This window comes from Sander lucioperca, chromosome 5, assembly GCF_008315115.2.
Source record: "Sander lucioperca isolate FBNREF2018 chromosome 5, SLUC_FBN_1.2, whole genome shotgun sequence".
Lineage (NCBI taxonomy): Eukaryota > Metazoa > Chordata > Actinopteri > Perciformes > Percidae > Sander > Sander lucioperca.
Window position 1 is genome coordinate 19,891,897 of NC_050177.1, and position 142,982 is coordinate 20,034,878.

Below are 142,982 nucleotides of genomic sequence, written 5' to 3' on the forward strand. Positions count from 1 at the left end.
AATCTCACTACAGGCTGTAGGTGGTGCCAAAGGAGCTAGATTATTTTTTAAATTACCTGCTTCATGTAGTTTTACTCGAACATACGGTCAGTTTCAGCAAATATGACAGAAAGTTAGTTTATAAGTCTTACCTACTGCACCTTTAATTAACGTCACCTGACAGCTCTTAAGTGTGTGTACAATTAGTGTGTATTGTTCAGTAGGCCTACAGCAACAATTGTTTTTACTGCAATTAATAATTCATATCTCTGTTATGTAATGGAAGTTGTAGTTTTAGTGCCACCAGTACAAAACATACGTAGGATAAATAAATGATAACATGCTTGGACTTCTCAAGTTTCCCCTGGGTTAAGGTCAATGTCCATAGTTTTATTTTTCTAATCGTTACCTTTGAGCATCGACCAAAATATTTTCCGAGGATGGTATTTGAAATCGGTGATAGTGTTTTCAACAGACCCCTGAGTTTGCTATCAGCAATAATGATGAGTGACCAATCTATCTCGGGATAATTCATTTCATTCTAATTATCTCACATGTGCATTCTGCCTGCCCGTGACATTTAGCAAGGGCTTTTTCAGGAAGTCACAGGGTAGGCTGAGATGCCATTAGGTGATAAGGTTCATTTATTGTGAGGCTCTCATCAGCACATTTTCCTGCCTTAAGGCATAAAATACAATCCACACTGATTAGCATCAGCCCCATATCAGGAGAAACATAATAGCCCCACTCTGAAGGTGAACCTTTTGAGGGCACAATCTTTACTCAGTGCAGACAATTGCCACAGATTTTTTGCAGTTAGTGGATTATCTCTCTGGCTTTGTGTCCTGAGTGTTGCTCACGGGGGGGGGGGGGGGGAGGGGGTTATTTTGTATTCACATAATGTCAACATAGAATTCTGTAATTAAACCATTAAGTTACGGCATGTCCTTCATACTTATGGTTTGTACCTTGATGTAATATTGCTGTCAAGGTTTATTAATTGATATACAGACAAATTAGAATCGAGCCAAAGTGTTTCACCGGACTCAGTAATTGAAATGACCCAGCCCCCTGTTTGCCCTTGAGAATGAGCTAAATAGCTCTAAATTTGTTTTCACCTATAGCACCATATGCTAATCTTACTGTAGTTGTATCCCATTCAAAAATGACATTACAGAGGATTTAATGATACAATAGGACTTTTCTTCCCCTATGCTTTGCTGGTATACTATCAGATGTGAGCCATAACAAGCTGCAGTGACACCATCTAATAATGAGGTTGATTATGTAAGAGAAACACCTCCAGCGGTTGTTAGTGGATGTAATGGTTAGGAAAGCTAATTAGTTGGGTTGGTTGTCTTTGATTTATATAGTCTTTCCTATCATTCCTTAATCATGTGAAAGCAATGATCCATGCGCAGACAAAACCCATTTAATTACAAAGCCTGTGATCGTGACAGAAATGCCAAGCTCGGAGAGGGGTGTTTTAAAACTCACATAAGATTGTGATATTTTCTACATTGATAATTCAGATAATTGATGAGTTGTAATTAGACACATCACATTCTTCAGCGAGTATCAAGACAACATGCGAGAGAATCATTCACTCAGGGCGGGACATCTAAGAGCAAGACTATACGTCATTTGTGTGTCTAACTCCAGATGTGTAAAGCAAGAGTATGTGAACAACATGAGCCACCTAAACAAACTCAAACGTAATTATGTCATCATAGCTCAGTCAGTAGGGAGTTGGGTTGGGAACCCATACGGACCAAAGTATGGTGGTGGACTTTTCACCGAACCCCTGAACCCCCAACTGCTTGGCGTGCCTTTCCACGGGCAGCCCCCTCACTCTGACATCTCTCCATTAGTGCATGTAGAGGTACTGAGCATGTGTGTGTAATTCAGGCCTATGTGTAATGTGTGTAGTAACAACAGAGTGAAAACATTGTAGTTTCCCCTTGCGGGATTAATAAAGTATACATTATTATAGACTCATTTCCCCTATTATACTTTTTTGTGATTAACAGTTTTTATTTATTATTAACACATAACACAGTAACTACGATTAAATTAATTTACATTAAGGACAATAGACAATAAACTATAAACCAAACATATGTATAAATGACAACACCATAAGCCCATCATACACGTCTCTCCCCAGCACAATGCTTCTTAGGAGCCTTCCAGAAAGTTCAGATACTTTCCCCATTTTCCCGTGTAGACATCCAATCTGGTGAACCGTTTATATGACATATTTTCGAAAGGCTGCCACCCTAGCCATCTCACAAGCCCACTCCTGGATTGACGCCACCTCTTCATTCCTCCATCCTCTTAAAAGAATATGTCTGGCTATCCTTAAACTAGTCTGGACCCAGCTTCTTATGTATGTATGTCTTATGTATTATTCTTAAGATTCACCCATCTCGTAGAACAAATAAGCCTGGGTGTTGTAGATATGTTTAAAAAAGATATAGTATAATATAAAATATAATAACCAGTTTTTTGTTTAATGTGGCATTATATGGGTTTAAATATTGTGGGATGAAATATGCTTCAATGTGGCTGATTTACAGTAAACACTGGCTTATGTGCAAGCGGTATTTTCTAATGTTACAAATCTAAGATCATTGTGCCATACCAACACAAAACAAACAGAGGACCAGCTGCCTGGGAGGGTCTAAAAAGAGCAGCAGAGGAGAAGTCGGGTGGGTCGTCAGTTCGATCAGTGGCAAGGGAGAAAGAAAAGAGACGGAACATGAAACTGAAGAGATATACTGAGAAAAATCAATAAGCAAAAGAACAACTATGAACAAGTTTTGACAGATGGACACGCACTCTCTCACCCAGACTGTGCAAACACCTTTCTCACTGTCGGGTTGTCGAGTCAAGTTTTGTTTGCTGTTATCCTTTTGGAAATCATAACCATGTGAGTGCAATGTTGGTTTGAATACAAGATTTGTTTTTAGAATGTTATGGAAGGAGATTTTTCTTAGCAGAGCTAAATCATTAGAAAAGGGTAAACATAAATGTCATAGCCTACTGTACAATAAAGCTCGGTGACGTTACACCAGGCTGCTCCCTACAATTTTGCTAATTGGGACACACAGCATGAACATGATGTGTGCATGCTGTGTAAAATCTATTTACAACCAGTACAAATGCACATGATAAAACTTCATACGCCACCGTTCAGTTTGCAGTAGGACATTATGTCTGATTTCTGACAAATATTATGTCATTTAGTCATTTGCATTTATCATTGGAACAATAATGCATCTCACAACATAAGAAATGTTGCTAATGTGCACACAGGATGTTACACACACAGCTCAGAGCAACACTAAGAAAACCTAGTTCTAGCCTGTTGGTAAAATACACAAGAAAACACCTATGATGTAATGCAATTCAATATACCCTCATCTACAAGTGATCGGTTGCTTTTTCAAGTTATCTGGGCCTCGTGTTTCCAGTTTATTATGACGCTCCTATGACATCTGCTTTACTATGTTATCTACAGTGTAAATCTGTGACACTGGTGCAGCAGACAGAGGACTCAAATACAAGACTCAACACAAAAACAGGTAAAGTCAAAAAGGGGGTTTTACTGTGGCTGGGTTGGCTCAGTGGGTAGAGCAGGTGCACATATATTTAGAGGTTTATAGCTTGACGCAGAGGTCCAGGGTTCGATTCCAACCTGTGATAATTTCCTGTCTTGCAATGGGAGACTAAAGCCAGTATCATATATTGTGCAATGTGCAATATCATTCGGCAGCCTTTAAAAGGACAAATCCGGCGCAAAATGAACCTTTAAGAATGCATCAAATTAGATAAAGAGATGTGTTTCACATCAGGCATCCCAACCCTATTTTTTGCCTAAAGACTAATTTCCTGCTACTTTTATGCCTTTTTTCCTTCGTAAGTGACGGCTTAGTGTCGGTCTTGTGGAAATAAACAGTATTGTTTTCCAAACAGTCAGTAACCATGGCGAAGCAGACATCACCCCCCCTCCATGCCAAAGCATGTCTCATTCCCTGCAGCGGGAAGCAGCAGGGCATGGGAAGACCAGCAGACCACGAGTCCTCCCACTGTCTCTCTGCTGTTCACAATACAAGGGCACCTCTGAGCAGAGGACAGCCAGCCTGGAGAAAGGAAGAAAAAAAAAAACAGACAGAACACACTTCAACACACCTAATGGCAAGTGTGATTGAACATTGACATGTTAGTTTGGCTATGATTTAAACAATGACAATAAAAGTGTGTTAAGTTTGCTAAAACATAGTCTCGCATGGCCTTCCTCCACAGCGCTGCGGAGGAAGGTCTGGCTAGTCCACACAGCATTCTGGGATGGGAGAAAAACGTGCTTTGGTTTATTGGCATTTCTTTAAACCAATCACAATCATCATGGGCAGCGCTAAGCAACAATGATGGTGCCGCTGCAAAATAGCCTCTGGAAGGAACTTGTTTTGGTGGAACATGTGTTCGTTCAAAAGTTGTTTTAGTCGTGCAACAAAAAACTCAGATTGGACAGATAGTCTAGCTAGCTGTCTGGATTTACCCTGCAGAGATCTGAGGAGCAGTTAACCATAGTCCTCAGAAATCCACTGGAGTTTAAAAAGACACAAATAAAGAGGAAGGTTATGGAGAGCCGGCTGAAAAGAGTGACATCTGGCGGAATTTCCTGTGGCACCGGAGCAATATAGACTAGCTAAAACATGAATGCAAACACTCAGTTTTAATGTCACTGCCATTAGAATCAAAGAGCATGGAGCTTGTCTCTAGTTTAATCATTGCGCACCAATGTTCAACAGTCAGAAGTAAAAAAATAAAATCATGTTGCCTGTGTTTTGAGTGAGGGGTGTGGCTGCAATCACACATTGGAGAGCTAGCTATATTTATACTCTAAGCCATGCAAACACCTTTGATTGAATGTAACACATTCACTCCAGAGGTTGTTTGAAGTTCTGCAAGAACCATATGACATTACTAGCTGAAGTAGAGGTTGAAAAGGAATGTTAAGGAAAAGCGTGTTCACTAAAAATAGTCAAGTCCAACAATTCAGTAACACACTGAACTACACACTGATATCTGAGGGTGGATTTTTCAGCCTCCCATTTAAACCAGCACTTGTTTGAGCCCATTACCTTGATCATTCTTTTCCGTCCGTGGAGTTGATGAAGCATTATTTGTCCATGCTATTATTAGTTCACGCTTTCAGTTTCATTAGTAACTCCGAAGCTATTTCATGATAATCTCTGGGATGACATTGAGATGATATTACACAGTGTGCTCCACGCTTGCACATTGCCAAAGCCTCTACCGTGAAGCAGTGCAGTACCAAGGCACTACAGTGCATCTCCTATAGCCTGCACAGCATGGGTATCACTGAGGGATTACATTCAGAGACATGTGGCTCATTAAATTATAATGTCATATGTATTGGTGTTCACCCTTTGATATTGTCATCACCTCCTGGAGCAGAGGTTTGTGGGGAGAACACGAATGGTCCGTCACTTTGATTTAAATCTGTGACAAAAGCCCTCTTTCCTGTTATTACCTTTTCTAGAACTATGCAGTGGAATTGTCCTTTGTCTACTATAACGGTGTAATTTCTATCAATCATGATAGAGGGAGTGTCAAGCTAGGCAAAAGGATATGACAGAAAGAGATCAGGCAAAATCCTGGGAGGACAAAGTCATGTTTATTGGTTTCTATCTTATTTCTTTAACTCATTGCATGTCAAACATCAGCTGCGGTGAAATACATTACAGAAATGCAGTGTGCCTGTTGAGTGAGTTTGGTTCTTTAGTGGTTTTACTTCAGACATTATTACTTCAGACATTATTAATGCACAATCTCTTGATTTTCATTAAGGTGAGCCTGTTCATTTGCCCTGCCCCCTGCATTTCTCAGACAAAGAGTGATAGCGGCGTGTCCCATTACAGTTTTAAAATAGCCCTTAATTAAAATCAACGCAATTCAATTAAGATGAGCCTAAGATTCATGTATGTTAATTACTAAATTAAACGGTAGGTAAGCATTGTGTGCCAAAAAAAAAGAAAGAAAAAAAGCCTCAAGGGCTATTCTGTTATCACTGCCTGTACTTTGATAGTTACTGGATACACTAAATGTCATGATAACACCTACACAATGCGCAAATATCACATTATCACCTTTTCAAGCACAGGACAAACCACCACAAAGGATTCCCTAGTGGTATCATTAGGGAAATATTCTTTTTTATGAGGTTGACATTTTACCAATAATACAAAATGTATCTCCAAATCATTCTTTACACTGGTAGAATTACCACTCTTAGTTTAGTTTAAAAGGCAATCTTAGGCTCAATGAAAACTGCTCAAAATAAAATGAATAGCAGTGGAATATGTCTCCCATAACATCTTTGACTGTCTGCCAGGATGCAATCATCACAGTACAGTTAATCATTTCCTTCACGAATGTATGTCAGCTACTTAGAGAGCTTTCTTGCACGTTCTCTAATCACTGCTACATGAATGTAACATTTTGAATCCAGGCGTTATGTGTGAATATTCCCAAAACACATTTTTGTTGTGAATGGTGACAGAAAAAGTGACTCATGCGGTTATGAAAGGCAAGTGCAGATGTTATGAATGTGACACACCACTGAAGCAATGAAAAAGTGGCCCAATAAACTGTTAACTATACACTAACTATACTATTGGCCAATGGATGGCAGCCCACTGCAGATGGTATAATGGTGTTGACATACGGCTGCATTTTACAGTAATGTTAGCTCTGTAATATTATTAGCGCTAATATTCGCTCTGCCTTGGTGTGAACGTGACATCAGTCAAGAAAAAGCAATGGCCATAGAAGAGATTACCAAATATAGTCATATCATCTGACTGTAGTGTAAATTACATTTTTAGATGATTTGAGATGATCGACACAAATATTGAGCAAGAGGTTGAGTTTTACCACATACTGCAACACGTCAGAAACTAAAACTTTCAGCAGTAGTTGAGGAACAGTGTTACTAATGCTCGGGAGTTCTTTACAGAAAACAATGATTTTGATAATATAGAAAAAGTAAGGGATTTCATTAACAGAACACTCTTTCAACTTTGGAAATCTTTTTAGATGTGTAGCTCAAACTGAAAATAAAGAATGCAAGTGCTTTTCAATTGGCAAGAGCCATTTGCATTAGAATTCTTCTTTTGGAAACTTGGTTATCACACACTTAGTCTATATCCTTGACGTTCCAATTCCAGGATTGCTCCTGTGCCACAGGAAAATCCGCCAGATGCATGTCTTTTCTCTGATGTCCGTTTCCTTCCGCTTTCTTGTGTTGTAATTTTAAACTCCGGTGGATTTCTGAGGACTATGGTTAACTGCTCCTCAGATCTCTGCAGGGTAAATCCAGACAGCTATCTAGACTATCTGTCCAATCTGAGTTCTCTCTCTCACGACTATTTTGCAGCGGCTCCATGCGGAGCTTAGCGCCGCCCATGACGATTGTGATTGGTTTAAAGAAATGCCATTAAACCAGAGCACGTTTTTCTCCCATCCCGGAATGCTGCGTGGACTAGCCAGACCCTCCTCCGCTCCACAGCATGTGGACGGCCTGGCAAAGCGAGACTATCACACAGTAGAGTTTCAGTACAGAGACATTGTGGATAAAAAAATGTCTTGTCTGTTGAGTCAAGTCAAGTCAAGTGGGTTTTATTGTCATTTCAACCATATACACTGTATAAAGTGGTGTTACACATTTAAAATATATGAAAACGACATAAAAACGACATTATATACAAACGACATTCGAGACAGGCTACATTTAGTGCACACACATTATAGACTTTACATAAAGTGCATTTAAGACAGCCAAGGGATAGGACAGACAACAGACAACAAAAGACATAAGTAGACTTGTAACAGAGCATTGATTGAGGTAGGATATATAGAGTTTTAGCAGCATAAAAAAAAAGGTGCAGGAGTGCATTTCAGTTCTGTGTGAAAAATCATGTTTTGTTGTTCAATAGTCTGACTGCTGGAGGGAAGAAGCTCTTCCCCATTCTGGAGGTGCGGGCAGTTATACTGCGGTACCTTCTACCTGATGGCAGTAAGGAGAAGAGTGCATGGGACGGGTGTGTTATGTCCTTAACAATGCTTATGGCTTTGCACAGACAGTGGGTGTTGTAGATGTCAGAGAGGGAGGGAAGAGAGGCCCCAGTGATCTTTTCAGCCGTCCTCACAATCTACGGCAGGGCTTTTCGTTCTGCAGCAGTGCAGTTACCAAACCACGCTGTGATGGCACTGCTGAGGATACTCTCAATAGTCCCTCTGTAGAAGGTTGTCCTGGAGGCAGTGACAAGGAAGTCTCGGGTTGGAGCAAGGTTGAACATCTAAATGTTTTTTTCTCATTATCCAAAGACACGCTGATTATGTTGTTGAATAGGAAACGAAAAGGTCCATAGGTGAGTGGGAGTGTAGACTCGGGCCTACATGCAAGCTTTTGTATTTTGTATTTTTTTTTTCTGAGTTCATCACGGATAGAAAATTGAAATTCATTTCACCAGCCTAAGGCTCTTCTTTCCATATTTGTATTATATTTGCCCAAACATACACCAGCAGCCTATTCAGCCACGGTTTTGCAATCAATAGATAGTCCCAGAGAAATTCATTAATAAGGTCAAAGCTGGGGTTGTCTCGAGTTCAGACTTACCTGACCAGAATTAAGTGGCTGAGGTGGGTCAGAGCTCATAGTTTGCTGCACAGCTGGAGATGCTGCGGGCAAACATAAAGGTATTTGTAGGGCAGGTCTTGAAAATATAAGACTTTAATAGAATATACAAGAAGAATTAGGCAGATATTTTCTTCATTTAACAGAAATGATTATAATTTAATTTCAAGTCATCAATATAGGAAAAAATCCTGCACTCTGCTCTTGATATAGCATCACATTTTGAGAAAAACTAACGTTTCGGTCCTTTTTTTCCTTTTGTTTCGTAGTTGATGTTATCGTCCCACGCACCTGCACAGTAGAATTTTTTTGGATGTACGAGCTGTTCCCACAAAAACATCAATATAGTCATATAAATAAGTCATGAAGACTACAAATAAAACTAATGACTTTAGATGATTGTTTCATGCATTCTGTCAGGAGATCAAACAAAACAGTACAAGGTAAATCCTGCTTTGACATTTATAATTCATGCCCCTTTGTAGCCGTATGACTTTAACTGGCATGTAATAATTCAAAAGTGCAGTCTCAGATAAGTTACGCTTCTGTAGAGTGGCAGCGGTATGTTCTTTGTTCACGTGCCTTTCCTCATCAGCCTGTTCCTCGGTCCGTGCTGTAATACCGGGATCGGAGCAGCTCACATTGTGCGATCCCCCTCCTTGATACAGAGAAGAAACTCGCTGACCTTCTCACTGTGTTCACTATCATAATGCGATCTGAAAAGGGCACAGAGAAATACACTCATACCAATGATATTTGTCCTGATTGATAGGATTGGAACTGTAGTTACACATCAAGCTAAAATGCTTTCCAGTTAATATTTAATGAGAAAAGATAATCTTTTCCCTAAAAAGTGCTACTATAATGTACATAAAAATCTTAGGTAGGCTATCAATTCCACTATTCGCTATAATGAGTCAGCTTTCATGCCAGTAATAGGGGGTTTTTTGTAATTGTTTTTGAAATGTAGCACTTTGCATGGGAATGTTTCAACCTGAATCCTGCAGGTAGGCCTTGAGTGAATCAGTATTAATTTGGCATCATTTGTATTCTGATTGTCATGTCTGTGTTAATGTCAATAGAACACATTAATGCGCCCTCATGTTGAGGATCAGATGCTGTTGGTTTGAGATTTTATTTGATTAAGCGTGACATGATTTATTGGTTTAGGATGAAGGTTTATTGATGAGTCAATAATGTTGTTGCTGTGCATGTAAATAAATGCCATGTCTGACTCATCATAGTCATTTTTCTATATTCATCACACCTTGAACCACCTTTGGCTGGGCTGGGCTGCAAAGCTGTGAATCTCTTTATGTGACGGCAACCTTCATCCACAGAGTTGTGATAGGTGTGTTTATTAAATTTCATACCAGTGAGCATTATAGGAATATAAAAAACACGGGCAACGAGATGAGACACTAGTTTCCTTTTCCAATTTAACTACTGCAACATGTATTACATCTACTATATTAAATAGAGCCCTGAAACATGTCACAACTGGCAGTTGTTTTACAACAATAACCTGGGATCAAATCCGACTTCTCTTCCCGTTAGGTCTGCAGAATAAGTTACCATGGCGATCTAGCCAGGTTAAAAGAGAGCCACCTTCGCAACATCGAAAAACTCTTTTAGGCTCGCCTAACATACCTTGCTAACCAACTAATCTCACTTCGTAGTTCAACACCCGAACACAATGTCTTTATGCTATAAAGATAAGACACAAACGGGGGTCAGACTGAGAGTAGTCTCGCTTTGCCAGACCTTCCTCCACAGTGCTGTGGAGGAGGGTCTGGCTAGTCCACACAGCATTTCGGGATGGGAGAAAAACGTGCTCTGGATTATTGGCATTTCCTTAAACCAATCATAATTGTCATGTGCGGTGCTAAACTCCGCACAGAGCCACGGTGCCGCTGCAAAATAGCCTCTGGAAGGAACTTGTTTTGGTGGAACGTGTACGTTCAAAGGTTGTTTTAGTCGTGTAACAGAAAACTCAGATTGGACAGATAATCTAGCTAGCTGTCTGGATTTACCCTGCAGAGATCTGAGGCGCAGTTAAGATAAAGTCATTTCCACAATTCTGCCGCTAAACTCCCTGACTTTGCACTGGCCCCAAACGGCCAAATATGGTTTCCCGTTGAATTTGATTCGCATACTACAGCTCCTTCCCGTTCTAGGGATGCCCAGCATGCCCACATCTACTGTGGAATTATGGAGAAAAGCCAGCTCAAACCAATCAATCATTTCCACAATTCTGCCGCTAAATTCCGGACTTTGCACTGGCCCCAAACGGCCAAATCCGGAGTTTAAAATTACAACACAAAGAAAGCAGAAGGTAACGGACGTCGGCCGAAAAGAGTGACCTCTGGCGGAATATCCTGCGGCACCGGAGCAATCCCGGAAGTGGAACGTCGTGGATATAGACTAAGCTGAGAGTGACTCTACATATTGGTGACAATGAGTTTCATATTTGCTCTGAGTGTATACTGTATATCTGTTTCTATTATGTAGATATATACCTTTAGCAAGTTTACAGTTATAAAAAGGCTTGGTACTTGGTCCTACAGGAAAATCTGTCAATGTAAAGTAAATAAATAAAAATCGTTTAATCAAAAAAAAGAAGAAAAAACACGTTTGATGTTGAGTGTGTAGTTTCATTCTTTTACGTTAATAATTTTCTAAAAGGGTCTTTTTTATAAAATACTGACATCACAGACACGCCTGCCTACTTGTCTTTTCCAAGTTGATTTACAGCACTGGTTCTGACAAGTCTATAGCTATGAGTCAGCACAAAACAGCCCCATCAATAACAGAGACAGAGGGGAGCATAACATTGTGTAAGATACCACCCTATATCAGCAAACCATTTCTATATGCCCCCTTTAACTACTCCAGATTGCTGAAAAACATCTGGTAATGATTTGGGATCTTAAGGTTTTTAAAATAGTGTTCACATTTTGTGAAGCTGAATATTCTACTCACAATGCATCAAAGGCTCTGCTGAAATGAGCCCCGTTCTTGAGTTCATCCCACTAAATAATAGCATATCAGACGTTTAAGAAATATGAGAAAATGGTGATGCCAGGTCATTTGTTGGTTTGTGTGTTGTGAGCGAGCTGGTTGTGGAAGTGTTAGATAGCAAAATGCATACTGTAGAATACAGAGGATGGATACAGTAAAAGAAGGAAACGCAGGTTGTGAGAAAGTGAGTGCTGCTAGTAACACAGCTGTTAGCCATTTGTCTTTGTATGGTCAATGAACCAGTATTAAAAGGCAGCTGCTCAAGACAATTTCACCTATTACACACATCTGCTTTGGAGTTGGTCTTGCACTTTGTAAGCCAACAAAGTTTCTGTGGAAGAGTTTGAGATATTAGCAAACTTTTGAGAGGATGCCGTCAGGCACAGATTTCTGCTTGAGGACGTTCTGCTGGTTAAATGGCTGTTGGAAAGGAGAAATAAAAAAAAAAAGTTGATTAGCTTATTTTTATTTATTTTATTTTTTTTACGCACACCTCAGAGGAAATAGATTCTCTCGCAAACTGTTATTCCACAGCACTGAGCACTTATGAAGAATATCTTTCCAACATGTAATTGTGTTGTCGGAAACTAGTAATAATTGTTGATATCGCTGGAGAATATAGGCTGTCTGGTTATTTGGAAAGCCTAGAATTATTTTTTGGAGGAAGGGTAATGGAACAATTTACCAGACATGGAAAAAAAAAAAAAAAATAACTTGGCTGGCCTACATGAATTTTTTGGCCCCTAGAAATACAATCAGTACATGCAGACATCTCCTGGGACAGAGATGCTAATGGGCCCTTAATCTGCATACATTAGCATATCACAAAAAACGTACAAGGAAGGACATAAAGAGACACCGCCCGTGTCTTCATAACTTCATTGCTTTAACTCTGGATGGAAATATTGATTGAGGTAATGTGAAATAGCTATGGCTTTTGTTTAATTTGTAATCACCAAAGAACCAATACCCTGTAAGCGTTGATTTGATGATTTGGTCAAAATTTGGTTGAAAAGTCTAGAATGTAGGTTACATATAATCACTCCTTCAAAAGCATTTAATTAACTATGTCACGCAGGTCCCTAGATGTTGAATTAAAGCCATTGAAATGCTGCTGAAATAACCTACTGTACATATTTACGGAACATTTAAACCAGTTTTAACAGTGCTCTGAAAATCACCAATGCCTACTGTGTAACTCAACAATCTCCCCTAATCAAACCTGAAGTTGGAGTAAAATATTTACTCGAAAAGGTCAAGAGAGTGGAGTCTTTCCTGCAGGCATTGGACATACACACTAAAGAACACATTCGAGCTCATTACTCAAGGCAGAGTCTATTTCAATCAGGAGAGACTTTGTTGCAAATATGCAAAGGTTTATTTGTACATATGCATAATATGAAATGTACAGAGTCTTTGGAGATTAGACTCCATCATTATAAAAATAAGGGTAGGCATATCGCCCTCGATGGAGTCTAGACACTGGTGGTGGTGGTGAAGGAGCCCGAAGACCGGACCAAAGGAGCCGACGGGAGCGGTCTGCCGGAGGAGGATCCAGGCTGCCGTGGGTGATGATGACTGGAGGAAGGGGAGGAGGAGGGTTGCACGCTTTGCCGGAAATGACAACTGATACCCCATTTACACGTACATGTTATTTTGAAAAACTGAAACATTTCCCTTCGTTTGTGCCCTTCGTTTACACGCAAATGGAGAATTCTCCTCTGAAAACAATTCATTGCAAAAACTCCGGCCAGAGTGGCTATTTTGGAAAACTTTGTTTGCACTTTCGCACGTAAACTGAGACAAACAGAGGTTTAGGCAGTCGAGGAGGTGAGGAAGAGAAGAGGGAGGAAGTGATTCGTTGCTGTTGTTGCTATTTTCGGGATTCTGATTGGCTAATGTGGGCTTGAGCTTCTCGTTACACTGCCACCTACAGGTTTGGCATGCTCTTGACGGCATATATACACGGGTACGTGTAAACGAACACTTTTCTGAAAACTGACAGCTGTGCACGGTTATTTTTTTTTTTTTTTTTTTTTTAAACGGAGAGGTTGAAATGTCCGTTTATGAAAATAGCCGGCCACGTGTAAACGTAGTCTGACAGCAGCAGAGAGAAGAACAGAATTAAAGCAGGGATGCCATGCTGTGATTGGCTCGTGAAATTCATGGCCAATTCTGGTTGGTTTAACTGAAAAGTGAACGCTTCGAAACATCTGATCAGTTTTAGGAAGAGAGAGAGAGAGGTGGATGAAGTTTAGAAGTCTTCCTGAAAGAATTTACGCTGAGCTTCATTAAGTTTGTTTCTAGTACAAATTACGTTCATCATTTGACTGTAAGTATGCCATATTCTGTTGCTGCAATGACCCCATTCCTCCTTAAAGCATCAGTAAACTTTATTTCACCTTCTTATCTTATCCTGGAGGAACTGTACAGTATCACATCGAGAGATGCCCTAACTTAAAGGGGGAGATCCCAAAAGAAACTAAAACACAACTCGACACCCTCAGAGTTGATGTCAGAATCCAATAAATTATTTGAGATCATTCCTCCTTTCATCTTTTATTGCTCTTTTAAAGTGTACAGAAAATCTGTACATTTCAATTGAGACAAAACAAAATGTCACAAGAGGGATTCTCTCTCTCTCTCTCTGTCTCCATGAGCAAACATCAAACGCTGCCAGCAACCAGACACAAGATAAACAGTTCATTAAAAATGAGGGCATGCCATCATTCACAGAATCGCTCGGCTCAACCTGCGCCACTATGCAGAAGATATAACGAGGCAAACAAAACAAAGCAGTCTCATCCAAGCATACACCTGGACAAAAAGAATTTCTTGGAATTATCTAAACAGACGAAAGGATTAAGTGATAAAAGCCAGAAAAACGGAATTGTGCTCCAGCAGAGAAAAAAACTTTTTTTTTTTATTTGATTTTGCACGAAAGAAGCATAAGATGCTAAAATGATTTATGCTACAACCACATTTTGATATACTGCAGATTTAATGCATGTGTATTCTTGTGGAAAAAAAACTGAGGCTCATATAATTTCTGCAAGCATGTGTGGCTTATAATTCTTACATAACTAGCACAAGGAATACGATCACTTTTCACAGGCTAACTATTTATTTTATTTTGGTTTATTTTTTACAACCAGATCTTGTTTATTGTCTTGTCAGAGGGAGAAAGGAAAACCTCATTTAGTAGACAAGAAGTGCCCCAGGTATTTTGATACTCTGTAATTGGGTTGACTTAGATGTAAAGCTGAACAAATGGAGCTGGGGGAGCAGAACAAACAAGTGGCTGGACCGTGTGAGTTTTGGTGACAGAGAGTACGACATTAAATCTCTAATGTCGGCCAGCTTACAGACGCACAGGGTTTGTGCTGCTCCTGAGGGGAAGGGTTTGTGAACCAACGTGATTAACTTCACCTTTTTTGGGCTTGTTGGGGTGGAATATTCTGTGCTGTGTGTGGTTTGCTCCTTTGGAAGTTCTATTTATGTATTTTAGATGTAGGTGTAAGATGTGGGTCAGTGCCAAAGTACAGTATATGCTGTTAGGCTTGCCAGTTCATACAGAACTTTGAGTTGGCCCATCCAGTATGTTATGGACTTGGAGTAGGCTAGGCTTTTCGCATACTACAGCTTTATGGCATTGTGTGTATTTTATTTTCTACTTGTCAGAACTACTCCTCGTGCTTTTGAATTGCCTCCAGGGGATAAATTAAGTTATTTGAATTGAATCTCTTGTGTCTTAAGCTTTGGTTATACTCGCACTGGACACCGTGGCGCGGGCCTCCCTCAGTAGATGGCGCACACTATGAGCACGCACAGAGACGTTTCCAGTACGGTTTCCAGTTTGTTACAGTATTCTCCGAAACATCAGGGGGCATGCAAGAAAAATAATCTGTGAATAAGCAAGAAGTATACATTTAATTCAAATGAGTTGGATATTTTGTGTGTTACTTTTGTGTGAGTAATAAAGATCCTTTTCTGAAATGCAATTTGTAATCTGTTGTTGTAATGCACTTGAAATGAATTGTAATATACTTGTAGTATAATAGCAACATTTATGCTTAAGTATAACAAAATGGGGATAAAAGTACAGATGAAGTATACTTCAAACACAATTCATTTCTTGCTAACACTATAATAACATTGCACTGAAAGTATGGGTCTATGATGTTTAGGTTGTTATTGAACTTCACTTCAAATACATTATTGTCATAGTGGGACACTTTAAAAGCACTAAATATAGTTAGGAAGTGCATTTGTAGATCACTTGAAATATTACAGAGGCATACTAAATTAACATAGTTTATAGTAACAAGTATGATAATATATACAAAATGTACTTAAACACAACTATAAGTTGAGCTGCAATGCCTTTTTAAGTGTATTTCCATTAGAATGGCGATATAATGCAATTGTACTGTAAGTGTGCTTAATTTTGAATCTAGATTTTCATTAGTGTATTTTAGTGCACTTGAAGTTTGAAAAAAGTTGTTCCATTTTAGCATACTATTTACACTTGAAGTGTAGTCAAATATATGTTAAGTTGAAGTTAATACATAATTGAATACACTTAACTATACTTGGATTTGACGAAAAAAGTACAAAATGTAGAAAATATACTTAGTACACTTTATTAAAGTATATTTAATAGATTTCTTTTTCACCTGGGTATACCTACGCTCTCCGTCTCTGCAAGATTGGGAATGACTGAGATTTCTCTTGGCACAGCTACCAGAAGACTTACAACTTTCAGACCGGTTGCTCATGTCACATTTACGTTGTTTCTCTCAGTTGGAGGCTGCTCAGTAATGCTCAGCCATCACCGGAAAAGTGCTTCTAATATCCTTCACTGGTCTCCGTCCAGAGACACGGGATCTGTTGGTCCAGTTTATATACAGTCTATGGTCTTGAAATGGAAAGTGCAGCGCGGCAAGTTACAAACATTAAGAGGTGTACGACAATGCGCCGGGAAAACTTCCGGTGCTTTTGCGCTGGACACAACAGACATGGTGACGGGAACACCACAGTGACTATAAACCTACCTTTATATATTGCATGGCCAAAAGAGTGTCGATTGTAGATACACACAGCCAAAGTGCTTTTTGGAGTGTCTGGGCTTGAGTTTGTAGTAGAGTTACTACTCTTTCACATTGAGCCAGTTAAGGTGGTTTAAATTTGATAAGGTGCCTCCCTGTGCAGGTACCTCAGATATCAATACCTGGAATGCCTTGGGTAATTACAATTAGGAGGAACCATATCTTACCTTGCCTGGGAACGCCAAAAAGTCCCCTGGAAGAAGTTTCCTTTGCTGAGCCTGCTCCCAGCATGACCTGGACCCAGATAAAAAAAGAATGGATATATGCATTACTCAATCAACAGATGGACAGATAGAGGGTCAATGACAAAATTCCAAACTAGGCTACTATGTGTTACCTTTAGGTCAGACAGTTTCCATCTTAAAAATGACAACGATAGTCACACTGGAGAAACTCATTTTGGGTTAGTGGCTCTTTAAATAACCATTGGTCACACATGGTTATTCACTTTTGTACATACAACTCGCCAATACTAAATTCTAAATCAAAGACGGATATTAGCAAATCAATATTTTTCAGTCTAACGCTAGTTTACACCCGCAAACAAGTGTAGTTTTTAGTACACAGCTTCAAGGTTTGTAGGTCTTAAGAATCAAACAACAGCGCAGTGGTGTCATTGCCGTAATATTTTACATCCAAACTAATTTTTAAGGGTTGAGAAAGGCCAAACCTTGCTCTGGGAATGACAAGATGAAAATAGATGTCCCCTAGATTTCCTGAAGATAGTCTGATATCAGCGTGTCTGGCGTCCTTCACCCCCCACCACTCCCAATGGGGAGGCTCCAGCAATTATGAGGGAAGAAATCTGTGACAGGTAATGGGATTTTCTCTGCTTTTAAGATATTATGCTTCTCAAGGGATGTGCAGGTGGTATAATATAACTTCCTCTCTTTCAGATGATAGGCACATCATTTATATCTTTAGATCAGATCCTGCCCTCGGTGTGATACAAAGACACAGAGGTTTCACAACGCACTTCCGTCCTAACATCCTTGAATCTTTGCATCTGACAGTAGCCAGGGAGGAAATTTGTTTTACAGGATGTTATAAGTCATAAGTCAAGACAATCAACAGTGAGCTAATTGCAGCAACAAAAAAATCCATAACGGAACACCTCTGTTGGCCTTGTTGGCAGACAATTTTGATGATTTTCACAAAGCAACATCTATTTTGAGGTGAGAATGTTACTCACGTTCCCACTTTGCATAAAGACAAGAGGAATTCACAAAGCAAAGTGCTGTTATGCCGTGTGCATTGGCAGACTTGGCTGCATTAAATTACCACAGACAGGCTGTACATATCCAGCCCTCAGCAAAGGTGTTATGCAACAATCTTGTTTCTCAAGTCTGTTGCTACCTAAAGCCAGTAAGTGATAATAATGGAAATTAAATGTTGTTTTGTTGTCTGCTCTAAGGCATTGGACACAAACATAGAATATGGAATGCATTTCAGACTTACCAAACAATGGCTGCAAGGTAAGTGTCAGAGCTTGCTGAGTAAAAGTCTCACTGCCAATTTTGTTTGCCGTTGGCATTTATAATGAGTGCTGTTTTCATTGCTCAGGAGATATATAACAAGGCCGCCGAGGAAGAGTACAATGTGAATTACCTACTATTATTGAAGAACTTTATAACTGTAATCATGATTTGGTCATCATATAGTTACCTGTCAATAAGGCAATAAGGAAAAGGACCCAAATGCAGACAATTGTGCGAGTATATAAGCTTACAGGCAGGTATGGGTTCCAGATTTCAGGGTAAAGGTTTCAGGTTGCAGGTTCAGATGGATGGAAAGCATCAGCATCATTGACAATCTGGCAAATAATTGAGGAAAAGGGGCTGGTATGTGTACTACAGGGCTGATGAGGGAAAGTGGAAACAGGTGAGGAAGTGGGCGGGGAAGGTCTGGGAATGGCTGGAAAGGGGTTATTTCAGGGCAGGTGGGAGTGACTGGACGTGAGTCCGGTGACTGGGACAGGTGAAGTCCAAGGGCATCTGGTGGACAGGTAGAGAACAGCAATGAAGGTTGTGAAATGAATAGACAAAGGCAGAATGTGTTATCATCCTACTTGCTATGTACATATTGTTGTGTCAGTAGTATAAAAACGCTGTTATGTTTTCTTTCCTACATTTTTAAAATGATTATTAACCAAGTAAAATGTATCTTTTTTTTTCTTTACTGGGGGGCTCAGGGTGTGTAACAGAAGATGTCATGTAAACAATGTCAGTATAGTTCATTCCACAACTCATGTTGTTGTTGGAAGTATCTGGAAGGAACTTGGCTCACTGAGCCACAGGACATCAATTGCCGCCCCAAATCATTTTCATGCAGTTAACACTAAGCACTGCCACACAGTGCTGGAATACAGCACTGAGAAACAAAACAAACAGACAAGTGAATAAATGAGCAGTCACCGTTTGTAAGCACTCGGGCGAGGCATCAGGCAGTGCACGGTTGCTTGGACTGCATCGTATTAAAAGAGACATTGCTAAAAGTGGTGATGGGAAAAAAGACTAAACTTCACATTGAAGATAATCGGGGACTTATGAGAATATGCAAATCCTGTCTACATGCGTTTGGAGGATTTGGAAAAGCCTAATGACCATGTTCCCGGAGGTGCTGCAGGAGTATGGCGGGCTGAGATCACCAACAGTTACACCCTGTCCCCTCTCCTGATTGTAATATTCAAAGACAGGAAATTCAGAAACTTTGGGAAATCAATGCACAGCAGTGGGCACAGCACAGCTGCTGTTTTGCAGATGATGTAACCCTACTAATGTTAACCATCAACATTATTGTAAATGCAAAGCTTTTGCAGGAGAAAGTAATCAAGATGCTGATCCTTACTTCCAGATCCTAGGCTGTGGTTCTCTCCCAGACAAAGGTTGCCTGTCTAATCCAGGTGAGAGAGCATGTGACTGTGACAAAGAAGGTTTTTGGAGTTTGACTGCTAGTTGGGAACATTAGTAATATGAACACAGTCTTGGAAAAAGAATCAAAAAGCACATTAAAAAGCTCTTGATTTACCAGCTGATCATCTTTCTGACCTTCACCTTTGGTCACATGCTTTAGTGACCAAATGGCAGCAACACGTGGCCGAAATTGACAGGATGAGAGGGTCATCAATAAGAGTTGACCTACAAAGCAAGAGGGACCTCTCTGTGAAGGTGTACAGAGAGCACAGCGACACTATTTTGTGGGGGGGGAAGCCTTGAATAATTCAACGGGCCCAGAGCTGGACAGGATGTGTTTATGGCTATTAGATATTCAGAGTGTTAAAGCTTCTGTTTAGCTGTTGTCAGGGGGCCCACAATGTTTCTAGCTTTGGCTCTGGTGGGGCATGACCAACTAGAGGAACACGAGGAGGCTGCTTGGGCAAAAACACGCCTTGGATTCTCAGCTCACATAAGCATGACCTGACTTAGATAAGCAGAATAATTATGGATGGGTGGATGGCTTCCTCATAGTGAAAGAGATTCAACAGATAACATTCAGGTAAATATATATATATAAACTTAGCACAAAAAGTAAGGACATTTGTGTTTGGTAGATTATTTCTCTGTGGTAACAATGCTTTTTGGCAATAAATTGTATACCGTTGGAAAGCCTGTTTAGTTCCCTTTTAAATGTTGCCCCATTTGTAAGGAACATGCATTTGTGGGATGAGCAGCAGCGCTGAGTATGTGGGTTGCGTCCATGAAAAATTTGCCAAATCTTCTCTGTCAATGCCAAACAGCTTATTCTACCATTGACTCGTTTGGTGTTTGGTGGATTGGATGATTGAAGTTTGAAGAAACAAGACATATTGGCACTTTGAACAATGTACCCATTACACAAACAGGAGCCTCAGTAGCATGTGGAAGAACCATACACAGCCACAACAGCCTGGCACCTCCTCCTCAACCCCATTGTTACATTTCCAATATGTCTTGTTTCTTCAAACTTCAATCATCCAATCCACCAAACACCAAACGAGTCAATGGCAGAATAAGCTGTTTGGCAAATTTTTCATGGGCGCAACCCACATACTTAGCGCTGCTTCTTATCCCACAAATGCATGTTACTTACAAATGGAGCACCATTTGAAATGGAACTAAACAGGCTTTCCAACGGTATCAGATGTATTGCCAAAAAGTATTGTTACCACAGAGAAATAATCTACCCAACACAAATGTCCTTATTTTTTGTGCTAAGTTTATATATATATTTTTTTTACCTTCCTGATCACTCAATACAGTGGTTAACTTACTTTATTAGATTACCTACAACTCAATTGTATGTATACTATAATTCCATGTAATAAGATGAGAAGAAATTGTTTCAGCATCCTTAACAACAACATTGGAGTCTATCATCAGACCCTTACTACATATTTAAAGCATCTGACTAAATTTACAATAGTGACATTTTGCTTTCTTAGACCCTTTTGATAGTTCACGTTTGTCCATTTTAAATCATGCTGAATTAAAAGAAGGTGTTCTTTTTTAAGAAACAGGAGCGACCCCACCTATTAAAGTCTGTCATCTGAGCAAGGAATGGCTTTTAGATAGATGTGATTTGCATGAGAGAGTTGTGTCTGTCAATATGGCAAGCATCTGCTGGAGATGAAAAATCTCGGCAATATTGCCTTTAATCTAGCCAAGACTTTTGTCATCTGAACAGCTTGCAATTGTTATCACACTGACAAAAAACACACAGATGTAAGCAAGCCTACCCACAACACCCTGAGGAGGAAAACAGTGCAGCATAGCTGCTGAAAATGAATGCAGCCTTAAATGGAAAGCAGTGAGAAATGACATACATATGGAAAGAAATATACTGTGCTGTAAGCAATTTGTCTTTTAGGACAATTTTACTTCCATAGCCAAGAAAAGGATTAGGCAAGGATACATTATTAATTTAAAATAAATGTTCACAAATACTAACCGCTATCACTGGTTAAGGCCTTGCAATACAAGATGTGAGAAATGCACTGTGAAGTCTCTGTACAGACTGTATTTAAAGCCTTGAAGAGCTTGCAGAAGTACAGTAGATCCTTGAAAGTGAGTTTCATTTGGTGTTTACAAAGGACCTATCTGAAGACTTCGATTGGAAATCTTTGGAAGGACACATCAGAACCAAAGGAATACACCCATTGCTGTATGGGCTGATAATAAAAAAAGCACTATTTGGACGTCGAAGCACAGGTGAAATGAACTGCTTATATTGGGTTATGACAGATATATTGTGTTACTATAAAATATGTTCCACCCATAGAATGCAGACGGACTCAAGGGGTGACATATTTAAAAGATGTTTATTGTGAAAAAATAATAAATAAATAAAAACTGTAAAAACGGCAAGTTTACATTCATTCATACGTTGGGCCATCTGAACTTAGTTGGAAAAATATACAACAATAAAAAATATAGTATGAAAATCACAATAACAGTATCCCAAAATAATAATATTTCACTCTCATACAAAAACATAAACTCACAATTTCTTATATAATATATATACACACATCAGGATTCCAATAACTATACAATACATGCACAAAATATAATATCATTTTTTAAAAGATTATTTTATGGGTATTTTAGACCTTTATTTTGATAGGACAGCTGAAGACATGAAAGGGAAGAGAGAGGGGGAATGACATGCAGCAAAAGGCCACAGGTCGGAGTCGAACCCGTGGCCTGCTGCATCGAGGAGTAAACCTCTACAGATGGGTGCCTGCTCTACCAACTGAGCTATCCGGGCACCAAGCAAAATATAATGTTATAAATCACAAGTCCCAGATCATCAAAATGAACTGTCTCACTCTATATACAACGTATCTATAGTTGTATGTCAGTAAATGTGCAGAAAGAAAAGTGAAGTTCCAAACATTGGTCTCATCTTTCCAATCAAATAAACTATAATCAGCAGATACCATGAGCCACGCAACTTATTTTATTAAGCCATGAACCTGTTGTGATATGTAATTTTTCCTGCAAAGCAATTTATTGAAGATAATGGCAATGCCACGCTTCAATCGCCTGCATGTGAATTCTTTCTCTCGTTGTATTTATTTGCTCTCCATAAAACAAACGTGCAAAAATGGTTCTTTGACTTGAGACAAAGGTTCCATGTGGCTTGTGGATATCATCTGGCACTGTGCGTGTGGCGTAAACAAGACATGAGGACTAGCTGTGAAAGGTCAGTGAGAGGGCAAGGGTGGATGGATACTCAATTTCCAATGTAGCACTAGGAAGCAAACAACTCTAGAATGTATAACTTTTCTGCAGTGGAGCTCATTTCATTTCAGTACACATTTTTTTTTCTGCATTATAGGACATCACATACCATGCCAGAGAAAATCTGCGGAATATTATCTAGTTTACCTAGATATCTGGCTCTTGTTATTCAGGTCTGCGCCAACACAGATCTTGTTAATCGCTTTGACAAACATTGCATCTCCAGTGTGCTATAAATCAAAGCGGGATACAGTTGTGGCTCCATCAGTAGGGTCTAATCTGAATGTATCAGCTGGTGTCAACTCAGGGACAGAAAATCGAAATATGCCTTCTGTGTGTGTAGTTTGCTGTATTGCAAATTGCCAGATATTGTTTTGTCCTGCGTGTGACATAGTGTAGTGTTGACCAATCTGCAAACAAAGCCAGCTGGTAGAAGAAAAGCCTGGCCGACAATATTAGCTTCAAAGTAGAGCATATTTTACAATGAATATGTAGACCATGATATAATACGCTTACAGGAGTAAGCATCTTAACACTAGTGAGCGAAAATCCATGTGAACCACCTCTGAAAAAGACCGAGAGATTAAACATTTTAGTTTAACAAGCATTCATTCCCCTCCAACATACTCAATTCAGGACAGATTTATTTTATGGAAAAACATCTGAAAAAGCACTCAGGTTTCCCTACACAAGGCTACAATTTCATGTTTAATATCATACATCAGATACAAGTGCCTTTCTGTCTTGTTGGGAGTGGTGGACATTGGGTTTTCAATGGAACATTACTGCCATCTAGTGTGTTTGTTGTGCAACTGCTTGCAGGCCTAAGGACAGCACTAAATACACGGACATTCTGTATTTGTGGTGCTCTGCCATAACATATTGTTTCTTGATTGAAAATTGAGACAGGGAGTAAGCTATGGGTCAATACATCTTGGGGGGAAAAAATCCCCCCCTCCCCCCGGTCAGTATGAATGTACAATGTAATCTGAAGGAGGAGGCTATGGCACTGAGCCAGATCAAGCATGTTTAGGAAAAGCTAAAATAGTTGTATTTTATTTATAGAAATACGTTGTTTTTTTTAAATCATAAAGAGTATGTGTAATCCTTGATTTGACACGCCTCTTCTACTGTATAGTTGGCCAATGCTGAAACAGCTGGATACCACAGGAAAAGTATCTCTGTGTTGTTAAAAGAGACAACCACCAGGATGTTCTCATCGCTTTTACACAAAATACTGAGGTTTGCTGGCCCTAACATGCAGATTTTATTGTAGTTTAGTTCAGTTCACAGATCTTCAACAGGGGGTCCGTGACCCCTAGGGGGTCCTCAGAGTCAATGCAGGGGGGCCACCGAATTTACTTAAAACATGTCTAAAAAAAAATAATACATTAACATGAATCCAACATACTATTAGCAAAGATAAATAAGAAAAAAAATCCAAAAAAAACCCCTCAACAACATTAAAGATATGCTTACGTATGATACAGGTAGGCTTATGGATTCACTGTGCCTTCCACAAGTATGTTTGACATTAAAACATGATGATATATGAATATTTAAATAGTAGCTTAGTATTGTAGGACATCATAAAAAGGAACGTGTATAGGTTTTAGGCCACCATACATGTTATTGTCGGCTCAGTTTATTATGCAACTCAATTTTATACAATAGGGGGTCCCTGCTCGTCTCTCTTTCAGGTTAGGGGTCCTTGGCCTAAAAAACATTAACTACCCCTGGTTTAGTTAGTAATGTTTGGGCCAGTCACGTACAATGTGACAATAGTGTTTTCACCTAATTTCAAGAATTCACTTTAGATTGAGACATAGTGTCTGCACTATGACGAGGTTTGCCTCCATGTTAGAAGGTGAATGAACCTTCCCCAGCCAGCAGATGGTGATAATAATGTATACTGTTGGTAGAGTCACGGTATTCACATCTCCAGGGAGAGGTCTCCTGTGAGAAGTGGGAAGTTTCAGGTTTAAATCCCCAGCCAACTTTATATAAAAACTGCAGGAAATCTAGCTCACCCAGTAAGAGCGTTGAGTAGGAGTCCTGCAGTGGTGCGGGTTCGAATCCGACCTGCTGCCCTTTGCTGCGTGTCATCTCCCATCTCTCTCCCCCTTTGTGTCTAGCCACTGTCTCTACACAATAAAGGGAATAGCCCCAAAAAAATAATAACAAAAAAGAAAGTGATTGATTAAATCTTTAAACAATTATTAGCACAACGCCCATATTTGACATTTAGCCACCGAATGGACCAGTGGACTGCTGTGGTAGCCAAAAGTGTGAATTTAATTGAAATGAATGTCACACTTTCTCCGTCGTTGCTCATTAGCGGAAATAAGAACATGTTTTGTTGAAATGCTGAGAAGTTAATTAAGGGTAATTATGTTAAGAGGTTTAACTTTACATGAACTTACATTTTTCTAATCTCACAACGCTTTGAGGTGTTTATGCTGCACATGGTGTTTACCATGCCGGCTCTCAGTCCCAGATGAAATGTAAAATTAATCACGCAGCGCTGAATTCTTTCTCCAATGTGCTACACAGATAAAATCGTTTTATACTACTCGTAATTGTTAGATTGTTTTTTTTCTTCCTTTGGCTAACATCTTAACAAATGAGGCTGGAATTCCAATTTATTTAGATGAGACATGTTGGCATAGATTTTTTATTTTTTATTTATTTAACCTAAGTCGATCAAGAACAAATTCTCATTTACAACGATTCATTCATACCTGTACCCAGTACAACCACAGTCTGATCTGCTGACCACTGAGCAGCTCCACTGGAGCGGTTGGGGTTAAGGGCCTTGCTCAAGGGCACCTCAGTGGTGGTGATGAGGGAGGGACAAGTGCTGCTCTTTCACTTTCCCCACCCAGATTTTATCCTGTCGGTCTGGGGATTGAACCTCTGGGTCACAAGCTCGCTTCTTTAACCTTTAGGCCACCACTGCCCCTATCAATCAGCAATCAGCATTGTATTTACAGTATATATTCTTTTCAAGCAACTTCTATAGCCTACATATTAGAGTCAACTCTATATATTACATAATTGAAATGCACTGTAACACCTGTATGATGTAATACAATGCAACACAGCCAAGTCAATACTACTTAAAGTGTTATGTTTTTTTGTGTGTTGACTCAGCTATGTCATAGCCCATTACAAGACAGTTGCATCAGATTGCATTCTAATAGTAAGTAAAACGTAATTTATAAAGCACTTCTCCAACCCGGGGTTACAAAGTGCTTCACCGTTACAGATAGATGGTAAAAACATTTGAATAAATAAATACAACAGACACAAATAACTGCAAATATGGTCAAGGAAGCATCAATAACACAACTTTAAAATGACATGTAAAAACACTCAACCGTTTGCTTATCTTGAGGACATACAGGAGTTTCTATCCATATTGTATGTATATTTATTCATTTACATATTGCCATTTTTTTTATTACATGCAAATTACTTGACACAGCTGAACTCTGTACAAGACTGCATAAAAGCATTTGAGAGACGTACACCTTATTGCATGCAGTGTTTTGGCTTTGTGCCCTCTTGTATTCTGATTATCACACCTCAACATCCGAGATTGGCGCTGAACACAAAAACCGACACTGTTGTCACGGTAATAAAGACCAGCTTTATTTTGTCCTCTTACAATAGCTAGATACATATAAGGCTTTTCCAACAAAATGGATGCAAGTAGGAAATCTGCCAGCTGAAAAAAATCATTTCTGAGCTGTAAAATGCTGTAAAACAAAACACAGCATCACCCATCGTTGTAATCATCATTTCAGCGGAATGAGTTTCTCCCTCTACAGAGAACAGTGACTTACAGGAGCCAAAAAGTGCCTCGCTGAGAGATTGTTGCAGCATGTTGCGTCAAATGTGGCAAACAGTTCTCTGATATAAAAAAAAAAAAATGAAAATGTTAGAATGAAATGTCTTCATTAACAAAGTCCCAGATTAATGACATACATCCAAAGGAACAGACTCACATACTCTGCTGACAAAACTGAAGCTTACACAAATTCAGATGTATTTTCATTCAGAATGTTAATAGAAGTTGCCTGAGATAAAGAAAATCATATGCACATGTGAATCATTTTAAAGAGAACAGTGTAGTCAATGAAACGGCGATGTTGAAAAGTACACGGTATCCAGTTACTTAAAAAAGCTTTGGACAATTCTTTTTCGAAAGACACCATTTCAAGTTCCTTGTTTGTCTCAGGGGAAAGTGATACATGGAGTTGTTGAGAGGGGATGATAGAAAAAAACTGTAAATCCAGTTGCAATATTACTTCCACAACAGATAAACAAATATAATACAGTAATATCCAACTCTCTGAGACTATTGTTACATTTGTCACAGCAATTGTATCTCTTTTACCAGCACTTCTACCAGAACAGAATTGTCAGTTTCTCATAGAGATGAATAATTAGCTCTGTTATAACCGCCACTTAAATCATAAGTGACCTGAGGTATGGAGCAGTCTGTGAAGAAGTTGGGGAAGGCCAAAGTGCACAGTGCGTTATCCTCTATGGACCCGGAAGCAGCCTCAGAATGACAGTAAACAGGGGGCTGGGTTGGGCCAGTTCGCAGATTATCCCCTACTTTCTTAGTGGGTACTGAGCAGCTAGTCCAGGGCTCAGAGTAGAGGAGACCCCCAACTAAATGGTGAGCATCGTAGGAAGCAGGATCCGGGCCTCCCATCTCTGGCTGCACCCGGACAGGCATACTTTGATAAAGGTCCTGGTCGCTGACCATATTGCTGTAATCTGGCCCCAAGAGCTCGAAGAACTCCGCCGCTTCAGGATTGCCCCGCTCCAAGTCCTTCAGCGTCATCCCAGATGTGGAGCTCACTTTGGAGCAGTTGGCCGGCTCGGTGAAGAAAGAAGGGGGCAGATTACGATGCCTCAGGGGTGGTTTCTTGGCTTTCTCACCCCTTATATCCTTCACAGGGCTGAAGAGGGCCGCCAAGCTCTTGCTCTGTAAATTGGCCTGGACCCCGTCACGTTTAGGCAGAGTTTTGCTCTGCAAGGGCTGAGCCAGGGGGGAACCCTGTCTTTTACCTGGGACTTCTGCTACATTTCCTGGTGTTATATTGCCGGTGCACCTTTTGATCTGCTTCTGTAGATACTTCCGGTGGTTGACTTTTCTCTTGGATTTCACCGGCTTGTCCAGAGCCAGCTTGATATTGCTGGAGGCCGAGTCTATGAAGCTCAGCAAGTCCCGAGTGGTCTCTTTGTAGTCCTCATCATTTTCTGCCTCACCGAGGAGACTCCCATCCAGACTTTTCTCCACCTCGTACTCCATCACAGAACCAGGGAAGCAGAAATTCATGAACTGAGGGTTCATGATTGCAGTCTGAACAGCCATTACTCTGTTGAGCCCAGCGGCTACACCTGTGGCATCCTCTGTGATCCCTGAACCAAAAGTTTCTTCAGAGCATGTCTTTTTTCCTCTGACAAACACTTGGTCCTGATGCTGCTCATGAAGTTCCTGTAAACATTCCAGAGTAGAAGTGACGGGCTCTGAGGAAAGCGAGGGGATCTTTCAGGGGGCTGGACTAATGATGTCAGAACATCAAAGAGGAGGGGCAAAGAGACCGCAGGACTTAACTCTTTGCTTGTGCCTGACCACCTGCATCTAAGAGGGATTTGTCTGAAATTCCCTGCTGGGTTGAAGACAATAACCTCTGTCAGAACTCTCCCCCTCTAGTTTAACTGTTTGTGTGTGCTCTGAACCAAAAACGCTTTCATGAAACTGGAGGATATTACTGTAACGGTGAGCAGAAAAAGTCTGCTGGGTAGAATTGTTACACCATCATCTCTCTAATTAACTTACAACAACATATTCTGTTTTGATACACATGATTATTCAACAAACCACATTTAAACCAACATTTTTTTTAGTTAAAGTTAGATATCCTACAAAAATGCTGCTTGCTTTTTAACCACCATTTAATCACCATGCCTACTTAGGAGTTCCCTGTCTGGATTATCAAACAGAAGTTAACTTGTAATCTAATTACTGTTCATTTAGGCACTGAAACATACCCAACTATCAAATCAAGGCTATAAAGTAGCGAGAAAGGCTTCTTTTTTTTGTGGGAAAAATCTTTGTGCCCCAGCAGATGCCACCATTTTTGGAGAATCTTCCCAACTGCTTGCTTGTGTCTTAATCTGCTCATGGCAAAAGTTGATTTCTAGTGCATTCCCAGGCCAGTGGGAATTTCTGCCCTGGCCTGACAACTATTATGGGCTGCCTTTGACATAAAGCCCTACAGGGTCTAAATAGCCTCTATTCTTCGCCCGGCAGTGAAAGGGAGCTTTGTGCCAGAGATTCATTAAATTGCACCTCACAGCCCCTTCGTAAAATGGCTCTCAATAATGAACAGTCGATTTAACTAGAAAAGCTGCCGGAGCTGTTAAATTAAAGGGGGAATAAAGTGCAGTTCAGGCTCAGTGTGCCAGAAGAAATGTTGACCTTAAGAAATCCTGGGTATGAAACTTCTGTTGTAAACAATAACGTATTTACAGGAAGTTTTTTGGCCAGCAGTGAATATAACGGAGGATGTGTCCAACAGCCAGATAGCTATGTTGCCAGCACTTATCCCAGTTTAAGTGGAATTTCAAGTGAATGGACAGTTAGGCATAGTTTGATTATACAATAAAAATGTGTAACTTGCTGTTAACTACCGCACATATTTTTTTTTTATTTGTTCACCAGAGAATGCAGAAGTCTCTATCAGATCACAAACCTTCATTAATTATTCGTACTTTAAGTTCAGACATGCTGCGGCTGAATAATTGAACCAAGATCCCTCCTCTTACAAAAGTGCATGTTGAGGTGAGGCGGCGACTCGTTTAAGAGTTGGAGGGATGAAAAGAAAAGTCTGAAGCAGCGAGGGAGTGAGGCCGCTCAAAAAAAAAAAAAAAAAAAAAATATCTTTCTCATGTTAATTCCCGGTGGAGAATAGGGACAGTGAACGTGATATCACTGATCTTATTATCTGTGGCTCAACAACAAGTCTGTGACTGAAAAAGGAACACAGAAAAACTCAAATCTATGAGCAACAAATGGTTACAAAATAAAGAACATCTTCCTGTTTATACAGCTGGCCATTAAAAGACCTGCTGATATATTAGCGAGAAAGAAACGAGAGGTCATGCGTGGGAACTACAGAGACTTTGCATATTCAGTTGTACCCGGCATTAGGCACTTATTTGTAAATTTGAAACAGTGTCATAAGTGTAGGAGGAAAATGGAGGTCAGCTATCACAACATGAGCTTTTTAACGCCTGCCCAAAGTGATTCTGCCTTCCTCTCTTTGCTAGGAGCACAATTCTGGCAACGTGACATCATCACAGTCACGGCAGCTATATCCCCCATTTTTTTTTTCCCAGTCAAGAGGCTTTGGCTTTTGTGCTGGTGGGTCTTTCACATCACAGAGCCTGACGCACAGATCCCGGAAACAAGTTTCTATTGTTGCATAAAAGGCTGAGAGGGAGAGAGGGGATGGGCTGTGGCAGATCAGCTCGGAAAAAATATAGGAACTCAGAGCTTTTTTGGGTTTGTTTCCAACTTTTTAACCCTGGTGTTGTCTTCCCAACGACCGTGCAAACGTTTTGGTCGACTTTTGTCGTTTTTCTCGATGTTTTCGTCACTTTTGTCCAAGTTTTTTTGTCACTTTTTCTGATGTTTTTGTCGATTTGTTCTGCGCTTTTGACATTTTCGTTGTTTTTCCACCCCCCCCACGTTTTTTAAGTGTTTCCTGACATTTGTCACTTTTTTTCAACGTTCTTTTATCAATATTTTTTAAAATTCTATCAAATCGAATACAACACCCACATTCAATGAAAGTAGTGAACTAATTATTTATTTTACTTGTGAAGAGTAACGGTTGTTCGGAACCGTCCACATTATTTTTTTTGACAATTTGGTTGAAAAAAAAAAAACTTTTTAAAAATGGGTCAAATTTGACCCGTGGACATCAGGAGGGTTAAGACATTAAGTGTGAGGTTAATTGTTAAGTTATAAATTCCTAATAATAGACCGGGCGTTTATTCTAGCGTTAATCGCGGAGGTTAAACTATAGATTGAATTTTCATAAACTCATCATGTTTGGAGCTTTAGGGAATTTTAATTTTGAGAAAGCCTTTACTAATCTGCTGTGCCTTTCTCCCCACAACCATACATGTTAAGTACACAGATCCATATTGTTGAGATATTGTTAAACACTAGCACCACGCCCTGTGTCCCTGACTGAGAATGTACTTATTCAGCAGCACCCAGCTCCAAGGGAGCAACGTGATGTGACGCACACAGGCTTAATCTCTTCCTACTAGTGTGTGGTCCCTGTCGGAGCGGGGACACACTCAGAGTTTGGGGTCGAGAGAATACTAATAACACCTTTGATTGATGGCCAGTGTCAGAGACTAAGAAAAGGCTGGCAAAATTAATGACCTCTCAAAGTCCTGAGAAATGTTTCAGGACAGCGTTTAGTGGCAGAGACCCCGTCCTCCCCCATGTTTAGCTATGTTTTTTATTCTACTGGGGTGTCCGAAATCCAGTCAAGCCTGTGACAAAATGCTGAGAAGTCAGGCTTTGTGTCTCCCGGTAGAAAATCAACCCACATACCAGTGCAGGACATGTTCCCCATCTGGGGGGGGGTAGTTCAAAGAAAATTAAAAAGCAAGCAGACATGTTTTCATTGCCAGTCAAAGTGTTTTGGTCATACTATTTTCAGTCTTTTAGCTTGACATTTAAAAAATGAAATAAAATAAAACTGGGACTTCATGGTGAACTACAAAAGGCTTATTGGTTCCTGCCGGTTCCTGCATCCCCTCACTCTTAACTCTTAACCTTTCATCAACCCTGCTCAACCTCTCTGGCACCCCAGGAGTTGTATTAATAATATTACTAGCAGGGGGGGGACAAACCAGGCTCTATGGGCTGCCTTGGTGCTGCAATTTAGAGCTTTAATGGCAGCCAGTGAATGAAAGCATGCCAGGGGGAATCCCACAGGTTGGTCTACGGGGGTGAGGTCAGCAGGCGTAGCTGCAATAATCTCCCACCACTGACTTTATTGGCCTCCTCCGATTGGGTTTTTATTAAATCTCAGGCACATGCAATTGCTCCTGCTAGGTGGAAGTCACTTAAAATCCTCAGTCTCTCTAAAACGTGACAAAGAGTCGGCTCGACAGAGCGACAGTTCATCCAAATATGACGAAAAGACAATTAGAAAGATTATATGACAATATCGTTAGTAGCTTTTGGATCACAGCATATTAAATAAAGGTGGTATAAGATATAAATAGAAAAGTAAAAAAAAAGCAAGGAAGACACTGTTCTTTTGTGAAAGATAACAAATCAAGTTTAATACAACACTGTGCAGAGGGTATTGAAAATAAATTTGATTTTCTTACTATTTGGTGCCAAAGACTTCTTGAGCATATCCCATTATACATTTATTTTGAAAGAGCAAATACACCTTGAGTGACAACAAAGGCTAATCAACATTAAATCAACAAAAATGGAGTGTCAATTTGTACTAAGGAAACTAAAAGACAAAATGAAATGACATGTGAATAATGGCGTTTTTCCATTACATGGTACCGGCTCGACTCGCCTCGACTCTACTCGCCTCGACTCGACTCAACACACTGTGCGTCCGTTTTCCATTGCAGATTTTAGTACCGCCTCAGCGTGGCTGGTCGTCTTGCCGGCTCGACGCACACACCAGCGCACAAGTATAACATCAGGCCACTTGAGCTTGTTTTACAGTTCTGTGGAGGCTCCACGCAGAGCTTTCACCGTAGCCTATGTAATATGTGGCCTCATGTATACATTTGTCAGCTGGTGTGTGCGTCAAGCCAGCATGTGTGTGTGTACGTAGGATACGGCGAAAGCTCTGCCTGGAGCCTCCGCAGAACTGTAAACAAGCGGCGCCGTAGTAAACTGCCGTGACCTAACGCGACACACACACAGAACGTGGAAGGTGTGTGTTGTTGCCAGAAGACATTTAGTTTCTAAAGAAGCTGGAGGCAGCAAAAAAAAAAACAGCTGGCTAAACTGTTTAAAAATAGCGGGTTTGTTCAGGACACCCCCGTCTGTCGTTTTCACGTCACCTTTTCGGCTCGCCTCAGCTCGCTTGGAACCTCGACTGAGGAGCTACTAAAAAAAGTACCTGTTAGCAGGTACCAGGTACTTTTTTTCGTAATGGAAAACCAAAAAAGGCGAGTAGAGTCGAGGCGAGCAGGTACCATGTAATGGAAAAGCGCCATAACTGAATGTATCCCTGATTGATCCCTGAAGCAGAGAGGCCATTATGGTTTTTTTGGCAAACTTTACATGGGAGAAAAAAACTAAATGAGGACAATCCAGTCTTTTCATTATGATAATGTGATTACATTCATTAAAGCTATAGTGTGTAGTTTCTGTCGCCCCCCATGAGGAATTCTAAGTAATAACAACACTGTCGGCGCGTCCACATGATACAAGCCTTCCGTGATCGCGCATCACCCTCCACCCCTCCTCCACACAGTAACTTGTAGCCAAGGAGGACACGGAGGATTAAAATAACATGATGGACTCTTTAGAAGAGGTCATTATCTTCACTCATGTTTCTGCGCGTGAAAGTCACCGGACGCCACAATCTTGTGAACATAGTCATACTGAGAAATACAGAGAGAGTTGTGTGGAGCTGATAGTCTTAATTAGCTTTGTAGCAACTCATTTGGCAACAGCTTGAATGTAAAAAGGTGCAGTAGGTAAGCCTTATAAAACTAACTTTCTGTCATATTTGCTGAAACTGACCCTATGTTAGAGTAGAACTACATGAAGCAGGTCATTTAAATTTCTGGCACCACCTACAGCCTGTAGCGCAATTTTAAAAAATCCACCGCTCCCTGTTCAGATGCACCAATCAGGGCCAGGGGGGGTGTCTAACTGTGTGTCAATCACGCATTCATTCTCCCTTGTGGGGGGAGGGGCTTTGGAGACCGTTTTGGGCTTTAGCGGAAAGGGGGGGGGGGCTGAGAAGTTGTCAATGTTCAAATTTTTTGGCTAAGTCCTGGATCTTCACAATCCTACCTACGGCACCTTTAATATAAAAAAAGTTACGTACTAAAGCTTTAACAAAGAAATACATTTACACTATAGCATTGTTATCACAAGCAGCTCTCATTTTGTTTCTCATAATACAGTACCTCTCCAAGCCCTTTGGAAATGTGTAGTTTGGCTTAAAGAAATAAGTTAGGTCAAAGAAAATTGTAGTCTGATACTCCAGTACCGAACATGGCTACATGATTAATATTATAAACACTCTCACATGATTAATGACATTATCAATAAAAAAATGAAGAGAGGTGTTGACCTTTTTAAATAAAAAATTCATTATTCAATATTTTTAAAAAAATCATCCCCAACATTAATTAAAAAAAGCACAAACTTTGGCATTACGATGCAGAGAGCACCCTGTGACACACCGTGTCAGGCAAATTAAAGCTAGGCAACCCTGGACATCCTGGATATCCAGGTCAGGTAAACTTGTGCTGCTTTTAGGGACTACGGGGCTGATGCAGTTTGAGGTCTTTTAGCCTGCCTGATCCACTCTCGAAAATACATCACCTCTAACGCCCGGGCTGCGCGGACTGAAGGGGGGTCCTGGTCATTGCTGAAGCGGAGGTCCAGGTGATGGGCTCCGTCAGGAATCAGGATGGAAACCAGAGAATCTGTTATGTTGTAAGTCACTCCGCCAGCCGACCACGGGTCGAGTCCTCCGTTACTGAAATACAACAGCAGAGACAGAGCGCATTGAAAATATTGTAGGGCTGGGTACCGAATTCGATTCTTTTTAGGCACCGACCAGGAGGGCCGCCAAATTATTGTTTTAATACTTTTCCCCCCCAAACTTTAAAAATGTCTAAAAGATTATAAATTAACATGAAACCAACATACTATTAGCAAAGATAAATATAAGCCTATATGTAAAAAAACACAAAAAAACAACCTCAACAACATTAAAGATACACTTACGTATGATAAAGGTAGGCTTATTGATTCACTGTGCCTTCCACAAGTATGTTTGACATTAAAACATGATGATATATGAATATGTAAAGAGTAGCTTAGTATTGTAGGGCATCATAAAAAGGAATGTGTATAGGCTTTAGGCCACCCTACATGTTATTGTCAGCTCAGTTTATTATGCAACTCAATTTTATACAATATATGTAGTAGGTGGTCCCTGCTCGTCTCTCTTTCAGGTTAGGGGTCCTTGGACTAAAAAACATTGAAGAACCCTGGAATAAAGTATTGTTTAGGAACTGGAATTGTTTAGTTTATCGATGTAATGGTATTGGTATCGAAAATATTTGAACGATACCCAGCGCTAGACACTTGTGTACCACATGTTAGTGTTCATTTAGGTATGTAGAGCCACAAAATAACATCATGGGTGACTTCTGGTAGAACTGTTTGTACAAAGTAGTCTATAAAGTGTATAAAGTAAAATAATGTATTCATTCTTTATTTTTTATATTTTTTTACTGCTGGGCTACGCCAATTTTACAAGAGGTAAATATAGGTAAGTAAGTGGGTTTACTTAAAGTGCTCATATTATGCTCATTTTCAGGTTCATAATTGTATTTAGAGGTTATATCAGAATAGGTTTACATGGTTTAATTAAAAAAAAAAAAAAAAGTGCAGTTTGTTGTACTGCACATTGCTGCAGCTCCTCTTTTCACCCTGTGTGTTGAGCTCTCTGTTTTAGCTACAGAGTGAGACATCTCACTTCTGTTCCATCTTTGTTGGGAGTCGCACATGCACAGTAGCTAGGTAAGGACTACTAGCCAGTCAGAAGCAGAGCTTGAGGGAGTGCCATGCTAGCAGCTAGGCGAGCATTATAACGTGTGTTACAAAGTGACGCACGTTTGTCTCTGAAGTAAAGGCTGGACTACAATAGAGCTGTTTGGAGCAGTTTGTTAACAGTGTTTTCTGTTGGAGATGGTAAGTCACTATAAAGGAAAAGGAAAAAGCCAAAAAGCATAATATGAGCACTTTAAATAGCACCTTTCAAGACCAGAACTTCCCAATAAAAATAAGGCAACGGACATAAAACACAGACTTCACAAAAGTAAAAACACCATGTAATGTCCGTAATGTCTGGACTATTTGGACTCTTCCAGTTACGCAAAATGAGTCTGGCAGCTCGCTTGGAACCTTGACCAAGGTGGTACCAAAAAAAGTGCCAGGTACTTTCCACAACTTCTGCTGATGGGAAACTAAAAAAGAGCGAGTCGAGTATAGCGGAGTAGATTCGAGCCGTACCATGTAGTGAAAAAGCAGCATTAGGTTCTATGTCATATCTGTCAACCTCCCACATGAGCAGTTAGTTACAAATTAAAACTGCTGGTCCTTTTTGTCAGTGCTGTTTTTAATGATTGGCATACTATGGCATGATATTTTATTTAAATTGCTTTTGAAAACTCACATTGCCCTACCTTTTTATAGCTTGACAAAAGCTGCTAATTGCTATTCAATCTAATAGAACCCAGCTTAGTGTTTGTGGTTGAGCCACATCAGAGTCAGTGCTTTTTCATTTAGGGTTTACATACTTCTGTCTACCTCCTGTGGCTCTCCAGGTATATGTAGTCTTTATTTATCTGCAATAAAAGCCAGTCAAAATCGCCATTTTAATGGCTCTCGCTGCACTAGACAAACACAGAAAACACAGAGAACCTTCTGCCTACATCTGGCATTATACAAGCCATGTTTACCTGAAGATGATGTTGCTGTGAGAGGCGATGTCCTTCGCCCCGTAGACCGTGCCTGCCCAGTCAGCTCGTGGCCTGACACCAAACATGGCGTTGCACTCATCAGAAAAGGCCTGCAGGTTCCACTCCTCGGGTTCAAACATGTCGTGGACGCCGTCAGTGCACATGGGCATCACCATCTCTGTGCAGGCCTGGGAATGAGGGATTGAACACATATTCATTGGGACGAGTAAAGCTGCCCACTGACACAGCTGTGCTGCGATTTATTCAGCGTGACAGGACTGATCCCCTGCGCTCTGCATTACTGCACCTGGTAAAACCAGCCCAGTAAACCCAGGCTGCCGGTCGCTGTCTGAGATGTGTTGAGACAGGAAGAGCTTCCGGTGTAGTTGTAGTAGACCTTTACTGCTTGGGAGACACCATGCAGCAGCTGGTAGTCAGACACACCGGGATCCAAAACAAGAAACTTGCACACCACCTTGAAAATATAACACATGAACAAGCAAAATACAAAAGAATTAACCACAAGTCTGTGATTACATTCCAGTTTAGACCAGCTATTAAACCTTGCATGCACTTTCTTTTTAAATAACATTAAAGAGAAAAATCTAAATATCTTATTCCCTTATATCCAAGTTGTTTACAAGACGTGGTGATTGCTTTCTTGTGGCCCATAAAGTGTTTTTCCACATAAAAAAGTAGTGGCGCCTGATTTGCATATGAAATTCCCTGGAATGAACTTGAATTTATTGCTCTAATCTTGGCACGAGAGAAAAAAAAACAAAAAAAAAAACATCCATTTACTTGAAGCCAGTGATTTAAATTTACTAAGTTTTGCTTTCCTTATTGCCACTTTCTTTGACCACGGTTGATTTCTCAGAATTAATAGTGTGGATGATAAATATTTGAGTTTCAGCTTTTGTTTAATTTCACTGCATGTTGTTATGGTTGCAGCCGCAGCAGAGTTGGCTGGGGCTGTTGTTCTGCACTCTTTGTGAGGCGGAGAAACTGGGCTTTCTTGTTTGGGAGGTTGGAGGGGAGCTGCGCTAGTGTGGAGTCTGTTACTAAGGCTTTTGTCTGCAGACTGGGGAGGAGTTGGTGGTCGATGGATGAGGAGGGCCACAGACATGTCCAACCAAAGATTTATACCGTGACAAAAAAAAAACACTGCAATTGCTCCAAAGCATCTTCTCCTTACTTTTCAGATAGGATTAGGCTTATACATTCATCTCTGCCAACAGATTTCCCTCCTCTAAGCCCTCAATACCCCGTTCTCACACTCACTCAGATAATCACATTAGCTTTGTCATTAAAAAAGCTCCTCTTTGCACCCCCTGCCTAAACCGCTTAAACCACCCATAGGGGTCGCATACATTTAAGGCAAGGAGCCAAAAAACAAAAAAAATAACCATTTAGTGTTTATTTCACCTCTCTAGGATCTATCAGCGGTTGAATGATTAACAAATAAGTGGACCAAAAAAACTTGGTAAAACTTAATGTGAGTGTGCTATATGGGGCGCTCGGAGGGGTGGTGAAGCACCAAACAGAGTCGGGGGGGGGGGTCAATAGCAGAGCTTGGTTTATGCACGTGACATGCCAAGGTGACTGGTAGAATACATTGCATCCAAGTCAATCAGCCTCCGCAAACAGCCGCTACACTGTCACAAGCGATTTTCCACGAAAACAGAGGATGCGCTTTGTAATTTTGAAAGTTAAAACAATATCCACATTACATGATGGTAGTTTTTTTGTTTTGTTTTTCAATTTTTGGCAAGTTATGCGATTACTTTTTTTTCCCCCCCATCAAGTGTAGTGAAGTATTTGTTCCAGGCTCATTGAAATGGGAGTGGGGGACCTTTGTTTTAATGGCCTCATGAGCTGCTCTGGGCAAATGTCCCTCTTTCTGTGGAGCCATGTGAGTGTCCACAGAGGAACACCTCAGAGATCTGACGGAGTGTGCAAATGAAAGGACCCTTGGTACGACAGAAGAAAAGAACGGTGGCTTACTTGTAGCTGCTCATCTAAAGAATACTTTTTTTTAAAAACTAAAAGAAGCTAGATCCTTATGAATATTAATGAAGTTAATTGACAGCTGTTGCAAACAGAAGCTTGGAAGACCACAACAAACACTTGTGACACAATCGGCTGAATCACGCATTCACTTCAGTTAAGGACCGGCTGTCGGGCCAAATCAGGCGCTTAACCAAAGACAAACAGAATTTAAAGTAGTTTAAAGTTAAAGACAATTGGCAGCAAAATCAAATTGAAGTTGTACTAGAGTTTAGCGTTTCATTAGATCATTTTTTGGTCCATGCTAGATTTTTCAGAGTTTTCAATCTTAGATAACAGTATTTTACGAGTGGATGTTTGTACCTGGATCGGCCAGCGAGGAAGTGGCTGCAGAAAGTTTGCTTGGTAGGGGTAGTCCACCATGGCCAGGTTCACCCAGGTCTCCTGAAGCCAGATCTTGAAGCCGACAGCAGCAATGCTGCTTTTAAGAGGAGCGCATAAACTGAATTCTTCCGACAGCCACTGAAGACCAGACGCTTGTCAAAAGAGAGCAAGAAATGATTCAGTGTCAGTAAATCCCTTTTTCATGGGAACTGAATTTATGTCTACTGCTGGATACTAAAAAAATTGACATTGTCGTTTTAACCAAGATAAAACAAATGTTATTTTGTTAGCGTTTAACGGATACAGCTCCCATGGGTCTTCACAGGTATGAAGACCCATGAGTCAGTGCTTTTTCATGTAGGGTTTAAATACTTCTGTCTATCTCCTGTGGCTCTCCAGGGTATGAAGACTCATGATGCTAATGAAATAACCATACTCTTTCTAATAATGTATACTTTTTATTGATCCCCAGAGGGGAAATTACTATTTTTTACACTCTGTTGTTAGAACACACTACACACAGGCCTGAAATACACACACATGCTCAGGTCCTACACATGTACAAATGGAGGGATGCCAGAGTGAGTGGGCTGCAACTGCTGGACAGGCACCCCTAGTAGTTAGGGGGGGGGTCGGTGCCTTGCTCAAGAGCACCTTAGCAACCCAACTCCGTACGGACTGCCCCACAACATTATCGTGGTTAAAGTGACAGGGTGGTCAAACTAAAGGTAGGGTTGGTTACCATTTCCAATATACACTGTTTGAAATGGCAGCAATAAATAACGTATGGGCTCTGAAAAAGGAGTGAAAAAGATCTGTCATCTACGGCTGCTGTGATCCTGTAAAAATGATCTTGGAAGTGTGGGTTGCCAGGTTGTGGACAATCATGCGGGAGCATGACACTTTGTCTTTGCAGCTCATCGGATTCATGGGAAAGTTAACTTATTTAGTTAATGTATTAAGTCAATCTAAAGGGGCATTTCTTAATGAATTTAAGAGCTAATTAAAAAGACAAAATAATGCTGGAGGAGGAGTTTCTCTAACCTGGCAACCTGAAGGTGGTTACTATGAATAGCTTATACCTGTTCTATAAAGCATTAGTAAATATTTAATGACAATAAAGCGAGCCATTAGTTAATAATTGCAGCCATTTATAATGGGCCCCTTATTAGAAAGTAGTATCCACCTATTGGTGTACTCTCACCACTAATGGTGTGATAGGAATAAAAAGTATCGCTACATTCAATGAAGCTTATTGTGCCAGATTAGGCAGTTTTCCTGTGGGCACACTTCCTTCTTCACATCGGAGCCAAATGTTAAAGAACTGAGGTAGTCTGAGCTTTGCAGGTTGTACATTTTATGGATCCAGACATTACAATCTGTCCTCTGTGGAGAGGCTCCAGACTTTATACCCATTGGTGCAGCAAGTTTTAGTAACAGCTGTCTGGTTTCAGGCTCTAGCAGACAGTTAATTGGATTCACAAATGTAGGGGATTTAGACAAACGTGTAGAAATTCTTAAACTCCAGGAGCCTTCCTCATATATAAAATTAAACATGGTTTATTTATTATTCTGAATAAAATTCAAAAACGAGTCCAGTGTTTCCCTTAGGATTTTTTTTAGCAGTGGAGCCCCCCCTCCGCCAAATGAAATGAAACGGAACTGACACTTTGCTGCAACACAAACAAATATATTTATTCTATCCACACACAATGAGGCATATTTTCAGTTGTGATTGAACTGTAATTTTGAGGAACTATAGGGCACTTAACATCTACAACAGGTCTACACTTAGAACGGACCCCCCGCGGTGACGTTTTTGGTGGAGCTGTTTGTTTAAAAGTCGACTCGGAAGAAAGCAAACGTTTTGACAATAAACTACATCAACACAACAGTATGTGGAGTTAAACTGAATGGGTCCAATAACCTCTGAATAGTTCTACTTGCTGTTAAATTGCAATGTGAGCGACAGCCAACGGGGGATGCATTATGTCGGCAGGATCATTTAAAAGGCAACCGCGACTACATTTTTTGTACAGCCCTATTTCTGATACCCTATTTTGCCATGGTGGGCCACCACTACAAAATCAACATAGAGGAAACACTGGAGTCATATTTCCCACAATATAACAGGTAAGATAAATCAACCCACCGTTGCAGTACGACTTACCAGTGGAAGAGACATTGTTAATAGCCTTCCACGACTTTCTGATGTTTGCATCACAGTTATTCCCACTCTTGGCAAAGTCCTGTGTGACTATTTTGTAGAAGTCTCCACATGGCACCATATCAGGGAACTGCCAAATTGGTGCGGAGGCTGCCAGGGCTCTGAAATACAATGAGAAGCAAAACCATTTCAAAATTACACAAGCTGCACATTATCCTGGGTAATCTTTATATCATTTGTGAAGCATGTTTGCTGGGACAGCATAGTGATTACAGAGGCGTTGTAGAAGTCAATGGATCACTGAGTTAAACTCTGGTACCTAATGTCTCATACTTCCGCCGTGCCTCTGAGCAAGGGTCCCATTGTATAGCAGGCCTTGTGGTTTGATTTCTAGATCAGAGATCTTCAACAGGGGGTTCGGGGCCCCTATAGGGTCCTCAGAGTTACTGCAGAGGGGCCACCAACTTTTTGTAAAGTTTTAAAGTTTTTTTCAAAAATTAAAATGTCTGAACATTAATCTAACGCAAATATAAATCAGCCTTTTTGTGAAAAAAAAAACAAAAAAAAAACACAAAGTAATCCTAAAAAATTACTGTGCCACATGCATTTTTAACATTAAAACATGATTTATAAAATCATTCCAACAATTATAGAATAGCTTGGTATTCTATGAACTATAAAGGCTTTAGGCCACCCACATGTAATTGGAGGCCCAGTTTAATATGCAACTTTTATACTACATTTTATACAATATATGTAGTAAGGGGTCCCTGCTCTGTTTCTCACTCAGTTAAGGGGTCCTTGGCCTTAAATACGTTGAAGAACCCTGTTCTAGATCATAAGAGTGAAACTTTTCCTTTACCATTTGTTAATGTTTGGAGCTGTAAACATGCCGAGTTGCTTGCTACATCTTTGGGGAAATCCAACCTGAAGCCCCCCCCATGACCTGCACTAATGTCTTACCCAACAACTATATTGGGGTATTTCATCCTGAACCAGGCGGCGAGCATCCCTCCATAGGAACCTCCGACAGCGATGACAGGGCTCTGCCGAGCTCCAGGTGAAGAACTCTTCAGGTTCTGAATCAGCACTGCAAAATCTGCCAGGGCCTGCTCTGAGCTCAGGTAGTTCAGGTGTTTGCTGTCCTGCAAGCACATGGCAAGTATTACTGGAAAAGTTAGAGGGAAATAAACACACATACAATTATTACATTATTTTCACTGTTGATTATTTTCTGGATTAATGGATTAGTTGTTTGGTCTATAAAATGTCAGAAAATGGGGACAAAATGTTGATCAGTGTTTCCCAAAGTCCGAAGACGACGTCCTCAAATGTCTTGCAGTCCACAACTCAAAGATATTCAGTTTAATGTCACAGAGGAGTGAAGAAACTAGAACATATTCACATTTAACAAGCTGGAAATAAAACTTTGAATACTCAAAGCGATGAATCAATTATCAAAATAGTTGCAGAATTATTTAATGGTTTAAAACTAATCGATTAATCTTTGCCGCTCTAAAATCATTTACTGGCACTGGACAGTGAAATTGAACACCTTTAGCCACACACACACACACACACACACACACACACACACACACACACACACACACACACACACACACACACGTTTGTGGCACTATCTTTGTAGGGACCTGTCATTGACATAATGCATTTCCTAGCCCCTTACCCTAACCATTCCAACTAAATGCCTAACCTTAACCCTTACCCTCACCCTAACCATAACCTAATTCTAACCCTAATCCTACAACCAAGTCTTAACCCTCAAACAGCCCTTTAAACCTGTGGGGTCCAGCATTTTGGCCCCACAAAGCTGTGGGACCCCACAAGTATACTGGACTCCTGGTTTTTGGACCCCATAAATATAGTCACACACACACACACACACACACACACACACACACACACACACACACACACACACAACTGTGAATTTCGTTCTAGCTGGGAACCACCAAAAAGGAGACAAACATGTAATCAAACATATTTAAATCAGACTTAGATGTACTCCAAGTGTTAACGCTGCGTCTTCACTTACACTGTAAGAGTCTTGTCCAAATGGCAGAGACTCTCCATAGTAACGATGTTCTGCAAAAACCAGCATGGCGCCCAACTCCTCCGCAATATCCCACATGAAGCCCTACGGAGAAAACAGTGACATGTGTTGAATCAGACTGAGCATTGCGTGCAGTGTAAATCCAGGGGAACAGATGGGTGGCGCACAGTATTGTTGCAGAACCAGGTGATGTCGCCTTCGTTGCCAGTGTAGAACAAAATAGGTCCTCCAGGCTGCTGCCAGTGTTGGTCAGCCACAAGGTATCTCTGTTTGAAGGTGCCATCCTCTAGGAAACCAAAATGATCGATCTGTAACGAATAGAAAACAAACAGAATTAGTGTATATTCTCAACCCTTGTGTTGTCTTCCATTCGACCATGTAGTTGTCGTCCTGAAAAATCAACATTTTTTCTCTTTTATCAACACTTTTTTCAATGTTTTTGGCTCTTTTGTTATGTTTAACGCTTCCCTTCACTACCATGTACATACACCACTAACACCAAGTTATTACCAGGGTTACACTCAGGGGTTAAACTGGGATTTGTTTCTCGGGGGGCTCTCCCTAGGGGGGTGCGGGCGAATGCCCCCCCCCCCCGGGAAGTTTTCTTTGAAAAATAAACCATTAAATGGCACTTTCTGGAGAGTTTTGTGCAAAGAAATGGAGAAATCGAGTCTTACGTGATATGTGCAAAACTGCAAGTTTAAGATCCTATACTTTGCATTGCTGTAGTATCAACAAGTATTAGGGCATTTAGCATTTTCATTACTGTTAATCAGTCATCACTTGATTACACATTGTATTGTTCCGATTGTTCTCATCTCAGCTCCATCGAGACAAAATAGACATGTCATTTCAAAAATCTTTCATTTATTGTGAGAAATATCATGTTTTCAAAAGCATCACTTTCAAATTTTATGACATATTTCCAGTAGGCAACTGACTGCAAGCAGGCACATCCTGACACAAACGAGCAGGCTTATGTGCCGGGGGAGGGGGGGGGGGGGCCCAATTTAACCACTGGTTACACTCATTTTTGGAATTCATGGTCACCTAATACCGAAATGATGAAATATTTAGACTCATATTAAAGGAAGAGATAATTATAGAAGGGTATATGTCAACGTTCAGTCTGGTTTTTTTTTGTTTTTTTTAAATTTGAAAGTAGAGCACCTATCTTTTGTTGTACTTGCGAAGCGCGATGTATGGAATCCTCCATGTAATTTTTGGGGTACTTAAAATTAGGTCGTTAAAAAGCAACCCATATTTCTGATCTGATCTGATCTGTAGACATTTTAAAAAACAGGTCAAATTTGACCCGAAGACAACACAAGGGTTAAATGTGCTCAGATACGCAAACTGATTACAAACTGATCGCCAACATCATAATCGCTCTCAGTGTAGCTGAACTGTGCAACTTGCTTACTTAAAAAGATGCAACATCAAATGTAAATGTCTCTCTTGCATCGCTCACAGTTGTTGACAGAAAACCCAATGTGGCAATATTTTACTGATGTTAAAATCTAGTCCGGTTGCACATAAACTGCTCTGAGCTGGTGTGATCAGCGGAGAGCTGGCCCTGTGCCAACCACGGCGTTGTGAAATGACATTCCCGAGGTTGGATTCGAGGACAATTAGCCCCAATTTGTATTAAAATATGTTGGAGCCAGTTTAAGGGATGCCACATTAGTTCCACTTTAGATGAGCTCTGAGATATCCTTTCATCCAACCTCGGGGATTTTTTTTGGGGTATCTTTCCCTTTTAACTAGATTTCCTGTATTCTTTATTAAACAAAAGCAGAAAGAAACCAACAACTTCACAGAGAAGACGGCCCCGTGAGGCTGCTGAGTTGTCCAACCCTTGAAACAGCACCAACGCCTAATACAAAATGTTTTTGTTTTGTTCCTCCCCCCCCCGCCCCCCTCGCTCACTTCCCTCCTCAGTGGACACAAAGGAGGCAGCGATTTTATGAGCCAGTGACACCAAAAAGATTCCGGGGGCCTCAATGTGTTCATTCAAGCCTCGACTCCTTAGCGCTTGGCAATGCTTTTAAGTGTGAGGGGACCATGGAAAGTTAGGCAGTTTGGCAGCAAAATCCGTTTCAGTATTATTGGTCATCCAAAGTATACTGTTAGAATTTTGTGAGCAAAGCATTTAGGTTGCTGTATGTCTTTTAAAAAGACAAAAAAATATGTTTTGAGTTTAGATTATCAGTTGTTTTTTTATTCATACCAGGGTTTTAGATTAGATTCAACTTTATTGTCATTGTGCAGAGTACAAGTACAAAGACAACGAAATGCAGTTTGCGTCTAACCAGAAGTGCAAAAAAGCAGAAAAGTGCAATGGATATACAAAGTATAGACAGGTGGTGCATAGGCAGGACAAGGAATATATTGCAGTGATAGTGATAGAAGAGCATGTAATATATATATATATATATGGCTATGTAATATGAATGAACAACATGTACAGATATATGCAGTGTATTAGCAGAATATATAATATGAAAAACAGAGTAAATACGGATATTCTGTATGAACCATATAGACAGATATGTACAGTATGTCACAGCTATGTGCAGTGTGGTAACATTATAAGAGTAGTAAGAAAAAGTGTATGTGCAGGATGTATAGTATGAAGAGCAGTAGAATCTGGCTATGTATAGGTGTAATTACAGTATGTACATTTGTAAATAAATAAATGGTTTAAATGGTAGATGTCTGATTTTTGTAATGAAAGCCAAATTCAAACAGAAAATGTCCTATAAACTATGATCCTAATGCCAAACTAAAGTGGTTGAATATATAAAAGGGCTCAGTGGTGGAATGTAACTAAGTACATGTACTCAAGTACTGTACTTAAGTGCAAATGTTGAGGTACTTGTACTTTACTCAAGTCTTTTCTTTTCATGTCACTTTCTACTTTCTACTTCCGCTCCATTTCAGAGAGAAATCTTGTACTTTTTACTCCACTACATTCATCTGACAGCTTTAGTTACTAGTTACTTTACACACAAAACACATGTAGTTTATAAAATACATACCTGTACATAATTATAAATTAAACTACCCAACAATTTAACGGCCTACAAGTCCAGCTGAAATGATTATACACACACACACACACACACACACACACACACACACACACACACACACACACACACACACACACACACACACACACAACTGTTTGGATCCTTTACACTTTCTAAAATGTGAGGATTCTTCTGCATTGAGTACTTTAACTTCTACCTGATGAATCTTACATACTTACTTAAGTAAGATTTTCAGTATAGGACTTTTACTTGCAACAGAGTATTCTTACAGAATGGCATTGGTACTTTTACTTAAGTAAAGTATCTGAATACTTCTTCCACCGCTAAAAGTGCTTCACCAAAAGGAACCCTGGTGAGTACTGTAACACTTGCACCCACTCAGTATGCACATCACAAAACCTGATGCCATCGGTTTCATAACAACTCCACACCCTGATGAGTAGTGCCACCATGTGGTCACTGCAGGCTGAGCACTTGAGCGCTCTGTTCCAATTCAAATTCAGTTCACACAGTGCACGTCTACTGGACCAGAACTGTCACTACTCGACATGACAAGAGACTGTGTCTGCTGCGTTACAGGCTAGCAAATGAAGACATGAGGGAAACAGCTCAAACACAAGCGCCAGTAAACTATGACAGTTAATTTGGAGGATGCTAAAAGGACACTTCCATTCATTGTTTGGAGGCAAAAACGCAGTCAAGAGGATTTCCTCTTCTAGATCACTTGGTGCTCTGCTCGCAGCAGCTTGTAGAGTTGAGAGTGTAGAAAAAGGCTGCATGATTGATGACTCTTTTGTAAAAAAAATAAAAAATAAAAAAAAAAACAGTAGCAGACTTGCTGCTGGTGCTGAAAAGTGGATTACAGGGATTTTATTTGTTGTGCTTGTCGAGAAGAGGCAAACAATTTCTGGTTGATTGGCCAAAGAAAGCCCATCAGACAAGACAAAGGGTGTGAGAAGGGAGGAAATGGTGTTTATCTTCTGGTCAGTGCGGCTGATTAGGCAGGATGGCGTGGGCTGGACCAGGTGTGGAGCATTGTCCCCCCCCCCCCCCCCAATACCAATACTGTTTTGTGCATACACATTATCGACAGTTTGTGAATATTATACTTAGGCCTAGTTATTTCCATTTTCAATTCATTATTTTCTTGATTCGTTGATTAATAAATCAAAAAAATATAAGAAAATAGTGAAAAATTATCATCCCGACATGTCAACAAATGTCTTGTTTTACCCTAACAATAGTCCAAAACACAAAGATGTTTAGTCTACTTTAATGTTAGCCTGACAAGCTAGACCCACATCAAGATGTTGGGTCTGGGAACTCACCATTGGCAGGGCTCAATCCGACGGGCGGGATAAACGGTTCTCTGTCAAATTTCCTCTGCACTTACAGCCAACCAGAGAAATGCTAGTTGATAGATTAAACTTCTGCCGTATCCGGTCGGCAAAACTCCGAACACATCTTTTAAGAATGACTTCAGTGCTTAACTCCAAGTCTTCCAGAGTCACGGCCAAAGCCGATTCGAAAGACCGCTGTTCGCCAGCAGCAGCCGCCATCCTCTTTGTTTTCAAGTAGCAGGGAATTCACGCGGAACCGTCGCAACTCTGCCGTCATTATGTTAAGCCCGCCCACCGACTCTATACACGATGTGATTGGCCCGACCAGAGTTTGGTTTTTCCAGCTCGCAAGCCAACGGAGAGTTGCTAGACTGATCCTGGCTGCAAATTACATTTGCTGCCGCTAGGGTGCGTCTAGATTTCTAGGCTACTTTAATGTAAGACAAGGAACAGCAGCAAATCATCACATCTGAAAAACTGGGACTGTCAAACTCACTTAAATGATGAATTATCAAAAATAGCTGCAACGATATATCAAATCATTGCGTCTCTGAAAAAAACGCTAATATTCTGTGCTTTGGTCATATACACTTTATACTAATCTGTGGATTATTCTCTCAGCACTTTGTTGGACTGCTTACAGCCGCAACACTATGACTGTGTGACTAAACGTGTCCAGTCTCGAAATGTGGGGAACCTGGTTGAGTTTACCTTTCACAACATCCCTGATTGCAGGAATAAGGAGAGCCAGACACGAGCACAATCTTGGGATTGTATGAGTCAGGTTCACAAGTCACTAAATGTGACGCATGCACTCAGCGTGCAATCTGATTCTCCATGAAGTAACAGTAAATGGAAAACGTAACAGCTGAATGGAGATCTCGCAAGCCCCCCCCTGAGATAACATGTTTCACATTCACTGGCCCCCGGAGACCTTTTTAGGCACGGAGCCAGGAGGGATAGTTACGATCTGCTGGCAGGAACACAGCCAATTGTGATGGTTTTCCCTTCACTACAGGAAGCCAGAGGGAAACACCTATTGTCTGCAGACACAACATCAACAACTCCTACAGAATGAAGTACATTACAATGTTAAAAAAAAGAGCAAGTGTTGCAGATATTAGTAAAGAGCAAGAAATGAGCCCAAGTATGTACAGTAGTGGAAAATGAAAAAAAGGTGAGCAAAATAGAGCCAGAAATCATCAAATAATACAATAAATGTATTATTTTACCAGGAAATAATCCCATTGAGATTCAGAATCTCTTTTTCAAGGGAGTCCTGGCCCGAGACAGCAGTATAATAGTTCCATATTAAAAAATACAGTGAAAAACAAACAACAAAAAAACAAGAAAAAGACCAGCAGCGCTCAGTGACAGCACATGTGCACTTAGTACTCAAATAGTCCTTTATCCGAATTTTAAACGTGTGTCATTGTAGGTAGGTTAGTCTAATTTAAGATGATTCTGCAATTTATACCAGGATGAGGGTGCAAAAACTTTAAAGGCACTTTCACCGAAGACAGTTCGCGTTCGGGGAATGTCATACATGATTGGCCCATATGATCGAAGATTACATTTCCCGGTAGTGACTTTAGGAGTCAGGAGAGAACATAAGTAAGGAGGCAGTTTACACAGTATGGCCTTAAAAGGAAAAATATAGCAATGCTCTAACCTGCGCAAAGAAGGCCAACCAACGCTCTCATACAAGCCACAGTGATGACTACGAAAAACTAGAATTAGTTACAAATCTTAGTGCTGCATGGTGTACGGAGTCCAGCATTTTCAGAGAAGATTGATTTGCATACATGTATAAAATATCACCATAATCCAGCATGGACAAAAAGTGTTTTTCTCGCACTAAAAGAGAAACAGCCTTTGTTTCGTTGATAGAAACCCAACTTTACTCTAAGTTTTTTTGTCACTTTTTTTTTCAACACTATATATGCTGCATGAAGGACAAGCTTTCTTCTAAGAAGAAACCAAGATATTTTCAGAAAACATGCTGCTTTTTGTTTTGCAAAGATCCAATTTACATCACACACACACACACACACACACACACACACACACACACCAGTGTGATCATACTTACTGGATTATTTTATTGTTTCTGGCCATCATTTCTATTAAGGCTATTCATTTGAATTCTCACCTATAATCAGCTCCTGTGGTCCAAACCAAAACATTTAAAAGTGAAGTGAAACAGAAAGAAGTAAAAGAGGAAGAACCCAAGTGTGAAACATATCTGTAAAATACAGTTTTTCATGCACAAATGGTGAGTTTAAAAAATAATGTATATACACAAATTTTAAACTCACCTTCTGGTCAAAATAAAATGTTTCATAGCTGATGGCGGTCTCAGCGGAGTAAGGTGAGCCACCGAGCCTGCTGAGAAGTTGTGGTTTGAGGGCGACTACATGTAAACAGCCGAGACACAGCGTTAGGAGGCAGGTAGCTGCAGCTCTGTCCAGAACCTGCGTCATCCTCACTCCAGCCTTCATCGCTGCTAACAGTAAACACAGCTCACAACAGATCGATCTTCAGCACATGATACGACGAGGTCGCATCCTACTCGCCGCTCGCACTGGGCAGAACCTCCTTATATACTGTCTATGGGAAGAACCTAACAGAGAGGAAGTGATACTCGCTTGTCAGCAAATCCAGAGAGGTGTTGTCAGACAGCGTGTGACCTACATTTCGATATTTAGCAGCAGAGCAGAGGCAGGCAGCGCGCTTTTTCACACGAAGCATCAGAGGTCAACGTCTTTTCCAACATTTAACAACTCTACACTGTAACGTTAGCCGGGTTAGCATTCAGCCGAAAGCATGGTTCTAACTGTACTGTAAATACGCTCGCAAGGGTTGATGGGAGTCTGAGTTGTGTGCACGTTGTTACCATAGACAGTTAAAGGTTGTTGGTTGTTACCTTACGCTCAATACCTCGCTTTAACACGGTATAATCATGCGCCCATCGCTAACGAGGCCTTGTGGCATTTGCTTCGAGAGTAAAGTCCCTTATTGTGAGGCCACGGTGTGTCTAAATGTATCCTCATTTTGAGGCTTTTATTTTGAAGGTCTGTAGCGGAAATGTAAAACCAAGTGCTAAAGAGATATTGATCATTATTATGATTAAACATACAATCAAACAAACAAAACAAATCAAACTATTCCAAATTAAAACTGACATATTTTGAGTCTCTTAAATTGGTAACAAATAAGAAAAGCATTTTAATAACTGATATCTACTCAAAATGATTTAATTAAGAACTCCTGCTGTCAATATCATGAATGAAGTTTGCAAGTCTGTCACTTCTTTACTTATGTATTTTTTTATGTTTAAATTATTACTCTCATACTTACTTTCATATTCTATTATTTGCACTTTTTTATGTATGGTTTTGTTGACGGACTGTGAAGACTGAATATTTGTAAATTGAATTCTAAATTAAAAAATTAAAAAATCATTATTATGATTATGATTATTATATATATGTTAAAGATGTTAGTAGTAGCAGTCCATCAAAAATCTGTCATCTGCTTGTAGCATGGATGTATAACGGCTAGGTGGACCTGTGTATTTTAAATCACGAGTGTTCACTGCCGTCTAGTGGTTGCTCTGAAGAACTGTAATATTAAATACGTCAAGTTAGCGTCAATGCAGCCATGCTAACATAGGCTACTTACTAGAAAATGTAAACTTCTTAGCAACAATACATTATACATTACATTGTTTGACAACAAAGTATACATATATGCATACAGATCAACATATAAATGTCTTATTGATATCTCTAAAGAATATTAATACAGAAGTCTGCAATGGCGCTAGCATATAGTCTCGCAAGTCGGCGGCTTTACTACCTCTATGGCTCTGCTGTTGCCTATAAATTGCGTGGGTTAGGGGTTAGCGTCAGACGCGTCAAAAGTAGCGTCAATGCAAACATAGCCAACTCACGTTTCCGGTAAGTAACTTCAAAATAAAAACGTAAAACTAAACAACAAAATAAAACGTACACGGAGGTACTCGTCACCGCGGCAAGGTAGTAATCATGGCAATGACTCACCATAAGCAGTAATAACCTGACAAATGAGACGACATTTAGTGTAATTATTTAATGTTACAGTATTATGTTGGTAATATTTTGTACACAAAGAAAAAGAAGCACAACATCCCAATAGTGTTTTTCTTTGTATTTCCCATATTGTGTTGACAAGAAGATGCAAGGGATTAACAAGAAATCACTGCCGTTAAATCTAAGGTAAAAGGCAAAACAAAATGCTCGCTGGTTGTACAAAGGGATTACTGTAATTAAAAAATATAAAAGCAAAGTGCCAAAATGTACTACACATCTGTACAACAAAAGACAAAATGTTACAATAAAAACAAAGTGTGCAGTATATGGCATTGTGCAATACAGTACATTACAGGTATGGCAAATATAGGATAGATAAAGTTAAGACACTACAAATCATGGCAAAAACATGCTGGACAATCAAGAAATTTCACAATAAAAGCATATGAAGTAGCTACAAGTCATACACGAAACTACATGAACATACCCCTTCAAATAAATACGAAGTGATACAATTTCATGGCTAGGCAGCAACAACAAAAGGCAGAAATATCCATGTCTGTGGATAAAAGAAACAGCTGACAAAAGACTAAACAGGCCTATCGCAAGCACTGCAAGTATGCTAAAAAAAAATGGTGTCACAGAATACTGTTTCAATGTAGCGTTTATACATGTGTTTTAGTTCATGTTATCCCGACACAAAAACATATTTTAGCAGCAAGTAAAATTCTTCTATTGGAAACAAATATTTCACAGTTTGTGTGCAAATGCAAATAACTACTGAGAAATGAGATTATGAAAGTTAATTAAATTGTATGCCATTCTCTGAGCAGAAGAAAAAAAAATAGTGGGGAATAAATGATTGTGCAACAGATTTTAGGGGTAAGTTTGCAAACGTTTTTTTTTTTGCAACTTGATCAGACTTGGTAATCTCAAAAACGTACTGTATGTAAACATATTGTTACCATGTACTGATAACCTCCAATGATCATGACACTTGTTGTCAGCGATTGTGGAATCTGTAACAAAATACCTGGTAGAACTTTTTGCTCAAGTAATACTGCTGGTGACTATTGATGTGTTTTAATGAAAATGGATCCTAAAGCCCAAACAGGAAAATGCTGCCATTTCGCCATTAGGAGGACAAAATGGAGCCCTACTCAGATTCCTGGATGCATCAGGCAGACAAACTTTACATCCTGCTGCATTGAGGGACAATGTTATCCAAACTGGCAGCATCTAAAATGCATGCTCCTGGGAAGCCAAACTAACTTTTGACTAACTCCTGTATGCAGCTTAAAAAAAAGGCATGGGACTAGAAATGACGAGATTAAGAAGTGGCTTTATGCCATTTTAGAAGGACGGAGGCATTGGGGGCTCAGCCATCTGCCCTCTACAGTCAATGGCTGCTGAGTTACCACGGCCAGATGTCTGAGCTCTCTCTAATTGAGGTTGCAGCAGCTCAAGTAACTGATGGTTTTACCCTCACCGGGCATTGGGGCAGTGTCATTGTTATCCAGCTTGTTCTGCTTAGCCTCTTGAATGAGTTCACAGGCCAGGTCGAGGAAAAGTCTCTCAACATTGTCGGACTCTTTGGCGGAGGTCTCCAGATACAGCATGCTCTGAGACTCGGCGAAGTCTTCAGCCCTCTGTCTGAGAACCTCTCTCTTCTCTGCCAGATCTATTTTATTACCTGCAAGACATAGAACATCCATCTGTCAACATCGGTAACAAGTAAGAATGTGGCTTTCTTGCATCTCAACGCAGATCTTCTTTCTCAACAGTGGTGGGTGAAGGATGCGACAGATGGAAGTGGAGGTGTATGTGTGTGTGTGTGTGTGTGTGTGCATGTGCGGGGTGGATGTGGGCAAAGACAGTGTGGGGGCGCTTTATTCCAGACAAGCATGGTTTCTTTCCTGAGAAGTGAAATCATACAACAAAACTGGCTTTGACTTTTGCAAATCTATCAGAAATTGCCTCTGACATCAGCTCGGTAATTCCTGCTCACATTTAAAGGTTAACTTCGGTATTTTTCAACCTGGACCCTATTGTCTCATGTTTTTGTGTCTAAGAGACTGATGGGAACAGCAACTTTTGGAAACTGATCCAGTACTAAGCAAGGCGAAACAACAATGCAATGTACTGCAATGTAACGTTAATGGGTAATTGCGCACCTTCAATTTACGACCACTAAAAGTGCTTGTTTTACCCCTGACATGCTCAGGTTGTTGCTCTAAGTGTCCGACAACATTATGGAAAGGATCTCTACAGAGGTCGACCTTTTTGTTAAAGACTAAGATCCTTTTTGTTGAACACGAAACAGCCCTTTCACCCGTTTAAATCATACCTGCCAACACTCCCGTTTTTCTCCTGTTTTTTTAGCCCTAACTCCCGTAATTTGCATGACCCAAACTCCTTTATAAATAATCGGACCAATATGTTTGTCTAATCTTGACCAGTTGCCAGATCTTGCATGAAACGCATCCTATTCACACAATCCACACACCATATGCAATTTTCAACCCGTTTGTCACCTCAACCTGGCAACCTATAACCTAGTTGCGCAGTTGATCTCGAAATATAGAAATCGAAATATAGCTGTACATTTCAACAGTGTTGGGCGCAACAATTTACATGCATCTTACATAGTCATATCTACAACCCCCACGCTTTTTGTAAGGTGTGTCGCATTGATTTTAATGCAGCGCACGGCTGGAAAAAATGACATTACCCAGCACATGAAAACACAGCGGCACCATCGCACAGAAGAGGCACATAAGGACACACAGGCGATTTCATCCTTCATCACGAAAGGACAGACAGAGCAGTGTTACATGTGTTTGTACCAGTATTAAAAACTGCAGTGCAGTGTTTCTGTGATGTTTTGTTGTAAAATTACAAATAAAAAATATAAATCAATATTAATAAATTAAGTTATGTTTTCATTTATATTGCAATGTATCGCTCCGCCATGCCCCCCGCACAAATCTCCCGGATTTTGAAAACCAAATGTTGGCAGGTATGGTTTACATGTGACCGTATACGCTAAAAGTATTGTTTATTTAAATGGAACCTGGTGAGTTTGGCGATTTCAGGGCAGTTTTTCTCATAATGAACAATGAGCTCTGTCAAAAAAGATGTCATAAGAGATCAGTTATTGAAGTAGGGCGTCTTACCGACTAATATAGTCACCACCTGGTTGTTGGCATACTGCTCAATCTCCCTCAGCCACTCTGGAAGGCACCTGAAGGAGTCCTCACAGGTAATGTCGTACGTAAGAATGAGGGCGTTGGCACTGCGGTAATAACTCTGAGTAATGGAGCGAAATCTCTCCTGTCCAGCTGTGTCCCATATCTGCAGCTGGAAAACATAATACATGAAGTGAGTGACTTTCCATCTAAACTATCACCAGAAAAAAAAGGCATCTAATTTTATATTTGAAAAATTATTTAAAACATTGTGTACCTTGACCTTCTGCCCTTTGATTTCCACTGTTTTAATCATGAAATCTACTCCAATAGTAGCCCCCTGTCCAGGTGGGAAAAGGCCCTAAAAAATAAAAGAAAAACAGAAATATATAGTTTGATACTCTGATCCTCTGTAATTCAATAACTCCAAACTCATAAACTCAGACTTCTACAAACCTGAGTAAAGCGCCGGACAAGACATGTCTTCCCAACTCCAGCATTTCCTATCAGAACTATTTTGAACAGGTAGTCATAATCTTCCATGCTCATGCTAAACTGTGGAAGAAATAAAGAACAAAAGAAATGGGTGATAAGTAAATGCATTCAAATGAAATCACTGCATTTGACCAAACTGATCTCATTTGTCTCTAGCTGGTGTTGATGCAATTGGTACAAATTCTGAAAAGCCCTGCAGGCACACAGTGAAGATGCTGAGTAAACTAACAAACGGTTGTGAAACTGGCAGACAAGCATGCATCCCCAGGAGAGATCCCAGCTGACGTTTGACCTGAATAATCTTCACTAACACGAACCAGATGAATTGTGAGCCCTGGTCTAGATCTTCAGTATTTAAATCCAGATCTACTGTAGCTCAGTTGCACAAATGCACTGATAGCACTGGAAACTGTACGATAAATAGAAATGTCAATTTTCCTTACTACTTACTTATTGCAAAGGCTTCTGTTCTCTCAAATCTTAGTTTACTAAAGTAGTAATTACTGTTGTAGTTAGAGCTGGGCAATATATCGATATTATATCGATATCGTGATATGAGACTAGATACCGTCTTAGATTTTGGCTATCGTAATATGGCATAAGTGTTGTCTTTTCCTGGTTTTAAAGGCTGCATTACAGTAAAGTGATGTCATTTTCTGAACTTACCAGACTGTTGTAACCGTGACACTTAGTCATTATATCCACATTACTGATGATTATTTATCAGAAATCTCAGTGTGTAAATATTTTTCTGTAAGCACCAATAGTCAACACTACAATACTGTTGCGGTATCAATATCAAGGTATTTGGTCAAAAATATCGTGATATTTGATTTTGTGCATATCGCCCAGCCGTAGTTGTAGTTACATCTCACCATCTCTGGTATTCATATAAATCATAAAATATACAATTATTGTATTTTGTCCTTTACCTTTAGCCTCGAAAACTGAGAACAATATTACTAATACACTACATTCATGTTTTTTTTTTTTTTTCTGTCACTTCTCCATCGGTATAACCCATTTCTACATCATACTGTATTATACGTGCACAATGATTATTATTATTATTATTATTATTATTATTATTATTATTATTATTATTATTATTATTTTTTGGCAGTTTTAAGGGACCGTGCCCTACTTTTGGGTGGATAATGGAGCCACGGAGGATCAAACCACTGTTTGGGTTAATAATCTGCAATATTAAAAAATAGATGTGTTGCTATATTGGAGCTCTGTAGATTTTGTCTGCGTCCACACAGCGGCATGTAAAAATGCATTTATACAGCGGTAGTAACATACAATTTCAGTATTTTCTGCAGTTTGCATCTGCTCTAATAAGAGCAAGAACCAGGCCTAACGTCATACGTGCGTGAAAACTAAATTTATCGTAAAAAAAAAAAACATTTTAAGAGATCAAACTGTTGCTTGCTTGACGCCCTAAATCTCGGAACGCCACCCTGAATGCAATCAACCATACTTTAGGGTTTAATTAAACTGAAATCACTTCATATCCCCTGTGTCGCATTTCCTTTTTCGCCCTTTTGTCTTGTTTTGTAACGCGAAGTTACCATGGTAGCATTCTGCACTGAATTTGGTCGGAGTTAACGTTCAATTGCTTATAATCCCTAATAATGCTTCATTTCCAGTCGGAGTTGATAGCCATTAGGGCGAAGCTAGCAACAGTAGCAACTGTAGCAGCTACCGTGCGACTCTATAGCCATTTTGGCAGATGCAGGAGGGGGGGAAAAATCTCAGTCAGCCCTGCGAAACGAGTCTGAAAATGGTTTACTTACCAAAAACACGGGGAATTCCCCGGATTTATAACTACTCGGTATGCATAGGTCACCTCATCAAATAGGCAAAGCCGCTGCTGGGCAGGGCATAACTCCTCTGGCTGTGTATCCTCAGCAGCAGCAGCGGCAGCAGCCTGTCTGATAGAGGAGGAGGAGGAGGAGGAGGACTGCACGCGATGATGTCATCAGCTCACATGCAAAGTACATCTACTAGAGTAACAATGCACTTCAGTGCTATTCGGAGCTGTAACTTAAGTATTTCTACGTTGTTTAATGTTGTCTTTTTATTCCACTATAGCCTATTTCATCTGGAAGAACATTGAAAACTATTTCAATATTCAAAAGAATCACGTCATTAAATTGGAAGTAGGCCTAGAGATGTTCCGGTCGATACTGCCTAAACCGCTGGTATCGGGAAGTACTGGAGTTTATGCACCGATCCGATACCACGTAATAAAGCCCTAAATAAAATCTACGTTAAAGTAGTTTGTTTATGTTCTTTTTCTGTTATAACTGACTGTCAAACTACATAATAAAAGAAAGTTCTGGGGCGTTCATTGTTTGTGTTTGTTCATGTTTTACAAATTTTAACCTGAGCCAGACTGACAACAAAGATAGAAATAATATCACATCCATACAGGGATAGTAGTATATAGTTGTTAAAACATAATAAAATATATGACACACTGGTATCGAATCGGTACTCGGTATCGGCTGATACACAAGTTCAGGTATCAGAATCGGTATCGGGAAGCAAAGAAATGGTATCGGGCCATCTCTAATTGGAAGCAAAAGATGGTATTCTAAATTATTATAACAAAAAAAAAAAAACAATACATAGGATGTCAACCTATTAATTCTACAGGGGAAATTTCATATCCATAAAGCGAAATTTTCTAAATCTCGGCCAGCTTTTACTCATTTCAGAATTGAATTTCGGAATTTATTTGAGTCTATTCAAATTATTAATTGATAAGAAAAGTATATAGCTGATGTACTGCAAGATTGTTTCAAGGAAATGTGATTATAGCCTACATTCCATTTCACCTTTTCTTTGTATTGTATTTTCTGTATTTTTGTATTGTTTTCTTTTTTTACCTTCTTTTATCTCTTTGCGTATTGAAGTGCCTTTCTTCTTGAGTTTTGTATTTATTTATCATTAAATAAGGTTGTAATGTTCTTTGGATGGAAATTAATATTTTTTTGGATATGTTTTGTAAGTATGATGCCGAATTGTTCAAACACTGTACAGCATATTTGTAAAGTTTGCAAACAAACAAAAAATAAATAAACTGTAGCCTATTTCATGCGGTCAAGCAAGCCGACGCTCCTACATCCGGCGTCACATCAGCAGACACTAAAATTGTAGTGCACCCGTACCCTGATATCGATCTGATATCGATAAATGCATTCGAATGGCTCAGATCGAGCAGACGAGCGCTAGCGATGAAGTTAGCGTAGGGATCATATAGTGTGACTACGTCCAGTTTACAAAATAAGGTGTTGACAAACCATATAAAAAAAAACATTGAAATCATCTTAATTGTATTATGTTTACAATTGCAAGTTATAAAACACGTAACCTGTGTGTCTAAAAAATAACCACTAAATTGTGAGTGGAAATTTACTTTATTCTTTGATTTTGTGTTCGAATGACATCTTGAACTGTATAAAGTTAAGAACTTTTACTTTATGAATTTAGAGATTTTTTTAAAGTAAAAGTACCAATGTGTCCTTTCTAGAGAAACTGAATAAGCCTTTTTCGTCTAACTTTGATGTGGTATAATTAACATATTAGTAGTTTTTTATACTCCGTGCACAAATACTTTGCATTCTTTAAACTACGGAGTAAAATGGTTCAAAGTCAAAACATGTCGGCCATAAGTAGTTTGAGACACTACAAGTACAGAAATTGTATGATAATGAACTACTTATGTAAGGAATGTTTTTCATACCTCATCAAAGTTAGATTGAAATGACACAGTAACGTGTTTATAATTTGCAAATGTGAATATTAATTCAAATGATCAGTTTTAAATGTATTTTATTATTATAATTTGTCAACACCTTATTTTTAAATCCGGACGTAGTCACACGTGTATCCCTCCGCTAACTAAATTGTTAAAAAACTAGCTGTTTATATTAGCTAGACCGTCGTCAACCACATACAATACAGATCAAAAAATGAAGTTATATCTAACAGACGTGAGACAACGATTTAATAAAAGGGGGGTTCTTCAAGTTGAGCACCTTTTACTCAATACAGGTGTTTTGCTGCTTTTGTAACGTTACGAATGTTATAACGTTACTAGCTAACTAGCTAACTACTGATACTACTACGAGGACTAGCTAATGCTAACTAAAAAGTCTTACGCTATCTGTTACTAGCTAAAGTAACGTTAGCTAACTTGCTAACCCATTAACGTTACCAAAATTCACTAGCTAGCTAGCTAGTGGTAGCTAGTAACGTTAATGTTAGTGGTTCAGTTCAATCAGTTAAATCACCATTAAACTTGGTCTCAATGCACTCTACAATTAAGGTAATACATAATAACACACACAGCAACAAAACAAGTGAACAGCATTAAAACAGTAACAATACAAAACCAGTAACAATAAGTGAAAATGTTTGTTTGTGAAGGACACAGAAAGGATGATGTGTTACGAGTAGAGGTGGGTTTTCATTCTAGATTTAAAAATGTCTGAGTGAGCTTCTGTAGACAGTGGGAGGCCATTCCAAAGACGGGACACCAGGGGGCACGGTAGGAGAAGAATGGTCTACAACCATGGATATATTAAGAGAACCAACCGATTTTGTGTTTACTTGGGGAATGACCTTTCTTTAACTGTCTATGGGAATGACCCGATTGACACCAGGAGACCAGCATCAAGGGAGCGGAGAGGGCGTGCCGGTGTAAATGGTGTAAAGACAGAGAATGTCTAATAAGTACAGTAGGGCCCGTAGACGGGCTCTGGTAAAGCTCAGATAAATAATGTGGTGCGAGTCCTTCTGTTAAAAGTTGCTTACAGCGAGTCTCGTTTAATGTAAATATCCCATTTAACGTAAGTGGATACGAGTGTTATGTATATGTTATTGTATTACAAAGTATAATCAATGTAATGTCATCGAAAAGTAATCACCTTTGGTAAATGCAAGTTGTATCATCTGGCATTGGTTGCTAGGTTACAGAATAGACGGAACTAAAGCGGTTCACATTTGTTGTGCCCGGACGTTTTATTCTGTTGCACACCATGCCCTTGACTTCCTACGAGAGGTGATAGTCGACAAGTAAACGCAGGCGGCTGGGAGGTCACATCAGTTTCTGAATTGAAGGGGAAACTCGTCGTTATGGGGTTTATACCAGACCAGGGAAAGTCTCTCCCTCCTCCGGCAGTCGCCAACAGGAACTCGGTGTGGCTGGCCGGTGTAGGCTGGTGTTCCGCGATGCTTCATAATGCAATTAACCACAGGCCGCCGCTAAAATCAGGTTAGCATGTTTGTTAGCTGCCTTGGTAGCTTAGCTTGTCTACGGAGGCGAATGGGACATTTAACCAAAAAGCAAAGTGACCTGCCCTGCCCTTAGCAGAAGTTCAACATGTTGTGTCATAGCAGAGCAGTAACGTTAACTTGTTATGATGATAGCTGAAATATACGTGCAGTTTAGTGTCCCAAATTCCCCATACAGTGTCCTTAATTAATTATGAACCTGCTAAACCACCTGTGCTACCCTTACCCTAACCTGTCTCAAATAAGACCCTCATCATTTGGGACACTCAGTTTTTGGAAAATAATTTGGGACACTAAACTGTGTATACAGGCTGAAAGTGTGTGGTACCCAACTTTCTTTCCTCTGCTCGCAAATGTCTCAAATCAAAATAACAAATGAACTGCTAAATAACCGCAAAATGCTCTGTTCATTAGTGATGCACCAATGTGAAAATTGTGGCCGATACGATAATCGATATTAATATTGCTGTTATGGCCGATACCGATATTTACCGATGTTGATATCTCTGTATAATAAAAACAAATTTTTTTGATAATCAAATAAAGAACTATTTTCCAAAACGCATTTTATTTTTTTTTTATTTTTTTTTTCCCGAAATGACTGATATTGGCCACCTTTACCTGTGTGCAAAATAGGACTGTCATCAGATTTTCAGAAGGAAAAAAATAATATTTATATAATTGTATATAATTTGACATCGAACCGATACCGATGTGTTAAAAAAATGACCATATCGGCCGATATTATATCGGCGGTTCATATAACTTTATGACTATAAAAATATAATTTACATAACTGTCGACAGACAAAGAACAGTGTAAGTAACAGCATGCGTCATATCTGTTTTATTAAACACAAAATGAACAATAAACTCACCCAACAACAACATTGTCTTTGGCGCTCATTTTAAACTTATTTCAGAGTTGTTGTTTTTAGATCCCAAACTGTATATGCAATGTAATCAAGTATATTTATTTATATGTTTAATCTTTTATTATAGTTTTGAATTTGACTTGTATTCATGCTTTCAGCGCAAAGTTCATATTCTAGTATTGTCTTGTTGTGTGCTAAAAACACACTCATCATTTGTCTCATTTTCCTTTTTTAGGGGTTCACCGACAATTCCTAATGGCAACAATTGGTTGGTTCATCGGCTACCACCTTACAAAATATGAAAATTACACTTTCGCCAGACTTGATCGAGATATGAACGAGTACATCAGACTCCACCCGGAGGAATTTGCACCAAAGGGTAAGTGAGTTTTTAGTATTTTTGCTCTGACAGAAGACACAAGAACCAAACAATACAGCTGTCCTCATGTTTAATCTTTGATGCACGCTTCTTAATATTTGATAGTTATTAAGGTCTGGGGAAGTACACTATTTAGCCCCACTTCATCCACCTATCTGTGCAGTTAAGTAAATTCAATTGGACATCACTGACAGATTTTTATTTAATTTATTTTTTTTAAGATAATTTTTTGGGGCTTTTTTTCACCTTTAATTGACAGGACAGTTAGGTGAGAAAGGGGAGAGAGAGGGGGAAGACATGCAGGAAATCGTCACAGGTCGGACTCGAACCCTAGACCTCTGCGTCGAGGCATAACCCGCCATGTATATGTGCGCCTGCTTTACCCACTGAACCAATCCGGCCAACACTGACTGATGTTTGATGACAATTTGTTGCATAGTTGTCAGGTGGATTTTCATCAAACCGAGGAACAATATGTCAAAGAAAGAACTGCAGTGTTGGTATTGTCTGTTTATTTAATAATAGAAGCATGCAGTGCTCTGTATGAATATATTCACTATGCAGCATACTTGTATTACTTTGTTTCTGTATGGTCTGTTATTCTATTGCACATTATCCTATGTTCTTAGTATATTTTTCATATATTTTACCATCCCTAACGGCAATCATATGCTGATAACAGACCAGAATCTTAAAAAGTGCTCAATATGAGGCTAATTTGCTTAGCACCGCCCATGACGATTGTGATTGGTTTAAAGAAATGCCAATAAACCAGAGCACGTTTTTCTCCAATCCCGGAACGCTGTGTGGACTACCCTCCACAGCGCTGTGGAGGAGGGTCTGGCAAAGCAAGATTGGGAAGCCCCATGCTTTGTAGTTTGTGGCTTACTTTCTGTAGTGTTTGAAGTGCAATGTGACATTCATACATTTTCACTTTTTTAAAACATGGCCCACGTATGAGTCTTATCAAATGGTTTCTCTCTTATTTCTTTTATCTCCCAAGAAAAAAAGACCTTTGCAGAGATTGTCGAGCCCTTCCATCCTGTGCGCTAAGTGTCGGCGGCTGACGAGAAGGCGGAGGGGAGGGAGAGAGAAAACACTTGGCAGACTGCCATCTGTCTTGAGTGGTGTTTTTGTGAAATCTTTCTGTCATTTATTGTGTGAAATATAGTTATGTAAATAAAAACAATACCCATCTTCAACATTTTCTGGCTGAAATTTTCCTGCTTAGTCAAAACAGTAAGCATGAGTTTTTGTGTTTGGACATAAAACAAGCCTAGAACACGTCTCTGTGGTTCATGATCATTTAATCAATCAACATTTTGCTTAATCTTCAACACAGTGTCCAAGGGACAGGTAGCAAATGAAGAGATAGAATTGATCAGGTTTAACATTACACGTTTGTTCAATATCCATTAATTTAGACACATGGGTTCACTGAATGTAAACAGTTAAGACATTTGAAATGCGCAGGTGACTTAGTAACATACAGCATATAGCACTTTTACAAACACCTGATATTTTGCCTGATGTTCACATATCTTACATGTTTTCTAATTTGCCACTCCAATGATGTCCATATATTTCTCAGTGAGGCTCTGAGTCTTCTTGGTTAGGTCGCTCATCACACAAAACAGTCCCTTCAGGTGGAAGCGGAAGAGAGCTTCAGGATCCGTGTCCAAGAGAGGCTCCAGGGTCTCGTTGAGCACTGTGTTTTTGGACTTGTGATCATCTTGGAGAATCAGGCTGCACTCCACTGTGTTTCTTATGGCCTTGAACATCAGGTAGTTGCCGTACAGGTCTCTGCAGGACTCCTCTGCTGCTTCGCAGTCCCACACCTCATCAGAGGGAACGTCACGCAGAAGGCTCGGCAGGAGAATGGTGTGCTCCATGTCACTGACAGCTGAGTCGTATCGTCTCAGAGCCAGGAGCAGGTTGTTTTTGATGAATTTGGCTTCGGCAGACTGCATGGTTCCAGTTGGATGTGGTTGGCTGCTCCTGTGCTGTGGTGGCTGACAGTAGGAAGCAGTGTGCAGTGCAAAGCCATGAGAGCAGATACCGGTGAATTTATATGCTTAGCACAGATGGGTTGATCAGTCCAGTTATGTAACTGCATCACCCGATACCTTTTGAGTGCTATGTGGAGTCAAACTCTTCTCTTTATTTGATTTACACAACCTGCTATTACTCTGAGGTCATAATAATGTCTGACCACATTTCAAATCATTAACCATGCAGATAATTATGTTTGCATGACCCAGTGATAGCATGGTTTTGAATATATTATTTTAAGTTTTAAAAAATGAGCTGAGGGATGTCAAATTGTGGACCCAACAAAAATAACCGTGCTGTTAAACCAAGGTCAGCTGTGTTTACATTTGCAGGTTATCTTAGAGACTTGAACTCCTGTTTTTTTCTGTTATCAGTTGGCAAATAATATTGCAAAATATAGCCTTAAGATAATTTAGAGTGTAATCTTTAAAATAAAATTAAGCTTTATCAGAGTTTTCATATAATCATAAAAATGGAAGGAAGGGTCCAGATGGGCCTCGTGCATACATTTGTTTCTAGATCTGATTCCCCTCGAAACTCAGGTATGTTCGATAATAAGTTCTTTCATGTGGGAGAAGAGCTCTGGTATTTTCTGCACAAATGGAAATGACAGCTCTGCAGACAGTCTGTCACTAGTTCAGAACAATGCACAAAATACGACGTGTGTGTCACTTAAAAAGACAAAGATCATTGTTCAGAATAGGATGGCTGCTCTTGGGATCAGGTAGGATTTAAAATATATGTTGAGTGACCCATGAATAACAATGATTCTAAATGCTATATGTGACTTTGTGGTTTGATAATGCTTTTTTTATGCATAACTTTGTATAACTTTTCTCACCCCTGATCATTTAAAGTGCTCATATTATGCTTTTTGGCTTTTTCCCCGTTTCCTTTATTGTGTTATATATCTTTCTTGTGCACGTTATTCGTTTACAATTAAAAGTTAAAAAGCCAGTTAAAAGCCCAAAGTCCACCCCAAAGGGACTTACCATCTCCAACAGAAAACACTGTTCACAAACTGCTCCAAACAGCTCTATTGTAGTCCAGCCTTTACTTCAGAGACAAACGTGCATCACTTTGTAACACACGTTATAATGCTCTAGCTGCTAGCGTGGCACACCCTCATACTCCGCGGCTGACTAGCTAGCACCAGAGCCCGTCTACGGAGAGCCTGTTCACTCCCTATTCAACCCCATTGTACCGAATTTGGTTGCAGTTCCACCAGAGTTCCACTGGGGGTGATTGCAGGCGAACGCAAAATGAATGAGAGTCTAATTTGTCTCTTTCGCCTGATTGTCGTTGAGAAATCTCAGATTCTATTGTAGTTTTTGCAAGTTCAACATGGATTATAAGTCGAAAATTGAATGAACGAGTATTTATCCTTTCGATTTCTTACAGGTTGAGTCGTTGCCCGTAACACACTAGCATTCTGCTAATGAATGCTGATTGGTCAGTGAAGGACTATAACGTCATTGATATTTTAAAAATAATAATATATGTAGACCAAAAAAGCGACTTTAAAGCAGCCATATTATGCTCATTTTCAGGTTCATAATTGTATTTTAAGGTTGTACCAGAATAGGTTTACATGGTTTAATTTTCAAAAAACACCATATTTTTGTTGTACTGCACCGCTCTCTCTCACTGCTGCAGCTCCTCTTTTCAGCTGGTCTCTGTTTTAGCTACAGAGTGAGACCTCTTTTCTTCTTCTATACTATCTTTGATTGCACTGCACATGTGCAGTAGCTCAGATGTAGATCATGTCAGCTAGCTAGCTCCATAGACAGTAAAAGAAAGGCTGTTTCTACAACTTCGGTCAGTTACAAGGCAGGATTAGCTGGGAGACTTCTAAATGAGGGCGCACATGTAAGTAGTTCTTTTGTAGATTATGGTGAACTTGTGTGTGTTGTAGCAGTGCTTTGCTATTGAGAACGAGGTAATAGCGAGGTAATAGCGAGCTAATGGTTGCGGTTAGCCTGCTCGTTTCGGCTTGTGACGTCACAAGCCGTGCCGATTTTGAACAGCTCACCCAGAGACTGAAGGCAGGACACATTCAGAAACTGTATCTCACTCTAAACAGCATGGATGGATTTTTTTCAAAGTTTGTATGTGTGTGGAAGCACCAGAGACACAATATAACACCCCAAATCCCAGAAAAAGTGATTTTTTCATAATATGGGCACTTTAAAAAAATCAAACACCCAGCAGGGTGTATTTTCTTTGCCTCCCCTTTCGAATGCAACATTACAATTACTAGACAAAAAATTATATTCTGAGAAAAGTGGATTTTGAGTAGTAGGTATAACTCCATAGACCTCCATTCATTCTGCACTCGCCTGTGAGCGCCCTCATATGGAACCAGAGTTGAACTGCAACCAGTTCAGAAGCTAGAAGTTTCTTGTGAGTGGAAGTTCTCCCCTTATTAGACATTCTCTGCTAGCAGTCCTTACCTAGGTACTGCGACTACGAACAAAGATGGAATAGAAGTGTGATGCCTCACTCTGTAGCTAAAACAGAGAGCTCAACACACAGGGTGAAAAGAGGAGCTGCAGCAATGTGCAGTACAACAAAAATATGGTGTTTTTTGAAAATGAAACCATGTAAACCTATTCTGGTGCAAAATGAGCATATGTTCACTTTAATTATTTTCTTATCATTATTTGCCAGTGTACTATGCAAAACACTTTAGTAAACATAGTAACAGAAGATGTTAAGCTACCAAGTCAAGGAAAAATAGTGCAGTTTGTGCAATGTGATACATCACATCAATAATCTGTTGCATAACTTCTACTCAGGCATTCAAATCTGGTGAAAAATGGAGGAAAAAGAATATACAGTAATACAGTGTAAAGATTATTTTCTTTAAAAAAAAAAAAGAGAAAAAACAGCAAAGTAAAGCATTGGATTTCATGTCAGTTTTACATTCAGTCAGTATATTCAGTTACCATCCAATTTTTATACAAGCAACAGTGCTGTTTTCATGCAGATTGATCTTACATGAGCAACAACACAAAACAAGGAACAGACAATCTCAGTGAGTGTTTTAGATGTACAGGATTAACATAGGCATAGGAAGTGCTTTCTCTAATTACGTTTTGTAAGACATAACAAGTCATTAAGAGTTTGGCAGTTGTCTTCTTTTGCCACCTTACTTTGCACCATCTACTCGAACCATGATGGGAATCTGAAAGCAGATGGGTGTCTCCCTTCACTGAGACTTTCCAAACACATCACCTGGTAAAAAAAAATGTTTTTAAACTTTGTAAAACGTAAGGGTCACAGTTCAAGAAATGTGAGAGCACAAGCAGAGGGAAGAAGACAACTTCTCTGCTTCCCTCGGGCGATATACAGAGAGATCTACTGTGTTGGACCGCTCAGTCAGTTCATTCAGTTCAATCTGTGCAGTTTGAGACGGGACTTGACCAATCAAGCACATATAGCGTTTCCTCAACACTGCTGCATGCTGAAAACCCTCCAAAAAAGTTCTGAATTCCCACAATCCAGCTCGTTGTTTCTAGATTCAGTTCTTCAGATCTTTCTTCTGTTGGCCTTTAAGAATGATTTCCAGGACGTTGGTGAGATCCATCATCTTGGTGAGCATTTCCATGATGTCGGGATGATCCTTGGCTCCACTGATGAACTCCTCCAGTGTCAGCTCACCTGAGGAGCCAAGTCGAAAATGGCATCAACACATTTAAAATAAAAATCAGGGGCTTCCAAATTGGGGATTGGAGACTACTAGAGTGTTTATCAATGGTTCATATTCATGCTTTAGCTCACTGGGCTGGTCTGGTCTTAGTGACATTTTTTCTAACAATGAAAGATTAAACATCACGTTAGTTCATGCAGGACACAGAAGTCACATGCACACTAATTGAATTATCATTCCCACCAGTCACAACCAATCACAGCCATTTTTTCACATCAGGCGGTCAACATGTATTTATTGATTTTATTTTTTTTTTACATTTTACAGACAAAAACAGTACAACAAGGCACATAACATAAAACAGAAAAGAGACCATGGTTCAAATATAGTAGCTGTAGTACCCATAGTCATAAATCTGTACATCCATAGGTGTATGCTTACACGAAAAACATACCACCGTTGTTTATCTCAACACCGTATAGTACAGATGGCACACTACAAGCATTAAGAGAATGTTATCTTATTTAGACAAAAAAAACAATAAAAAACGATTGGTCCAGCTAGTTATCACTCCGACCATCCACATCCATACTGTTAGTCTCAAAAAAATTGAAGAAAACGCTCCAAATTTTCCAAAACTTGTCAAGCTTATTTTTTGTTGTGTAACTGTCCATTTAAATGTTTCCCTACTCCTCACTGCTTCCTGCTACGCCAATGCTGCCTCACACCACTGCTGCTGGCAAAGCTTGCCTCGACCACCCCAGCCTCCACCTTCCTGGTTTAGAGTGTCATCATAACTTAACTCTGAAATAGTTTTAATGTCTTGGATTGGGCCCACTCTTGTGTACAGGAGGGTCTCAGCAGTATGCTCCCTGTTTCAGCTTAGCATGCTGCTTGGCTGATCCAGGGAGCATCATTAGAACAGAGTCTTTCCATTTTTTGCAATAAATGGTTAAATCTATGATGAGAGTGTTCCTGGCTGAACTGTTGTTATGTTCAGGGCTACCACATTATTCTATCATTACATATAACTCCTAAATTGACAATACAATATTCCTTACCTTCTCCGTTGACATCAATCTTCTCATATATAAGAGTTACAATCTCTTCTGGAGGGACATCATAATTTCTGGTGATATCTTGAATAGCCTGATAGAAGAGTTCACACAGTTAGTTAACTCTTAGGTAAATGGACACTTGCAATGACTAACTAGGAGACTTGTTAACAGTATATGGCTATTACACCTACTACTAACCCTAAAACGACTACTAAAACCATGATATTTAGCAACCTGAACTGTATGGCTACGTGAAGTGCATTCCACAGTTTTTAGATCAGGATTTGACTCTGATTAGGTGAAAAGGTGTCGGTACCTACAGTTATTGATATAATAGTTAACATAATAGTGACAAGGTGAAGAGCTGTCATGCAATCTGTAGGGTAATTACTGTATGACTACTTTAGTGGCTGAACTAGGTAACACAGTAAGCATGGACACATTTAGACTTTGGGTTGGATAAGAAGCCCCCATGGATTAAGTGTCATGTTCAGTACATGGCACATTTTTCTTTCAGAGCAGAGCTTCTAAGCTCGACAATTCAGGAAACCTTGAGCTGCTCAGCCCCATAGATCTGTGAACCTCTAAGTATAAAACATTCAAAGCAAAATACACTGTACCTTAAATATGGTCTCCAGTTCATCCTTGTCAATCTTCCCATTTCCATCTTGATCAAAGAGCTTGAAGTACCACTTTAGTTTCTGGTTAATTTCTCCTTTCAGTAATAAACTTATTGCTGCGATGTATTCCACAAAGTCTATATAGCCATCCTGCAAAAGGACACATGAGAGAAACCGTTAGTGGAAGGACTATGAATCCAGCAACACCAAAAGGTGATATTTCGATTAAGATTTTAAAAATAGGAATTGTATCAGTTATCGTTTTATCACTCTATGCGATGGCTATAGGGGTAATGCAATGCTAAGGAAACTATAGCAGATATTTACAGATACTGTTAATGATGTACTTCTCATTTACAATGTATAACCCTTCGTTCTGGGTGCTACCGACAGAATAAAGAAGAGTCTAACCTAAACTGATTCAGAAACCTCCACAAACTGTTTAAAATGTCACGTAAAACCATTTGAAATATTGCAGCGGGCCTCTTATTTCCACTGCAAAGTTTGTTTCTACAATACTATTACTACTAGATTCATCCTTTGAGGTTCATTCATCAGGAATTCACCAAGCAACTGTCTCATCAGCTGTCAGACAGATCAGACTTGTAAGGGAATTCATCACACAATCCATTTTTTTTTCCTGAACAGGGAAGAAGAAATGTGCTGCAGGTGTCTTCTTACCCCATCCATGTCAAAGGTGATGAAGACCTGGTCCACATAGCTGCTGGACTCCTCTGTCATACCGTTCATGTCAAGCATAGTCTTGAGCTCAAAGAGCGTTATAAGTCCTGAAGGAGACTCCCTCATGAATTTGGCGTACCAGTGGTGCATGTCCTCCTCCATGATATCATCCAGGTTGGAGTTATAGGAACCCATTATTCCTCTAAAAGGTATGATTTTGGTCCAGAGTCCTGCAGAGAGCCAGTGGTGAGCATGAGGTGAGAGAGGACAGTGTTCCTACAGAGCAGCTGAAATCTCATGCAGCGACCGCCTTAATCTTTAAGTCTTTGCACAGCCAAAAGGAGACATAACCCTTTAATAGGATAACTGCACAAGTCTTCTGAGAAACTCAGGACATTGCATGCTATTTGACTAAAGTGGGCTTGGTTACCAAGGGAGCTGGGTCTCTACTGTGTAACTATTAGTTTAAACCCTTGACTCTTGGAAAAGTATAGGGTTTAATTGAAGACTTCCACCAAGGAGCTGGGGGTCATAGTCTCATTTCTTTTGTCTATTAAATTCATGCAAATAAATACTGCCCACAGAGCTGCATGCCCCAACACTAAGGTTATCACACACCTCTGGGATTCTTTAGGGAATTAACCAATAGGGGTGTGCAAAAAAATCGATTCATATTCGTATCGCGATTCAAGCTCTACCAATTCAAAATCGATTCATAGGATTCCAAAAATCAATTCATATTTAAAAAAAAAAAAACAATAATGGCTATGTATATGTAATGGCTATTGTCCTGAAAATTAGTTTAGCTCGCCATTTCCATAGATGGCGCTGCGTCGAATTCACACTGACGCCTTGGCACGCTTGTCATAATCAAAAGAAGGAGTGCAGCAGAAGTAGTTTAGTTGACGCAAACAATGGCAAACCTCACAGAATCATGCTATGTGCAGGCTTTGCAAAGAAAAAAGTTAAGTATTTTGGAAACACCACAAACTTGAGAACTCACATGGTACAGCATCACCCAGAGATTAACATTAAAGACGTGGACGAACAACAACCTAAAGTACCTAACATGCCAGTCAACCAACGCACTCCCTTTCAATGCTCTAAACTCCCACCGAACTCTGAACGAAAATCTCTTTTTATTTAACAATTTTATTTTATACTTGAATTAAATGTATTTGAAAGCTGGCCAAGGCTTGGCACTTTGCAGTTTTTAGTTGCAAAAGTATTTTTGAATTAAGACATAAAAAGTAATATCAAACTACATTTAATTTGTTGTGTTTCTTTTCTTTTAAATTGTATGTCTACTGCAATCACATGGAAAAAGTAACTACATTTACATACTGTGAATCGTTTTTTTTACTGAGAATTGTTTTTGAATTGAAAATCGATTTTGAATCGAATCGTGAGCCTAAAAAAGTCAATATCGAATCGTGACATTTTCTGAATTGTGCACACCTATTAACCAAGGGAATTCCTGTTGGAATAAACTCATCCTCTTTACAGACATAAACAGACTAGGGGGAGTATTTGTGTGCTACAAAACACACATTAAGCCTCTTATGAAATATTACATAAATGTTATTATAATATATAAATATGCTCATACATTGTATGGGTATGTTTTTTCAAAGCTAATCATTTAGACTTTTAAATTGTGTGTGCTTATGTGTATTGGAGGCTTGTCCTTTCTAGGGTTGCCCTGTTTTAAAAGAATGACTTAGATATTTTAAAGATACAATGAACAAAAGCTATGTATAAATTGAAAAGGGCAATAATGTTATAGTTATGATGGCTCAGTGCAGTATATTAATGCTTAATTGTTAATAATGCTTAACAGGCCAGAAGTGAAAAGTGCTCAGGTCAGACACGGATGCTGCAGCAGAGTGCATTACACAGCACGAACTGGGATTTTGTGCTGGTTTGCAACAATTTAACTATATGTTTTGGACAAAAGCTATTACACAAGAGGTAGCTACACTAATTTCTTTTGTGAAAAAAAGAAGTCAAAATCCAATGCACGTATACTTTGCATGTTGCACTTTAGTTTTCCTGGTATGTTACCTCAGTGGTTTTCTAAATGGGGTCCAAGGATCCTCAGGAATCATTGAGGAGTTGCAGGGGGTTCATAGGGGGAATTATTTCATTTCACTATAATTCTATCCATAAGTGACACAATGACAGAATACAGTATATGACTATTTTGATGATGGGTTTCATTCACTTTCTGTAATAAAACATAGATTATCAAAAATCCTATCAGATGGGGGTAGGTAGTCTAATTTAGGTTCGTTTAGGGGTTCTTGACATGAGAAAGTTTGGGAATTATTGAAATAACTATTATCCCGATCTGATCTGAATGTTTTCTATTAATAATATTGACTTGCCTTGCAGATAATTTAGCCATTTTCAACCCCTTTTCCAGCTTTAGTTTCCACAACCAGGTCCAAATAACTCAAACACTTTCTGTGTGATATCGACAAGCAGGAGGGTCGGGTTGTTGTTTTTTCTCTGGAAGACAAGCACAAAGGTATACTGCTTGGACCACAGTCAACAATCAGCCACTGTCTGACCCTAAAATGACAATAGGATTAAGGTTATTGACCCTTGTGTTGTCTTCCCATCCACCGTGAACTTGTCTTTCTGGGTCAAAATTGAAAATCAACTTCTTTTGTCACTTTTTTCAGTGCTTTTTTTACTTCATGATCAATAAACCTTATTTATATGACATTAAGCCTCATTTTTGAGTTAAAGAAAAAATATATATATAATATATATATATATATATTATGAGGTATTTGGACTAATAGTTAAGATCAGAACATGTTGAGTGAATCACTGACGGGCTTATGTCAAAGTTTAGTTTTTGGTTTTGAAACCATTTAAAAATCTGTTTTCAATTGCTATAAAAATTGTATAAAACATCCAAAATTCTTTGAAATTAATCATTAATTTGAACCGCAAAGAACCTTATATTGTCTTGATTGTTGTTAGTGTTTGTCTTGCCTCTCAAACTATGAGGGTGTTGCATGCTTGTTACTTTTTTATGTTTATCTCTTTATGTATCTGCCTGGGGACAATAGATGAAAATTAGCTATGGTGCTAACTCTAGCATATTTACATTGTGTACTTGTACTGATGTCCATTAATATGCACTGTCCCTATCTAAATAAACAATAAAATAAAATAAGTATGGAACCCGTGCAACCTTCCTCCATGCATCATTGCTATATTTTTGGTTGAAAGAAACCCATACTTCTGATATTAAAAAAAAATCTGAAAAGGAAAACACAAGGGTTAAGTAATTTCTTAAAATAGCGCTCATATTCATCAATCTAATCACATCAACCCCAGCCTTATAATGTAAATCAGCTTTATTTAATTTTTTAATTGCATTTAAGAGTAGATTTGATCTGTGGCAGGGTTTGAGTCAATATATAAAAAAAACCCTGCACACACACACACATTCAGAATGCATAAATAAATGTTTAACCAATGTTGACCCATGACTGACCTATGTGTGGCTCTGCATGATCAGTCGCAGAGGGCCACGTGTATGATAAAATTTAGAGAGTGGTGGTGTCTAAGCTAAGAGGCTATCAAAGGTCAGGGCTTATTATAGTAAATCTGGCTTTAGACGATTAACAATTCTCAAAATAGGATTAAGGAGATGGACCACCAGTGACTATACAGGCAGCTCAGGCAGCTAGTATCTGTTAGCCTATCAGGTATGCACAAGCATGATCCATGCTGCCCTGTGCCGTAGCACATGACCTGGCACTGCTGCCAACAGATAAAAAAAGTGTTTACTTTTACAGAACAGAGATGGACACATGCAGAAACCCTCCCAAACATCAAAGAGCAGTTCAAGTTAAATACAGTTCTCCAGTCAAAATCAATAAATACAGTCAAACAGAAATGTGCCTGTGCCTTGTTTATCCCAACATTTGCAATATTTGAGGGTTCCAAAGAACAGGTGGAGTGATTTGGTTTTAAGTACAGTAACACGCTGTGGACATCTCTTGGATCCCACTGATGTACTCTGTTTTAACTTGACCTTCTGACCAGCATGTGACTGTCATGCAGCAGGGATGTTTGAGAACTGCGTGTGAAAATATATTTCCCCTTAAGGAAAAGGTGGCCCAGGGGGAAAATGCTCAGTATGTATTTCTATTCTATTTCTATCAGTATTATTAGGAATTTATGTCATACACAATTTCCAAGTGATTCTAATCGTGCCTTTTCAGAATAGCCAAAATTAGGTCCTCAGTAAAACCCAGCTGGTTGTGGGGTTAAATCTTGTATACGTGCACTCCCATCTGAATGATCATTTACTGCTAGACAACACTTATATTCAAGTATAAATTCTATGCCAACCTAATACTTGTTCATACCATATTTAGATATTTTTATTATTGAGTATATTGTCAAAAGGGAGATTATTATGAGATTATGACTTCCACTGTAACTGCGTGAACTTCACATTAACTGCGGTTTAAGCTGTGACAAATAATGCATCTGTAAAAATAAATTCTTTATTTGAGAAGTAACAGGTTTTATACATTTTATCTTATGTCATTATGTCAATCAAACCATTACCATCAACTGTAATCAGATGAGTTCTTACCACAAAAAAAAAAACGTCATACTATATATGTTTGGCTCCAACTTTAGCTCTTTCCATCAAGTCTTGTACTGAGTGCAAACAGCTGAAGGGAAGATAATTATAACCACCTGGTGGATGTGAAGAATGACATGTTTGTGACAAGATAATTTGGCACAAACATTAATCACAGCTGTAATCCTATTAGAGGCTAGACATGTTGACATGATCGCTGCCAGGAAACAGACTGCAAACCCACATACTGACACAGCTCTAGTTGATATACATGTGATATGCCACCGGTGCTATTAAATACAACAACCTGCTACTAACGCAACTCAAGAGGTAAATATCAATGCAAGTTCTCAATCGTTCGCTCCAAAAAGAGACAGAAAAAAACAAGAGAGACTAAAACAAAGGAAACAGTAACTGTTCACTTAAGATAAGATAAAATAGACTTTATTAATCCCACAGTGGGGAAATTCCTGTGCTACAGCAGCTCAAAAGAAAAAAAATGTACACACAACAGAATAACACAAATACACATTAAGTAGACATAGGAGAAAAAATATACATAAAGTATAAGAAATTGTTATTATAACAATAATAGTAATAAAATAAACATATTTTCACAATAAACACCCTTATATAAACAGACAGTATATAGATAGATAGATAGATAGATAGATAGATAGATAGATAGATAGATAGATAGATAAGATACTTTATTCATCCCAAGGGAAATTTTAGGCATCCAGTAGCTTATACAAACATAACACAACAAACACACATACACACACACATATCTCACATACATAAAAATCACTCACAGAAATTTAAAAAGTTATAAAAAGTTATAAAAATCCCAGAGTTAAAGGTGCTATGGTAGACTGTGTGCAATGGTGGTAGTGCAAAAGAGAACAGTGCAGGGATTGAACAGTGCAATAGCTTATTATTAAATATTAACTATGACTATGAAAAGACAAGAATGCAAACATAATAGAATTAGAATTGCTTGACAAATATATATATATATATATATATATATATATATATATACACACACACATTAAGAACAATATATAACAGGGAATACGTTATAAGATGTAGATGTTATGACCACAGTCCAGATTGTGTAGGAGGGCTAATATAGCCTATAAGACAGTCAGGTGTACAGCAGACAAAGTGATATAATGGTAGGGGCTGAGAAAGACAGGCTCAGGCCAGAGATGTTCACAAGTCATTTTTTGGTCCAAGTCGAGTCTCAAGTCTTTGAGCTTGAGTCCAAGTCAAGTCTCAAGTCTTTGAGGGGAAAATTCAAGTCAAGTCTCAAGTCTTTTGCCATCTGATCTGTCCCTAACACTGTATTGTTAAATCTTATGAATTCAAAGCATGTCCTGTAGCTACCATCCATACAGTACAGTATCAAAATCAGTTGTGGGATAACTTTATGGGGTCTACATCCCTCTAGCCCTCGGACCTGGTGAAATATTGACCTAAGTCTGTCACATCATATGGATACAACTATACATATACAATTTGCCTGTTCCCAGCATTAGCACACTTTCCGATGGTTAGCTTGTTACCTGTGACGATATATGCTAAATGTAACATCTCTTTCACTCAAAAAAAATGTCTAATGTCGAAGTGGAAATCAAGAGAATAGTGGCAGCGCCACACCAGTTAAAGAACAACATGCATCTCAGTCTCAGTCCAAATTACGCACAATAAGCAGTTTGAACTCACTGATGTAATGCCGTTTATTTATTTTCTAAGTGTTAGTACGCTCAGTGAAACTGAATCCAGCACGAGGGAGATCCGACTCAGAGGAGAGAGGTTAGTGAGGCCAGCGTCTCCACGGCAGGTGACAGTGCGCAGGGATCCGCTGCGCCACGCATGGATGAAATAATGAAATAATAAACAGGACTACAGTAACAGAAATATGTGCAGAATGAAGACAGTCAAGACTACCCAGTGTTTGGTGGACCGGGTACACCTTGTTCACTTATTAGCCTACAAATCATCCACGGGATCAAATACGCATCACCCGGCACAGCGTTTGTTCCTGGGGCGATGGATCCGTGCGTCCCGCCTCCTGTGCGTCATGGATGTCTGAGCCTCAGCAATTACTAACTATAAAGATACAATTTGCCTGTTCCCAGTATTAGCACAACACTTTGCGATGGTTTGTTACCTGTGACGATATATGCTAAACGTAACGACTCTTTCACATTAGCAAGTGACTGACCTGCCTGGGTGCGTTTGGAGATGCCTGATGAAGTTCGACGTTGTTGATCCGGTGATACACACCTTGCATTTAGCTGTTCGCTTACTGCCACTGTTTACTAAGTTATTGAAAGCAAAACTAAAGACAAAAGGAAACACAAACTCTGAGTGCGCGCGCACATAAGGCATAGCGCATGCATTACGTTGCACATTATAGCAAAGGGCAGGGGACATGCAGCTCGTCATACGTTTCCCCATATGCGCCAATAAAAGAAAATAGAAGTACATGAATACATTTAGATTTAAAAAGCAATAATTGCATTAAAACAGGTTGTTGACGAGTCTCAAAGCTCGAGTCCGAGTCAAGTCTGAAGTCTGCTGTTTGTGCGACTTAAATGCGACGATGTCGAGTCCGAGTCTCAGACTCGAGTCCCCATCTCTGGCTCAGGCTGAAAAGTCCATTTCTCCCCTCCCCCTTTGTGTGGTATTGAAGAGTATATGGATATGTACACAGATATACTTAGTTGCATGTTTGGCATGCACTCACACATGTCAACCACAATGAACATTACAAATACAGCAGGTTCATTCTTTATGTATAGAATATATAGTTGTATATGGACACGCATAGCCTTCACTTACAACATATACGCAGCAGCAGGCTAACTTTCCTGTACAGTTCTCTAAAGCTGATTACCTTAAGCGTTTGTCTCTCTTGGCAAATATCTATTGCATAAGTTCAGTCAGGGAGACTACTGTTGCATGCTTAGGCCTGCAATCCTCTCACACATGCTCACTCATTATTCTTTGCTGTTCTGTCTGGGGCTGTCAATCGTGTTATCAGCTGTTCTCATCAGCTGATCTCATCTATCCAATAGCTCAGCGGTACACCTACATTGTTAGCCTATCACCCTGCTGCTGCCTCTGTTTAAATATGATTCTCTCTGCCTTCAGTACATTCATGCTCCTGTTATGTGCGTGGTACATTCACGGCTGTTACACTGTTTAAATCTGTTGTCCTCTCTGTTGCTGTCAGCTTTCATTTCAGTGCTCTGCACCTCCCCATCGATGCCAGTCTTCGCAGATTCTTAAGCTCCATCAGCTTAATAAGAACCATCACCCCCCCCCTCACCACCACCAGTGTCTGGACTCCATGGAGGGAATTATCTACCTGCTGCTTAGGGCAGACACCCCTTCCAAAACAAAATTCCCTGTACAGTCTAAGCGCCAAAGACTTTCTGCCAAGACCTAAATATCACATATCATCTGTTATAATAAGCATTCATCTTTACTTCATTCACTTGTCTCTCCTTTTTGAACTGTTTTAGAGGGACACACAGTTTTGGTTAGCAAATCTGCAAGTATGGTGACAGAAAAAAATGGCACAGATATGTAAATACAAATATTTATTTTACATTTAAAAAAAACAGTTATTCAGCAACAGGTTTTGTACAAATGATCATACATGAAATCACAGTGATAGTCAAGAAATGAATATACATACTTACAGCACTGAAATTTATACCAAGACTCTTAGAATTAAACTTGCCATTAAACTAGGCACAGTAATACACAATAAAATCTCAAATACAATATTGAAAATTGTATTTTATACACTGCATACACTAAAGGATTTTGGTTGCCATTTTAATGTGCGTAAAACCACAGTAGGCAGATGTCCATTTCATCTGAGAGGTCATGCACTGTTGATTGATTTGACTAAAGAACAGTCTTAAAAGCCTATTAAACAGAACACACATTGAGATCATCCACTTGACCTACAGCCATAGTCGGTTTGTGTGACTGTGACCATGTAGCTTCCTCTGGTAAAAATGCATCATATGCAACATTTCTACAGACTCATGGGAGAATCACAAAGTCTGAGAAATCATATGTACTCTGTGAAACAGTCTCCTTCTACTTGCAAGAGAAACAATAAAATAACAAAGACAATTATATATGATATACCATATACTGATATACCAGTTTTCCAGTCTGTTTTTAAACATGTGTCTAGAGGTGTAAGAAAATCGATACACTTGAGTATCGCGCTATTTTATTTTGCAATACTGTATCGATTTTCAAAAACACAATATAGATTTTTTTTTTTTTTTTTTTTTTTTACCTGCAAAAATATTCATGTAAGACAGTGGTTGAAGTTTATGTTGTGTTTAAACCCCCTACTGCTAGATGGCTATGCTGAGACACACCACTAGTGTCCTTGCCTAACAGTGCCTAGCAGTGTCTGACTTTTTGCTAGAAGCTAACAATGTAGCTATGGCTGAACTTTGGCCTACTTTAACATGTAAAAATTTGCTCACTAAGAACCTGTGAACCACAATCCCAAACTGGCAGTTTGACTTTCTGTGTACTGAATTGTTTACCTAAAGTAAACTTCTTTGGCTTTTATGCACATCATGTCTTTTTTATAAATATTAGTTTTTCTAAAATTATACTGTTAAAAAATCTCAATATATCGCCTCACGCACAGTATCGAAATATATTGCAATATATTGAATCGTGACCCATGTATCGTGATACGTATCATATCGCCAGATTCTTGCCAATACACAGCCCTACATGTGCCACTAGTGTCTTAAACACATGTTTAGGGAAATTGGATCAATGTAGTCATCAAGAGTCATCTGCCCTGACTCATCTGGCTGCTCCTGGTCATATAGAAACTGTCTGAACACATTGTACACCATCTCCCTGCTCAGGGTTACGTTCCTCAGCTGATCCTGCTGCTCCTCAGGCATGACAAATGTCAGCTGGTAGTCAGCGATGACTGAACCGTTCCTGTGGTGAGAGTAAAGCACAAGTTCACACATTTTTTTCCCAGTAAAATGTAAAAATAGCAAAATCCACTTTATGTAGCAGGGGTGAAAATTTAAGTTCATTAATACTTAAGTGCAATGTGTGTTTACCTGAAAGCAGATATCTCAGCTTCGGAGAAGTATCGTCCCAGAGCAGGGGAGGATCTGTAGAGGCCAGCCAGCTGGGTGGGGCAGGTTGATACATGCAAAAGCAAACAATGACAGTTAAATATTTTTGACTGATGCTAACTTACTTTCACTTCACTGTGAGCTCTATTCTGCTGCTGAAGACCTTTTACATTCTCTGTAAGATATAAAAAAAACAGCTACAGGGCTTTCAGCAATTAAAACGTTTTACAATTTATTAATTGCCTTGCTGTGTACAATGCCCCTACATCTTCCCCCCAGTTGTTCTATATTTAGCCATTATACTGAATGCATCACGTCACTCGTCTCTATTCATGATGATAGGTGCGGTTGCTAGCTGAGGACTCATGCAATAGCAAAAGAAAGGGAGAAACACTGTATCCAAAAGCAAATCATACGTTTGTCAGCATATTCCACAATTTAAATATTTGTTCCTATATGCTGAGTTATAAATACAACCAGTTGAAATGAATTTATTAACCCTTGTGTTGTCCTCCCGGTAAAAAACCCAGTCTGGGTTCGGGGGGCAGGTTCACCACATTTAAGAGTAAACTTAAAACTCTCCTCTTTGAAAAAATGCTTATAGTTAGGGAGTGAGGAATTGCAACGTTCGCCTAGACCGGTGGGGGAGGGTGTTTAGCCACAGTCACAGCGCGCCCCCTCCCTATCTCTGCTTCTCAGCAACTCTTAATTATGCTGTTATAGTTTTAGACTGCCAGGGTTTCTTCCTTTGACACAGTGAGCTTCCCTCTCCTCTCTCTTTCCATTTGTGTGCATCCATGTCCCAGAAATGTTTGTTACTAACCTAGGTCTGGGGAGCTTATTCCCCGGAGTCCTTATGTTTTTTTTTGCCCAGCGTGTTTCCTTGGATTAGGGTGGCACCAAAATCATGGTTGCAGCTGTCGCCATGGTCCTGCTGCACTCCCTGCTACACCCTGCTACGCTCTCCGGTGCCCTGCTGCGTCCTGCTGTGCTCTGCCGTGCCCTGCTACATCCTGTAATGCCCTGCAGTGCCCTGCTATGCCATGAACTACTACGACTACTATTTGTAGTCACTGTTCCATTAACTTTATTGTGACTGTTATTGCCACTGTTCATCACACCCCCAACCACCACCATCATACACCGCCTACCAAGAGCCTGGGTCTGTCTGAGGTTTCTTCCTAAAAGAGAGTTTTTCATCGCCACTGTCGCACTAAATGCTTGCTCTTGGGGGAATTACTGGAATTGTTGGGTCTTTGTAAATTATAGAGTGTGGTCTAGACCTACTCTATCTGTAAAGATGCCTTTGAGAGAATCACAGACTGGTACATGTCAAAGTTTAGTCAGGATACTGTTATGAAACAATTTCCTTTTTTTCTCCAAATGCTATAAAATTGAATAAAACACCCACAACTAAACGAAAGTAGGGAACTGATAATTAATTATACTCCATAGTATACCATAAAAATCATCCATGTCATTTTTGTGCAATTTGCTTGAAAAAACCCAAATTTCTGATAAAGAATCTTTGAAAACGAGTCAAATTTGACCTGAGGACAACAGGAGGGTTAAGTTAAATATTTGAAATACAAGTCATAATTGGTGTACACCTTTTCTTGAAGGTGAGCAGCAAGTGTTTGGCTTTCATCAGAGGAACGGGTGGAAAGTTTCTCTGTGAAGACCAGATTGGGCAGTTGGAAGCTCCCATTGAAAGACCGAGGAACTTTAAACAACGAACTGTCAAAGTTCTCATCCTCGTCCTCGTGGATCACTGCTCAAAAAGAAAATTGGTCAAAATGGTGCTAAAAAGTAACTGCTGTATTGAAATGGTAATAAACATTATGTAATCATTAGCTTCTAAAATAGTCTACAGGCTCATTGCACAAAGTGTTGACGCATAATAACTTAGGGCGCGTTCCAGGTAACCCATAACTCATGTTTTCACAACCTTCTACCCTTGAAAGTGCCCTGGAACGGCAGTCAAACCCGTAACTTACTACTCGTGAACTCATACCAGTTACAGTTTTTGACGTCACACACACATAAATAACAATTGCGACCCCTGTTGATGCTGTACAGACGCCAGTGATTAACAGAGAGAAATAGAAATAAATAGACATAAATAGGCAACGTAAAGTAATTCCGCACATTGTAATCAAAACAATACAAATACAATTGTGCACTACTACAGGTTATGTTTATTAAATGAAGCCCAAAATACAGTATGTCGCAGACTAGCTAACGCTAGGTAACGCTAGCTAGAAGGGTTTGTCATTACTTTGCCTGGAACGCTACCAAGTCATGAGTCATGACTTGAAGTCGTAATTTACGGGCTTAAAAATTGTCTGGAACGCAGCATTACACTTTGACTTTCAGTTGGCCATGACTTAACGTTTGTGCTTTAAAAGTATGATAAGTTGCCTTGTTATTTATCAAAGTAAATTACATTTTCACCTGACTTTTCACTGTGTATGCACATATTCTTTAATAAATGGGGCATCATCTCACGCTCCCCAATATACAATATAATCATCGTGAAACCTTACCTGAACACAGGACCAGCGAGATTATTATCACAGCCAAGATGAGAACAAAGATGAAGATGATGACCATCCACACTTTGACTTTCTGGTAGACAACCTCATTCAGCTCTCTCTTTATCCTGTCCACGCAGCTGTTCTAAAAGGCATAATGAAATTGCTTTGTCAACATACTGTATGTAGGGCTGCAGTCTATGGGGGTTCAAGTTTGATACTTAGATTTTAGGTGGAGCATCACCTTAATGAGACATCATTCAAGAAATAACACTAACAGAGCATAACAAACAGGGCATGGATGGTAAATTAACTCAGTGAGTTACCACATAACAGAAACATGACACTTCCTTTATTCAGACATGGCCAAGAAACAACTCATTTGTAACTTCTTCTTCATACCTTTTGAGGAGTGTATGCATTTCCCAGATTGCTTTGAGCTTCTGCTGCATGGACCACCATCTCCCCATTACAACTGCTAGTCTGACAAAAAGACCCAGCAGACATATGTCACTTTCTTCCCTTTACCTACTATTATGGAATATCTAGGGATAGTGTCGATACGTTCACTTCCAGAAGCGCTGACAAAAGATGACTAAAACAAGTGGTTTCCACAGAAATGAGGGCTCGTTTTTTGCCTTTTACACAGAAATGGAAAATTAATTTGAAACAGAATACATGTGTCATTACATCTTGAACAAACTGTAAACCTGAACAAAGGAGCACAACCTTTGAGGGCAGCTCACCTGCACATTAAGCAGCATGTCTCTCTCTGTTGCATTAGGGATCCTGTAGGGCGCACCATCTACATCATCCTCTGCTGTCCCCTGTAGAAGCAGGCATATATAATATTACTATGAAATAGGGCACAATTAATCGCAATTATATCAAAACCACAATATGAACTAGTACAATATCCAAATCGCAGGGGGGTGCAATATTTGTTAAAGGCAAAATATGTGTCAAACCATTCTAAAATAAAGTATTGTGGTGCTGCAGAGACATCCCGGCCTACAAATCACATCCTACAGACTAAAGAAAAAATCTTTGTTTGGTACAGATCCTCGCAAAAAAATCACACTTCAATCATTCAATAGTTTTTCAATGAAAATGAGAATAATGATAAAAAAATGATCATTCCCTCCAATATCATGAATCATATCGCAATATCAGTCAAAATAATCGCAATTAGATATTTTCCTAATATCGTGCAGCCCTACTATGAAATGCTAAACATCACTAATTGTAACTTTTGTGCAAAAGTGATTATGATAAATGACTTAAGATTAGTTAATTTAGTTACCTAGGAAGAAAGTAAATTTAAAAGTAACAATACAGTATATGGTATGCCTCTAATTATTATCACAATTGTGTAGTATAAGATAATATTACAATGATTATTACTAGTAATAATATACTACTACTAATAGTAATAGATAGATAGATAAATACTTTGTTGAACCCCAAGGGGAAATTCAAGGTCCCAGTAGCTTAAAGACATCACACACAACATACACATACATCATAAACAGGATGATGAAATAATAAATCCACATGAACAATATGGACAATAAAGAAAAGATAATTAAAAAAATCCACATGAATGTATAAGCATGAGACGCTTGCAGTGACAGGGCAGGAACTGACCCTGTGATTCAGTATGCAATAATTATAATATCAATAATAATAGCCTAATAATAATAATCATATTTTTTTTCTTATTATAGAAGGACAGGCCACTAAACGTAAACTCACATATTCACTCCCTTATTAACTCACCTGTTCATGAGACAAATTTGATGCTCCATCGTTCCCATTGGTCTTGAAGAGCTGCAGCTCTATGTCATTTGTGAGATCCATGTTTCCTTGTGCCAAATGCCTGGCTGAAGTCACAACCACGGAAGTGCCTATTAGTTATTACTTCTTCAATCGCAACTGCACTGTCCGCCGGGCCATAAACGTCCCAGATGCGATTAAAAAAAAAAAAAATCCACAATTGGAAGTTTTTATTCCAGAGGAGGAAAAGTTAGTTCTTTCCCTGCTCGTCCGTCCGTTCCCGAGCCAGCCAGGTGAGTTCCTTGTAGTGTCGGTGCGGCTGACGTCAGAAGGCGTTGTCAAGTCAAGAAATCGGGAAACCGTCACGACGACTTGACATGGAACGACTCCGGAAGTCTGTAGCGATTCACAACCAGCCTGGTACTGTTAAATGGAAGTTAAATATAAGGAAACTGAGTGCAAACACAAGTATGCTCGCCCGGGTAAAGGTCTCGAGTATTTTAGGATTATTGAATATCTGACACGCATAGCCTATCGGGTCAAAATACCTTTTGGGGACGGTTTCCTTGCTCACATCATGTGAGTTATTTGTTTCTATTATTTTGTTTAAATTAATGTGAAAGTCAACATAAAAAAAGACATGTCAATTCAATTAAACATGAAAGTATACTTTTTAAAGTAAGGAGCATATTTACAGTGCACAACTCCTATAGATACCACCTGCTGCAACACAGTACAACAGTTTGAAAAGGACAGTAAAAATAGGATTGTGCATGAAGAAATTAGGTCTTTTCTTTGACAGGAGATACACATTCGAGTTTCAGTTTTAGGGTAAAAGTACCAATTACAGAGGATATAAATATATATTTGTTTTATCATTATTGCAGTTGCTGCAATTTTACATGGTCACCAGTAGAGGTCGACAGTTTTTTTTTACTAGATTTTCATACCCTACTAATAATGCCCTCGGGAACAAGCACATTTTCTCCTATAAGATCAGATCATATGTAGAGATATCAAAGTTATTTGATTTTATAAATACCCTGATGATTCCTCTAAAATCGTTTTTGTTCGATGGCTTTTGATTTTGAAGGCCCTGCATGCACACAGGCGTTATGTTAGTTATTATGATTAAACCTCAGGTTGAAATAGGGCAGAGCTACAGTGGAAAATGATGCGAGTCCATGAACTAGAGGAATTATCAAGGTGTAAATTGTCCTTCCTTAACAGGTGCAATGTCGATCAAAGCGTAGTTTCGAACTGCCAGTTTGTACACACAGACAGGCACAGCCCTGAGAAGATGTCTGATGGGTCATTTCATTAAGTCATTTCGATGGGAGCGTGCCTATGTTCCCACAGCCCTATGTTCCCACATTTCTAAGAATTTTTTTTGCAAGTGTTGTGTCAAAATTAGGTCCTATGTTCCCACAGTTCCCACATTTCTAAGATTTTTTTCAAAATTAGGCCCTATGTTCCCACATTTCCTTTTTCACAAATTTGTATCAGATTTGATCCCCCTAACCCTAAACAATGTTGTGGGAGGATAGGGCTTACATTTAAGGGAAATGTAGGAACACAAGACCTAATTTTGAAAATGTACTAGAAATGTGGGAACATAGGGCTGTGGGAACATAGGGCCTAATTTTAAGAAAAATCTAAGAAATGTGGGAACATAGGGCTGTGGGAATATAGGGCTGACCCCATTTCAATCACCTGAGTGGGTATTCTGGGAGGTGTGTAGGGGCTTTCAAATCTGCACTTTAGCAATGATATCACTTATCAGCATTGGCAACCCTCTATAAACCATTAAAGCCAACTTTTTTTTTTTTTTTTTTCTTTTTACACCTCATTTGACTGAAGACAGTCCTTTACGTTATACATTGTCTTTAGCAAACAATTGTCTCGGGATACACAGCATGACGTTTTTACGGACAGGCCTACCATATTCATTTACATTAATAATTTTGACTTATGATTCTTTCAACCCAAAAAATTGACCAAACACATGCAATGTCAAAAAAAAAATATTTTCCCTTTACAGAAGAAGGAAGCAGTTTATTTTCTTAACATTTCTGTGCATAATTGCTGAGGACCCGAGCCTCTCCACAGTAGCACTGTGATATTTTGTAGAATACAAATTAAAAGACAAGCGGAGAATTAGACCGATATACATCAAAGGAAAACTAGATAAGCAAAGTACATAATTTTCACCTAAAGTGAAAGGGATTTGGTAAGATGCCAGAAGATTGTATGTATCTGCTAATATATATATATATATATATATATATATATGAAATCTAATAATGTTTTGCTTTTTGTCAACCCAGCATTCAGTATTTCCAAAGTCCTTTGTACGTGACAGATACCTCTGACATGGAAGTGCACTCTTAACAATGTCTTTGATTTGCAAAGAAAAACAAGCTATTTGTCATAAAAACAGGAGTTTGGTCTTGCAGACTTGATACAATATGACACAAATACCTCTGCCTGATAATGGATACAGTATAAACTTATTATTCCATGTGCAGAGAACAGCTGCTTCTTCTAACTCTCCAGTGTTTATAGACCTGTTCAGTAAAACGGCCAGGAGAGGGCGACAGAGGGACTTAAAAAGATCAGGTATCAAGAAATTTAAAACCAATGAACTTTTTCTGAGGAGTTATTTTAAGAGTTCTCTTAATCAAAAGCACTGAATAACTTATTCATATATTTTTTTTTCTTAAAGTAAACATTCACAGTTCACACCGTGTCATTTCCTCCTTGGTGCTCGTCCCGAGACATCTCCTCTTTCCCGTTGGTTTCAACATTGCCCTCCATCTGCTGGGCAGTGCAAGGCTCTGAAGGCTGCTGTTCCTCCTCCAAAGCCTCAAAGTTCTGGGCTTGTTGTGCTTCCTGCTCCTTCTCTGAATCTCCGCTGTCATCTGGGTCACTTGCTACCTCATCCTCTGGTTTTTCACAGTCCCTGTCCTTCTCTTCAGCTTCTTTCAGATTTTCCAGCTGTCCGTAATCGAAAACCTGGTCCGTGTCCCCATTTTCTTTCGGGCTGTACAGTTCACATGGGGACAGTGCATTCCCAGAGGCTCTCTCCTCTCCAGCTGACCTCCTGTGCTGTCTCGTGGGCGGGCGCCTTTTGAATGATAGCCGTGCACGAGTCTGTGTGGAAAAGATGAGTAAGAACCAGCAGGGAATTAAGAATATGTACATACATTTTAAAAATCTCAAGGCAACTTAGATATTTAAGACAGCTAAGAACCTATATTCAATATCAATTTATTTAGATCATCAAATTATTTTCTATTAACTGTCCAAGTCTCTAGTCATATGCGTGAAAGCAATGCACAAAATGGTACCTAGGGACTCTACTGTAACTAGGCTAAGGGGATTACATCTTCAATCCCCCTTGCAGCAGTACTCATGCACTACAGGGGCATCTTGCGCCAGCTTATCCAAGGACTGCTTAACCAGAAGATATGCAGAACGCCCGCTGAGAGACACGTCAATGGGGACGGGGACCATGTGTCCGGCTGTGACGTCACGGCTCAGTCGGTGAATAGCATGAGAAACACTTCAGGGGCCTTAACGTGACAGCAGCTCATGTTTGTCATTTAGTGACATTTAGATTTAGTGATTTAGTAACCTCACATGTAAAAACTCATGTGAGTTTTTACATGTTTCAAAAATGCTTCCAAATGATCTGTGAGTAGAAAACAATCTAACTGGAAGAACATGATCTAGCGTGCTCATCAACATGATACTCAGTAATAGCACAAACTTGTCCAACTGCATTATAAAAAGGAGAGGATACTGTACGTTTACCTTGTTGATGCTCGGCAGCGGGGTGCCTTCAGGAGGGCTCTCAAAGCTGATTGGGTCCTCCTCTTCACTGGACAGATGTGAGCGCCGCAGGGTGGGGCTCAGGGGGCTTTGCGGGCTCCCGGGTGTGGTCGGGGACAACGGTGCTGGCTGGAGCTTGGCCTCGGGACTCTTGGGTGAAGGCAGCAGAGCAGTGGGTGACAAGGCAAGATTGGCCTACAGAGCAAAGGAAGATCCTGTAGCCTGGATACTATAATCTCCTTAGTACATTGTGTTCTAATGAAACCTAATCAACAATGTCCTTAATTACTGGAATTAAAGGTATTTACACAGCACTTTTTAAAATGAACATACTATAAACCTACAATGACAGTAAAACCTGAGATTGTCTCTGAGAATGAGCCATAGATTCAACATAAGAGTCATTCTATTAGGAAATATAAGTGAAGGAAAGATTAAACAATGTCATGTTGCTTTATACATGGGTATATATATATATATATATATATATATATATATATATATATATATATATATATATATATATATATATATATATATATATATATATATATATATATATACACACATACACATACACACACACACAAAGTAGGTATTATTTCTCCTTGAAATGTGTAACTTAGTTTGAAAATATAAGCATTATACAGGTGTGCACATCTCTCCTTCCTACTTTAAAAACTCACCCGCTAGAAGGACGGCCTGACATTCCATTTTAAGTGTCACAAACAACACCTGTCATATTCAGTCTGAGAACTAAAGTACATCAAATCTCGAGTTAGTCCCCAAATCACTGTTCAAGTTTAGAGGAGAGTGTCCTACCTCCACTGGGGAGAAGAGGAAGAGGGAGAATCGGCAGCCCTTTTGTCCCATGGCTGCCCACCGTGTGAATTGCTAACTAATGGAGCGATAGTGGCGAGTTCGAGCCTCACTAGAGGCTGAGTGGCCCATGATCCCATTAAATCATTAATCTGAGCAGATTGTGGCATCAGGGACAAGCCCTTCCCCTTTTTCTCAGCATGCAAACAGCTCAGTTACCAATGTCAACTGAACAGTGGGTGGCAGTAATGCTTTACACATCTCGATCTCTGGATTATGCAAACTCCTGACTACTTCTGCCTGTATACCACATCCTATAATAACACATCATTAGTGAGATAAGCATTTGTTTTGTTTCCCATTTCCTTCACAAAATATTCAAATGTAGCAAGACGGGTTTTTTTACCTGAAGTTTCTCAATGATGGAGGAGTTCTTCATCTTGATTTTAAAGGGATTTGGTGAGACAATAGTTTTCTGCTAGAGAACGCAGTCAGACCAGAATAAATGAAAAGACAACTTCACAAAATGTACACATTTTTGCACTGTTGTTGTGCTTTGTTACAATGTGCCATGCAAAGACATGTTAGTGTGGTTTGTTTGGTAGTCCTTTCTATGAAGAAAATCAGCAGTACTTTCCTAACACAACTTTCCCAATGTTTTAGGCAGAAAAAAAAAATAGATAAATTATGGATTTGGCAACAGTACACTGCCTAGTGTGTTGAAATTGTGAGGGTGCAATGAAAATGTAGAGTAAACAAATCCAAATCTGTTTTCTGGAGACTTCCTTTGTATATCAAGAAGACTGATTTATAGCACATGTATCAGTCAAGGAAGAACATTACTTACATCTGATTCTTCATTATCATCTTTTTGACTTTGCAACTTTAGGGAACACGGAGGTCTTCTTCGAAATGACAACTACAAAAAAGGGGAGACATTGTAAATAAAATCTGTAAGCACAAGCAGTCCATATATATATTCACCCACTTTACATTTAAGTATGAAAATAAACTATGTACATAATGTGGAGAGCTGTTTTTCTTGCCAGCTAGACACACTGGGTATATTATTGTATGGATACTGTAACAGTAACATATTTGATATAAATAAAGTACCTCGTTATTTGAGGTGGGCATTGGTAGAATGTGACCTTTGAACCTTCCAGCCAGCTCAGCCACAGATGGCTTGGATCCTGGAGAATCCTATTGGAAAAGAAAGACATTTAAACAGAATTGAAAAATACTTTATGCTAACAACAGTCTTGACACAGTTTGTCACATTTTAAAATGATGTATTGCCTCCCATATGTTGAGTGTAAAGTGTAACACTTTCAGACAGAATGCTAGTTTAAATGCATGTGAAGAAATATGCATAACATGCCTTTGCCCTGTTAGATGAGGCACAACAACTGAATGATGTTACTCAGGGCAGTAACTTGCTGACTAGAGAGCTAAAAAACCAATACATCTCACCAAGCATGACATGTGCAGAGAGCCATTTTGCACCTGAACAATGAGATGTTCTAAGATAAAGAACATGTTTCACTTCCCTCTTTTTGTAAAAAAAAGAAAATGCAGATGGATTGAGAAACACAGCAGGAAGGTTGGGGGGGGGGAAACAAAACAAAGAAAACTTGGGTTCAATGCTTTCCTTGGAGGAACTCACCCACTCATCTCTTCTCCTGCTAAGGAGCATATTTTGCGGGCTTGGACACAGGAAGTGAGCCCCTCTCTCCACAGCTGTTCAACATCACCCCGCAGCCTGTGACAGGAGGGACCTGTACTTGCAACCTCACACTGTTATCACTTCTTGGCCCCTTTACTTTCTGTCTCTCCCACTATTCCCAAGCTGATTGCTAAACTTCCCTCCTCTGCGCTGCCCTTTCATGACCATTAACTCACTCCACATATCTGTTTCCTACATGATAAGTTTGCTGATGGCTGCAGCCTGAAATGTGCACAAAATGAAAACACTCTAGTATGACACTTGTTTTCCAGGTTCCAGTCATTGGACCGTGAACAGGTCGAAGAAATTTGTTTACAACATGACGGCAGTCTGAGCTGTGCCAGCACTGTGCAGATTTCTCATGCATCATGTCACCATTTAATGATTTGCATTGTACAGTCACTGCTTTTGGTGCTTCTCCCGTTCTCTCTCTGGCTTTGATGCTACAGCTCATTTCCATCCTACTTTCATTGACCACTAAAAAGCTCATGCCTGTCCTCACAGCTGCCAATTGTGTCACATGTCCTGAGTGTGCACTCTCAGTTCCCCTCCCGCTCTGCAGTTTGAGCCGTAGCCCATGGAAACATGGATCTCCCAAGCTTCGCAGATACACACATTCCACATTTTAATCACAAGCTTTATTTTCCTCCCCCCCCCCTTATTCTCAACATGACCTCACCACCTTGCTCCCTCCACCCAAACGTATTACAGCATCAGCTAGCCCTGCAGTGCCTCTGTTAATTCTTCTCTCTGCGCCTCCTCTGTGTCTTAATCCAACATCCCAACCCTTTTCCTGAGTTCTCTTTTCTCAACCGTGATAAATAGTAATCACCAGGGACCACCCACCACCCACACCATTATTTTGTAACCTCTTAATTGTTTAACTCTTTCCTGCCCTTCAAAAACAAAGCCTCCTTCGGAGCACAAACTCCAGTCACAGCAGTGCAGGCAAAGGAAGTGACTTTGTTTGTTTGAATTGTTGCTCAAGTGTTTTGGGTGAAAAAAAAAAAAAAAAAAAATCAAGGTTCCCGTTTTCATGAAACTTTAAATGATACACGGGAGAAATGTCTACCAGTCCCCTCGAACATACAATCAATAAATTCTTTATTCTTTCCAGTGAGTTACTTCTTTTCCTGACACATGGTTTAATGTTATTTAAATTAAATTTTATAAAAATTTATATTTATGTATACGTTAGAGATGACCTCCGTAATGTTACTGTTAACTTGGTCATGTACAGCAAAGATGATATTTGGGCATTTTAGGCCTTTATTTATATAGGACAACTGAAGACATGAAAGGGGAGACAGAGGGGGAATGACATGCAGCAAATGGCCGCAGGGCGGAGTCGAACCCACGGCCCGCTGCTTCGAGGACTAAACCTCTATATATGGGCACTTGCTCTACCAGGTGAGCTACCCAGGCGCCCAGCAAAGATGATATTTAGACCAGTTAGTTTATTCTTCATATTTTGATTATTTTAGAAATGATCAGTTACTTGCAAAACGGACTTAAATACAACGTGAGAGCTATATGAAGATTTAAAAGGCGTCAGCAGCATTAACTATTCAACAACTTTCTAGTTTTAGAAGAAGTCATTTCAGATCCATTAATATCCTTCAATGCATCCTTTTGAAGAGAGCCCTAATCTTTAATTAGCTTCTTCATGCAGAATGAAAATAACGTCACACTCCATGGAAATACCTCCCCGACTTAAAATACACTGACCATGCATACAGTAGACAAGGTGATAGAAGCAGTTTTATTCATATTTAATGTGAAAGAACTGTAGGAATGTATTACAGTATCAAAACTTCCACTGTTACTTCAGAACTAGTCTAGCATAGCAAGTGACATACCCAGATGACATAGTAAGCTTTTTATCTGCTATAATTTAAAACAAGAACCTTTTTACAGAGGCATTGTCTTATGCAAAACATACAGTATAGGCAATGTATAAGGTATACTAATCTGAACTAATTAAATAATTAGTCTTTTAATTGAAAATATCGAGGCAAGCATCTTTTTCTCTCAGTTAAACTCAAATGATTTCACTGAGATGACTGAAGAGACACATTAATTCAATAAGCCATACAAGGCCTGCGGTTGGTTATCAGTATTGCGCTTTTTTAACTCAGCTGGGACCCCAAGCTCAGTGGAAGAGTGGGAATCTTTGGTTCACTGCAGTAGAGAGCAGGGCAAACTATTTCTGGGGCTCTAGGCCTGGGAAAAAGCCCCAGAACTGTGCAGGCAGCCTGGATCACAGCTCTGCTCTGTAACCCCTCAGCTCCTGAGAGAGTGAGAGTGTCCCTGGATATGCTAGACCACATCTGAAACATACTAATCTAGCATACAGAGCAATTGAGCATGTCTAAACAAGGAAACATTGAGAAAAAAAAAAAAAAACACTTCTTAAAAGCAGTACCCGAGCCATGTGATTCAAGTTCTCCAAAACCGGGCCTGTGTCGACACTAAAAAAGAAACAAGCTATTTCTGAACTCTGACTTCCATGGAAACAGATCCTTCAGACGTTGCTTGCTTACAGTTACACATACAGTACACACTAAAATGCGCCAAAACATTTGTATTCTTTAAATATGAAGAGCTTTTCCATTATTTAATAGCATGACAAAAAAGTCAATTCATGCTTGTAGAAAAACTGGCAGTCAAGGGAACCGTGGTAGCCTAGAGGATAGTAAAGTATTATAAATGAAATAATTTGCTGGTTTGAATCCCCAGGCCAGGTGTAAAAATGCATTGTGGTTAATTCACAGATAATACATTTGCAGTGCAAGACACGGGACACTACCGTGTGTCGATGCCTATATAACAAATCTTTTCTTGGGTCGTTTTCCCTCTCCAGAAACTCAAGGAGCCTCTGTAGTTACCACGGACAGCCTGCTGCCCTGTGAACACTGTTTCCACTCGAGTGGAGTATACATTAATACTGTTGAGGTACATTTTGCGCAATGCAGTGGAGCTGCTATGTGGCTGACTTTGGTGTCCCTGTAGTGCTGGTATCAAAAAGGACACAGCAATGCATTCTTCTTCTCCACCAATGTCACTAAATAATGCTGCTATCTCACAAGAAATTCTATACAAAGTGTCTCTAATTTAAATAACTGACAAATCAAGGTACTTCACCACATTGATGCACACATTTTGGAACCTAATATTAAAAAGGTGCAGTAGGTAAGACTTATAAAACTAACTTTCTGTCATATTTGCTGAAACTGATCCTATGTTCCAGTAGAACTACATGAAGCAGGTAATTAAAAAAAAAAAAAAAAATCCAGCTCCTCTGGCTCCACCTACAGCCTGTAGTGAGATTTACAAAAATCCACCGCTCCCTGTTCAGATGCACCAATCAGGGCCAGGGGGGGGTGTCTAACTGCGTGTCAGTCACTGCTCAGGCACACGCATTCATTCTCCCTTGTGGAAGGAGGGGCTTAGGAGACCGTTTTGGGCTTTAGCGGAAAGGGGGGGGGGGGGACTGAGAAGTTGTTGATGTTCAAATTTTTTGGCTAAGTCCTGGATCTGCACAATCCTACCTGAATCGATTTGATTCTGATCCACAAGGTCCCGATTCGATTACATTTCCGATTCCATATCAATTAGGTTAGGGACATTTCAGTTACAACACCAATCTTGCTTGGATATAAAACAGATTCTCAGAGAACGTATGCTGTAAATTGTACAAGGAAGAAGCAACCCTCAAAATATTTTAAATAATGAACCAGGTTAATGTTTACATTAAGATTTGACCCAAGGCGCATATTAAAAGATCGATTTCTGGATTTTATGAATCAATATCAGATCACTCAAACTAAAATTGATTTTTATTAAAGAATCTATTATTTTAACCCAGCCATAATGGCCACACCTGAAAAGACTGTGGTTTTCAGTGTGAATGTGTTGCAGGAAAAGTCTGATGGAGACACGAGGTTTTCTGTATGACCGGCAGATGTGGAAAGATAACACAGAGACAAACAGATCACACAAAGTCTGCTACTGTCTGTTCCTGTTATTCATATTTCCAGAGGCAGGGGAGAAGAAGCACATGATATAAGTCTAGTAAATCCTAACATATCTGCCTGATATAACGGGGTGGTCAGAGAGACAACAGGCCATGTATTCTACCATGGAGCTGATAAAGATGATGTCTGGTTCAGGATCTTTAACCCTTCTCTAGGAACTCTCAATCCTCATAAGCTCTCGCTGGTGCGCCCCACACACTGGAAATCTGGGAAAGTGAAGATAAATAAAAAACACCAAAGCACAGCTGTTGAGCTAGCGATTGTTCAAGGAGATCACCAAGGCTTCAGTTTGGGTCTGCAGACTTTGTTTTCACACGTCGGTGTGTTCTGCCAGGGGGGAAACCACCACAGTGAGCAGCGCCCTTCTGCCTACACTTGTTAAGTGGTACGAGAGCAGACAGCCACCTTCTCGCTCACTGGCTTTCCAGGAAAACATGATGTGGTTTTGGACGGACCTCATCTGAATATCTCATTTTTCCACTGCCCTTACTGGCACTTTGTTTGTGTGTTTTTACATGGGGGTTGTGTGTGTGTGTGTGTGTGTGTGTGTGTGTGTGTGTGTGTGTGTGTGTGTGTGTGTGTGTGTGAAGACTACAGAAGACCCTCAATCAGAGGGATGAGGTAAATGAACACCCTCATCTACCAGACATTACTGCCCCTGCCTCAAAGGAAATGGGAGGTGCTGCAGACACAGACTTGTACTGTAGGGTGGGAAAGCAAATATGTCATGAAATAATATGCATCCAGAGAAAAAAAAAAAAAAGGGAAATACATCCATATGATCTGAGAACAGAAAGCTGCCGATAAAGTTAAAATTCCAAAAGAAAGCCCACAAGACCGAAAATGTCTTTCTTAAATACAACAACAAACGAGTCAAGACCCCAAGAGGCTTTTTTCAGATATGCTATTTAACTGCAATGATCAAATTATGAAGATAGAGACCAGAGGGTTATTTCACAAAAGCAGAATTTAGAAATCCAGAAAAAAAGCGAGGCTCAACCTAGTCTAATCATTGCATCCTGGTTTTGTGCGTTTCACATTGGCCAAGCCAGGCTGATGAGGTGTGACTAGATCAAGTCAGGTGTAAGTTTCTTCAACAGACCGCAAGGTCGATCACAGACTTGCTGATGCTGAAATGGAGGAGAAATTGTCTTGTACTTTATATTACACCCATTGAGCAACAGCTACTAGTGGAAAGCTTACGAGGAAGTAAAGCATATAATATGTAAAGAAGGAATAACGGCCGCTATAATTACACAGTAAGAAAAAGTGTGGCAGACAATAGGAAATAGGAGAAGGCGGGGCAATGGAGAGTGAATGCTGAGTAAGAAAAGATAACATAAACTGTTAACAGCTCACAGCAGACAGTACGTCCTCCAAATGTTTGGAGCAAGAAAACCTTAATACAAGCATCTGTTGGGGATTCAACAGGGTGTTCCGGTATTCTCAACCACTCTGATCCAGCAATCACAAAGACAAAACCCACCTGGACAGTGGATCGGATAGTTGACGTGGAGGCTGAGTAGCACAGACATGGGATGACTTCATTCAGTGAAGCCCTGCACCTTCCCCGCTACAACGTAGCATCATTTCAGCTGATATACATCACCACCACAGGGTTTGACTTCTATTCATCCATAGCAGACTTAGGATATTGCAAACTTTAGGATCAAATATTCTATAACACTGAAAGAGACCATTCAACATAATGAGGAGTTGTTTATATTTTTATATATATATATATATATATATATATATATATATATATATATATATATATATATATATATATATATATATAGCGTACATTTTGCTGATAACACTTCTGTCTATTTACAGTAGTACATTTTTAATGCAGGACTTTTACTTGCTAATGGAGTATTTTTACATGCTGCTTTTACTGAAGTTAAGGATCTGGTTAGATTGGCTGTCCTTATGTATAATGGAAAGGCCACATGTCACAGTCCAGTTTCCAAGCCACTCTACTGACATTGTGGACTTCTCTATAGTTCTGAGTTGTCTTGGTTTCTCAAGAAAGTTCTCAATATTTCACAAAATGTTAAATGTGGGTTTGAAAGAATGGCCCATGCAATGTACAAGCAGCTTCTAGCTCTCGTTATGTTTGCACTCCTTTCTGCCAAAGAAGGAAATAAAGAGCATGGCTCGATGCCAAATTTAGAGGAGGGTGGTTGAGGAGGTGCAGGCAGTATAGGTTAACAGTGAGTTATAAAGTCATGATGATATTGTTTTTTTGGAGTTTCCACTTCCTGTCTGGTTCACTGTTCTTAAAATCCTGTCTGCACGTATCTCACGTTTGTAGACTTTAAAATACTGACTAAATTCAACATGTTTGACAATCTGCAGATGTCTCAGACAGCTTCAAGGCTGACTCAGGCTGCTTCAGCCTACATGTATCTATCAGTGACATAACTTTCTTGAAAGCCAACAGCATGTGTGTTTTTCTTTCACAGATCACAGTGTCCTCCTCACTATCTTGTCCGTAAAATAGTTCCCACCCAGGCTATCTCTCAGCGCCACACACTACTTCAGACTGAAAAAGGGGCAGGGTCTGACTGATAGGAGGATTCCGAGAAAAACACACTTCATGTATCGTGTGAGGGCCTGTAATGGCAACCAACTATAACAATGTTTAAGAAAATAACAACCACTTGTCTGCAATAAAAAGCAGCTAAGGAATTATGAGGCTTTATAAACCATTTGATTGGTCCTAAAAGGTGCACAAATTGTCCAACCAACCAAGCTTCCACACAACTACTTCGAAAGAGACTCGAGGAGATGTAAATACAGGCAACAAACCAATATATTGACAACACAACCACTATATTTTAGAATGGTATTTTACTGCAGGCGATATCACAGTTACTACAAACAATTTAAATGCTTCAGTCAGCAAGTTTGAGCACACTGCAATCTCCAAAGACAGTGAGCCTGGTGAAAATGTTTCAGGTTGTACCGTATGTCATCGCCTTCAGGGTACACAGCGCTGCTGAACCAGATTAAAGGGGAACTATGCAGTTTTTTTTAGCTTAATTTACCTTAACTGAACAGCTTCAGAGTCATTGGAATGGTTCTATGACTTTTTTTCGAGTTGAATGTGCCTGTGAGCTGAAAAACCACCCTTGCAACTTTCAGCCGGCGAGCCGCCAGCCTCAGTGTCAGGAAGTATCGCGTGATATCAGTTTACCTCGACCACAGGTCTTCTTCTCCTTAGCTTTTATTAGTGCATTTGTGACGCATTAACACCGCTTTCAATGTGCTTTAACGGCCGCTGCAGTCAACAGCAAAATAAATATCACCTTAGTCATTTATGTAGATCTGCAAAGATAAATCAATTAGTTGTCAACCCTAAAATAAAAAAAAAAATAAAAAAAAAAATAAAAAAAAATCGCCAAATATTTTGATAATCGATTAATCAGTTTGGGTCATCTTTAATTAAAAAAAAAAAGGTTCTCCAATTCCACCTTCCTAAAATATGAATATTTTCTAGTTTCTTTAACTAATCACTTAATCGAGAAAATAATTGACAGATTAACCAACAATGAAAATAATCCGTTAGTTGCAGCTCTATTTTAGTGCAAGTTTGAACTATTTTTTTTATGATGAGTGTAGGCTAGTTTCGCGTTGCCAGACCTTCTTCCACAGCACTGCGGATATCCGGCCTAAATGAGTGAAATCCAGCGGAATTTTCGTCGGCAACGGAGCAATCCCGGAAGTGGAACATAATGGATATAGACTAAGTGTAGGCTAACTTACATGGCAACAACAGTTCATTTTGCCCAAAACAAGTTTTAGTTTTCACACTGTTATCTGTTATCACCACTAAATTTCGGCTCTGTCGGGTAGAAACCTCGTATCTCCACATTTCATTTTTTTTTTTTTTTTTTTTTTTTCATAAATCAATACTATTGGTCACCCTTTACGTCGGTCTGTGGGTTTTACAAATACTTACACAGTGACGAGGTGATTTCATCTGAGGTCAATAGCTCAATTAAATGTTTTTAAATTGGCTTAAAACAACGGTTTTGGACATACAAGACAGCATGTTGCCAAACAGTGAAAAGAACTACTACTACTGTGAAATTCTGAATATTTATATATTATATATAATATCAATATCCAACTGATTTTGCAATTACCATATATTTTTGCCACTGCAAAGTGCTGGTTTCAGAAGACGACAGAGTTCCCGTATGTTGACAGAAACAATATCAGAGAAAGCTGATGTGGTTTGCAGGATGTTATGAAAAAAGCCACAACAGGAAGCATCAGCGGAAGCCAAATTAATGTCACATGAGATTCTGGTGGTTTGTCCTATCAATCAATATGTGCTCTTCATCCAGCTCATCTTATCATGCCTCAGAAGTGCTTTAAAATCGCACGACTTTAATGAATTGTATACGCTCTAAAATGAGATGACATTTACACATTTCATACACACTCTGAACACAGATCCAACCATAACTGCACCGTGACTTATAATGGGCTAAAGTTTCGTAGGCTTTCCTTGATGCTGATGCTTTTGCATTCCACTGAGCTTCACGGTCAGTTAGGTGTCTGTTTTACGTTAAGGCCAGAGTGAACCAGTCATACTGCTCTGAAACACACATAGTTCAATATACAGCCTCAGCAAACACCACAGACTGGATCTGTCACTTCATGTCCAGTTCAGATAAGCTCTGAACATACTAGCAGCAGATGTTTTTACCCTGTGTCATACTGTAATCACAAAAAGCTTCGAAGGACGCTACAGTACTGTTTTTATTTACCGTGAGTGACCCTGGACTATATACTGGTTCTAGGTTACTTACTGAAGTGCAAGTAGTAGTTGTAGTACAAGTAGTAGGGATAGAAGTATTGGTTTATAATAAAATTGATAACAATGCTTAACATAATAGTGTAGAGCTGCAAATCTTAATCCAGTCATTTAATCCATTCATTATTTGTCAACTATTAAAGGTCCAATGTGTAGGAGTTTCTCCCATTTAGCGTTGAGATCATATATCGCAATCAACTCTCTCACGTATTACAGCCACGGTAGCCTTCACGCTTCAAAAAGCAGGTCTCTTGCTCTTTTCAATCTCCTTTTTCTTTTTCTGGGCGAAGAAGAAGACTCCTGTTCCTGAAATTTGGATTTTGAATACGTGTGGTCATCCATGTTTCCTTCTTCAAACTTGCCGGGGCCGGGAAGCTACAATACCCATAAGCAGCACCTGTGAGTTTATCGTGTGACAGCGAAAACGCGAAAGGCGGAGCAGTATGTCCTGTATGTCCCTTACCGGCTAACGTATTTCAAGATGGCGCATGAATATGGAGCGTCTACCCCAGTTCATGCAAATGCAAATGTTAAATTTCAAGCCAAAAGGAATACTTGGAATTGATGGTGGTGGTAAATATTCATGAAAAAGGAGAAGTTTGTGAACGGGCAACACAGATTTTGATAATGAACAACTAAACTCGTTACACACTGGACCTTTAAATGAATCGCCAACTATTTTGATAATTGTTTAATCGGTTTGAGTCGGGTTTTTTTAAAAGAAAAAAAAAAAGCTCCATAAATGTGAATATTTTCTAGTTTCTTCACACCTCTGTGACAGTAAACTGAATATCTTTGAGTTGTGAACAAAACAAGACATTTTAGGACGTCATCTTGGGCTTTGGGAAACACTGATCAACATTTTTCACAATTTTTTAATTATTCATTTTACAGACCAAAACAACTAACCGAGAAAATAATTGACAGATTAATCCACCATTAAAATAATCGTTAGTTGCAGCCCTATAATAGTGGGACACTATTTAAATGACATGCGGCTGTAAAGCAAAATGGAAAAAAAACCTGACTCATTAGCAAACATCTGGCTGGTACAGAGTCCCTCTGTTATTGGTCTCTTAACTTTACTATGGATTACATAATAAATGTGCACACCATATGGTTGGCAAGGCAATCCAAAATACTCACTCCTATAGCTGTGGTGTTGTTTTTCCCATTAAAGGAAAACCACCACTCCCCTACTCCACAACCCAACACACAGGCAGTACAAATCCTCAGGTGCATGCACGCACGTCGTACACACAAACACACGCAAATGCACAAAAATTCCAATTTGTCATTTCACTAGCTTGCAAAACAGGAAACACAAAATTCAACAATTTCCATGCGGCAATCTCCTCTTAAGACTTGCTTGCTGCAGTTGTAAATCAATGTTTGCGAACATGAACAACTTTTAATAACAGAACCTATTAAACTAACAGGTGATGTCATCTAGGCCTGTCGCGATAGTCAATAAATCAATCGCACGATAAAAAAAATGAGCTTGATAATTTTTCCGGCCGCGATAATGTCTTTGTGTGGGGAGGCGGGACTCCTGGTGGTGGAGACAGTCGGACAAACACGCCGCTGTGGACTTGTCAGTCTCGCAAGCGGTTTCAGGAAAGGGCTGCATGTGTCCGACAATGCACAGAACATTAATGGTACAAGCCTACAGCTGTCCGTGGACACGGAAAGTGTGTCAGAGGTTCCCAGGCGGTGAACTGAGACTCCGTTAGCTGCTTGTCGGTCAACGGTTAATGATTGGTTATTTAATTTCATTGTGCTTTCTTTTGGAAGGCTGGCTGCCAAAAATCGCCACTTACCAGCTAATTAATTAGCCTGAGGTAAACGATAGCTATCAGTAAACAGAAGTGACGTGGCAGCTGTCATCTGGTGTGTGCGCCAGTTTTTGTGTGCGCCAGTGTTTGGGTGTGGGTGTGGGTGTGGGTGTGGGTATGTGGGTGTGGGTATGTGGGTGTGGGTGTGTGGGTGTCGGCCCGCCCCCGCGAAGCTCCGACCTGCAGACAGCAGAGGAGCAGAAGAAAGTAGCTGCACCTTCGCCAAAATGAAGACTGAAAAACAGAACTATTTTGATACAAACATTTATTCGCCATGTGGCAGATAGCCACATAGATATAGATAGATATAATTCATTAATTACATATTATTTAAATTTAATATGTAGTGTTTAATAAATAATTGTTAAATGTAGTACAGAATCTGTAGTCTATCGCACAAACACTCGAGGAATGCTGCAAACATTTGACAGCCAGTATGAATTGCCTGGGAGAACATACGTGTCACAAACGGTAATTCCACAACTGTACAACAGCGTGAAAGACAACATACTAAAAAGGAGATCAAAGACATATTGTGGATATTTAAAAGGTCTTCCAGTTCCAGTGTTAAATATTCTTTAGAAATACAAGTTCATTGATCTTTGAAAAGGTGTACCTGCATTATTATGCCATTATCATTATATTAGATGAAAATGGTCTCGGAACGATGATATTATTGTTTATCGCAATAATTTCTGGGACAATTTATCATCCAGCAAAATTTGTTATTGTGACAGGCCTAATGTCAAAGCATAAAGCCGAAGCAGCTTAAATAACGGTGAGTGCGAGACTGACTTTACAGGTTAGTTTAACGCTTGTTTACAGGTGCTTTAGGCAAAACGCAGCAAGCAAAAATCCCATCCGATCAAACTCAAACCAAGGCTGCAGCAGACAAAAGCCTCCCATTCCCAACAGCTAACATCTGGGAGAACTGATACATTTTGCACAAATTCATTTCAGGCGTCAGATTGTTTACTGTTGTAAATTCTCAGCAAACAGGAAACCAGTTGTGTCACATCAATTTTATCAACAGCAGCAACATACCAATTTCTTGTATGAATAAATCTGAGGTGAGAAATAGACCATGAAATCACTGAGTAATGCTTACATTTTAAACCCTTGGTTAGGTAGTCGTTCACCAAGATCAGATAGTTAAGAAGTGGCACGTAAGCACTCAGTTTAAATTTACATTGCAGAGCAGCTCATTGTCATCAGCCGCTCAATGACTTGCTAGGGCTAGGCTATTAGCTTCTAGTTAGAAACTGAGCTTGTGAGATCTGAGCTGGGTTTGTGAGAAAAAGCCAGAGTCACAAACAATAATAGTTGGAATTGGCATTCTCCATCTCAGTGTTCAGCTTGCTTGTACAGGTTCAACCTTATCAGATTGTTGTTGTTTTTTTTAACCTAAGAAAGCCCCCCGCTCTATCTTTTTTTTTATCATTCTTTCATCTTTTCCAGATTTGGGTGCAGTCCAAATTCTTTACTCTCAACTTTGGCAACAGGGGAAGAGGAATAAGGTCATAAATCCAAGCTGATCTGGTCTAAAGCCTATATCTGTGTCCTAACGTTGAGTGGTATAAAGTATGTGAGAGTAGTTCTGTGGCAGATTACTAATGTGCTCCCTCACGTGCTGTGGGGGAAGAAATGGGCGTTTCTCTTCCCATTTGCCACATGACTTTAAATACTTGAAAAAGATGTTAAAAGTTAGTAGGGAACATCTTGTTTTGGAGGGAGGAGGCCACAAACCTATGAGCAAACTGCGGGAAAAACAGACAGGCGTCTTATACCATGAAGAAGCACACTCTTCTTTTTTAGCTGCAAGTGGGTAAAGGCAGTTTGGCCTTTGAGAGGAGAAAGCATGGCTTGTCAGCTGAGGGTACGATGGGTGGGACATGGAGGATGTTCAGACTCACAAGCAAAATGCAGACTTACAGCGAAGACTAAATCAACTAATGACATTTACTTCACACTTGTATTACAGCGCACAAACACAGGCTCGTGACAGATGTTCTGTCAGCTCCATTTCCCTCCACTAACCCTGTGGTTACTTGTTATGAAGTCCTTACCACAAACCTACTTTTAAACCATATCAGCGTAAAGCTCAGACATACTGAGCATTCAGTATGCTGAGTGTTCAGCATACTGAACAGCCTATATAAGGTGTGTGTGTGTGTGTGTGTGTGTGTGTGTGTGTGTGTGTGTGTGTGTGTGTAACAGAACAACTACACCCTCAGGAAAGAGAAGTGCAGTCATCTTTTTAGAAAGTCTAAAATTCCGTCATAAAGACAACATGCAACTAGTCTATAACATTCACGCAAAATATAATAGATATCATAGCCAAAATTGTTTGTCATAAGTAAAAAATATAGTATTATATAAGATATCAAAGTTAAGAGGTAAACGCTGTAAAGATCAGGGACTTTAAGTGTGATGAGTAGTCAACACAACTACACGTGCATTTCATCTGTTAAACGTTTTCACAGACAGGCCCTAGTCCTTCCAGAAATATCACAGTAGTAACACAGACCACACAGTTACTCACTGAGCTCCAATGATGTAATGTTTCAATTTCAACCACACATGGCTGCACAAATCCACATTCAATGTTAAAAACATCTGTTCAAGTTGCCTTAAAGTACAGGCTACAGCAGAAAAGTAGCCTCAGAGTCCCAGAGTTGTTACCTCCATCCTGGGGAATGTGCCAGAGATCGTCCCCTCCTGCTTGTTTTCTGTTTGTCGGCCTCTTGGAGCAAACTGCCTGCTAGTTGTGAAGAGACTGAGGAGCGCAGCGGGGACCGACACAACTCTGTGTTTATATCTGGAGCCAAATGAGCTCATGGACGAGCAGGAGGAGTGGACAACTTTTACGCGCATTTGACTCAGTCAGCACTGTCAAGTCAGTCAGGTTAAAAAATACTACTTCTGCTACAGACTTTCAAAATAAAAGAATAAAAACTGGAACGTTGCACTTGCACTGCTACAGTTTTTATATTACTATGTTTACATTATTCTCTTATATTGTCCATATTTAATGCTGGTCTCTAGACTTTATCCTTGCACTATTGGACCTATTTGCACTACCACCATGACACACACTCTCATACTGAATCACAGGGTCAGTTCCTGGCCTGTCACTGCAAAAGCGTCTCATGCTTATACATTCCTTAGTACATTCATGTGGATTTTTTATTTTTTTATTTTATTTTATTTTATTTAGTATTTTTTCTTTTATTGTCCATGCTATTCATGTGGATTTGCTTTTTTATCATCCTGTTTATGATGTGTGTGTATGTTGTGTGTGATGTCTTTAAGCTACTGGGACCTTGAATTTCCCCTTGGGGATCAATAAAGTATCTATCTATCTATCTATCTATCTATTAAACTTCTGGGGCCTACATAGTTTTTATTTATTTATTCTTTAAGTTGGGAAGTTTGGCAGATGCAAACTGGAATTAAAAATTAGATAGCATTTTAACATATATAAATATATATGGAGCTTTAACGCTCAATGCACGGCAGAAATCATAATTGCATGAAAAATGGGGCAAAAACTTTGTTTGTCTCACTAAACTTTTCAGTCAATTTAGCAATCAATCATAGCTGCAGGTCTGCTATCTATGAGCCAAAACTTTCATGCACAGATGTTTTACTCCTGGCCACAACCAAATGAATTAAGTCCCATGTATTTAGCCTTTGTCAGCAAACTGCTGCTGTGACATTATTGATTAAAATGTGGCCATATAAGCAACACTTTGAAAATTTCAATCCACAGAGTGTATGTAGTGTGCAGTGTAGCACCAGATTTCAGCCCAATGTAACTTTTAGATAACAGACAAACTTTTCTATTAACCGTTTCAAACCTTATATGTACTTTCACCTGGAAAGTACATTTAGGGAAAGTACATATATGATATCTATTTTATAGCTAGAATTTCCCTCCATGCTTACAAATATTTATACTTTTATTTTGAAGGCAGTATTTTTGTAAATGGCTGTCTGTTTTGACTCAGCTGTGTGAGGTGGGGCATCACCAACCACAGCAGTGTGTGTATAATTGTGCTGTGCATAGAAACCTACAGTATGGGGGTTGAGTTTAGCTATTTAGCTGGTACTTCACAGTATGTTCACCCTGATAAAAAAACATCTATTTAATATTCCTTTAGGCACTTGTGTGCCTGGTTTCTTTATATGACTTATATTTTTCATATTCTATGATGTCATTAAAACTTCCCTACAATTCCTGCAGGGTCTCTAAAACTTCATTTGACTGAATTAGAAAAATTAGACCAACTTAAAAACACAACATCCTCAATATCTACAAGCAAACACATGAGTTCAAAGGTCAGGACATTCAGCCCTGATAATAGTTAAATGCAAATTATTCCTGTCTAGTCTAATTTAATGTAATGAAAGAAATGTGAGGATAAAGGAGTTTTCATGCGTGAACCATATACCAAAAAAAACCATATATCTGAAATGCCTAAGCCTCACCTGCACCTGCAACTATGTTAACACGTGCATTGCAAGAGTTAGCTTTCGTTGTCACACATTTCTAATGCATCTTCTTCTGAATGTACTGCAAGTTGCAGATTCTCTGTTTTTTTCCTATGATGCAAGTCCAGGACACTCACAGGCAAACATGTGAAATTGTATACTATATATATTATTAGCTGCTTTTTTAGTCAATAATTTTAATTTTGAGTTTTCATGTAAGGATGAAAGATCTGGGAGTTACACTGCTGTCCTGCTTGGGGCTAGGAGGAAGGAGAGTCATGCTACGTTCACATGTGGCCGGCTATTTTCATAAACGGACATTTCAACCTCTCCGTTTTCAAAAATAACATCATGCACATCTGTCAGTTTTCAGAAAAGTGTTCATTTACATGTACCCGTGTATATATGCTGTAAATGCAGTCAAGAGCATGCCAAACCTGTAGGTGGCAGTGTAACAAGGACCTCAAGTCCTTGTTAGTCAATCAGAATCCCGAAAATAGCAACAACAGCAACGAATCACTTCCTCTCTCTTCTCTTCCTCACTTCCTCGGCTGCTTAAACCTCCGTTTGTCTCACGGACACTCTGGCCGGAGTTTTTAGAAAGAATCGTTTTCAGAGGCGAATTCTCCGTATCAGTCACTTAAAGGCACACTATGCAATATTTTTACCTTAATATAACAGCTTCAAAGTCCTTTTGATGGTTAACCAACTCGTAGTAGAGTGAATCATCCCAATAGCAAAGCAGGAGAGGACCGCGCTGGCAGAACCAGCAATGCAAGTTTGGAAGGTGGCGCCCCGCCAAATCTCACGACAATCACAAATTGTTTTACGGCACGTCACATACATCAACTTCATATTAAGCAGCCTCTATGGAAGACACTAGCACGCATTTCAGATGTGAATCATTGGCAGAGTCGACGACGACAACAAAGAAAGTGCGGCCGGAAGAGTCAAGGAAAAGGAAACGAGAAACTGACCATGTGAGGAACCCAAGGGGGTAAGCCTCTCCCCGGAACGCGTAGCTCCTACGGCGCCATTTTGATGCTACCAAGCCATCACCTCCCGTTAGCATTCCATTGACTGCCATTCATTTTGGTGCCACTTTGACAGAGAATAACTTTACATCTGAAGCGTTTAAAGACTCTATTCATCCATTGTTTATTTCTAAAGAAACATGACAATGTATAAAAGTCTCCATTACCTTGTATCTCACGTTATGGCTCCGTAGAAGACGTTTTTGTAAAAATAGGCTAACAATTGTGTCATAACCACGCGACTTACTGTCGTATAGTAGAGGAATTACCATACAGTACAGGAGAAGCTCGCAGGCAGTTTCGACTTACATTTGCTGTTTAAGTTTAATTAATAATGTTAACTAGCATTTTAGTTAGCAATAATTAGCCTGTGCCTATGTTATCTCCTTACATATACCTACACTCTCCGTCTCTGCAAGATTGGGAATGATTGCGATTTCTCTTGGCACAGCTACCAGAAGACTTACAACTTTCAGGAGAGGAGGGAGGGGATCAGGCCGTGAGTGCAGAGACGGCTCTGCGTGACTGGTATTTACAACAGTAACGTTAAATACAAGTACTCCGGAGCGACTCTAGGGGCTAACGTTATTATTGACCAAAGGTTTGGTAAATTAACTGCTGAATCTGAATCTGAAAATGTATTCTGATCCTCATCAAAGCCTAAAACGGTTATTATTTATTTAATCTTTTTGTTTACTTGTCAAATAGCCTAAAGCAAGTTGTGATCTGGTTTCATAGGTTTCAAATTGACGGACAAATCGATTCTGTGTCATATTTCTCTCAGTAAGCCATATCTCAAACACTGTTCATGACCAAACACTTTGCAGATACTGAGTAGATTTAAATAGCCTCCAAATTGCAAGGAACTCTACTACTAGTTTGGAGAGAGAACTCAGGGCATTGACTCTTCTGTGTGTAACATGGTTCATTAAACAATGGAAACGGATTACTAAAAGCTTTAGAAGACATGGTGATTAGTACTTTATAAATGAAGCGTGTTATCTCACTGCCGTTAAAGCCATTTGAAAGAGCTGTGGGAGTGCCCGATGGTTTGTAAAAGCCAAAGACACATTTGTGCGTGAGCTGTGTCAACATGAGGTGGCACTGGCACACGCCATGGCTCTCTGTGGCAGGGAGACATGATTGCTGATGGGTGACCTGATTAACCACTTCAAGCTTTTATGTTTGCACAAGATACAGTACTTCCTAAATAGGTGGTCATCAAATTCCCTGGGCTCTCCATTATAGCAGCTTTCACAGCAAGCATTTGCAGATTGGCCAGCGAGTCAGCTCTGTGTGGGGAAAGCTTTGGGTTTGGGGAAGAGGAGAGAGCAAAGAGAATGGCACCGGAGGCCATGCAGAGAGTAACGTGGCAACAGAAGAAACCATCAGGAAAAAACGGCTACGTTCAGACTGAAGGTCAAAGTGCCCCAAATCAGATTTTTTTGGGGTCAAGTGACCAGGTCAGACTTCTTCAGAAGTAGTGTGAACACTCAAATCTTGCCCAGATCGGATTTTTTCAAATCAGATTTAGACCACTTCCATATGTGGTCCTGAATTAGACCCAGGTCTGATTTTTTTCAATGCGGCCGCAGTGTGAACAACCAAGGTGGATTTGATGCAACTTTTACATCAATCTACATCAACATTTGTCACAATTATACGCCGGCGGGAGTTAGCCCTAAACACAGACAGTAAAATTAAAAACTTGACTAGGCCTACAAAATGGAGAACAGTGATGGAGCAAGTCAATGGAGGGAGAGTGTGGGGAGATACTTCAATTCAATCAAAACTAGAAGGATCATACCATCATCATATCCACAGGAGAACGTGGCTGCAGGTCAAAGGAAGGTGAAGAGCCTTAAAGCTTTTATGGCTGCCATTACATAAGGCTTGCAGGCTTTCTAGAAGGAGTTGCCGTGCAGACCTTTCTCCCAAATAACCTCCATTTTAGTGCAGCTTCCTGTGGCCACATGCATGGACCAGCAGGCACAGGGGAGCCAAACAGGATGTGAATATGTGTTGCTGATAATTTGTGGAAATGGGCTGAAAGGGGAAGCTGATAAAGAATTCTTAGAGGGAGGAGTAAAAGTCAGAAGCTTTAAACTCAAAGAGCAGTGTTTATATGTAATCTTAAAAGCAATGTTTAATCCATATCTAAATCCCAGGAAACGTTTGATGTTGCTGGAATTCGTCTTTACCCATGCATGCTGTACATGCACAGAGACAGCAGTAGTCTTTGGCTCTCCCCTCTGGTGGAAAATATCATTACACTGAAATGACGTAGGCTTGTGCAGCTGTGTCAGAAAACATTCATATTCCAGAAGAATATCAACTTCAATTGCAGCAAGTTTCATTTGGAGATGACCGTGAATCTCTCATTAAATATCACATTTGAGCTATATTTTGAATTTTTTTTTATTCAAATAAATCACTGTATATTACAGATCCGAAAGATGAGAGGAATAAGTGTGTGTGGAGTATGTTAGAGGTTTTCTGATGGAGAGGCAGGGGAAATGACCTTCGAGTTGAGTCAAAGCAAAACAAAGTGTATATTTCTAATGCTGAATGATATGAGGTGGTGTGAAGAAGGCCTGAGGGAGGGAGGTGTTGTTGACAGCTCTTGTTGAGCCGCTCACAGACACTCTCTTCATTATCAGTAAAGAAAATAACCAACCGAGTAGTCGTGCTGCTTGCTGATCTTTCCCCAGGTGATGGCAGGATAGTCTGTCGCATAAGCTTTTACCCGCTGCTTCAGCTCGTCTGGCAGAGATGAATGGTTCAGTGAAAAAAGTGTCATGAGGATGAGTCAGCCGAGAGCAACTTTGTCTCTTTGTATTTGTGCAGACCAAGGCCGATGACTCATGGGCAAAATCACGACAGTTCCTTTTAAAGAACAAGATGTATGGTAGACAGAACATGGAAACCTGGAGTTTATTTTGGGATTATACAGTGTTCAGGTTAAAAATGCATAACTTTGACGTTACCTTTCTTGCCTTGAGTGCATGAGGTACAAAAGCAGAGGTGGGACCAAGTCATTGTTTTATGAGTCACAAGTAAGTCTCAAGCCTTTGCACTCGAATCCTGAGTCATGTCCCAAGTCCAATACTTTGATTTTCGAGTCCAAAACAAGCCATAATGCTCGCTTCAATGAAATGCCATTTTAACAACAGAGTCATAATATATTACACTTACAAAAATTATTTGTAATGTATTTTTCTGTCCTGTCTTGTTTTTTTTTTTAACTCATCTCTTATGGAAAGATTGTCTATAACTTTCTTTTCCCAAAACTGTAGGATATTTTAGATATAAGACTAGTCTTCCTTGTCTAAATGAAAAGATCCAGTATGAATAGCGTTAACGTTAATTGATTCAGGAATTTAAGGATAATGAATTGATTTGTGGCACACAAATCAATTCAAAAATTCAAAAAAAAAAACATGCTTTTTAATATTTGGGCTTGGGGGAGGGCACCAACTACTTTTAAGTCAAAAGGCCCAAGTACAGGTGAAGTCACAAGTCACTGGTGTTGAGTTGCAAGTATTTTCTAAGTTTGTCTAGTCGAGTCTAAAGTCATCAAATTTGTGATTTGATTCCACACCTCTGTACAAAAGTGAATAGGTCGTTTCTAATCCAAAATGCAACATCAAAGAAGAATTGTACAATGGTGTCAAGATTATGCAAGTGGAAGCAATAAAAGCAATACCCTCTGCCACTGCTGACAACTTAATATCTTCTTTTTTCCGCTTTGAAATGCACTTAGAGCAGCCATTACTTTGAATATGGTGATGTAGGGACATTGGCTGCCAGCCTAAATCCAACTCAGAGCCCAGGTAATATAATAGCCTTGTCAGATTACGTGATGGCCGGCACGTACGCAGCCCCAAAATCTCAGGACTCAGGTGGCCTCTGCATCACACACACAGACATCAACTGTCCATTTACATAATAATCAACTTTATGAGGTTTATGTTCAATGTATTCACTTGAGAGATGGTACACAACCCTACACACACACACGCACACATGCACACACACACACACACACACACACACACGCAGGAATATCCAATTTCATATCTGCACAACTAATGGACCACAGCTAATAGGTTTACTTGTTTTGTTTTTCTTAATTTATGAGAACAACAAACAAACCATAATGATAAAAATTGTTCACCATACTGTACATTAAACAAATTCAATCTTACAACACAATGTAGCTGAGACTACAATTAAACATAATAAATGAACAGTCATTTTAAATGTGGATGAACCTCATCTGTCATTGCTGTAACAAAGAAGGATCCCGTACTAATCAGTGCTGTGGACTGATGGTAACTGTGAACTGAACTGGTGCACATGTTCAGTAAGCGCTGACACAGAGCAAGAAACAACGTAAAGCAGCACACAATGTACAGATAAATCATTTTGCATGAGGTGTAACACTGAAACATGAAAATGGCAATTGCTTGAAATCCACTGAATTCTCATTTTCTTGGCAACATAAATTAAATGTGACATCGTTCACCCAGTCTCTGTGAACAAAATACCACTGAGGTGTGGTAAATCTGATTTTGCATTGAAGTGCAGTGGAGATCTCAGCCCTGCTTTCCCCACTAAAAGACAAAATGGAACAAGCATTCCCCTCTACACATCTTCATCGCGTTTCCTCTTTTTTTGCAACTCCTGAACTTTAAAGACGCCTGCAAACTCTCCCTTGGTGATGAAGTCAAACACGGCTGTAAAAAAAACACTGTTTAAGAGTGCGCCCTCAGACCCCAGTCAGGCTTTCATTCAGAGTGGAGATGTGGTCGTTCACGCAGAGCTGTCTCTGGCCGCGCTGGGCTTGTCTGGGCGGCTGATGCAGCAGGAAGAGGCGTTTGGCTGCAGCCCTGTACTTCCGAGACATGAGGTTGTAGACCACGGGGTTGATGGAGGCGCTGAGGTAGCACAGCACCATGGACGCTACGTTGAAGTTCTGGCTCAGCATGGCCGTTTCATAGTCGTCCACCTGGGCAAAGAGGTTCCTGCCAATGTGGTAAGGCAGCCAGCAGATGATGAAGGCCAGCACCACCACCACTGAGGGGGAAATATAGTTTGCAGGTGGAAATGAGTTTTTTAAAAGAGGATTTCAGGAGTAGAAAATATACTTATTCCCCTTCTTTAGAGGGTAAGATGAGAAGATTGATACCACTACTGAAGCTACAGCCAGCTGCTGGTTAGCTTAGCTTAACACTGGAAACAGGGATAAACAGCTAGCCTGGCTCTGTCCAAATATTAAAAAAACAAATCCTGAATGTGACTAAGTTAAGATAAAAAGCTGCCTCTTTCTAACAACAACCAATTCTGTTATTGTTCAATTCAGATTGTTTCTTCAACAGAGCCCTGTCTGCTTCAAACCAGCGAGAGGAGCGATACATAAATCTCACGTGAGATCATCAGTATTATTCCAATTTTTACAGAATATAGTGTGTTCACGTCGGGCTCGTTTATAATAACAAGCTGATTAGAAAAAATGTTTTTCAGGATTTTAAAGTAACCTATGATCTATCATGATGATCTATGGTCACCCTACCTGCAGCATTTAACATCAAAATAACTTTTACTTTACTGACGCACGCACGCATGCACGCACACACACACACACACACACGCACACACACACACACACACACACACACACACACACACACTTGCACAACCTAACTTATTCCCTTAAAGGAGAACTCTGGGCAATTTTTACGTTAATCTTGATTGCTATACGTATGTGAGTACTGTCAATAGCAAAAAAAACAAGCCGAATCGGTGGTAGCAACACGGAGCTGCTGCAGCTAATGCCGAGAGCTCGCACTTAGCTAAAATGCTGTTACTTTACAAAGAACAGACATAATTTGGCCCGTTTCCATGTAGTTACATAGTCACTGATATGATCATAACCACTACAGTGCTCAATTACCTATTTTTGAGGGGGGAATAAACCTAAAAAATGCTACAAATACACAGGGAACTGCTGCTTGATGATTATTACCGAAGCCTGGCTGAACACTCACTCATCCCAGACGGCATCTAGCAGCTAACATGGTAGGTGAATTCAAACGTCTGAGTTGAAAACGCATCTTGTTGTCATGTGAGGGCCCTGTTCATGTTTCACAGACATTTTAATTGCATTTTGTGTCTGTTAAGAGGCACAAAGGCACTCTTTATGTTATGCCCCCCAAAACTGCCATTTTAGCTAACTGGGAGCTCTCTGCATTAGCTGCAGCAGCTCCGTGTTGCTACCACCGATTCGGCGCGTTTTTTTTGCTATTGACAGAACTCACATACGTATAGCGATCAAGTAAATATTGTAAGTGCTCATATTATGCTCATTTTCGGGTTCATAATTGTACTGTATTTAGAGGTTATATCAGAATAGGTTTACATTGTGTGTTGAGCTCTCTGTTTTAGCTACAGAGTGAGACATCTCACTTCTGTTCCATCTTTGTTGGGAGTCGCACATGCTCAGTACCTAGGTAAGGACTACTAGCCAGTCAGAAGCAGAGCATGAGGGCGTGCCATGCTAGCAGCTAGGCAAGCATTATAACGTGTGTTACAAAGTGACGCACGTTCGTTACGGAAGTAAAGGCTGGACTACAATAGAGCTGTTTGGAGCAGTTTGTGAACAGTGTTTTCTGTTGGAGGTGGTAAGTCCCTTTGGGGTGGACTTTGGGCTTTTTCACTTTCTAAACCTATAACGTGCACAAAAAAAGATATATATAACACAATAAAGGAAAGGGAAAAAGCCAAAAAGCATAATATGAGCACTTTAAAGTAACAGCTCATGTATGCAGCCATATACACCACTGAGGAGAAAACATAACCCAAACACAACCTAAAAAAGAACACTGCTTTATTTAGCTTTTGAAAGACAGAAATCTCAGTGCTGGGTGAGGTCATCACTAAGTTACTGGTATTGATCAAGAAGCCCCTGCAGATGAAATGACCATCGATTTGTCTGATGGGGACAGTCATTTCTGTAAGGATAATAAATGTAAATTCAATAATTAAAGAGAGGCCTGCATAAGCTTAATTATTTGTGAATTAACAATGACAGATAATAAATTGAAGACCTACAGTACATGGTGGATTCACAAAGAGTGGAGTGAACAGATGCCACAGTTTTGTCTAGAATTGATCACGTCTTGCCGTACGGGAACACAGATCATTTAGTGACTCCTGAGATGTGTGACAGCAACAGATTATAAAGGAGCCCAGGACTGTGGGGGCATGTACATTTCCATTATGGTTGATTTATGGAGGCCTGTGATGACAATCCAATTTGGGATTCAACAAATGTGGATACAAACGGCAGCGAGTCTGACAACATGAGCTCTGTGCAGTGTGTGCTCAGCTAATGGACATCATTAATATCCTAATGGATGCTTCACGATTAAATATTTGGTTAATGCAGATTGGCCTGGCCACGGTCCTTTACTGTAAAACAGGGTTTCCTGCACAATATGCCAGAGCTGGAAATGAAGCCAATCAGTGTGTGCAGTGGCAGGACTTGATTGGCTTCATACAAAACAGAATAATTGACAAGCTGCAATCGACAACAACACACCTGGCGCCCGCTATCCTCAACTTGCAGAAATAGAGAGAGCTAGATTTAACAGAAGAGCTTTAGGTTTTAAATGTAGTACGAATAAGTTCTTTAAATATATATATGAAAACAAAAGTTAACATTTGCTAGAGCAAACACCCAAATTCGATAACAATGAAAGTCAGATTGATTGTGTAAAATCACATTTTAAATCTAGGCTAAAGACACATTTTTACTCACTTGCGCCTTTTTACAGAAACACACTAATCTCTCAATCTGTTATCATGTCTATAATTCTGTTTTTGTGAGCTGCTGCTTGTTGTCGTAGGGATGTTCCTTTTGCGTTTTCTTTCCACTTTATTACTTTATTACTTTTCATTTTTTACATTTCAATGTTCTTTTATACAGCACCTTAGTGCTTTATTTGTATAGCACTTTGGTCAGCTTAAACTGTGTTTAAATGTGCTGTAGAAATACAGAAAAACGGATGGATTTCTGGTTTAAGCCTTTTTTTTTTTTACCTACAAAGAGAGTTTTATATACTGTCCCTCCTGAATCTGGATTGTCTGCATTTTTTAAGTTCCTGGCAATAAAAAGCAGGGAAAGGTTTTAGAATGCATAGAAGAAACACATACATCATACATGTGTGCACTCACCCAGGATCTTGACAGTTTGCCTGTACGACCTTTCACGTGCCAAAGTACAGGGGCCTTGCAGGTCATTTTTGCTTTTCCACAACTTATACCCGATGGAGCCGTAGAGGAAGGTGAGGCAGAGCATCGGGCAGAAAAAGTAGGTGGTGGACACCCAAAGCATGATGTGCAGCTGGCCAGAGCTAATAGCGTAGTTGGTGTGCTTGCACTGCCCGGTATTGTAGTCCGGGTTTGTGTCATTGTCATACTCCACGCTAACCAGGAAGAGCGTTGGAGCTGCAGACACCAGGGCAAAAACCCACAGGGCGAGGATGATATACTGGACCCTGCGTCTGGTCAGCACCACTTTGCTCCTGAGGGGGAAGCTGATGGCCAGGTAGCGCTCAATGCTCAGCGCCGTGATGTGAAGGATGGTGGCCACGGTGCAGCCCTCAAAGATATAGTGATAGAAGCGGCACACCACGTCCCCAAACAGCCAGGGCACGTACTTCCACAGGCGGTACAGGTCAAAGGGCAGGCACAGGAAGATGAGGAGGTCAGACAATGCCATGCTGGATAGGTACAGGTTGGTGGTGGTCTTCATGTCCTTGAAGTGCTGGATGATGAGAATTGTCATGGTGTTGCCCGTCACCCCGATGATGAGGATAAGGATGCAGATGACAGTGACGGGGATGAGGGTGGAGGTGGGGAACAGGGAGCCATCAAAGTGGTGGTCGTCTATGTTGTGCTGGTCCATGGCCTCTGCTCCGCCAGCAGGAAGCTCCACCTGGGGTCTGGTCCAGGGCATGCCCACCTCCACTAAGTGCTGGCAGAGCAAAGTGTGAAACCAAGACTCAACACACAGCTGAGGAGAGAAAACAAATGTGACCATTACAGGACTAAACCGGTGTTTTGTTCAAGTTTTATCTCTCTAAACTGCACATGTGTAGACTTAATATTTCTGCTGACATGTTGTGGAGATTTTTGTTGTTTTACAAATTTCCAGGCAGCTGTAGGTTTCTATTCATGTATGTACTGTACATCACTACATTCATTACCATGAACATGAAGTTTGAAATATTTTTTTCTTCATTATTGTTGCAAGGTAATATTGTAAGTGACTTGAAATTCACTGCACTGCATTTCCTTGTAGCAACAATGTAAACTATGAAAAAGATAAATGCTTTATGTGTTGTGTTAATGTTTATTATCAGGGCCACACGGAATGTGCGGACACTGAATTCTGCAGACATTTTTGCAGATTTTCTACAAATTAAAATAAAACTCAGAATAAACAAATCAGACCTGAAAACTGTATATATATATATATATATATATATATATATACATATATATATATATTATTACACAACTCAAGTATCTATGCAGAAATGAATGAAAGCCTGTGAATGCCTGGAAAATATATTTAAAAATGTGAACCACAACAACATGATTTTCAATGAAGTAAAAGCAGGTAGTAAAAGGGCTAAAACATGCAAAATCACTGGTAGGATCCCTTAACTTCAACTCTGAAAGCAGAAAAAAAAACATTCTAGGATTAAATAAATCTTTGCTGGTGACTTTACCTTTACAACTGAGCTGGATATCTCAACCTTTTAACTTCTTTGGTCTCTGTTGTGTTGCTGTGTGTCACTGCAGAGCAGCAGCAGCAGCAGCAGCAGGAGAATCTCACAAAGTGGCAGAGCCGGTCCCTGATGCTCATTAAGCAGTGGAGCTCTGGGGAAAGCACCTCCTCCACAGTGCCCCAAGGAGTCAGGGAGCAACAGTGAGGCTGTCTGCTGTGTGTGTGTATGTGTGTGTGTGTGTGTGTGTGTGTGTGTGTGTGTGAGTAATCTCAGTAGCATCAAATGATGGACGGACGACGGTAAGAGGCATAAGATGGAGGTAATAAGATTTAAGGGAACCCCCCACCACTGCTGCACCTCTTGTAGAATAAATGCAGATTGAGGATCATACTAATCTGGACTGAGCATTAATACATAAGAAATATGCATATAAAGAGGGATATCATTTTATTAATAACTGCATCAATCGCTGAAATCCCAGCGTGTTTGCCAAGCTGTCTGGAAGTAGTCACTGAAAAATGAGTTCTGTGTTTTTGCTTAATTGTCCACCAGCCCTATCTGTCTCTCTGCTTGGCTTCATCACTCCACACACACACACACACACACACACACACACACACACACACACACACACACACACACCAGCTCATCTCTTCCTCTTCACCCTCACGTTACCTATCAGATTTGTTATATTGGCTTGTAACTTCATCAATGCTGGTTAAAAAGGAATGTCATTCTGGGGGCCGCCTGGGGAGCTCACCTGGTTGAGCGTGCACCCCATGTACAAAGGCTCAGTCCTTGCAGCGGCCGCATGTTCAATTTCGACCTGCGGCCCTTTGCTGCGTGTCACTCCCCCTCTCTCTCTCTCCCCTTTCCAGTCTTAAGCTGTCCTGTCAGTGAATGCCCCAAAAAAATAATCTTAAAAAAAGGAATGCCGTGGCCGGGTTAGCTCAGTTGGTGGAGCGGGCACACATATACAGAGGTGTATGTATGCCTCAATGCAGAAGGTCCAGGGTTCGAGTCCGACCTGTGACGATTTCCTGCATGTCATCCCCCTGTCTCTCCCCCTTCATAGCTAGCTGTTCTTTCCATTAAAGGCTGAAATGCCCCTCCCAAAAAAAAGGAATGGCATTCTAAGAATTTACATAAAACATTTGGTCAGTACTTAGAGGTGTAACCAGGGCCAAAAAAAGGTTAAACATTGTGTGAGTTTTTCCACCTGGTCACAGTTTACAGTCTGGTTTTCAATATAAGAATACAAGCTTTAATTTAGTGTGACAAGTCACACTAAATTAAAGCTTCACATCGCACTAATCCACAAATCCACAAATCCACAAATCCACATCGCACTAATCCACAAATTCTTATGTTTTCAGTCTGATTTCAAGTTTTGGAGTGAGAGTGCTTTAAGCTCAGCGGATCAGTATGACAACCAGATAGCTGTAGCCTCTGTGTGTGAATTTAACAGTCCTTATTGAATGGACCGCAGGGACCAGCCCTAGGACCCGGAAATTCTGTCGTTGGGTCACTGAGTGATAAAGTTCCACCATTGGTCGGAATGAGTGTGATGACGTTAGTGCTGGTGTTTCCTCATTGGCCGTTGAGGTTAGAAAAAAAAACAATCACAAACAGCAGTGACTTTCAACTATTTCTAACTAAAGTGGCTGGGCAGGTTTTGATATTTCATCATGGAAAAATAGGGGGAATTGAAACTCCAGGAGAACAGCAGGGAGAGGAGCAGGGAAATCAAGGGTTGGCACGCATGGGGATGCATATTTGATCATTTATCAGAATCAGATCATTTATATCATATATAATATGCCTTCTAGATCAATTCTAATAGTTAATCAGTGTGTTTTCTTGTTCCTGGTCTACAGGTTTTCCTATTTTGTGTCTAAAGAAACAGTGACCACACCAGTTTGACCTGCTGGATGACCAGCGGTGTGCTCTGTTGGTTGAGAGCCACCATATCCATTAGATCTAGGTGAACCTTTGTAATGAGAGTCACACTGACATTGGGGTGTGTTTGTGTGTTAGCACTGAGCCGATCCACCAGCCGGATGCACCACTCGGACCTCAGAGGGGCAGCAGGAACGTCCTTCCTCTGTCATCGTTTACTCCTGTCAAAGCAATGCGACAGGGAGCCCTTGTTTGCCCTTTATTTTAATGCATTTCCAGTCCGTCTCTCAACAAGAGCCAATGTTGTACACAGAACGGTGACCGAGACGAATAAGCCCACTTTCACCCTCATTAATCATGGCTCCCTTTCTTACACCACTTAGGTGTGCTTGTGCAGTGAACGGGAACTCTTATATCATACTCCAGAAGCTTTCATTCAACAGGATTTCTCAGACACACACACACACACACACACACACACACACACACACACACACACACACACACAGAGGTTTGTGGCACTATCTTTGTGGGGACCTGTCATTGATGTAATGCATTCCTTAGCCCCTTACCCTAACCTTAACCATCACAACTTAATGCCTAACCTTAACCCTTACCCTCATCCTAACCATAACCTAATTCTAACCCTAATCCTAAAACCAAGTCTTAACCCTCAAACAGCCCTTTAAAGTGCAGCATTGCAGGTCCAGCATTTTGGCCCCACAAAGCTGTCGGGACCCCACAAGTATACTGGACTCACGGTTTTTGGACCCCACGATTATAGTTAAACAATATTTTATTATTTCTTCTTAGTGTCATGGTTTGGGTGTGTCTCAGTTAAAGCGTAACTCTCGCCAAAATGCAACATAGGGTCTTTTTGTGAATGTACCCGAGTCAAACTTTTGTTTAAAAGCATAACTAGGACGGAAGCGCCACTTTTAAGCCCCTGGTGATACTTGGAGCAAAGTCTCATGTTGTGTCGAGCCTTCTTAGTGTTTTAAAAATAGCTATTTTGAGGCTAGCATAAAAGTGCCCCTATTACTCCCATTCAAAAGGCCATTTGATTGAAAAACGAAAATACGGTACATCTTAAAAGTGACGCTTCCATCCTAAATATGCTTTTAAACAAAAGTTTGACTCAGGTACATTCACAAAAAGACCCTAGGTTGCATTTTGGCAACTTTAAGCACAAGAATTGCCTAAATCTAATTGTAAGATGGTCAAGTAAGCTGACTGGTGAGTCCCAGCTGCCCCCCCACATCCCTGTATGCTAAACAACTACAGCGGATAGCTATGGCCATCTTAGAAGATAGCCTACACCCTTTGAATAGGGAATTCCAGTATCTCCCCTCTGGACGGAGGCTAAGAGTTCCTGGTTGTAGAACTACAAGATTAAAAAACAGTTTGGTCCCAGCAGCAATCACTCTGTTAAACAAACTGTACAATTACTTGCACACAATGCACAAGCACCTTGGTCATGTACTAGCTGTAGAATTTCTGCATATAACTGCACAAGTCAATGTGGTCATGTACTGTTTTTTATCCATGTTTAATATGTTTTAATCTTTTGTGTGTTGCATGTTATATGGTGGTCTAAAAAGTTTTAAGGATGTCCTGCCTCTTAGACTGTAAACCTAGTTTACCTACGGGTACCAATAAAGTAACCTGACCTGACTACTTATTGTCTAGAAGTCATTCAATGGTCCGGGCCCAAAATCTATCCCAGATATTGTTACTGAGTATGAGCTGGGTAGCTCTCTCAGATCTGCAGAGACTGGTCAGTTACTGGTGCCCAGAGTTTAATCCAAGTGTAATGAAACTGCTTTTAGCCATTATGCTTTTTAATTCATCCATTTTGATGGTACTTTTATTTTATCAATCTGGTTTTAAACATGTCTGCACCTTTATAAAATGTGTCTGCACTTTTATTTATCTCATTTTATACTTCTGCTTGGTTGTCGTAATTGTTTTGGCCTGTAAAGCACTTTGAATGACCCTGGGGTATGATAAGGTGCCACGTTACAGTAATACATTCATAAACTCGCCCCTTTGTTAAACTAAATTAGATTAAAGTTACTTTATATTTCTTTCCCCACAGCTCTGTTTATTGGTTGGATGTGAGGGTTTTCATTACGGGTTGTTGGTTGATGTTTATGAGACAGCTGGGCCATAAAGCTGTCAACTTGTCAAGTGTTGACTTCATATACCATAAAACATTGCAACAGGACATAACATGTTATGACTTCTGAGAAGGTTAAGTATACTTGAATCTGAGCTATTGTTTTCCCCAACATTTTCAGATAATTTGAACTATTACAAAAGTGACAAAGACAAGGAAATGATCAAGTACCATTTTTGCTAATGGTCAAAGTCTGTGCTCTCTCAGACAGATGCTATTTAATTAGAATATCTATTTATGATATTAAGATAATGGACAAGGCAGAAGCCCTCTATTGCATGGCGTAACCTAGTTAGTTGTTTTCTATATCAATACCCCTTATACCATGGCCACCTACACAGTATGTAACACCTGAGATGCTGTGGTCCCTCACTCATTTTATTTCTTTCCAAATTTGGTTTCTGGTCACTTTAACCCATGGTTAGGTTTGTTTCACCTAGTGTCGCTTTGCCAGACCTTCCTCCAAAGGAGGGTCTGACTAGTCCACACAGCATTCGGGGACGGGAGGAAAACGTTCTCTGGTTTATTGGCACTTCTTTAAAACCAATCACAATCGTCTTGGGCAGTGGTGTAGTCCAATGTATTTTAGTGGGTATACTGTACTATATATGTATATATATTGGCCATAATTTGCCTGAGTGGGGGGGGGGGGGTATATATCATAGTGGGGGATCTGGGTGTCTTGAGCATCAACGACTTCATTTCCTGCATTCAGATACACTGTTATGCACCAATTTACAGTGGAAATACCTTTATTTAGCATATGTGAAGAAGAAAAACACAGATGACAATTCAAAATATATTAAAAATATAATGGAAAGTATGTTGTTGCGTGTCATTGGGCATTTTTAAGTGGGTATATGGAAATCCTGGAGCTTTCTTAGTTGGTATACTGCGTATACCTGCGTATCACGTAGACCACACCACTGGTCTTGGGGGTGCTAAGCACCGGAGAAAAGCAGCGGTGCCTCTGCAAAATAGCCTAGGGAAGGAACTTGTTTTGGTGGAACGTGTACGTTCAAAAGTTGTTTTAGTCGTGCAACAGAAAACTCAGATTGGACAGATAGTCTAGCTAGCTGTCTGGATTTACCCTGCAGAGATCTGAGGAGCAGTTAACCATAGTCCTCAGAAATCCACCGGAGGTTAAAATGCTTATATAAAGAAAGCTCAAGGCAACGGATATCCGGCCTAAATGAGTGAAATCTGGCGGATTTTCCGGCAGCAACGGAGCAATCCCGGAAGTGGAACATCAAGGATATAGACTAGTTTTACCAGACTAGGTTAGCAAATTTTAGCAAGTAGCAGCTGAGTTAAGTACTGTTTCTATCAATGAAGGCTGCAAGTAACCATTATTTCCATCATCAAATCATATGGCAATTTTTTTTCTTTTATTATTGAAAGTCTATAAATCATCAGAAAATTGGGAAATGTCCATATCACAGTTACCCCAGAGCCTGAGGCATCTTGTTTGTCCAACCAACAGTTCAAAACCAAAGAAATATTCTATTTACAAGTATGAAAGACTAAGAAAAGCACAACATGCTCATATTTGAAGAGCTGGAACCAGTGAATGTTTAGTGTTTCTGCTTAGGAGATTATTAAAATAGCTGACGATTGATTTTGTTATGCATATCACCTAAAGGATTATTAGGAACACCATACCAATACTGTGTTTGACCCCCTTTCACCTTCAGAACTGCCTTAATTCTTTGTGGCATTGATTCAACAAGGTGCTGGAAGCATTCTTTAGAAAGGCCCATATTGATAGGATAGCATCCCCCACACCATTACACCAGTCTGCCCAGTGGTAACAAGGCATGACGTATCCATGTTCTCATTCTGTTTACGCCAAATTCTGACTCTACCATCTGAATGTCTCAACAGAAATCGAGACTCATCAGACCAGGCAACATTTTTCCAGTCTTCAACTGTCCAATTTTGGTGAGCTTGTGCAAACTGTAGCCTCATTTTCCTATTTTTAGTGGAGATGAGTGGTACCCTGTGGGGTCTTCTGCTGGTGTAGCCCATCCGCCTCAAGGTTGTGCGTGTTGTGGCTTCACAAATGCTTTGCTGCATACCTCGGTTGTAACGAGTGGTTATTTGAGTCAAAGTTGATCTATCAGCTGGAATCACTCGGCCCATTCACCTCTGACCTCTAGCATCAACAAGGCATTTTCGCCCACAGGACTACCACATACTGGATGTTTTTCCTTTTTCAGACCATTCTTTGTAAACCCTAGAAATGGTTGTGCGTGAAAATCACAGTAACTGAGCAGATCCCAGTAACTGGCCAGGTCTGGCACCAACAACCATGCCACGCTCAAAGTTGCTTAGATCACCTTTCTTTCCCATTCTGACATTCAGTTCGGAGTTCAGGAGATTGTCTTGACCAGGACCACACCCCTAAATGCACTGAAGCAGCTGCCGTGTGATTGGTTGATTAGATAATTGCATTAACGAGAAATTTAACAGCTGTTCCTAATAATCCTGTAGGTGATTCAATTGTTGAGGTTACAGCTGGCAGTTAAATAAAATGCATCTGGAAGCTAATCAAAACCACGTATTTTCATGGCTATGTTATATTTGATGAGAAATCCAAAGACAAAACATATGCCAGAACTTCAAACATGATTAAGAATTATAAATCTTTTATTGTGCATGGATCCTTTGTAGATATCATGGCTATACAGATACACTTTAGATACGCATCTATGATTATACATCTTTCCCATAACGAACATTTTTAAAGTGATATGTCTGGTAGTATGTATAGTATAACAAATTTTCATTTTGGAATGTACGGTGTATGAGGTAACTGCAAACATTAAAATTACATAAAAATGGTCTCTATTTTTGTGCATATTTTACTCATTTTTGTCGCATTTTGTTAATCTCCACAACCAAAGGTAGTAAGCCCAGGATGAAGAGGTGTTAAAATGGCACACGTTGCAATCGCTATCAAAAATAGGGATTTGAATTCTTTAAATGACAGAGGAGACATTTGCAGAATGTCTGAAAGACCAAATCATGTAATTATCCAAGACGTTTTGCAAGGTACCTGTATTTCATTTTTACGGTTGCAACAGCAATTATCTGCCCAAAAGCAAACAACACTAAACTGTCAGATTACCACTGAAACCTCAGCGTTAGAAATCTGTTACCAATACTTACACAGAGAAAAAGGCAAATTTAGATTCACAGGAAGTACATGATATAACACATTTTGTATCTGCCATTTGCGTTCCAAGATTCATGAGTACTCAGGATTTATTATTTTCTCTGGAGAGTATTAACTTATATTACTTCAATATTATAAAAAAATATACTTCACACATGTATGACCTGACAATCGAAATCAAAAGAAATCATAAGTAATACATCAAACTACTTTCCAATTTTCGTCTCCCGATTACGTAGGTTTCCTAACAACAAATAAACGTTGCAAAAATAAAAGTAAATAAAACACATTTTTAGAGTTTTCTAACACTAAACGAAAAACATCAAAACTTTAAGAAATTAAGAAAATTCTCCCGAGATTTTTTTTCCTCTCCAATTAAGGCCCCTGAAACAACTGGTATATACCTTTTTTTCTCCTAAATTTTTTTTTAAATTTTTTTTTTTTTGCTGAGATAGATCAGCTGTTTCAGTGACACATTATGTGGTACTACAACTTTTAAAACACCCAAAACACAAGAAGGGTTGCACAACCTCAAAGTGTGTTCTATAAAATGCATCACAAGACCAAGACGCAGTCAGTCGAGGTTTTTCTTTCACTAAGGTGCAAAATCAATTACTGGGGTAAATAAAATTAAAAAAACAAAAACAAAATAAACAAAACATACAGATAAGCATACATTTTTTGTGCTGAACAACAATATTTCGGACTAAAGCAGCCGTATAACTATATGATAGTAAAAATAATTAGAATTCACTGTTAGTTTGGTTTTTGTTTGTTTTTTAACTTTATACTGAGCACTTTTTCTTTTTTTCTTTTTTTCTTCTCAAACTTACAGGTCCTTGTGTCGTCACTGTACAAAAATATACTAACATTTGTCCAGTCATTTTTGCATCCTTAAACATTCTGAACATCAAAAAGGTTGGAAAGTGCTAAATGAACGCTCAATGGTGTGAACAAGATTCTCATTTCGGTTTCTTCTCTCACTAGACCCCTTAAACTCCAGCAGGGGGGGTTAAGTCCCTTCATCTGGCCCTGAAGCCCTCCCAGCCGTGTACCTCTGTGGCACTAACTACATACAGTAGACACATCTGGACACACAACCCCACTGTGCAAACACTGGCCCCATCAGGTCCCGGGATCAAATCGCACATAGGCTAATGACACACCTACATACTATTTTTGGAACACATCTATCAAAAACAGATCATACTGAACACATAAATGGAAATATAAATAATGACTATTTCTATACACATATATATTTATATGTATATATATCTATATATACTGTAATCAACAAGTACATGAGTCAAAGCGCCCCTCCCTAACTCCTTCCTCCCCCCTCCCCGTGTCCACGACCCTTTCCCAGAAATCAACCACATCCCTGCTCTTTCGGAGTTCCTTTCGCGCCGGAAGCTGATCAGGACGAAACAGAAATCTGAACTGAACAACAGATACCACAAAGTTGGGACGGGCTGGCAAAGGCAGGAGAGTCAGGAAGGTATCACAGGTGCCAACTAGGGTGTTACATCCTCACTTTTTTAAACTGCTATTCAGCTGTGACTCACCAGCTGTCCCTCCCGCTGCACCCCAATGCGGCTAACGCGATTACTCTGTTGACAGCGGAAAAAAACAATACAAGTACAAAACGAAGAATACAAAACAACAGAGAGAGAGCGAGAGAGGGGAGAGGTGGGGGAAGAATAAAGCTATAACCCTGCAGCTGGGTGGCGCAAACTGCTTATTTGATTACAAAGTACTGGATGACGAAAGCGATGAGGATGGCGATGACGGCAAAGACCATGAGGAGGAGGAAAGCGCACTGCTCGTCCGTCATGCTCCGCCTGGATCGGCTGGATTCGGCACCGGCCCTGGACCCCGAGCCGGCCGCGCTGCCGCCCAGCACCACGTCGCTCCGTTGGGGGGAGAGGGTCACTGTAGGGCTGTAGGGACCGCTCAGCTCGGGGGCGTCATGGCACTGCCTGATAGCACACACCCGGAAGCGGTAGTCGCTGTTGGGTTGCAGGCTCTGGACATGGTAGGATGTGGCAGAGCCTTTGTAGGCCTGCCAACACCAGGGAAGAGGAGAAGAAGAAGAAGTGTGATTATTTTACTGTGGAGTGAGATATAGTCCACTATTTCGGATTTATTTGAGTCTTTTTCATCTTTCATTATCAATGTTTATGATAACACATCACTGAGGAATACTGTGTAATTATAGGGCTGCAACTAACGATTATTTTCACTGTCTGTTGATTATTATCTTGATTAATGGATTAGTTCTTTGCTCTCTAAAATGTCAGAAAATGGTGAAAAATGTGGGTCAGTGTTTCCCAGAGCCCAAGATGACGTCCTCAAATGTCTCGTTTTGTCCACAACTCCAAGATATTCACTTTACTGTCACAGAGGAGAGAGGAAACTACAAAATATTCATATTTAAAGAGCAGGAATCAGAGAATTTTGACTCAAACTGATCATCAAAATAGTTGCAGATTAATTTAATAGTTGACAACTCATCCATTAATTGATTAACCTTTGCAGCTCTATGTAATGCAGATGCTTTTAGTAATCCTGAAACCTAAACTGGACAGTAAAGCTGACAAAATCCATCCCATCTTACTGCTTTTGCCCAACTTGATGAAATTGCCTTTCAGCTCTTTCAAGTGTCAGGCGTTAACAGTTAGGCCTCCCTCTTTTAGCTTTGACTATTTTATGATTTATTTGTTAGAGTTATGTTGTCTGTCGCCTTGGATGAAGGAGGGAGCCATCTGCCTTAGCTGTTTGCCCAGCTGACACACCCACACGTTTTCAGAGAGCCTTGTAGACCTGATCTGTTTGGTTGCTAGAGTGACCCTTTTTGGATTCTCTTTACCGAGTGGCCTAACTTTTCATTTAAATTATGACAGTAAGCCGAAAACTGTATTCAACAAATTCCCAGTTTTTATTGGTTATGAATTGGGAATGTAATCAAACAAAGAAATCATTACTTGACCAATACAGAAAAGAATAGACCGAAACATAGGAATGGAATTGTAATGTAAAAGGTATTGTTGTATATTGTTGTATTGTTGTAAGTTATTGTAAGACCTGAAAGATTGTATGCTGTATTTGCATATCTATTTGTTTTGTAATAATATGATGTTGTGAAGTAGGGGCAGGACCTAATAAGCTATTTGCTTCTGCCTGCTCCTTCTCCAACTTATCCTTTCTTATGTTTTTTATTTTTTTGGTTTTTGGTAAATTCTGATTGTTTATGTTTTATTTTGTGGTTTTAATTACATTTTTTATTTTGCAACATTGTTGATTGTTTGAGATAAATAATAAAATGAAATTGAAATATAATCAAACATATTGGATAAGACCTATTCAAACTAGCAGAGGTATAAAAAAAAAAAAATAAGAACTACGCTAGCCTGGTTGGTGCAAAGACTGAAGCAAACTGCCTCCATCTCTCTCCTATCCTCAGCAAATGAATAATTCCCCTTTCTTAAACATGAGCTTTGAGTCATGGCCACTGAGACTGACACTAAGGATGGAAACCAAAAAAAAGTCACGCGGGATGGCAACCACATATTTCAACTCCCTGATTCAATTGGCATGTATGGTGTGGTGAGTTTAGCATAAGCCTGCAGTGGCCATTACTCCCCGTTAACGTGGCTGGAGGCCACTGAGAGGATTGAATGTGCTGGCAGGGGCTAGACACCTGGGATACCTCATGGATCAATGACCTTTGCATAATGGTCAATTTAAAGCCAGCGGTGACTAATGCATAACGCCGCGAAGCCATGGTGAAAACATTAAAAAAGGCCCTGCTGGATCCATATGCACTCTGATCTGCATCAACAGGCCACCGTGATGGACAACAGGTCAGCCGCAGGTAAGGACACCAAACACCAAGAGGGAGCACCAAAACTGCCACACAACAACATCCGTACCTGTTTGAACTCAGAGTTTCCCATCATGCACTGCAAGGTGTAGATGATCGGGTCCCCCTTCATGGGCGGCAGGGCCTCCCATGTCACTTCGCAGGAGTTGTCATCCAGGCGCTCCACTTTAGGGACTGGAGGGTGGAGCAAGAGAGTGCAGGTGTAATGAAAAGTACCGCTGAAGGTGGGCGATATCTGCCGTAACTCAATGTTTGACAATCACAACAAGAGATCAATCAATTGGATCAAGAAAGGGCTTCTAGGGCGCCCGGATAGCTCAGTTGGTAGAGCGGGCCCCCATATGTGGAGGTTTACTCCTCGACGCAGCGGGCCAGGGTTCGACTCCGACCTGCGGCCCTTTGCTGCATGTCATTCCCCCTCGCTCTCCCCTTTCATGTCTCCAGCTGTCCTGTCAAAATAAAGGTCTAAAATGCCCCAAAAAATAATCTTAAAAAAAGAAGGGGGTTCTAATAAGAAGGAATATGAGTTACTGTAGATTTACTTCATGTGTCATAATATTAAGAAGTGGAAATACAAATTACACCAGCATCTGGCACACAGCAGCTCTTGTGAGGCACCACTAATAACTATTTGTAAAGTTTGTAAATGTTATAAGTGGTACACGCAGGCCCTCTGTGAACGGCAGTAACTGCACACTGAGATGTGTGAAAGACTACTTTTGGGGAAACAAATACCCACAACACTATTTCGTTTGAACTCATGCAGTGCAATCCACGAAAACCTCAGGGTTAGAGTTTAGAACAAACCACATTTGTTGTAGCTTTAAATTAAAAAAGGCAAAACAAAAGACACCAAAAGTCCCAAAAAAAAAAGTCATATGTGCTGTGAACCTTCTGTTTGAATCAGAGCTTTGGGGGATTTTTTTTTTCTGCTACAGAAACCATTTGCTTTATTACAAGAGAACTTGCTTTGATATGTGCAGTGGCTCAGTGGATGAAGTAAGAGTGAGTTCTAGACAACTACATGTAACTACTGGCAGGGTGCCGTAACTGTGAGTCATGCTCTTCTTGAGGTAGGTGGCACTTTAAGCAAAAACAACAAAAATAAGTGGTTGTTTTGAACTGGTAAAGTGCCCTGGTAATCGTGAAAAAAAGCACAGTGGCAGGGTGGATTTAAATCCTTTCTGGCATTATGTGAGTAGGCTTTAAACCTAATGCTGAAACGGTTACTCTGAATTCAAACAGTTAATGGTTGAGAGACCACTTCACTGTTTAGGGAGACAATCATTGTTGAGTAACACTGACAGACTGCTCGAATCAAAAGAGGTGCCGCATTGAGAATAAAACCCACGTGCTCATTACTGACTTCAATGTGTAGGATCAAAAGAGGCTTCGCAGAGGCTGGGTGAGACCAGAGCACGGCGCTCAACGAGCCGACTCATGGTGACAGCCGACAAGTGACTCTCAGGCTGCTGGGTCTTAATCAAACGCAAGTCAAACCTGGGTCGACTGAGGTTAAACGCTGAGCACGCTAGGTGTCTGTGTGTCAGCAGCGAGTGTTTGTAACGATAATAAGAGCTGATCTACATCAGGCAGAGAGAGATACAGTATCACTACAATGTAGCACATTTTTTTATGGACATTTTCGGCCTTTATTTTGACAGGACAGCTGGAGACATGAAAACAAACCTCTACATATGGGCGCCCGCTCTACCAACTGAGCTATCTGGGCGCCCTAGAACAAAGTTCTTTACAAAACAAAATTCTACTGGGAAAAGGTAGTGTCAGCGCCATAGAAGCGGCGAGATATGCGAGCCTGGAGACAACCAGCGCAACACTACACGACAGCTGTAGTTCACTCTTCCTTCTCCTTTACGCCTCTACTGCATGTGTTCTTAAAAAAAGTTCTAGTTCTAGTTCTTTTTGAAATATATGTTTTAGTTTATTCAACAAAATGTATGTTTTTTTTCCTCATCTCATTATTGTTGTCATAGTTAATTGAATTGTATTATCCTTGACGCTTTGGGAATAATGTTCACCTGACATTCATGTCAATAAAGCATACTGGATTGAAAATTGAATTGAGAAAGAAAGAAAGAAAGAAAGAAAGAAAGAAAGAAAGAAAGAAAAGGCTGGAAGTGTACCTTTGACAGGAGCTGGAGGAGAGCGTGGGGTGGTGAATGTGTAAACATTGGAGAAGGGCCCTTCGCCCGCCTCATTAAAGGCCTGGATGCGGAACGTATAAGAGGTAGACTCATTAAGCCTCTGGACTTTGTGTGTGTGGCATGGTCCTTTATACAAGGATATAAATCTGCAATGACAGGAACATGAAAAAAACAGAGAGAGAGAGAGAAAGGATTTAATGAGCAAAAGATAACAAAAAGCAAACGAGACAAGTGACTCCTCTGTCTGGAAATATACAGTGGCATAAAGCACATCATCAGCTGTAAAAATGCCCCATTTGGTGCAATACTTTCTATGTATCCCCACCCTCCTTGATACAGTTATCTGAAGCTTTTGCTCAAACACCGTCTCCTTTCTTATTCGTTTCTCTCTCGTCAGGTGACTTGCCCTCTTCTGAATAATGGGCCACTGACCTGCCGCTCTTGTCCCCCATCTGCAGCTGATACTGGAGGGCGTCTGAGGTGGCGGCTTTGGCTGGGCCATCGCCCCACTTGAGCCTGAGGGTCTGGTGGCTGAAGGCGGTGCACTCCAGGCGGGGTGGCTGTGGGGGCAGGGGCTTCGTCTTCAGCTTAAAGGTGTGACTGAAGGGGCCTGCTCCCAGGCTGTTCAGGGCTTGGATTCGGATCCTGAAGAAGAGAACAGTATTTTATCTCATCGGATGTTGATGTTGAGCCTCTACTAGTATTGTTAGCAGGACATTTTATGTACGAATGTTTTTCATTCAACTTGATTTACCTGTAAAAAATACACCTATTTTATAATCCTAAAATCGGAAAAAAATAAAGACAAGGCACCAGCCTGATACTGTCAAGCCTTAGTAGGTGTGTGAAAAGCAAAATGTGGAGACACCAACTGTTTCCTAAACAGCTGCCAACTCTTGCCAGAATAACCTGGATTTACAAATGTAACTAATTATATTTTGCTTCAGTTGTCCCCTTTGGCATCCTTTGGTACAAAGCATAATAAACAGAGTTAATATATGTGTGGGATGTGTGTGTGTGTGTGTGTGTGTGTGTGTGTGTGTGTGTGTGTGTGTGTGTGTGTGTCTCTGTAATTGATTTGTATCACATTCTTTGACTTGTATGCACTGAGATCCAACAGTCTCAAAGCTGTTAGCTCTCATCTGAAAAGGTGCAAAGCTGAGTAGCACAAGCATAATGCAACACATTTGTAACCATTTACGATGAGGAAGCACCAACCTGTAGCTGGTGTCGGGCTGCAGATGCTGGATGATGTGTTTGGTGACGGGACCAGCAACAATGGGCTGGCGCTCTCCGAGGTCAATCAGGTAGGACGTGATCTCGGAGCCGTGGTCACACGGAGGGTCCCAGCTAACGCCCAGGCAGGTGGATGGAGAGTAGAGTGGCGGCGGCGGCGGCCGGGAACCACCATCCTCCTCTTCCTCGTCGTCATCTGCGTCCACCGGAGTCTCGTACCTTCGCAGCTCGGACTCCTTCAGCGCGTAGATGTTGCTGACGGCTGCAGGCACAGAGCAGGGCGTCTGGCACAGCACGGCCTCGCTGAAGGGCCCCACGCCAGCCACATTCACAGCCTGCACAACAGCGAGACAACACAGTCAGCTGATCGAGTCAACTCTCACTCGGGACATAAAAGGACAGGTGCAGGGTCCATGTTTCACCACAAGGTGGCATTCCAATGTAAACCGAGGGTTTCAACAAGTCCTTCCAAGTATATTGTTTTTATTTTCTAGCCAAACCATTAAGTAAGAAATAAAATTAAATGACATACTTGAAAAACTAGGACCATACGGGTTAGGTTTTTAATCAGCTATTACGATGAAAGTCTGGTTTTATAGCCTGACCCGAGTGAAATATTTGGGGATGGTTTGTGTACGAGTACTGCCTGTACTGTGGACGAAATAAAAAGATAAATAAGAACATGTATATTTCAGTGCAGGCAAAAACACCCAAGAAAAACTAAATCCTAAGCAAACATATCTTTCAAAATGACAGTAAGTGATTAAAATAAGGATTTCCATGCTCAAAAAGGAGTAGGAAGAAATAAAAAAAAGTTTCTGGTCCTACCCCCTTTTTCTATTTTTGTACTTAAGACGATTTAATTATTCACTTATTTATACAGTATATGTACGTATATATATATATACATAGTAACTTGCACATATACACACCTGCGTACATACATGCATACACATTTTTTTTCTTTTCCAGCTTTCCCAATAGTGGCAAGCGTGGAAAATAAACACACTGCATGTGAGATAACCCATAAGCAAAACAAAAAAAGAGGCTGCAAGAGTTCAGCATGGCCTGAGATTTCAGCCTGAGCCAGACCAAAAGGACAAAGCCAACGTTTTAATGCCACAATCATTCTCTTCTTTTACACACACCCTGGCTTAATGGCTTACACACACCCTGGCTTAATGGCTCACAATCTAAAGATACATTCAGTGCAACAGCACGATGGAGACCTGGTCTAACTGGCTGCTATGTCAGCCCGTTCATCGCAATGAAATAACTAGCTTAATTAGTGGAACCAATTGTTAAGATTATTTTACTATGTTATTAAGATATAAGGTAATGTAGCTCTTAGCAAGCATTCGTTAGCCAATCATTAGTCTCGCGTTGCCAGACCTTCCTCCACAGTGGTGCGGGGGAGGGTCTGGCTAGTCCACACAGCATTCTGGGATGGACGAAAAAAAAGTGCTCTGGTTTATTGGCATTTCTTTAAACCAACCACGATCGTCATGGGCAGCGCTAAGCACCGGGCAGAGCCACGGTGCCACTGCAAAATAGCTTCAGGAAGGAACTTGTTTTGATAGTCTAGCTAGCTGTCTGGATTTACCCTGCAGAGATCTGAGGAGCAGTTAAAGGAGTTTAAAATTCCAACACAAAGAAAGCGGAAGGTAACGGACATCCGGCCGAAAAAGAGGGACATCCAACGGAATTTCCGGCGGGAACGGAGCAATCCTGGAAGTGGAATATATCGTGGATATAGACAAGCCAATCATCACAGGCAAGCACACAACATCAAACCTCTGCCCACCCAATACAGCAAATCCTAAAAAGTGATCATCTTGTGCTACGCAGCTGCTAAATTCAAACTGGCTCATCACTTTGCGCTGATGTGAGAAGAACATCACATCAAAAGTTCACAAACGTTCTCCAAATCATCGCCGACCAACTAAACACGCAAGGAAGGAATCTTCAAAACCTCCACAATCTGGAGACTTAGAACTTGTCTCTTACCTATTGAAGTTAACTGTTTACATCCGCCATCATTATCGTCAAAAACACAGCCCCAACCTGTCGACATGATGCAATTTACCTTGGTTGCAATGGTTCTGGATGATTTCTATCCCAACTATGAGTACTGTGGTGTGACACATGCATTTATGAGTGATGTATTTCCCTTTCCAACTGAGGCAGGACTGTTCCAGATCTCACCTGTCCAGATATTTCCTACCCCGCACAGGAATAGTAACAATCCGCATAGTTTAATGAGGTTTTCTTAAACATAATCATGCCTTCGCGGGATTGAACACCTAACCCTGACAATGGTAGAATCACGCTTTATCCATAGAGCCACAATGCCACAGACAGAGAGAGAAATGGTTCCCCCTTTGCATATTCTTATACTGACCTTGCATTAAAAAAAAAAAAAAAAACTTTTAGGCCAACAGCCCACTCATTTGATCAGATTTATTCTCATAGACCCGACATTGAAAAATGTTTGTTGTTTCACTGATCGGGGCTGTTCTTATCGAGCAAACTCCTGCTAAGCTAACTTGTACTAATCAGATTATTGTGTAATGAAACTATTATTCATTTTATTGAGAGCCCTTTGGATTCTTACGTCTTCACAAAAATAATCATACTGAAATGATAACAGGGTTTGTAATAAAACCGAGCACGTGAGGGGAGTGGAGCGCTGAGAATGTATGCTCACGAAGCTGTTCCTTCCCTCCGCTCAGGCTGTTTTGCTTAATGTCGCTCTGTGCTAAACTTAGATTTCCCCCTCCCCGCTTCACTCAAAATCGCTCACCGCTTGCTCCAAAAAGCAAAGAAAAAAAGCTGCGTTGTATTTATCAAATGAACTGCGCCCGCCCTCCCTCCACGCCGCCAGTGCCCAGAGCTCTGCCTGCAGTCACACAGAGACATGCTCGAGTTCGAACTCATGGTGTGAGCGGTAGCGGAGCAAAATCAGAGCGGGATCGAACGGGAGATAAGGCGACGCTCCAACTCTTTAAAAAATCTGCTCTGCGCTCCATCCAAACTCTAATTGCTTGCGCTTCCGATGGGATGGGAACAGATGGAAATTAGCCTAGGCTTCATGAAATAAAGAAAGCGTTCATTAGTGCTCACCTGTACCCGGCAGAAGTAGTTTGTTGCAGGCAGCAGCCCCTTCATTTCATGGCTGAGCCCTGGTCCAGTGTAACACACCTGCATGCTGCCCTCAGCAGCTCCCCACTCCAAACGAAACTCTGTCACCGGAGCTCCGTTGCAAGGAGGGGCCTGGAAGACAAACCCCAATGAGGATGCCCACCAGCACTTAAACTGATGGCACAGTTTAAAAATAATGCCTAGGGGTGTCACGATTCTCCAAATCCATGATTCAATTTAACTTTTGATTTTAAGATTCGATTCAATTTTTTATTTTTGTATTTTTTATTTTTTTCAACAGGGACAGCAGAAGGGTACGTTGCAACAACAGTTTGAGTTTCTCAGAGGTTACGAGGTGCAACTTAATGCACTATTAGTTTAACAAGGTGCACATAAATGCATCATGGAGTCCTGTCGGAGCCCAAATGCTTTACCGTTTACCGTTCTGTTTACGTGACTGGAAAAGTCAAGCTGCAGGCTATGGGTAAGCTAATGTTACACTGTGTCTTTAGCTGCATGCTACCAGCCGGTAAGCTACGCTCCGTCTGTTTCTTCGGACGAGCGCAAGTAGGCAGGGGTGGAGAGAGAAAGAAATACTGGGGGAATCGCCGATCCTGCTTTAGATTTCTGTAGTCCAAATCGAGCTTAATTGGATCAATTTTCGATTTAAAATCGGAATCATGACACCCCTAATAATGCAGCTGCCAGCTATCCATGATGCACGTGATATTATAATGTATGTATGTCAGTGGGGGAATGGAGCCAGTCTTACCTCCCAGCTCACAACAACACAGCTGGGGGATTTGCATGTGGTGGAGGCAGCCTTGCACTGCTCAGGGGCCCCGGGGCCCGTTGAAACCTCACAGCGCTCTGAAAGAGGTCCAAACTAGTCGCACAAAAGAACAAAAACAACTGAATACAACAACAACAAATAATCATGTTAAACTTTTTAAATCTGATTAAGTGAGGGAGGGGTGAAAGGAAAGGAAAAAAACAAATCAATCTCTTCTCTTGTTATTGTTAGATCCGTTTTGACAGTCTTCTCACCCCAGCCTTGTTGGCTGCCTTGAGCCGGAAGCTGTAGGTTTTGCCAGGCATTAAGCCTCCCACAGAGCAGTCCAGCTCTGGACCCTGGTAAACCTCCCTGCTCTCCTCAGACTGTGGCCCACTCACTTCTACACTGTAGCAGGACACTGGGCTGCCTCCGTCTACCTGAGGGGGACCTAAACAAAAGCGCAGCCAGTGTTTATAAATCAATACACTTTTAAAAAGAGTTTTCCAAAAAAGAATAATACAGTATACACACAAAGACAAATTTGCAAACAGCAAAAAAACAATACAAAGCTCACTGCTTTGAGGTAGTTTTTCTAGGCAAATAAACACATCAACAGAAGCTAGAAAACATCCCACACAGATCTGAGTTGGAGAGGAATGACTCACCCCAGCGCAGTTGCACCTCCCTGGCTTTGGGCTTGCCCACCAGCCGAGGGGGCTGGCAGGGCCCTGGGGGCACTGCGGGAGTCTGGACCTGCAGGGTCTCCGACAGCTTGCGAGGAAAGACAACACACCAATTAAGACCCAGAGAAAATAACAAATTGACAATCTCATCCCCCTCCTCTCTTTCTCTTCGACACAACACAAACACAGTGGATACAAATTGGCCAGCTTATCAGACAGATTCAGGCTACAACGGAGCAAAAAGGAGACAACTGGGAATGCATCGTTCCAAGGTTAAACCATCACACAGAGAAATACACTGTGTTGCTTACAAAGCCGTGAATAAAGTCAGACAGAGATTGCGTGGCGAGCGAAATAAAAATAGGTCTCTCAACTTCTGTGACAAAAGGCACACATGTGAGCGTTATGTCACATTGTGCTGCACCAAAAGGCAGGATCGCGCCACCGTGAGTCATGTTTCTTTACAAGCCCCATCATGAATAAATGCATGCACTAACAGCTGATGAAGAAATTAATGAAGAGTGTCTGTGAATTGAACTAATTAAGAAAAACATCCTCTGACACATGCACCGAGGGTTAACCGATTAGCGGGCTTTTGTCTTGTTCTTACCCACCAGGAAGCATAGTCTAATTTCCAAACATAGGACACTGGCTGAATGACAATTTCCTATTAAAACTCACCATAAATAGAGTGCATATCTCGAACTATTCATGTAAAATTTATCAGATCAACCATTGGGATGTGGTGAGATTCATGGCTGCCTGCCCCTAGCAATTACAGTGTATGTCACAGTCGAGAAATACATCAATAACATTAGAGCCAATAGGAAAAACAGTAATCAGGCTTTATACTGTTGTTACATTGTTGTGGACGGCATTAGCCAATACGGTGAGAGTGTCTGTTTACATATTGTATGTGTATATGGATTGATTCTTTTTTTTGTAATTTTAGGTCAGACAAAAGACGTTTAGGTAATTAAAGCTGTGTGACAGATACTAATTTTGATCGTAATCTTGGCACTTGTGTATGTGTATCGAAAAAAAAAAAAAGCAGGTGCAATTTTGTAAAGTCTTTCTACCTGCGATCAAACTAAATTGTAACTGCATTGAGCAAACTCTTAGAATTCCTGTGGCAAAACACAAGGCCGTGTGCGCGGCTGTGTGCGCACATGTGCTGATGCTGAATGACTCACCGGGCTCTGCCCCCCCTCGCTCATGCAGTAAACTCGCGTCTGGTAGGAGCAGCCGGGCTTCAAGCCTTCACACACGTGCTCCATAGCTGGCCCCGAGTACACCAGCTCCCAAGACAAGCCTAAATACAAACACATTGCAAATACATTGACATTATTTAAATAACCTTGTGTTTCCGATGTCCGACACATCATTTTCGCTTAAGCTTAAAATACTTTAATTTACAACTTACCGCTTAAGCCCTCAGACAGCTCCACAACATACTTTGTGACTTCTGCTCCACCATTATCTTTCGGAGGCTCTAAATTGCAAAACAAACAAAGACAAAAATGATGATCAAACTGCACTAACCAAGTTCTTCAACTAGGCAATGCCAGCAAGCTCAGTTTGGTTACACTTTACTTGAAGGTATCTACATAAGAGTGACATGACACTGTCATGAACACATGACACTGTCATGACACATGAACCCTAACTCTAACCATAATCATAGATAGATATAGATTTTTATTGATCCCAAAAATGGGAAATTACAGTGTTACAGCAGCAAAATATCAGACACACAGCACACATACAGAATATACATGAAATAATAGGATACAATATTCATGAAATAATAATAGGATAGAATACAAGAACAAATATTTAAAATATATACAAGTTGTCATAACTTGTCATGACAAAAACCGAATGACCCTTACTAAAAGAAGCGTTATGTCATAAACGTTTATGACTTGTTTATAATGTTTATGACATGTTCATGACAGTATCATGTCACGCTTATGTAGATACCTTCAAGTAAAGTGTAACCCTCAGTTTTCACTAAGCCTATGTCTGGAAATCTACTTGAGAATGGATTTATTGCAGTAAGATGTGTGCTGACGCAAATCAACAAACTATCAAATTTGGGGAGAAAACAGAGGAATTTGCTGACTCTCAGAAATCCCAAAACTCATTTAAAAGTATTAAAACCAAGACATCTAAGTGTAGATGAAGCATGACTTTCCGACACTGTGGCCTTTTTCACCCCTTTAATTTCTTCAGAAACTCATTTTGGTGGAAACACAAGAGACGTTTGACAATGTTTTCAGAGCTGCAGACATTTTTCATTTATTCATTTTTAAAACTGGAAGCAGGGACAAAGTAAAGCAGTGAGTGATGGGTTTGTCCACTGAGGTGTAGGAAGGATTCATGCTGATGTCTAAATGAAGGAGAGAACTGTCAGTCATCTACTGTACGGACTACTGAGAATGTCATCTGTCTCTAGCAAATTCATATACAGTATGGTCGGGCAGAGCTCAATGAGAAAAGTGTAATTGTAAACTGGCCATACCAGGCAGTGCTCATATTCTGCTCATTTTCAGGTTCATAATTGTATTTAGAGGTTGTAGCAGAATAGGTTTACATGGTTTAATTTTCAAAAAACACCATATTTTTGTCGTATTGCACATTGCTGCAGCTCCTCTTTTCACCCTGTGTGCTGAGCTCTCTGTTTTAGCTACAGAGTGAGGCATCTCACTTCTGTTCCATCTTTGTTGGGAGTCGCACATGCGCAGTACTTAGGTAAGGACTACTAGCCAGTCAGAAGCAGAGCTTGAGGGAGTGCCACGCTAGCAGCTAGGCGAGCATTATAACGTGTGTTACAAAGTGACCACGTTCGTCTCTGAAGTAAATGGTTGGACTACAATAGAGCTGTTTGGAGCAGTTTGTGATCAGTGTTTTCTGTTGGAGATGGTAAGTCCCTTTGGGGTGGACTTTGGGCTTTTTCACTTTGTAAACCTATAACGTGCACAAAAAAGATATATAACACAATAAAGGAAAGGGAAAAAGCCAAAAAGCATAATATGAGCACTTTAAGGAGCTGACACACCATGCAGACGGCAAAGAACTAGTGGCGAAGAATGCATAGCCAATCAGATGGATTACACTCAACTACGCCTCATATGCCGTTTCGACATAGGTCGACGAGTAGCAACGGAGCGTGACACAACGCAAAAACTAGGGCGACGGACGCTCACCGACATTTACCTTGGCGTGTCAGCACCTTAAGACCGAGGAGTTTTGATAAGGTTAAGGGCAATTGGTAGAACGTGCTCACCCCATGCCATCTTGAAGCTGTTGGGCAGGACTCTTCCTCTGATGACTGGCCTGCAGGGACTGCTGGGTCTGTCAGGGTTCGTGATGAACTCGACCACCTGGCTGGGGTTACTCTTCCCCTCGGAGTTGTATGCTGCCACCTGGAGGAAGTGCATGCATTCAGGCAGTGACGAGTCATATTATTCCTCAGTTAGAATATTGGCCACTGTTTGCATAGATGGTCACTGAGGGCAAGTGTATAATGATCGTTATGTTTCCTGATTACAAGCCCTGAGTGCGAGTGAGTATAACACACCCCGCCTGCAACTAAAATGGCCATAAACAAATACCATATTATCAAATTAATAAGATTCAGCTCGTTAAATCTGCAAATACACTTCAACAAAACTGCTCAGACACCACAAGCATTGCAATCAAAAAAAAAAAAAAAAAATGAGGCGATAAGCGTTAGTGCAATTTGCATTTCAGTTCCGCACATCTGCAATAATATGTAAAATCTCTGTGAGCCTGCTGAGTACGGCTCATCCACATACTGTTCCAAGACAAACCTGCACAACAGCCAGCTTCCCCTCACACTGTGCAGCTTGATAATTGGAAATGAGGGAGGGAGGGAGTCTTGGGAGTGACTAATGAACATTTCTATCATTTGGGCATATGGTGGTTTGTTTGGCTAATACAATACCTTTCTGTCAGTATCATGTTTAGGAATGCTGTGGTGCTGCTTTCTCTGCTTTTTACAACGGAGATCTATGGCACAGAGGCTACACACAGGCAATACAAAATATAGAATATTACCAGCCTTATCCTTTAAAAGACAATACGGTTTAATACATTTTTATTTGTAATATATAATATTATATTACAGGTCCAAACCCTACTATGAACAGCTTTCAATTTCAACTGATGCTGCCAGTCACAGGGCACGTTGCAAACCTCAAGGTAATGTTCTCCTAAATGCCTGAGAGAATTATGAATGCACATGTATTTGGACAAACGGCCTTTGTGGTAACTGAACCGCTAGTCTGGATCAACGGAAGTACATTTCCAGGATACAGCCGGTCATCTGGCACGATGTCATGCTTTGCCCCTCACCTTCCGCTCTTTTCATGTTGCCGTTCTCAAAATCCCTTCAAAATGGGAAACAACAAACTTGGAGCTAGCAAATGACAAGTTTCAACTATGTAACTTTTCCCTCTTTGGTCCCCCTACAGGTTGTCTCATTGGAACTACAGCTCACACGGCTGTAGTTCCAATGAGACAACCTGTAGGAGGACCAAAGAGGGAAAAGTTACATAGTATGCCTTTAAGAGAGAAGACACACCAGCCCGATAATCAACCGTCGGTGAGGTCGGTGACTCGAGTCTGTTCGGTGTGTTCCGTGCCGTTGTCCGTCCGAGGAGCCGTCGGCCTTCATTTGGGCCGACCCGACATGTTCAGTCGGAGACAGGGCAGTCGGGACTCATCTGGAAATGGGGAGCAGATGAGCCGCTCAAAATCTGACGAAAATCTTTTAAACTGACCTTTGTCAATCTGAAATGAAGACAGATTCAGAAACTGCATGGCCTATTTCTCGCTTAAAAATGTTTTCAGAAACACGTTTCGGTGAACTACTTTAGTACAATATGAGATCGTATCCTGAACAAGCCGCCATGACAGTCTGGCTGTGAATTTCCCATAGACTGTATATAAGAATGGACCAACAGATCCCGTTGCTCTGGACGGAGACCAGTGAAGGCTATTAGAAGCACTTTTCCGGTGATGGCTGAGCGTTACTGCACAGCCTCCAACTGAGAGAGACGACGTAAATGTGACGTGAGCAACCTGTCTGAAAGTTGTAAGTCTTCTGGTAGCTGTGCCACGTGAAATCTCAATCATTCCGAATATTGCAGAGACGGAGAGTGTAGGTATATGTAAGGAGATAACATAGGCACAGGCTAATTATTGATCACTAAAATGCTAGTTAACATTAGTAATTAAACTTAAACAGCTAATGTGAGACGAAACTGCCTGCAAGCTTCTCCTGTACCATACTGTAATTCCTCTACTATGCGACAGTAAGTCGCGTGGTTATGACACAATCGTTAGCGTATTTTTATAAAAACGTCTTCTACGGAGCCATAACGTGAGGTACAAGGTAATGGAGCCTTTTATACATTGTTGTGTTTCTTTAGAAATAAACAGTGGACAAATAGAGTCTTTAAACTCTTCAGATGTAAAGTTATTCGCTGTCAAAGTGGCGCCAAAATGAATGGCTGTCAATGGTATGCTAACGGGAGGTGGTGGCTTGGTAGCATCAAATTGGCGCCATAGGAGGTTTGCGGTCCGAGGAGAAGCTTACCCCCTTGTAATTTCCGGAGAAAAAAGACCCACGTGACGCGTTCGTCCAATCAGCTGCCGGTTTTAATTTTCTGGGAAATAATCAGACTGTTAATGGAAACAATACAGAGCAGTGCCGCCTGCTGCTATGGAGACGTATTACGTTTCGCGCACGCGCAGAGCGTACGCTCAAGTCGGCGTCGCCTCAGTGTGTTCTGAGGCACTTTTTGGACCTCGGAGACCCGACTGATCAGTCCGACTGGCTTTTCTGCCGACAGTCGGCCCGTCTGGTTGGTGTGTCGGGGCCATAAGACATTCAGCACCTTTACAAATCTGCCAAAACCAGTTGATTTTGTCAAAGCTCTGACACTAAACTGTGACAGAGTTCTATACTCGTATAATATGTGTAGTGAAGACTTTTAAAGAAAGAAAGAAACTATTTAACAAAAGGTATTAAGGGTATTTTTTGGTGAAACTCGGATGCTTCACACACATTTTCAACCCGGCAGCACAGAAGATCTATACAATCGCCACAGTTCCAAGGTGGGCAGCAGAGATCAGAGTCACAAATTCGCTATCTGACCACAATCTCCCCTTCTGTTCCTGAGTTATGGCGCTGAACAATGGCCAACCCAAAAACATAATGCCTCTGGCCAGGGCTACCGCCAGCGCAGAGGCATAAAATCTATCTCCAACAAATGTGGGTGGGTAGAGGGATTTTGGAATATTTTAATAATCACCCTGCTTATACAAATTCACATGTAGAATATAGATAAAACGCAGGCCTACAATTTATTGTTGATTATTTATCTCTTAATCAACGCCAACTTTTCTCACTGGATTCCACCTATCCAATTTATAATCAGGAGCACCATGTGTCCTTGCAATGGTCTCTGTCTGTAACAGGTGAAGGATGGTCACCTAGGATTCATCACGCCCATTTAGTAAATTGTCAAACCGCCAAGAGTGCAAGGATTTAGAAGAGAATGTCAGAATGAGAGATGGGGAAATGAGGTAGAGATTGAGAGACAAAGAGAGAAATACAGTGAACTGGTGAGAAAGACACTTGTCAGTCCATAAACTCGGACACATCACTGCCGGCACAAAAAGCCACCGTGGCTCAAACGCTTTGCCTGACCAGCTTCTCACTGGGGCGCTGCAAGTGATACAGTGGAGTCCTCCTGTTTATGCTGTCAGTTGCCCACTGCCCTGCTGGCAGAATCCTGCAAATGGATGAGTCATAGGGCCAATGTGGGCCTCAGCATCCCCCCCCCCCCCCCCCCGCCCTGCCTGATGCCTGTCCCCTCCACACATCCACACACCAATGCAGCCTAAACGAAACCTGTGGATCACCAGCTTTGACTGCAAACATCGCAGGACTCCCTTACCCTGAACTTGTACTTGGTACTCCTGTGGAGATTTCTGACGGTGCAGGAGAGCTCTTCGCCATCGTAGCTTGGCTGGAAGCCATATCCCTG

The 142,982-nt window shown here is 40.2% G+C and overlaps 10 protein-coding genes and 2 long non-coding RNA genes across 22 annotated transcripts in view; 2 read left to right on the top strand and 10 right to left on the bottom strand.

Moving 5' to 3' along the window:
• The first annotated feature begins 7,818 nt into the window (after positions 1-7,818).
• Positions 7,819-33,556, top strand: LOC116048408. The gene is made up of 3 exons (XR_004104621.2): positions 7,819-7,830; positions 17,382-17,392; positions 33,431-33,556. It is a non-coding gene; the product is annotated as an uncharacterized LOC116048408 (long non-coding RNA).
• On the bottom strand, positions 8,954-18,633 carry LOC116048409. The gene is made up of 3 exons (XR_004104622.1): positions 18,563-18,633; positions 17,001-17,067; positions 8,954-9,420 (listed from the first exon to the last, which is right to left on the bottom strand). It is a non-coding gene; the product is annotated as an uncharacterized LOC116048409 (long non-coding RNA).
• LOC116048407 (protein FAM181B) lies at positions 26,188-30,790 on the bottom strand. Its single transcript, XM_036001149.1, has 2 exons — positions 27,428-30,790; positions 26,188-27,343 (listed from the first exon to the last, which is right to left on the bottom strand). Exon 1 carries the CDS (start codon positions 28,444-28,446, stop codon positions 27,490-27,492), a length of 957 nt encoding a protein of 318 aa, XP_035857042.1. The 5' UTR covers positions 28,447-30,790; the 3' UTR covers positions 26,188-27,343; positions 27,428-27,489.
• Positions 33,557-34,534: 978 nt separating the features above from the next.
• Positions 34,535-50,477, bottom strand: LOC116048406 (prolylcarboxypeptidase (angiotensinase C)). The gene is made up of 9 exons (XM_031297520.1): positions 50,201-50,477; positions 43,654-43,794; positions 43,469-43,570; positions 42,373-42,554; positions 41,413-41,570; positions 39,222-39,394; positions 37,159-37,326; positions 36,852-37,039; positions 34,535-34,858 (listed from the first exon to the last, which is right to left on the bottom strand). Exons 1-9 carry the CDS (start codon positions 50,381-50,383, stop codon positions 34,639-34,641), a joined length of 1,515 nt encoding a protein of 504 aa, XP_031153380.1. The 5' UTR covers positions 50,384-50,477; the 3' UTR covers positions 34,535-34,638.
• Positions 50,478-51,979: 1,502 nt separating this feature from the next.
• rab30 (RAB30, member RAS oncogene family) lies at positions 51,980-57,603 on the bottom strand. Its single transcript, XM_031297519.2, has 5 exons — positions 57,438-57,603; positions 55,600-55,698; positions 55,421-55,504; positions 55,132-55,315; positions 51,980-53,648 (listed from the first exon to the last, which is right to left on the bottom strand). Exons 2-5 carry the CDS (start codon positions 55,690-55,692, stop codon positions 53,398-53,400), a joined length of 612 nt encoding a protein of 203 aa, XP_031153379.1. The 5' UTR covers positions 55,693-55,698; positions 57,438-57,603; the 3' UTR covers positions 51,980-53,397.
• Positions 57,604-60,655: 3,052 nt separating this feature from the next.
• Positions 60,656-63,400, top strand: ndufc2 (NADH:ubiquinone oxidoreductase subunit C2). The gene is made up of 3 exons (XM_031297517.2): positions 60,656-60,925; positions 62,055-62,198; positions 63,202-63,400. Exons 1-3 carry the CDS (start codon positions 60,787-60,789, stop codon positions 63,249-63,251), a joined length of 333 nt encoding a protein of 110 aa, XP_031153377.1. The 5' UTR covers positions 60,656-60,786; the 3' UTR covers positions 63,252-63,400.
• An 88-nt stretch (positions 63,401-63,488) lies between these two features.
• LOC116048403 (thyroid hormone responsive) lies at positions 63,489-64,257 on the bottom strand. The gene has a single exon (XM_031297516.2). It carries the CDS (start codon positions 64,166-64,168, stop codon positions 63,752-63,754), a length of 417 nt encoding a protein of 138 aa, XP_031153376.1. The 5' UTR covers positions 64,169-64,257; the 3' UTR covers positions 63,489-63,751.
• Positions 64,258-67,388: 3,131 nt separating this feature from the next.
• On the bottom strand, positions 67,389-70,565 carry guca1c (guanylate cyclase activator 1C). Its single transcript, XM_031297515.2, has 4 exons — positions 70,262-70,565; positions 69,581-69,730; positions 68,964-69,051; positions 67,389-67,913 (listed from the first exon to the last, which is right to left on the bottom strand). The coding sequence occupies exons 1-4, from the start codon at positions 70,454-70,456 to the stop codon at positions 67,774-67,776; spliced, it is 573 nt and encodes a 190-aa protein (XP_031153375.1). The 5' UTR covers positions 70,457-70,565; the 3' UTR covers positions 67,389-67,773.
• A 9,006-nt stretch (positions 70,566-79,571) lies between these two features.
• On the bottom strand, positions 79,572-84,804 carry LOC116048401 (TPA-induced transmembrane protein homolog). Of its 3 annotated transcripts, none has more exons than XM_031297513.2 (7): positions 84,349-84,804; positions 83,316-83,396; positions 82,972-83,052; positions 82,582-82,714; positions 81,646-81,806; positions 80,018-80,088; positions 79,572-79,889 (listed from the first exon to the last, which is right to left on the bottom strand). In XM_031297513.2, exons 1-7 carry the CDS (start codon positions 84,427-84,429, stop codon positions 79,679-79,681), a joined length of 819 nt encoding a protein of 272 aa, XP_031153373.1. In that variant the 5' UTR covers positions 84,430-84,804; the 3' UTR covers positions 79,572-79,678. The 3 variants fall into 3 exon arrangements, with proteins under 3 accessions (XP_031153373.1, XP_031153374.1, XP_031153372.1); XM_031297512.2 differs by having other exon boundaries at positions 79,573-79,889; positions 82,972-83,062; positions 83,326-83,396; XM_031297514.2 differs by lacking the exon at positions 82,972-83,052.
• Positions 84,805-86,384: 1,580 nt separating this feature from the next.
• On the bottom strand, positions 86,385-104,337 carry zgc:153184 (uncharacterized protein LOC751652 homolog). Of its 4 annotated transcripts, none has more exons than XM_031297511.2 (6): positions 104,113-104,337; positions 90,115-90,201; positions 89,846-89,917; positions 89,405-89,473; positions 88,162-88,329; positions 86,385-87,498 (listed from the first exon to the last, which is right to left on the bottom strand). In XM_031297511.2, the coding sequence occupies exons 1-6, from the start codon at positions 104,302-104,304 to the stop codon at positions 87,085-87,087; spliced, it is 1,002 nt and encodes a 333-aa protein (XP_031153371.1). In that variant the 5' UTR covers positions 104,305-104,337; the 3' UTR covers positions 86,385-87,084. The 4 variants fall into 4 exon arrangements, with proteins under 4 accessions (XP_031153371.1, XP_031153368.1, XP_031153370.1 ...); XM_031297508.2 differs by having other exon boundaries at positions 88,162-88,374; XM_031297510.2 differs by having other exon boundaries at positions 89,405-89,476.
• Positions 104,338-111,150: 6,813 nt separating this feature from the next.
• On the bottom strand, positions 111,151-116,030 carry mlnr (motilin receptor). Its single transcript, XM_031297655.2, has 2 exons — positions 115,197-116,030; positions 111,151-112,037 (listed from the first exon to the last, which is right to left on the bottom strand). The coding sequence occupies exons 1-2, from the start codon at positions 115,978-115,980 to the stop codon at positions 111,730-111,732; spliced, it is 1,092 nt and encodes a 363-aa protein (XP_031153515.1). The 5' UTR covers positions 115,981-116,030; the 3' UTR covers positions 111,151-111,729.
• A 7,437-nt stretch (positions 116,031-123,467) lies between these two features.
• Positions 123,468-142,982, bottom strand: part of fndc3a (fibronectin type III domain containing 3A) — a 70,213-nt gene continuing 50,698 nt past the window's right edge. For 4 of the 6 annotated variants that reach the window (XM_036001142.1, XM_031297503.2, XM_031297506.2 and 1 more), the window contains 13 exons: positions 142,893-142,979; positions 139,190-139,328; positions 137,324-137,392; positions 137,094-137,212; positions 135,883-135,988; positions 135,490-135,665; positions 135,215-135,328; positions 134,425-134,574; positions 131,284-131,636; positions 130,498-130,710; positions 130,045-130,211; positions 127,950-128,074; positions 123,468-126,079 (listed from right to left, as the gene is read on the bottom strand). In XM_036001142.1, coding sequence (XP_035857035.1) covers positions 125,756-126,079; positions 127,950-128,074; positions 130,045-130,211; positions 130,498-130,710; positions 131,284-131,636; positions 134,425-134,574; positions 135,215-135,328; positions 135,490-135,665; positions 135,883-135,988; positions 137,094-137,212; positions 137,324-137,392; positions 139,190-139,328; positions 142,893-142,979 — 2,142 coding nt within the window. In that variant the 3' untranslated portion in view covers positions 123,468-125,755. The remainder of the gene's footprint in view (positions 126,080-127,949; positions 128,075-130,044; positions 130,212-130,497; positions 130,711-131,283; positions 131,637-134,424; positions 134,575-135,214; positions 135,329-135,489; positions 135,666-135,882; positions 135,989-137,093; positions 137,213-137,323; positions 137,393-139,189; positions 139,329-142,892; positions 142,980-142,982) is intronic. The other 2 variants (XM_031297502.2, XM_031297505.2) reach the window with 1 other exon arrangement.

What these genes read in the sequence shown, in the direction of transcription:
- LOC116048407 (XM_036001149.1), bottom strand. Translation starts at nt 28,446, where the DNA reads ATGGCTGTTCAGACTGCAATCATGAACCCTCAGTTCATGAATTTCTGC.
- LOC116048406 (XM_031297520.1), bottom strand. Translation starts at nt 50,383, where the DNA reads ATGAAGGCTGGAGTGAGGATGACGCAGGTTCTGGACAGAGCTGCAGCT. An exon ending in TTGGACAAGACTCTTACAGT is followed by an intron (nt 42,555 to 43,468) that starts GTAAGTGAAGAC and finishes ATGTGCTTGCAG; the next exon opens with GACAGCAAACACCTGAACTA. An exon ending in TTCCTCGCTGGCCGATCCAG is followed by an intron (nt 37,327 to 39,221) that starts GTACAAACATCC and finishes TATATTTTCAAG; the next exon opens with GTGGTGTGCAAGTTTCTTGT.
- rab30 (XM_031297519.2), bottom strand. Translation starts at nt 55,692, where the DNA reads ATGAGCATGGAAGATTATGACTACCTGTTCAAAATAGTTCTGATAGGA. An exon ending in TTGTCCGGCGCTTTACTCAG is followed by an intron (nt 55,505 to 55,599) that starts GTTTGTAGAAGT and finishes TTTATTTTTTAG; the next exon opens with GGCCTTTTCCCACCTGGACA. An exon ending in TCAAAGGGCAGAAGGTCAAG is followed by an intron (nt 55,316 to 55,420) that starts GTACACAATGTT and finishes TATGTTTTCCAG; the next exon opens with CTGCAGATATGGGACACAGC.
- ndufc2 (XM_031297517.2), top strand. Translation starts at nt 60,787, where the DNA reads ATGGGGTTTATACCAGACCAGGGAAAGTCTCTCCCTCCTCCGGCAGTC. An exon ending in CAGGCCGCCGCTAAAATCAG is followed by an intron (nt 60,926 to 62,054) that starts GTTAGCATGTTT and finishes TTCCTTTTTTAG; the next exon opens with GGGTTCACCGACAATTCCTA. An exon ending in GGAGGAATTTGCACCAAAGG is followed by an intron (nt 62,199 to 63,201) that starts GTAAGTGAGTTT and finishes TTATCTCCCAAG; the next exon opens with AAAAAAAGACCTTTGCAGAG.
- LOC116048403 (XM_031297516.2), bottom strand. Translation starts at nt 64,168, where the DNA reads ATGCAGTCTGCCGAAGCCAAATTCATCAAAAACAACCTGCTCCTGGCT.
- guca1c (XM_031297515.2), bottom strand. Translation starts at nt 70,456, where the DNA reads ATGGGTTCCTATAACTCCAACCTGGATGATATCATGGAGGAGGACATG. An exon ending in TCACCTTTGACATGGATGGG is followed by an intron (nt 69,731 to 70,261) that starts GTAAGAAGACAC and finishes GTCCTTTTGCAG; the next exon opens with GATGGCTATATAGACTTTGT. An exon ending in GATTGATGTCAACGGAGAAG is followed by an intron (nt 67,914 to 68,963) that starts GTAAGGAATATT and finishes TTGGCTCCTCAG; the next exon opens with GTGAGCTGACACTGGAGGAG.
- LOC116048401 (XM_031297513.2), bottom strand. Translation starts at nt 84,429, where the DNA reads ATGGATCTCACAAATGACATAGAGCTGCAGCTCTTCAAGACCAATGGG. An exon ending in CAAATTTGTCTCATGAACAG is followed by an intron (nt 83,397 to 84,348) that starts GTGAGTTAATAA and finishes CTGCTTCTACAG; the next exon opens with GGGACAGCAGAGGATGATGT. An exon ending in GCTGAGATATCTGCTTTCAG is followed by an intron (nt 79,890 to 80,017) that starts GTAAACACACAT and finishes CTCTCACCACAG; the next exon opens with GAACGGTTCAGTCATCGCTG.
- zgc:153184 (XM_031297507.2), bottom strand. Translation starts at nt 104,304, where the DNA reads ATGCGCGTAAAAGTTGTCCACTCCTCCTGCTCGTCCATGAGCTCATTT. An exon ending in GCACATTCCCCAGGATGGAG is followed by an intron (nt 90,202 to 104,112) that starts GTAACAACTCTG and finishes CTTTTCCAATAG; the next exon opens with GATTCTCCAGGATCCAAGCC. An exon ending in CGCTGCCGAGCATCAACAAG is followed by an intron (nt 87,499 to 88,161) that starts GTAAACGTACAG and finishes TTTTCCACACAG; the next exon opens with ACTCGTGCACGGCTATCATT.
- mlnr (XM_031297655.2), bottom strand. Translation starts at nt 115,980, where the DNA reads ATGCCCTGGACCAGACCCCAGGTGGAGCTTCCTGCTGGCGGAGCAGAG. An exon ending in GCAAACTGTCAAGATCCTGG is followed by an intron (nt 112,038 to 115,196) that starts GTGAGTGCACAC and finishes TTTCCCCCTCAG; the next exon opens with TGGTGGTGGTGCTGGCCTTC.